At 42.9% G+C, this 126,063-nt stretch overlaps 1 protein-coding gene and 2 long non-coding RNA genes across 8 annotated transcripts in view; 1 reads left to right on the plus strand and 2 right to left on the minus strand.

Moving 5' to 3' along the window:
• Window positions 1–7,274: 7,274 nt before the first annotated feature.
• hnf1ba (HNF1 homeobox Ba) lies at window positions 7,275–91,738 on the minus strand. 6 transcript variants are annotated; one of them, XM_068008303.1, is made up of 10 exons: window positions 91,056–91,738; window positions 87,382–87,581; window positions 82,968–83,154; window positions 80,501–80,733; window positions 41,420–41,539; window positions 39,880–40,040; window positions 37,068–37,209; window positions 34,878–35,072; window positions 29,924–30,042; window positions 7,275–13,388 (listed from the first exon to the last, which is right to left on the minus strand). In XM_068008303.1, the coding sequence occupies exons 1-10, from the start codon at window positions 91,403–91,405 to the stop codon at window positions 13,368–13,370; spliced, it is 1,728 nt and encodes a 575-aa protein (XP_067864404.1). In that variant the 5' UTR covers window positions 91,406–91,738; the 3' UTR covers window positions 7,275–13,367. The 6 variants fall into 6 exon arrangements, with proteins under 6 accessions (XP_067864404.1, XP_067864403.1, XP_067864402.1 ...); XM_068008302.1 differs by having other exon boundaries at window positions 80,510–80,733; window positions 82,968–83,235; XM_068008301.1 differs by having other exon boundaries at window positions 82,968–83,235.
• Window positions 91,739–96,162: 4,424 nt separating this feature from the next.
• Window positions 96,163–107,356, plus strand: LOC137344985 (uncharacterized). The gene is made up of 3 exons (XR_010968524.1): window positions 96,163–96,364; window positions 99,506–99,964; window positions 106,903–107,356. It is a non-coding gene; the product is annotated as an uncharacterized lncRNA (long non-coding RNA).
• Window positions 107,357–124,965: 17,609 nt separating this feature from the next.
• Window positions 124,966–126,063, minus strand: part of LOC137344986 (uncharacterized) — a 51,740-nt gene continuing 50,642 nt past the window's right edge. The window contains exon 3 of the long non-coding RNA XR_010968525.1: window positions 124,966–126,063. This exon is cut by the window's right edge and continues 4,136 nt beyond it. This is a non-coding gene — a long non-coding RNA (uncharacterized lncRNA).

Genomic DNA, 126,063 nt, shown 5'->3' on the forward strand with positions numbered 1-126,063 from the left:
GGCAATTTTAACCTAGCTCGCTGGGTGGGAAACCCATGGGATCGGATGGAATGCTGGTTTTACACCCTGCCCGATATCACTCTCCTTTGACTTCAAATCAGGCAGGATGTAACACTAGCTTTGCACCCAATCCCATTAGTTTCCTGATGGGTGGGTTCGGTTAAAATTGCCCTCCAACAGCCAACAGAGAGGAATTTTTATCACATCCGTCTGAGTTCGATTTGAACCAAAGTTGCTAAGTTGAAAGGTAGTTTACTAACGCATCCAGACAAACCCCCACCCCACCCCCATACCCCCCGACCTTGTGCAGGCTTTAGAAGAAGAACACTTATAATCAGGTCTTATTTGTTGTCTGATGGTGCCCTCTATTCTCATAGGGTATGTGTTTATGGCTTGAGGATGGAGCTGCTGTTTTGTGCAGTGAGTGACGCAGCTTTAAGGAGGAAATGATGTGAATAAATTAAGTAAAAAAAACAAGGCTGAGTTTTATTGTTTGTGCATCAGTGCATGTGCACTATGCCCTTCAGGCTGTCAAGGCACTGCTCTACTCGTTATATTCAGTGGCATGAAATGGAATTTCGAGGCACTGCCTGAATATTCATGCAGCCCTTATGACCTGTTTCCAGCAAGCCTTCGTGTTAGCATTACCGAGCCTCACAGGGGTGAAAATGGTCTCACATGGTGAGTGTCAAATTTCCATCCCATTTCTGGCCCAGGATGGAAGAGAAAATGGCCGAGTTGTACAAGTGGAAAAATGTAAGGAGTCTCACAACACCAGGTTATAGTCCAACAGCTTTATTTGAAATCACAAGCTTTCGGAGCTTTGCTCCTTCGTCAGGTGAGTGAAGGAGCAAAGCTCTGAAAGCTTGTGATTTCAAATAAAGCTGTTGGACTATAACCTGGTGTTGTGAGACTCCTTACATTTGTCCACCCCAGTCCATCACCGGCATCTCCACATCATGGCTACAAGTGGAAAGGCACTGAGGCCATTTTGGACACCTGACCCTCTGGGTGCAGTTTAATTAATTAAGTAGATGGTTTGTTTCCCTTTCTTTTTTTGTATGATTTAAATTTTTTATCTAAGTGACAAAGATTCACTGCTCCCTGTCCAGGAAATGCAAAGTGAGTAATCACTCTTTACCTAACATCACAAAGTAATACTGCCCACCTGCTCCCTCACTGGTATCACCTGCAGTTCCTTCTTACTGCTCTGTCAATACAACCCACTCATCTATTAAACCTGTTCCTTTGATTCTCATTTTAAATCCAGAAGTGGCCAGTTTATTTTAATATTTCTTACTTTTATTTCCAAGTGAGGAATGTTTATGACATATCTATAAATCTTCTTTATTGGAGCTTCTGTAAAATCAAATGACTTATCCCTACTATTTTATGACAATCTTTCCACATTTATCAGAGATGAGGTTGAATGGAACACAATGGGGTCAATTTTCGGATGGCCGAGCGGGTGCATTTGTGGCGGGGGGGGGGGGCTCCTAAAATTGGGGATTCCCGGAGCAGGTCTGGAGCCCGGCTCCAACCCGCCCACTTCCGGGTTCCCCAATGACACGAATCGGTGCGCCCACAGCCCCCGCATGCGGGACTCCCACCGGCAATCAAAGCCGGCGGGATCTCACTTAAGATCATTATCTGGGTACTTGAGGTCGTTTACAGACCTCATTAGTTGGAGATTTTAGGAGGATTCGGATTTTGGACTACCCGGAGCGTGTTTCCCATGCTGGGGGAAACACTCCCTGTTTAAACAGATGTGTTGCAGCCAGCAGCCAGTGGCAGCTGCAAAGGTCCATTTAACAGGTACGGGCTAAACCCTCATTCATTGCAGCAGGGCACTCTGTCACCTCAGACAAAGTTTTGCCTGCCACACCATTGTCTCCACACTCCAAATTATTAAATCATACCCTAAACTCTGCTGTCCAAACACATTTACCTACTTTGTGGACCCCCTCACACTCACACTGTCTGGATGGGGTGGGGGGGGGGGTGTTCCATTGCTGCATTCATCACTCCATTGGAGGACGAGCAACATCATCAGCCTCACCAGGCACCACCTCCGCCACATGGAGCTACACAACACAGTGCTGTGCAACAGGCACCTGCACAAAGTAGTCATGCAACTGTAGAGTGACCCAATGGGTGGCATCAAGGGTGTTCATGGAGAACCTCATGAAAAGACATTATTGCACAAGCCAGTCAAGAATGGCCAAAACGTGGCAGTAGTGGTGACAATAAAATATGTAATGTGAGTTGATCAGAAATCAAATACAAGTAAAAACCATGACAAACCCTCGAACACCCTTGTGCATCCCCTTCATGCTCACGACATGTTTGCCTTACGCTTCCTACTGCAGATACGTGATGCACGCCTTGTGGCTGCAGCACAGGTAGTGGCAGGTTGAGTGAGGCTGACCATGAAAGAGAGGGTGAGTATTAAATAGAGCCATGAGATTGTATGAGGATTGGGTTGAGTGTAGTGGTGGGATGAGTACTGGTGAGGTGAGTAAGTGCAGGTAAGATGAGGATGAGCTTTGGGTGGGTGTGAGGAGTGATGTGACAGAGTAGTGTTGGCAGTGCAGAAGGAGATGTGGGCTGGGGGCGGTGATGTGGCAGATGGAGTGTAGGGGAATGAGTAAGAGTACTCACTTTGACTGACCTACTTAGGTCATTGAAGCGCCTCCTGCACTGTATGCAGGTGGGCGATATGTTGGTGGTGCTGGTGACTCCTCTGCCACCTCTAGCCAGGCCTTCGTGGTGGCAGAGGCAGGCTGCTTCCTCCCGCCCGCCGGGTGGAAGATCTCCCCCCTCCTCCTCTTCCTCCTCCACCTCTTTCTCCTCCTCACCCCATTCAGTAAGACCTGGAGTGAGGCATCATTAAACCTGGGAGCAGCCTTCGCCCTGGGCTGCTCCATGCTGTAATTTTGGCTCCTTTCTGCAGCATCAATCAGTGGAGGACTGCCCCTTTAAATAGGGCTCCTCCAGCTGACAGCCTATGATGCGGGTGCGCAGTCCACCCGCTGTGCAGCTTTCCAGCGCGAAACCCAGAAGCCAAGGTAAGTGGCTTCAATTTACTTACGATCGCGTGGGGAACCCACCGATTTTACTAGGCGGGTTACCCATGCGCCCAGTCGACCCCCCGCTGTCAACCCGCCTCCCTCCTAATATCGGGCCCAATGTGTTTTATATGGTGTCATCTCATGCCGCACTCTTCGAAGTGGTTTGGGGCATGGCGATCATGGTAATTATCACCTACATCTCAATAGAACAATGATGGCAGCACCAATCCCCTCCCCACAATTGTACACTCCAAATTAAACATATTTTACCTGAAATTTGTCTTGCAGCTAATTTGCCCGCAAATTTGCAAGACAAATTTCAGGTAAAATATGTTTAATTTGGAGTGTACCATTGTGGGGAGGGGATTGGTGCTGCCATCATTGTATCAGTATCATTTCCAAGGAAAATCGGGAGAGGTACACAACAGGGAGCCAATCCGTTCTCGCCTGTTTCACACTATCACCCAAAATTAGAATGATTCCTGTAGGTGGAGGAAATAGGGTATGGTACTGAGTCAGTAAGCCTAAGGGTCATAAGTTCAATTCCCACCATGGTAAGTTCTGAAATGAAACCCAATAAATATGGTAATTCCACTAATGTCCTTCCTTCAGGGAAGAAATGCTGCTGCCCCTACATGTGACTCCAGTCTCACACTGTGGGCATGACTCATAATGCCCTCAAGGCAACTCAGGATGAGCAATAAATGCTGGCTTACTAGTGTTGCCTATGTCCCGAGAACAAATACAAATAAAAAAAATTTAACCACTGCTTAAGTAACAGCTTGCCTTTTATTTAGGCCATTGATGAAATGAAAAACTTCAGTTAAAGACAACTCTAAATATTAATATACTACAGCCCTGATTCCGATATAATTTCCCCCCAGCTACTCGTAGTTTTTAATGTATAGCGCACCTCCAGTGATTACTTCACATGCCATCTTCCCAATTCTAGTCGTGCCATCGATGGAATTGCTGAGAAGAAGCAAGGCATACTCCCCCCAGGGAGAGAGGGGGCAAATCGATGGGTGGAGAGGGTGGGGTCACTCAGGGTCCCTTTTAAACACCTTCTGGTGACTGAGCACAAGCAGCCAAGGCAAGGACTATGAGCGAGCCTTCTGAAAACCAGTCCCAAGGGGAAAGTTGCATAGCATGAGGAGAGCTTGGGGGAAAATAATACATTTATTACAAAATGGAGGGAAACACTCCATCGACGGATCAGTGAGTCAATCCAGTGAGTAGTTGAACCATACAGGAAGTGCCCCAATTCAATTACCAGTCTGTGTTGAGTTAGCTGATCTCAGCTAGGGTAGTGGTAGGTGACTACCATTGGCTGTAGGTTAGGAAGGAGAAAGTTGGCCTCAGTTTCTGCTCCTAATTGATATCTAGGGACCATTGTTGGAAATGCAACAGATGAAGACAGGATTGTGCTATCCTATGCTACCCCCCAGTTGAAAAGCCTGCTCACATTTACTGACCAGACTTATTCGTGCATAATGGCTACTTGGGCTAGGTACCCGAGTGCCCCCAGCGCCCGTAGAACCATGCCCCAAACAAGGAATCAACAGGATAGAAATCCTGTGAACCAGTGTAGCAGGGCGGGACGTTCACCCATTGCTATGACCCGCTGCTGACCCGATCCCAAATCCCAGGAGTATTGTCAATCATATAATTAGAATGAGCAACTGTGTCTATAGCGGCACAACAGAAGCACCTTCCCCAAAGATGCAATGGAGAGGAGGAGCTGGAGGCCTGGATCAGGCCAAAGAACAAACAGGGGAAAATCCTCCCAATTGCTCCCATTCCCGATTTGCACCATTTCCAGGCTAAATCCCTTAGGACAGATGGGCCATTTCCTAATTAGGACAAGAACACATTAGAAATGCAAGAGCTCACCACAGAAGATAACAGCTGTTGATTTACTTAATTATCATAAAAGGTTTTATGTTATTTTAATTCAATCAGGGAATACTGGAGCTTCGTTAGAGGGGAGTGAAGGTTGGAGGTGAGACTCGAACACTTTAGAGCCGATTTTGTGACCTGCCCTCCCATCTAGTGAGGTGCCGCACAGTAAGTCTCACCTTACAAAATGACCACTAATACTTCAAGCACAGGACAAGTTATTGACGGAAACTGATATCGATTAAGTCTCGCGTTGCCCCGACTATCGTTCAGTTTGAGGTCCTTCCCATTATAAATAGTCAAAGACAGCCGGGAATCGCCACCAAAAAGGATGAAAATTCCAAGTAATTTTGATTCGGAAAAGGATTAAAGACGAGATGATCCATGGCCCAATTTACTGGACAGATTTCACTCCTGGGTGAACCCGCAGCTGTTTTGATTTGGTCATAAAACGCTTGTGTAAACATTTCCGAGGAGTTCACACCCCATTCTCGATACAGTCAGAATTCACTCCGAAATGCCGTAGTTTGACTCTAGCTGGGACTCAAGAGATGCGCACATGACATCAGGTGCCCTCTGTGACTCAGGAATTTCCATCCCTTGGCACTGCATTGTAAAGTCCCACTCACATGTTCTAGTGGCTGGGGGCATCTCTCTCGCTCTGATTTCCTCTTCCCTCTCGGTGAGAAAGTGCCCAACTCTTTGTCATTGGCTGATCAGCAGTTTGACCCTGGGATTGGCAACTGGCTATGTGGGAGAATTGCATCCCATCGTTTACATGTTGCACTGTTTTCGGTTAGACTATAACCCCGGGCCAGTATCTTCACCTTCAATGGGGTCTTCCTTGGAACTTCCAGATTTGCCATTGTCTAAACGGAGCAGATAGTTATAATGCCTTCTTTTAATAAAATATACGGTAACCATATTTGGCATGATGCCACAACATAGGGAATAATGAATAGCTTGGGAGTGGTTACAAGGTAGTATCTAATCGAAGGGCTGAGATGACATCATAAATCGCCAGAGAGAAGGTCGAGTGGTTTATTACTGTTATCTGAACACTGGGATTAGATAACTGCTTTGAAATCATTCCCTGGAATGTCACTTGTTTATAAGAGATAATTAATTTTTGTTAGGGGTTGTTCAATTTTGGCTGCTGGTGCTTATGGGAACTCTCAGTGGCTCTGTGTTAATGTTGTGTGATAATATTCAAACAGAGGGTTAACCATGGTGACCATCACCATTTTAAAAGTTATCAAGGAATGAACCGAGGGGTAATTTTGTGAGACACTGCTCCCAGTGGGTGGTAGAATCAATCCTATAGTGTTGTAGCCCCATCTCTGGCCCATGCTCCTGCCTGGTGAGGCTCCTCACTGGGAGCAACAACTTGTAAAATTACCCCCCTTAGTTCATCATCAGGAAACCCTAGGCCCAATGTTTAGAAATTATATACATTGTTAGTTAGAATACTATACAAAACATTTAATCAGTTTTTATTTTTATATGCAAATCATTTTCTTTTAAAGGGCCATTGTCTTTATCAGGGAGGGAAAAGGTTTGAAATGACGATGTGTCTTTTCTGTTACAATAATGTCACATGCCAGTGAAATAATGATATTTTGTTGACACAATGAGGTGTTTTTGATGTGAATCGCTGGAGGAGGCTGTCAAACGGAAATGAATTCCGAAGCCAGTCGTGGAAGAATTCTGGACCCCTTTGAAAAAGTTGGTCATCGGCTCCTTGTCCCGCCCTGATGACTCAGTAGATAAATACATTGAGCATTACAGGCCCGAGCCAGGTCTGGATGGTCCCTGGTTCGATGCCTGGTTAGTCCATCTCAGGTATCATGGTTGAGGACATAATAATTGGTCTCTGTGCGCCTGTGGACCTTCAGGATCAGGTTTGGCTGCCATGTCCTTCACAAGTATTCTGTCAATATACAGTTATTAAAGCTCACACACGAAGAATGGTAGTTGGCATGAGGTACTGGGGGGGTGTTCCCTGTGTCTATGTAATTGTACCCCAGCCAGAGTTACAACATTTAAGAAAGAAGAAGAGAGAATGGAGGAATTTTTTTTATGTTGATTGTTTATGCTTGGAGAAGGAATTCCTCCTTTGGCTCATACCTCTGTGAAGCATCTTGAGACATTTTTCTACTTTCGAGGCACGATATAACTGCAAGTTGTTTCTGTTTATCGCTATAAATGCTCATTGTGACATCTTTAACCACCAGCCCTCTACCACCTTGAGTATCGCGGGACGGTCTGACTTGGAGTAGAAAGAAAACTCCCAGAATCTTCAGCTTTCATCAACATTGTTTACTCTCAATGTTCACTTTACACGTTAAGTATAAATATGATTTTTAAAAGACTGGATTTGCATTTTTACAAAAATAATACATCGAAACGAATCAATTCTAACGGCATTTTTTTTCTCTAGATAAAAAGTCAGAATCCCTCTATGTCCTCGGCAGTAAAGAAATTGCCAAACATCGACAGACAAAAATATTCCAAAGACCAGACTGTCTCTGCTGCTGGGTCTCTGTGACCTGTTGCCCGCAATATACATAAAACGGCAAGTACCATAGAAAATGAGCTGGAACTGAGATTACTAAAAAGTTACACTTTCATGAGGGAACAATTTTCATACATTACAAAAAAAATTATTTTAATATAACATTTTTTTTTGAAAAATTCAGTATTGACCAAGAATTTATTCAGCAAAAATGTAAATTAATACTGCTGTATATTGGACATTAGAAAAGTTACAAAGCATTAAAATACACCAATTGTAAGATATAATCAATTTTTTCAATAATTACACACTTTTATCTAAAATTCTGGAAAGTTTAAATAACACTGTTTTGTCAAACGCAGTGAATGTCAAGAGGGAGAAAGGGAACGAGAAGGAGAATGAGAGAGAGAGAACGAGGCGGAGAATCAGAGAGAAAAAGGGAGAGGGAGAATGAGAGAAAAAAAGGAGAGGGAGTATGAGAGAGTGAAAAGGAGAGGGAGAATGAGAGAAAAAAGGAGGAGAATGAGAGAAAAGGAGAGGGCGAATGAGAGAGAAAAATGGCAACAGGTGCCATTTTGTTGCTATGAATTATACCACATAAAATATTCAGTGTCACAATGGGAAAAGTTTGATGGCGTTGAGGACCATTAAAGAATTGTTGTAAACTACTGTATTTCCTCATTTTGAAATAAAATTTGCAATTTTTGTCCCTCCATTTTCTCAGCCTGTGTGTGTGGTACAATCATTTATTGAGACAACTATTTACATCTCAGACCTACAAGTCCAGGAATACAGAACTGGTATTTTATGAAGATTTATAGATCTCATATTAGTAAGGTGAATTCATATTCTGTCATATTGGGTAGAGATGGTGTAAACAAAATCTAAAGGTTGTGGAATAATGGTGTTAATTGATTTTAAAAAATCTGTACAAAATCAAACCAATTGTAAGTCGCTTGAGTGCTGCATGCTCTCTGCATTGAAAAGAGGCAGGAAATAGAATAGCAAATATCAAGAGAACGAGTTAGAAGTTAGAAGGTATCAAAACTGTCGAGGAGTTCAGAGGACGTCTTAAACTACAAGATGAAGCTAGGCAATAACATGGCTAGTGGTGGCATTTAGATGAACCCAGTGTGTGGAAAAGTAAGGTTAACAGGTCACTCGTCCACTTCCTGTTTATGGGACCTTGCTGCATGCAAATTGGCTGCCACGTTTGCCTACCTAACAAACAATGATTGCACCTCAAAAGTACTTCATGGACTGAGAAGCATTTTGGGACATCCTGAGGTCGTGAAAGGTGCTATATAAATGCAAGTTCTTTCTTTCTTACCAATATAACAGTGGCTGCCAATGTTCGGCCTGAAGTACAGCAGCATAATCTGACACATGATTGAGTGTAACGGGTTGTCAATGGGAACAAGTTCTGGACACCATTTTAGCGGAGAATACATTTAGTACATAACTGAATTTCCTTTTGATTATTGTTGTACAATGTGCAAGTGTTATTTGTTGTACAGCGCAATTCAACTTCTCAATCAAGATTAACATGTTAAACATGCAGTTGACTTGGTAATTCATGTTTCATTCAGTGTTGCAAACTAACTCAAATCATTGCAAAAGGATCATCAGAATTTTCAACAGGATGACAATTTTTCAAGGCAAGGTGAATGTAATGAGGCTGAAAATACCATATTTGTTTATAAAGTATGAAATAAACCCCACTGAAATGCTATGTAGAATGTTTATGGGGAGTGGAGAGCAACAGGAATGAATGTAAAGACATTGAAAAGAACAAAATCTGCTCACTTTCTGTAAATATCATTACAAAATCTGGGTAGTATATTTGGTAACTAGTTATATTTAACCTAACTAGACACTGGGAAATCGGTCTCTTTATTTCCAGTATACGCAAGGCAAACTTTACAGTCATATCATTCTAAAGACTTCTGTCCAATAAATCCGGTATTTAAAAGTGGTATGCAATGTGATTTTTATGGAAAAATGGGCACAATATCTGATCCCCAAAACACTGGTTAAAATTGTGGAGAATCTTGCATTCCATGCAGTAAAAATAGATTCTGACTTATTGAAGCAGTATAATCCAGTAGGCCTAATTATAAACATGCAGAATCACGGAATGCATTTCCCAAAAGACAGGTAAAAATCCCAGAATCCCATGTCATAAAAACAGAATTTGATTTATCATGCCCCATTTTCCAAACGCACGCTCCCAACACGGAGCATCACATGCAGGGATCACATATTGGGAAATCGTAGGCATGCTCCCCACAATTCTCTGTTCATTATTAATGGATGGAAAATGGTTGGCAGTGTGCCTGCGATTTCCTGATGCGTGCTTCAGGTGGGTGACACTCCGAGCCGGGAGAGCACGTTCGAAAAATCAGCCCTATTCAGTTACCGTAAAGCAGTGGCCCTGGCAACATGGCATAATGACTCAAATCAATTTTGTCTTATGATCTATAACTCAGTAACAACTTTATCGGTCAGCTCTCTTCGAGGCCTCCTTCTAAGACAATCTCCTGGAGTATATAACCTGGTGCATTTATTACTTGACTGCACACTTAAGCTTGGGAATGGCCAGCAGAACAAATTGAATGTGAAATAGAACTTTTCTGGTATCTCGCCTTCTGCGATGAAGTGAGTTAGTTTGATTGACAGCCAAAGGAATTGCAATTCCCTTTAGAGGGACTGGGTTTATTGTGGGGGGGTGTGGGGGGTTGTAAAATAACGAGCAGAATAGTCACACGTCACTTCTGACGCAAAGGCATATTATGATATAAATTGCGTTCCAGTCCCTGGAAAACACAGAATAAAGATTTGGCGAGCATTTCGTAATTTATTTAGAACTGCGCATCTTTAAGCTCGGGGTTTGTGTCTCAGATTTTCACTCGTCACATCGGCCCAGTGCTGGAACTTGTGAGTAAACTGCACCCTTCGTTTTATCGTTCAAACTGTTTGAACTGGTCGGGTTATGCTTTTCACAGTTGTCATGAGAGATTGGATGATGCGATCTATTTCAATATTTGACCGTTTAGCTGTTTCAATTCAATGTCATGTTGAATAGAGGAATATCTTGTCACATAAACTTTCATGTTTGTCCTCATTAAGGCACTTAAAATCTGTTTGATTTTCACATCAAATGTTTTCATTAGTCCAAAATTTCATTATCCCAAGTTGTCACATTCTATTGCTGCATGTTTTTTTAGTGCAAGTGGAAATGGTATCTCAATATTTTCAGAAGATAATAACTACCGATACTGCAGGTCAGATTAAGAGTGGTGTGCCTTTCTCAAACAGAACTATTGAAGAAGGTTTTTCAAGTCACAGTTTTTTGTCCCCAATTTTCTCTGTTAATTTTTCCCCCTCAAGTCGATGATTTGCCAATGCACATCCTTCCAATTTTCATTGGGAGAGGAATGTTCCGGGGCTCCTACTTATCTATTATGCAATGAGCAAACTTAATGGCATGCTCTAATTGGCTGATGTGAGGCATGCGTCAAGACAGGCAAGTCAGAACATGTCTGTGTTTTGCTTCTCTCAAGATTGAGCACCATACTTACGCATGCCAACAATCGAGCAACCTACCTAAGCATGGGTACTCCTATCTAAACGAGGCAGGGTGCTTGAATCACAGATTGCCTTGGGACTTGAAGTCAAGACCTTCTGATTGTGATGGTTTCCCACTTGAGCTCTAACGTCACTTTTGGAAACAACCATTTTTAATGACCTTCCCCCCCACCCCCCCCCCCCCCACAAGCCAATTTGTTGATCATGTATTACTATTTCTAGGCCTTCATTCTGTTTCCATGCAATCCTGCTCAGCTGCAAGGTCAAGGCCACTAGGATGTGACCTTCTGAAGTACCATTCAAGTGTTCAGACAGCAGGAAGTGCTCCTGTCCCAAAGTATGATGGGTAATATCAGCTTTTCTGGCCAGTAATAAGGGATCTTACTCCTGTAGGCCGCACTACCTAAGGAGCTGATAAAGCTCAACAAATCTGGTTGGTCAAGTTGGTTCAGCATTCTAGAGAGGGCCTTAAAAATTGGAGGGATACCAGGCAACAGTTTCTAGATCCTTCTTTTGGAGGAAGGGTTGACCTCTGAATTATTATTCTTCGTACATTTGTGAGAACATTGAAAATTATCGAACGATCCTTTTGTACATCCTTCAAGTGTGCGCTGAAGATGGCTGGAGGAAAGTGGAATTGCTTTGTCAGGCTGAATCCGAATTTCAATTCAGACCGACTCCAAATTTCCAACGCTTCCATTTTCTGCCGCAATTTGAACTGCAAGACCTGCATTCGCCTGAAACGGCCACCGCATGGCTTCTGAAAACTAACTGATCCAAGCCTGGCAAATTCTAAAATAGCTGAATAAATCTGGGTTTATTTGGGCCGAAAGCAAACGTCAAACAAATCGGTTAATCATTCCTCCCTGTTGCAAATGTCACAGTAAAATGTACTTAAAGGCTTCAAAAGAACAAACAAGCAAAACAGCTGTACCACCATAGTCGTTTCTGGGCTCTTCTGCAAGCCGGCTAATATTCTGAGTGAAAACAAGAGACCTCAAGTCTGAAACCTGTCCGCTGTACCACAAGCACACCTAGCATTGTCATGTAAATGAAATGATCAAGGGCTTCATTATGCTTTAAAGTAGATAGAAAAACACAAATAGTTGAGTGCATTCTTCACCGAATTTACCAGCCATAAGTGAATATAAAGCCATTACAGGAAATAGCTGGGCACCACATATCGAATAGGCGGGGACTGGCATCCAGCCAAGGAAATCCATGATTTTCCAGCATACACCTGAACAATTCCACCCCCCCACAAATATCAATATTAAACAGTAGCCCTATATGATGAGTGTAATCTGGAACAATTAAGTCAACAGAGCTTCTGGATGAAGCCACATCCTCTACTGATTGCTTTCATTGCAAATCCCCGTGTCATTACCTTTTCTGTAAGGTGTGCCACTTTCAAAAATGAAGGTCAACACTGATCGAATGCAATCTATTTGTCTTTTTGTCAAATCATTGCCACCGTTATGAGACAGGAGTATTTTTCGAACTGTGCTCCTGGGAACACTAATCTGTCTCTTCACAACTTCAAAAGCGACTATTCAGTTCACACATTCGAAATCCATTCATCTAGCTGAGGAAAATCCTGTTTTCTTCATGAACTGGGTTTGTTCAGCACCCAGTTCACGTGTGGCACTTATCATGTAGCTGATGCATTTCTTGGAGATGTCTGCAACTTTGGGAATTGCACTTAATCAGAACAATCAAGATTTCTGAGTTCATTTTCTAAGGCGTTCCTTCTTTAGAATTTAACTATAATCTGTCTTCATTTAATATTCACAGTTCGGATTTGATTTAACTGTACAAGTGTTCTTGCTTCAAACATCCAGTAACAGATAAAAGGTATTTTCTGCTGAGACAGCTGAGCGAGAGGAGAATTTTAATTTTTTTTGCTGCACAAGTGAGTTCTAAAAAAAAAACCCAATTCTTTAAACTCTTTGATTATTTTTGTTCTTGCATGAAACCTGTGAAAACCACAGAACATGATCAGAAACAGGATGCATTTGGTAGATGGGAAATACTGTCCAGCAGGAATTTCAAGGTAAAGTTTGGGTTGGGTTTTCTCTATCGCACCTTGTTCTGTGTCAGTGTGCTAAGGAATTAGCTGCAGAGGAGGCCACAGTCTTGGACAGCTCCATAGAATCATACCGTGTACTGGCTGGCTCAGTGAGTTTTCCATGGAAACCCCAGGTCTCCGTAGATACCAGGAAGATGTTGTGGAAACCATTTTTCTTTTTTTAATGCTGTTGTCTGTGATTAGAAGACAGGAGGTGAGTGGACCATCACCAGGCTTGTAGAGGACACTGAGGAGAGAGAATAAAAACAGAGAACAGAAAAATGAGTGACTACTGGTAAAATAAACAGTTGGGGGTGGGGGCGCAAGAGTTGCTCTGGTTAATGTTGAGGTAAAAATTCCACGCCTGCACTCTGGGCACACGTCAGCAGCAGGTTGATGAGATTGTGCACTCCCAGCCTGTGATTTTCCATCCTGCAGGAGAATCTTTTACCCCCCCATCGTAAATGACTTCATGAAAATTTCCACTGGACGTTATTTCTAGCAAACACGATCAGAAAAGGTTCTGCTAATGGAAATCTCCATGAATCCACTTACAGTGTCGGTACACACAGTGACCAGAACAAGTCTTCCCTTCATCCCTCCCGCCGCTCCCTCCATATTGCTTCTTATTCTTTGTATATTTGGCATACCTTGTGAGGGCAAAATGACTACATTTCCATCTCCCTCTCTCTGTGTCCAGGCATTACACCAAAGATGTCACACATTAGATGTCACACTTTATTACAGATGCAATTAAGCTTTTTTAAAAAAAAAGAGAAAGAAAGGCAGACACTGACCTGCAGCCTGAAATTTAAGGCATTTTACTGTCCTCTTAGTAACCCGAATAATTTAGAAATTTAGAAATAAGCAGCTTTAGTGACATGGATTCCCACATGCAATGCTTAAGGAGTGGCCTTAGAGGGGCAGCACAACTTAGCAGCTAAACATCCCAACTTAAAGAGGTAAAAATTCTGCCACTGCACTCCTGACGTATCCCTGAGCACATATTGCAAAATTGTGCTCTCCTTGCCCATGACTGTTTTGCCCATTAAAGGCGGAAAATCACGGGCTGGGACGCAACTTCACGCTATTCACTCCCAGCTTGTGCCAGGAATGCAGAAGTGGAATTCTTATCCCCTCGTTCCAGATTGCAGACTACCCAAGAGTAATGGAAGATCCATTTATGATCTAATAATTCACTGAAAATAAGTTGCATTATTCTTGTTGAATGGAGTTTTCTCAATGATGTTTTACACTTTCTGTTGTTTTGATTTTTCACACTGAAAGGTATTTTTCGCAAAAATATACAAAAGATTTTTGGGATGAACCTCCTCCCGATGACAATTTTCGAGGAAAGGTCAGCGAAAATGGCACTCCCCAATTTGTACTCAAGTGGACTTTTTAATGCTGATGTATCTGCACTTAAGGGGAAGTTAGATAAGTAAATGAGGGAGAAAGGAATAGAAGAACCTGCTGATAGGGTTAGATGAAATAGGGATGAGAGAAGGCTCGAGTGCAGCATAAACATCAGCATAGATCAGTTTGGCCGGATGGCCTGTTTCTGTGCTGTACATTCTATGTAAGAGCATAAGAAGTAGGAGCAGGAGTAGGCCATAAGGCCCCTCGAGCCTGCTCCATCATTTAATAAGAACATGGCTGATCTTCGACCTCAACTCCACTTTCCTGCCCGATCCCCAAAGCCCTTGATTCCCCTAGAGTCCAAAAATCTATCGACCTGAGTCTTGAATCTACTCAATGACTGAGCATCCACAGCCCTCTGGGGTAGAGAATTATGTTGGCCAGGGGATGCAGAAACTACTGAGTTTATTCCGAACTGCTGACACACAGGCAAAAGCAACTTTTGAACTGAAGTAACCTGAGTTCAGTCGCTGGCCTGAGCTGGCTGGAACCGGTTTGAATTAGCTAAGTTTCATGAAAGACAAAGGAGATGTGATAAGACACAAGTCCTTATTTAGAAAAGGAATAATGAGGTAATGCTACCTAAGTCCTTGGGACAGAGCCAATGAGGAGAAGACACGGAATAGGCGAGCAAGCCCAAACCAACAGGAGAGAGAGACAGCACAGCTTGAAGAGATAAGATTCGGAATAAGAATGAAGAATCTCGGGCGTGGAGCCAGCGAAGACTCCAGAGACCAACCATCGCAGAAGTGGAAGAACCTACGTCAGGGACGTAGAGACGACGTCGAAAGAGAGAGAGAACGGAACGCCTGGCCAGCGTCAGCTCTCCTTTTTGGGTATTAGCCTTTATATTCTGTGACCACTCAGGGAATGTCAGAGAAACCTAGTGGATGTGCGTTTAGATCCTAGTTTGGGTATAAAACTGTATAACCTGGTGCAAACTGCATGTCTACATCTAACCAGACGTATAAGTTATATGTATATGATCTAACAACGTGAATAAAGTGAATTGAGGGTTAAGAGAGAATTGACTCTTCTCCTCGGTGTACTAAGCCAATAACTGTAACCGGTGACCTCCGGTTAACAATTCCAAAGATTCACCACCCTCTGAGTGAAGAAGTTCCTCCTTATCTCAGTCCTAAATTGCCCACCCCTTATCCTGAGATTATGTCCCCTAGTTCTAGACTCTCCCGCCATGGGAAACAGCTTCTCCACATCTACCCTGTCAAGCCCTTTAAGAATTTTATACATTTCAATGAGATATGAAATATCAGCTATGTAATATCGGCTGGGGAATTTCACCCCTTTACGCTCAAATAAGGTGAGGGACATTTTGTGACTAAAATCCAGTTTCTAAAAAAATAATGCAATTTGGGCTATCAAAAGCTCTCGATCCCCATTAGATTCACCTGATTGGACAGGACCTGCTGTTTGGAGGCTGTTCCCATTGTTGACATTAGTAACAAGTTCATTGGACCCATATCCATTTTGTTCTGGCTCCAATTTTATTCTTTTTCTTGGATACACGTATTAAACAATTCTTCACAGCAAAATTCATTGCTAAGTTCTTTAGCACCGGGTCACCTGATGCAGGTTTGTGGGTGGGATTTGGAGCTGCACAGAAATGGTTGCAATTGGACCACGTTTTAGGTGCCATATACCCGACACTGTCGCCAAATTATTTGATTTAAAGGAAATAATTCGCCTGAAACATAAACGGATGGCACAAATGTCCCCAGCAGAGCCACTTTATCAGAATGTCAGTATTGAGAGAGGCCTCAGATCAGCCATAAGTGAGGCAAAATGGCGGCTTCAGTTGAGTGCTGCGGAAGGTCTATTATCATCTTCATTTCTTTTTAAGACCTAGTACGTTGTTACACTAGCTTCATACCTGTAGAGTGTGACACAGGTTGGGCAGACCCCAAGTTATACTGCCACGTTATATCATTCTCGAACCAGAGACAACAAGCTTCTGTGCATGCATGTTCTGCTCATTGGCACCCAGCTCATTAAATGTAACTAAATATTGTTTCAGAAGTTCGCAGACAATCTAAAGGCAGAGGTCGTCTCACACTTCTTGCCTTAGGGCAACCTGAATTACTATATAGTTTGTACCGACTCGAAAATGGATTATCTTCACATTGACACAAACTCTGTCGTATAACTGGCCTGTTACCTAGTGCTGCACTTCACCTCATAGAGTTTATGACAGTGAAAAGACCATTCAGCTCACCACATCTGTGCCAGTGTTAGCTGGAACTGTCTGCTCTAATCCCACGTCCCTGCCCGTTCCATTATATTCATTCCGTACAAAAACGTGTCCAACTCCCTTTTAAATGTTGTTACAGTCTGCCCGAATTGTAGTAAAATGTTCAATGTTCTAATAACCTTCCGTGTGAAAAAAAACTCTCTTGATTTCCTCCTTCGTTTTTCTGGTATTAAACCTGAGTTTATTTCCTTTTGTTACCGATTCACCAACCAGAGAAAATGATCTTTTCACTATTTGCCCTTTCAAAACCTTTTCAGACTTTTGGAAAAATCAGAAAACCAATGTAAAATATGTCAATATTTTTGGCAAAATGGGGCAAAATCTTTGTGCTGGCCCCAACTGCAATTATCAAAGCAAGCCCAATGTGCCTGACACTGACCATTGCGTTACCAGGGAAATAGAGCTGGGCTGCAGGGAGACAGAACACACAGCGGAATACTAAATCCGAAAATAAAGCTCCTAAAAGGAGAAGTCCTTTCTTTTTTTCCATCCCCCTCCCCCCAAAAAAGTTAATTAAATAACACAGGCTATAATTTCTTTGCACTGCAGTAGAATGGCTATATGATTGATGACGGCCTCCTTTAATAATCTACTTCATGACACAACGAGTTGCTGTGAGACATCGTGTATGAAGGAACGGTAAAGATACCATGTGGTTCATCTTATTTCATCAGGAGGGTGGTGCCAAAGATAGCTTTTGCGACCGTACTAATTTATTGGAACTGTAAACATAATAACCCAAAGATAAGAAGACGCCAGGAGATGTCATTAAGACCAGACCCCTGCGACTCAGGCACTGGCAATACAAACATTACTGATCCCTTAAAGTGGCAGCATTAGTCCCGAAACTAAAGCAATCATAGGAATGTCCTATCAGTTGTCTTACCTGGGCAAATTTGTCCTATCTGACTATATGTGATTAGAAACTTTAGAGGAATACATCTATTACAGCTCGTTTATATATGTACCTGGGGTGATTCTAAAATGATTTATTCCGGATGCTAATCCAATAAAGAGCAAGGTCAGCAACATTTATAGTTATTTATTTACATTTATAAATTCAGTGCTGTTACACACCCAGTATTAAGCCGTATTCAAAGGGAGCGCTGGACAGAGATTGAGCTACAACACTGTAGCCTGATTCTCCAACTCGCGCTCCCTTCCAGTGTGGTTTCTCACTGGGGACGCGGGAGTGCTGAATTCAGCCCCCAGAGCTTTATCCACATTTGTGTGTTTACCAGTAGAATGGGATGGGGGAGATTTCAGAGGTCGACATAAACCACAAATACGTGGCATGAGTGACTTCCAAGATCACCTGAGATTGTGTTACAGCTTTTTAATGCATTCAATGTGTACATTTCCCTGTAATACATAAGAAAATGCTGCTCCCAAATAATATATGATTTCCTTCTTATTGGGTACGTTATTTTCCACGTATTATATATAAAGTAAGCTCTTTCCGACATATAAAGGGTACGTTTTTTTCTTTATAATATATCCAATTTATGCCATTTTCCTATAATACCTTTGGTGTGTGTTGTTCCCCCAATATATAAAGATTATTCTGTTCCTTTATCATGTATACATTGTATGTGACTCCTCTATAATGAATCCAAAGCATGGTATTCCTTTATATTTACAATATATGCACAAGGTATACTATCTCTATATAGTATATATTCAGTGCCTGCTATTTCTCTATAGTGTACATAGGGTGTGCTATTTCCTTACAGTATATAGAGTATATGCTGTTCCTTAGTAACGCTCTTTGAAATGAAGGTTCCTATCACGGTAGTAAGTCACATGGCACAATAGGACTGCTGAAAGAATCACATGACCCAATGTTATTTTAGTTTTGAATCACGCAGAGCAAGTGCAGGAGTCTGCCCTTCATTTATACTGAGCAGCGGTCGGTCATTTGTTTGCTAACTTCTCTTAATCTCCCTGTGTAGGGAAAATAAGAAGAAATGACTCTGTCTAAAGACTGAAGTCTGCTTCTTCCTCTCTTCCCCGCCAACAATTTTCTCCCCATCTCGTCTGAAGGTGCTCACTCTTGCTCAGATACATTTTCACAAGTACCAAACCTTCATTAAAATAGTGGACAAAAGAATTTCACACCGATGTGTTTGTACGGTAATATCCAAGAGTGAAATTTCACCATCTATAATAACAGCACCGATTTTTAAAAACTCTGAAACGGAAAGAAGAAATGACAAAAACAAGCTTTGCAATGTGGCATCTCTCCTTGCCGTTTTAGATTTAAGAACATTAAGGGACCATCCTGACCTTTGCCCCAGGCAATACCCATTCCCCAGATGCAAAGGTCAGGAAAAAGGGGACACAGACTCCTTTGGCTGGGTCTACACACACCTGTATGTAGCACCTGGATTTCCTGCATTAGGCTCAGGCCTAACATATAAATGTTAAGGAAGTCAGAAAGGGAATGGCCTCCTACCTCTTTCTTCTAGAAAAATGGCCACGATGCCCCTCATAAATCTGGCACTGGGCTTGCACTATGGCCGCCCCTCAAACCACAGGGTCTGAGGAGTCCTGGCAACAATTCGAAGAGGAGCCCAAAGGTTATACGTTTCACATTTTCTACAATTTATCGATTGGATCTTCGGGACTTGGGGTTTTCTGGCTGCTGGTAGGTCTGAGGCTGCACTCCTGTTTCCTGCCCTACTTCCAATGATGGATGCAGCCAAGGGGGAAGACCGGTCCCCCCCCAAGCCACCTTAAAGACTCAGCACAGGAAATTGAGGTGCACCTGGGCGTTTATGTGACCTACTCCTGCTCAGTGCCATCTTTAAAAAGAAGGCTTTTAAAGGGCTTGTGCTGCCTCACAACGGGGGCAGGGGCAGGGGCAGAGGCAGAGGCAGGGGCAGGGGCAGGGGCAGAGGCAGGGCAGGGGCAGAAGCAGAGCCAGGGGCAGGGGCAGGGGCAGGGGCAGGGGGGCTTTCAGCCAGGCTGAGCTCTTACAACACTCAGATCCAGTACCTCTGCCATGTTGGCTGCACTGAAGGGAGAGGAGAAAGTTGGGGGTGGGTGAAATTGGTCCAGGGTACGAAATGGGCTCGCAGCGAATCAACGGCCCATTTATACTGCACCCGATTTTCTTTTCCAATGGATTAGACGCATCTTGTTGGAAAAACCTTTCCTAATTACAGCAACAGGATCGACAACAAGTGGCATCCATTTGATAAGGTTATTCCGTTTAACTCTGTGTCATCTCACACACAAAGCATTTCCAAGGAAAAAGAAAATCGGACACAGTGTAAAACGGGCGGCCAATTCGCTATGAGCCCATTTTGCGCTACAGGCGTGGACTGATTTCACCCCCTCTCTTCCCTGGTAACTTATTCCACATCTCTCTTACGCACTGAGTGAAAAGTCCTGTCTTCCTTCCCTTCTTACTCCTAAATTCCTAAATTCTAATTTATTTCCTTAGTGGTTAAGCCCTTCACCATAGCATTACTATTAGATGCATCTTGTTGGAAATACTGCTCCCAATTACAGTTGTAAACAATTTTACAACACCAAGTTATAGTCCAGCAATTTTATTTTAAATTCACAAGCTTTCGGAGGCTTCCTCCTTCGTCAGGTGAACGATGTGAAAAATAATTTTTTCCATTTTGGCCATTTTTTCACATCATTCACCTGACGAAGGAGGAAGCCTCCGAAAGCTTGTGAATTTAAAATAAAATTGCTGGACTATAACTTGGTGTTGTAAAATTGTTTACAATTGTCAACCCCAGTCCATCACCGGCATCTCCACATCCCAATTACAGTAACAGGAAAGACAATAAGTGAAATCCTTTTGATAAGGATATTCTGTTTAACTATGTCACGCACAAAGCATTTGCATTAGTTCCAGTTAGCTTTCCTTCAAGGAAGAGTGAGCTAGTCTCTGATGAAAAGACTGGTAATTATCAGGATGTATGTTGAACTAACAGGTAGCGTCACATAATATTTTGATAAGAGGACATTTCCTGTACTGTGAAGGCTTGTTCCAACAAGCAACTCATCTAAGACCATTGGAGTATGAAGGCATAATTAATCAAGCCAGTTTAAGGCTGAATAGTTAGCATATTGATTGATAGAGATTTTCAAAGGAAACCTCGTTTGCTTAGGAGTATTGCTCTGCCCGACTGCCCAACTGATTGAGATTTGTGTATCAGAACCTCAACTAGCTTTAAAATTCAATTTCTATTTGATGTATATTAACCCTTATTCACCTTTCTTTTAGGGCAATAAAAATAAATTAGTTGTTTAACTGGACTCAAGTGTCATGTATAGTGATGAGGCAGACAATTTATATTTTTAGCATTGAAGATGAAAGGTATTAGGGTGGATATGTTTTATCTGAACACTATTTGAGATAAGTGTAAAATTATATCTGATTCACTTAAATACAGTAAGTCACTGCATTTCATCGTGTGCTGCATTTTGAGGTATTTCAACGACTTGATAAGGCATTTTATAAATGGAAGTATCAAGATACTTGAAATAATGACTCATGGTATAATACAAGCTAACACGGGTTTACGACTACAAAAATACTTGACTTACTTCTTAAAGGGCTACAGACTTAATGCAACTGTATTTAGGCAACCAATTGTTTGTTTGCAAACACATGGCGTAAACTGGTTTGAAACATATCATCACGTCCCCTGTCCATGATGAAAATAGCACATGGCTGCTATTCTTTCCTGCCTACTTTCCTCCCCCCTCCTACTTCTTCAAAAAAAATTGCCCAGTACTGATTTCTGAAGGCAATGGCCCTTTATATACTGGTGTAGGAACGTATTAATATTTTGAAGGAAATCCTTCAAGACAGTAAAGTGTGACAAAAAAGGCAGAAATTGGGAAACAGTGACAGTAAACTATAAACGTGTTCTGCTGAACAGGGGCTCACACCTGCTGTGCTTTTCCACTATCTTGTCTGAAAATACAATTAATGAATACCCAAGAGTGATTACACCCTTTAAACCCTATTGGTGACCCTACCCATGGGTTGTTCGGCCAATGCCATAATCACTAAGGCACTGTACGCTTTGTTTTTGGATTTCTTGTTCCCATTCCATTTAATATCTTACATATACCTCTATAAGAACCCTCTCAGTTGCCTCCTTTTAAAGTTGAAAAGCCCAAATTTCTCCCGTTTTCCTCCATGACTTAAGCCTCTGACACTGGGGATCAGCCTTGTGCCTATTGGTCTGTATCATAGCTCATTGGCTCAGCACAACAGAGTTCTGATGAAACATCCCAACCAAAATGTTAACTTGTTCCCCCACCCCCCCCACCGCCTTTCAGAATTGTATTCCCCGCACCTTCTGCCTTTATTTCATATTTTCAGCGTTTTCTATCTCGGTAACCTCCTCCAGCCCTACAACCCTCCGAGATTTCTGCACTCCTTCAATTCTGTGCATCCCCGCCCGGTTTCCTTCGCTCCACCATTGGCGGCCATACCTTCAACTGTCTAGGCCCTAAGCTCTGCAATTCCCTCCCTAAACCTACCCGCCTCCCCACCTCTCTCTCCTCCTTTATGTCGCTCCTTAACACGTCTTTGACTAAGCTTTTAGTCACCTGTCCCTATATCTTCTTTATGTGGCTCGGTATCAGATTTTATCTGATAACACTCCTGTGAAGTGCCCTGGGTTGTTTTACCACATTAAAGGCGCTATATAAATGCGAGTGGTTGTTGTTGTTGTTCATGGTTTAAAATTAATGGACGGAAAATTGCGGCTGAGCGCCCATGTGCTTGTGAGATGTGTTTCTTGCGAGCAACACTGGGAGCACCAGGTTATGGAATGACCCCTTTTATCCTTTGCACAACCATTCCACAGTGGGCAAAAACAGACATGAACAGCATTAAATTTATGTTGTAGCTAAGTGAAAGCATCATAAAGTCATCAAGAGCTTGATCCACATCTACTTCACGAGTTCCTTAAATAAGGCATTATTCTTTATAACTCCATGCGTTGCATTAAAATTGTACCATTGCCTCAGATTTATGCAGCAGTAAGGATGCAATAAAGGCAATCCATGTGGAAAGTGATTTTGCTTGAAGCAAACAGCAAGCTCCTCATCTCAGTCCACCTTTAACTGAGCCGCACCCACCAGTCATAAAACACAGAGCTGCCTTGTTTGCTGCAGGTACCACACTGAGCACAGTCGGTAACTGTCAGCGCTGTAATTTATGACGGCCTTTTGCAATTTTGTATTTATTTGCTCTTTCCATTAACCAATATGATTTTCACCGTGTAACTCTGCACGCCTTTTTCACTGGATTTACTCACCTTGATTGCTGGCCTCGCTAATGTTCTTCATCCCTTTTGGCATTTAATCACTCCTGCCCTCCACCCTATCACCTTGCCCTTTGTTCTTTCCTTTCCCCACCATCCCCCACCCCCTATCCCCCTGGCTCTGTACTTGCTTAAAAACTCTTAAATCTCTAACGTCTTCCAGTTCTGATGAAATGTCATCGACCTGAAATGTTTGTTAACTCTGTTTCTATCTCCACAGATGCTACCTGTCCTGCTGAGTGTTTTCCAGTATGTTTTGGATTTTATTTCACTATTCCTCTTCCTTGAATCCATTCCAATACTTAGATGTGTGCAACATAACTAAAGTAGGATCTTCAGATCTTAGGACTTTTTTTTCACCACAGGATACAGGAGAGATTTCCTCTGCATGACATGTCCAACGATGTTCTAAAATCATCTATAGGTTTATAATGAATGGGTTTATGATTTTGTTACACATGGAGGATCATTCCTTGAAATTAATTAAGAGTAATTAAAACATGTTTTAATTGCTTCAGTGTATTTTTTCAAGGAATACCTGCTAAGGCTATCAGTAAAGAATATAATTACAGGATGTAGTGTGATGCCTTTCAATAGGTCAATGTGTGCACTCAAAACCACACAGACACCACCTTGTGAGTGGTCAGTGAGGTGAGGGGTCAGTAAGGTGAGTGGTCTCAGAGGTGAGGGTTCACTGAGATGAACAGTCAGTGAGGTGAGTGGTCTCAGAGGTGAAGGGGTCAATGAGGTGAGGGGTCAATGAGGTGAGGGGTCAGCAAGATGAGGGGTCAGCAAGATGAGGGGTCAGCAAGATGAGGGGTCAGTGAGGTGAGTGGTCAGTGTGGTGAGGGGTCGATGAGGTGAGGGGTCAGTGAGGTGAGTGGTCAGTGAGGTGAGAGATCAATGAAGTGAATGGTCAGTGAGGTGAGGGGTCAGTGAGGTGAGGGGTCACTGAGGTGAGGTGTCACTGAGGTGAGGGGTCACTGAGGTGAGGGGTCACTGAGGTGAGGGGTCAGTGTGGTGAGTGGTCTCGGAGTTTATTGCACATTTGTTTCCAAACTGTCCTCACTTTTTTTTAAAGGAGCTGCTGAGTTTCTTACATAAAAGAGAGGCCTTGAAATTCCCCCAATGCGAGACTGGCTGACCGCCGCCCCCCCCCCCCCTCCAATAAGGGAATGGGGGCAACCTTTAGGTCTCTGCCATTTTTAGGAGTTTACGAAGTTTTGTAAGGGTTGGAACTTTTGTTCAAGGCAAATGATGATCCGAAGCAAGGACTCCCTAAGCTGGGAAATTCTCAGTCCTGGACATGGAAGGGGATCTGGGATAGTAGTGGCAGTTGGTACACTGAGTGAGCTGAGGTACACTGGACTTCACAATGGCACATGTGAGCCTCACTGGTGGGATCCAGGCCTGGCAAGTGAGCTGCCCCTTCCCGAAGTGGAAAATAATTGTTTTAAATTCCTGGCATGGGAGCCAATTGGAGCAGAGCCAAGGTCAGGGTAGGTGGTGTGGGATGGGGTGGTGGTGGGGGGGGAAACTGGGTTACTTCAAGTCTTACCTTTTATGTTAAGGCCTATTGCAGGCATACTGCATTGCTGCCCTGTGTGGCAGGTATCCTGGAGTGCCAAAGAGAGCAACCCTTCTCACACCCACCTCAGGCAGCATAATGCCCACTTTGCCAGCCAGGAATGGGCTGGGTGCTGGACTGATTCATTACTTGCACCCTGACTGCATATGATGCCTCCATATTGAGTTTTTTCTTTGTCTCTCCTCCCCCTCACCCTCCGCCTCCTCATCAGCCTTGCCAAAGTCTTCCATTGGGTTGAAATGACTTTTGAACCTTTAAGATTTTTGTCCTCCATGCTCCCACTTCCCTTTAACTGGCTGCATTCCTTTCGATTGCAGCTACATTGCAATGTTTCCCTCCCCCATTCGGCCAACTCCCTACAACAGGAGCTGTGAATAATTATGTAAATAAGCTGATCCAGGACAACTGCATGTGATCCTTGCCAGAATGACACCAGGGGCCCGATATTACCAAGGAGGCGGGTTTGCAGCGGGGGGCGGGGTGGGGCGACTAAGCACGTGGGTAACCCGCCCAGTAAAATCTGTCTATTCCCCAGGCGATCGCGGGTAAATTGAAACCACTTAACGTGGCTTCCAGGTTTCCTGTCGGAAACCTGCGCAGTGGGCGGACTGCACACCCGCATCACAGGCTGTCAGCTGAAGGAGCCCTATTTAAAGGGGCAGTCCTCCAATGACTGATCCTGCAGCAAAGAACCACACAGCAGCATGGGGCAGCCCAGGGGAAAGGCTGCCCCCAGGTTTAATGATGCCTCACTCCAGGTCTTACTGGATGGGGTGAGGAGGAGGAGGGAGATCTTCTACCCGGCGGACGGGGAGAAGCGGCCTGCCTCTGCCACCAAGAAGGCGTGGCTTGAGGTGGCAGAGGAGGTCAGCAGCAGCAGCAACGTCTCCTGCACATGGATACAGTGCAGGAAGCGCTTCAATGACCTAACTTGGTCAGCCAAAGTGAGCACACTTACTCGTTCTCCTACACTCCGTCTTCCACATCATCTCACCCACCCCACAACTCCTTCGGCACTGCCAACACTACTCTATCACATCACTCCTCACACCCACTCAAAGCTCATCCTCAACATACGTGCACTTACTCACCTCCCCAGTACTCATCCCACCACTACCACTCAACCAATCCTCATACAATGTCATGACTCTGTCTCATACTCACCACCTGATGCATCTCTTTCACGGTCAGCCTCACCCAAACCAATGCATTCAGCGGTTGGCCACGTCACCATCCCTCACTCACGCCTCTCTACTTTCTCCCCTTATAGGAGAAGAGAGCCCAGAATGCACGGGAGAGGGCAAAGACCGGAGGGGGGGCCACAACATCAGGTGGTCCTCACAGTTGCGGAGCAGGAGGCTCTTGAATTGAGCCGCACCCTCAAGTGCCTGTCGGTCGGGGACGCTGAGACTACCACCCGACAAACGGCTGGTGACAGAACTTTAACATTCAGCACTCACAATAGCAAATTATGTTAACATGCCTTGCCATCTTCGGCACCTCAACATCTGTCATCATGCTTAATATTGTCTTCTGTTCTCTTACAGGGCCTTCAGCGACCGCTGTGACGGCAGAGGGCGATTCCTCAGAGGACCTGCCGGCAGCTGAGGGGGCACCGTCACATCTGAGTGAGCCATCCACCAGCACAGATACACACACACCTCGGTGGGTCCCCGTCCTCAGTTAGTTGGGGTTGCACATGGTGAGTTACCACACACGTGAGCAGGAGCAGACACTGGTGGCAGGGGCAGCTGTGGAGAGTCCACCTTGGTGGAGCAGTCTTTGGAGGGGCCCTTCACGGGCACCGAAACCCAGAGGGCATGGGCCTAAAGCATCTAATCGGTCAGGGCATGAACAAGAGCAACCTGCCACTACCTCTGCTACAGCCACAGGAGAAGCACCACGTAGGAGTAATAGGAAGCGTAAGGCAAAGGTTTCGTGAGCACAAAGGGGATGCACAAGGGTGTTTGAAGGCTTGTCATGTTTTTTATTTATATTTGATTTTTGTTCAACTCACATTAAATATTATATTGTCACCACTACTCCCACGTCTTGGCCATTCTTGACTGGCTTGTGCAATAAGTCCCTTTCATGAGGTTCTCCATGAACACCCACACTTGATGTCACCCACTGGGTCACCCTACAGTGGGAGTATGTGTAGTTGCACGACTATTTTGTGCAGGTGCCTGTGGTGCAGCACTGCGTTGTGGAGCTCCACATGGCGGAGGTGGACGGTATGCCTGGTGAGGCTGGTGATGTTGCTCGTCCTCGGATGAAGTGATGAATGGAGCTATGGCAACCCCCCACCCATCCTGACGGTGTGAGTTTGAGGGGGTCCGCCAAGTAGATAAATATGTTTGCACAGCAGAGTTTAGGGTATAAATTAATAATTTATTTATTAATAAAGTGGGAAGACAAAGGTGTTGCAGCCAAAACTTTGTCTGAAGTGACAGAGTGTCCTGCTGCAATAAATGAGGTATTCCCCCAACTGTCAAAAAATCCTTTGAATCTCCCACTGGCTGAAAAACGACTGCTCCAACAGGGAGTGTTTCCCATAGCAAGGGAAACACGCTGAGGATCCTTCAAAATTGTATCCCTGCCAAAATCTCCAGTCAATGAGGTCTGTCAAGTACCTCAACTAGCTAAATAAGTATCTAAATTATCATCCCGCCGGCTTTAATTGCCAGTGGGAGCCCCGCATGTGGGAGCTGTGCGCGCACCCGAACGCATCATTGGGGAACTGGGAAGTGAGTGGGTTGGAGCCAGGCTCCAAACCCGCTCCGGGATTCCGCCATTTTCGGAACCCCCCCGGCCCCAACGCACCCACTCGGCCATCCGAAAATCGGCCCCCAGGTCTTAACCATTCAGAACCAAATTACATCGGCACACAAAAATCTGCGCCATCTCATCTAATCCTATTTCCCTGATTGTTCCCTGTACCTTTTGCTATTTCTCTTTTTCGGGTACGTAGAATCGTAAAATAATGGGTTTTACCATTGGCCTCAGTGCCCCTGGGTTAGAGAGGGGAAAGTCAGATGTCCAATGGCTCTTGCTGGACAGTGCAGTAAGTGGACTTCTAATGAGGACAGGATTGGACCAGGCTCACCGATGGAGAAGGGTCATTTGGGCAAATTACCCTTGGGACAGGAGGCACAAAAATTGGTTTGAAAAATAAAGTAAGATATTTTAAAGCTGTTTGTCTTCTCCTCAGAGACTTCCTGCCCCTTATGTCATGTTAGAGAGGCCAATCCTGCTCCCCACCTCCCAGAGGGGCCAATCCTGCTCCCCACCTCCCAGAGGGGCCAATCCTGCTCCCCACCTCCCAGAGGGGCCAATCCTGCTCCCCGCCTCTCGGAGGGGCCAATCCTGCTCCCCGCCTCTCGAAGGGGCCAATCCTGCTCCCCGCCTCCCGGAGGGGCCAATCCTGCTCACTGTCTCCCGGAGGGGCCAATCCTGCTCCCCGCCTCCCGGAGGGGCCAATCCTGCTCACTGTCTCCCGGAGGGGCCAATCCTGCTCACTGTCTCCCGGAGGGGCCAATCCTGCTCCCCGCCTCCTGGAGGGGCCAATCCTGCTCACTGTCTCCCGGAGGGGCCAATCCTGCTCCCCGCCTCCTGGAGGGGCCAATCCTGCTCACTGTCTCCCGGAGGGGCCAATCCTGCTCCCCGCCTCCCGGAGAGACCAATCCTGCTCCCCGCCTCCCGGAGGGGCCAATCCTGCTCCCCGCCTCTCGGAGGGGCCAATCCTGCTCCCCGCCTCTCGAAGGGGCCAATCCTGCTCCCCGCCTCCCGGAGGGGCCAATCCTGCTCCCCGCCTCCCGGAGGGGCCAATCCTGCTCACTGTCTCCCGGAGGGGCCAATTCTGCTCCCCGCCTCCCGGAGAGACCAATCCTGCTCCCCGCCTCCCGGAGGGGCCAATCCTGCTCCCTGCCTCCCGGGGAGGCCAATCCTGCTCCCTGCCTCCCGGAGGGGCCAATCCTGCTCCCTGCCTCCCGGGGAGGCCAATCCTGCTCACTGTCTCCCGGAGACTGCAGAGCTAAGATTGGGAGACGCAAAATCCATAATCCGCCTTTCTCTTCCAATACCTTGCACCATTACATAACCCACAAACCTCGTCACCCGCTCATCTTAAAAAGGAGACTGTGTTACTGTTAAAACTGGATAGCCATGTGGTGAAGGAACGAATACTAGTGCCTGCACTTTAGTTGCTTCTAAGCCCTTATTCACAGAGTTTCCTCTTGCACAAACCACACCCTCGCTAAGCCCTCCTACAAAAAGGATCAAAGTGAGTCCCCAATCGATACCCAACACTTGAATACAATTAACCTCAACGGATATAAATCATACAATTAACAGTTGCTATGGAAACTTCTGCTTCTTACTGTACACCTGTTAAACTCACCCAATAAAAAGCACCATGCTATGTACAATACTGGTCAGCAATGGCCAACTCTTTAAAAATCATTTTATTCATTAAAGTAAGGAACTAAATGATGGAATGTGTTGGACGAACTGTTGGCCTTTTCCCACCGTTCTTACATTCAACAACAACTTGCAATTATATAACGTCTTTAACAAAGTAAATTGTCTCAAGGCGCTTCACAGGAATGTTATCAAACAAAATTTGACACCGAGCCACATAAAAAGATATTAGAACAGGGAAGAGATAGGTTTTAAGGAGCGTCTTAAAGGAGGTGAGAGAGGTAGAGAGGCGGAGAGGGTTAGGGAAGGGAATTCCAGAGCTTAGGGCCTAGGCAACTGAAGGCATGACTGCCAATGGTGGAGCGATTAAAATCGGGGATGCACAAGAGGCCAGAATTGGAGGAACGCAGAGATCTCAGAGGATTGTTGGGCTGGAAGACGTTACAGAGATAGGGAGGGGCGAGGCCATGGAGGGATTTGGAAACAAGGATGAGAATTTTAAAATGTATTAACAGTGAGAAAAGGCCATCAGCCCATCCAACTTACTCCATCATTTAGTTCCTGGTTGTAAGGAATAAAATGATCCAGAAAATTGTCCAGTGCTGATAAATATAAAGGTAAGTTATATGCATCATTCAGGTCTTGAACTTTGCCTCAATCTCAGCCAGTGTGCATCAGCGACACATTAACATTCCCTGCGTAAAGCAGCGTTTATAAATGCCACAGGTCCATAGCCAATACAATCACTCTGAGTAGCTGCGGTAGTTGCTGCACTCAGTTACCTGCTTGCTGGAGGACATGCTCGCTAGTGCACTGATGCTGCCCGTATCCGTGACGACCATGGCTGATGGGAAACGTGCAGTGTGGGAATACTGGGGAGGATCTGGCTTGTGTGTGTACACTGGAAGGAAACCAGAACAAAACAGCAGTGTTAGACGAGCGATTCTTTCATTATACCCTGAATCTTTAAACCTCTGACGTTTTCACAACCCATGTATTTTCCGTCATATAACACATTAAACAAAGATTTAGACACCATTTCACAATGAATGGAATGAGATACTTCCACATTAATTCATGCATTTAAATGTTTAATTTGAAGCAATTTGCAACGTAAAATTCTTTTATATCAAATAAAGGTGTATTATTGATTGAGAAAATTCATTGCAGGCCACTGTTACCAGGATTGCAAACAAAGGCAAGTATAGGAACAGCATCAATGATTCAGGTTATGGTGCTGCTAATCACATCTGAGGAGACAAATTAATAAACTTTCTTTACAAAGGACCTCTCCCCTGAAGAAATTAACAAAAAGGCAACTGCAAGGCAAATGTTTTGTATTGCTTCAGTAAGCTTCTGCTGTCAAGACAACGGGATTGGGGGGGGGGGGGTGGGGGCGGAAATTGGTCTACACCAGCAGCACGAAATGAGCTACACCATTGACTTCAATAGAAAAAAAAACAAGCTCAGTATAAATGGGCTGCTGATTCGCTATAAGCCCATTTTGTGCTACTAGCATAGACAAATATTTCCCCTCCCCCAACCTTCACCTCTCCCTCTGTGCAGCCAATATGGCAGAGGTACTGGATCGGACTGTTCAAAGAACTCAGCCTGGCTGAAATCCACCCCCCGCCCCCTCCCCCAATATGGCAGCAGCAGCTCTTTAAATGCCTTGTTTTAAAAAGACAAAAGAAGATTGGGGTAAACTCCTCCTAAATGGGAAAAACAATACATTTTCCAAATGCTACACATTATACAAACGGGGCTGATAATATGATGGCAGGTGCCCAATGCACTCAAGCACATTAGGTGCCTGCTCCCCGTAATATTGGGCGTGGAGACCTGAAGCTTACAAATTCCAGCGCCTCCCAATACTGGGACCCGGCACAAAGGGCGGTGGGAGGCTGCGGGCGAGGCTCTCTGCTGCTTTGCGAAAATTAATGAACGGTGGAAAATATACCCCTCAGAGGTAGCTTTAACGGCGGTATGCAGCCTATAGCACTTATTATTCAAAACATATTAAGTTCAGGAGGATCAAATGGTCTCCATCATTAGATGGTAGTTACTGCTTGGTGATTCGTTCTTAAACAGCAGGAGCCAATTTTAACAAGTTGATGCCCTTTCTCTTTTGAAGCGTTACATCAGTTCTTCACTGTGTGAAAGGGAGGGGAGGGGGTGGTGAGTCTTTTCCAAAGACTCTTGACTCACACCTGTGGTTTACCTCAGTAATTATTCAGATCAAGAAAATACACACTCTGGATGCAAGTAATAAAAATTCTCATTAAGTGATGTGCCTAACCCTAACAACCTATTGTGAGTTACATGGAACTCCACTCCTGATATCGTCAGTGGTTCCCAGTATCAGTAGTTTTGTTACAATCTCAGCCACATCTATTAAAGAGCTACTTGGGTAGGGCTTCCTATTCCTTCAGTTGCATTCATGAAGAAGTGTTTGGCAAGGCTTTAATTGTTCAGGAGGGGTGAAGAGCATTGTTTGCCTTATAATGACATCATGACTTATGTCATGCCTCACTGTTCGTTGGCAAAGAAGCGAAATAAGAGTTTTCAAACACTTTGCATGAAGATGGCATCCCCTTTAGCAATGAGGAAGAAACTTAAGAGAAGTCCAGAAGGTGTAGAGGCATCAGCCCCTCCCGCCACCATCTCATTCCAGACTCTTTAGCTGGTCCTGTTATTTGGGAGGGAATGTTGTCCATTTTACTCCTGGTATGAGTTAGATGGTGGCACAGTATAGGACTCTGGATCTTAATTTTTTTTAATCTATTGCAGGCATCTCCTACATCTCCTCCCACGCCACAGCCATTTCGCAAGCAATAGCCAACTCCCCGGTGGTCTCAAGAGAAACCACATAGTCACCGCATATATTAAAGAAAATTCTAAAGATATATTTGGATTTTACAGCCCATATGAATGTAAGAGTGAGCTTCTTTAATTGAACTGGTTGGTGTGATGCACAACCTCACAGGCCATAATTCTGTGCTGAATTATCTCAACTGATGTGGGGGGAGGAGGGGCGGGGGATGTGGTATAATTGGCCTCAGGGTGGAGATGATTAAAATCAGCCTATGTTGCTCTTCCTGATCACTATCCAATAGTATACGTTGGAACACTGGGTGAGAATGTTGGGCTTGACAGTGATACCCCCTGTGATATAAATGCTTGCAACAATCACCGTCTAGCATCCCACAAGAAGAATGGCCACTTGGATGAGTGACTAGAAGGTTGCTGATGCCTGTAGAACTTAACCACTTCAAGAGGGAGAATTGAGGAACACAATTTTTGTGTCCAAGACTGGCTGGTCAATGATGCCACTGAGTCAAGTTTTTCTATTAGATGGGAAAATGGCCCTTAACGCTTGCCAGGCAATCAAAACCATTGTTACAACAAGTTCCTCACACTTCCAATTTCTTTTTTATCATTCTTCGGGATGTGGGCTTCACTGGCAAGGTTGGCATTTAATGCCCATGCCTAGTTGCCCTTGAGAAGGTAGCGATGGGCCTTCTTCTTGAACCGCTGTAGTCCATGCGGTGAAGGTACTGCCACAATGCTGTTAGGTAGGGAGTTCCAGGATTTTGACTCAGCGACGATGAAGGAAGGCGATATATTTCCGTATTACGACGGTGTGTGACTTGGAGGAGAGCTTGGAGGTGATGGTGTTCTCATACACCTGCTGCCCTAGGTGGTGGAGGATGCAGGTTTGGGAGGTGCTGCCGAAGAAGCCTTGGTGACTTGCTGCAGTGCATTCTGTAGAAAGTACATACTGCAAGAAACGGTGCACCAGTGGTGGAGGGAGGAGCAGCAGGATGAAAAAACTACAGAACCATAGAAGTTTGCAACACAGAAGGAGGCCTTTCAGCCCATCGTGTCTGTGCTGACTCTTTGCTAAGGCAATCCAAAACTAATACCACTGTCCTTGTCTCTCACCATAGCCCTGTATTTTCCTCTGCTTCAAATATTTAATCTACCATTCCCTTAAAGATGCACTGGCCTCTGCCTCAACCATTCCCTGTGGCAAAGCATGCCATGTTCCAACAACTCTCTGTATAAAGACATTTTTCCTGAACATGTCAAACTTAAAAATAGTTGGATCAAAGTACGACTAAAAGTCAAAATTTAAATTAAAGTTTTAAAAAATGACCGAGAAAGAACACGAGGAGGAAAGGGATGACAGGCTGAACACAGGTCATGTGTTAAAATGTTTCTATTTTTGTATAATACGAGTAAATTGCCGCTGATGTTGCCTGCAGTTAGTTAATGCATTTTTTTTTGTATACAAGATGGCAATGGAGCTGGGAGAGAGATTCCATGAAGTGATTGGATAAAGTAAATAAAGAGAAACTGTTTCCGTTGGTGGAAGGGTCGAGAACTAGAGGACAGAGATTTAAGGTGATTGACAAAAGATCCAAAGATGACATGAGGAAAAACTTTTTTTACCCAGCAAGTAGTTATGATCTGGAATGCGCTGCCTGAAAGGGTGATGGAAGCAAATTCAATCATGGCTTTCAAAAAGGAACTGGATAAATACTTAAAGGGAAAACATTTGCAGGGCTATGGGGAAAGAGCAGGTGAATGGGACTAACTGGATTGCTCTTTCAAAGAGCCGGCACGGACTCGATGGGCCGAATAGCCTCCTTCTGTGCTGTAACCATTCTATGATTCTACCTCGCTCCACAGAGTCACCTAGTGACCACAGCATGCAACTACATTGTGACCATCTACATAGTAAAATTGAGTACAAAATATTGACATATTGTCAATTATAATAGAAAAGTGTAAACAAAAAAAATGACAACAAGTAGTGAGGTTTGTGGACAGGAAGTGTGTGCTCTACACAAGATATATAAATTGTGTTTAGGTGTTAAGTATTTTAGGGTTAATATTACAGAATAAAGCTTTGTTTGAGTAGCTTTATTACTGAATTGGTTTCGGTCCCTGAACCTGCTGGCAGTCTGAGGGTTAATAGTTACTCATAATGATGTTAGCAAGGTCATGACATATTTTATTTTTTAAATTAGAATGCAGGCCCCAGCAACTTCCATAGAAGCAAAAAAAATTTGACTTCTGGCCTGGAAACTGTGGGCCTAAGCCCCAGTACTGCCTCACAGGAGCTTGGCTGCCTCAATTTGTCCAATTTTTGGCTGGTTGGTGAGCACTTCAGAAGGTCGCAAGGTAAGTCTGAATGTGGAAAGCCCTTCGGCCCATTTGGTTTCATCCTTCCAGAACACCAACCCTCCCCTTGTGGAAGAACAATGCCCTAATTTATCTTACAAAAGGGCTGCCAGCTTCATGCTTGTTCTCAAACTTGCTCATTTTCACACGCACTCTTCCCTCCCCACCCCCAAGGCCCTCTCCAGGACAGTCAGTGAGTGGCCCTGACGGTGATCTTGAGGAAATCCTATACTTGCATTGGTGCTGGAGACTCCATGGGAGAGAAGAGCCATGACTGAACTTTGTGATTGGAAAAAAAAAAGTCATAGCCAAGGCAGGCATGCAAAAAAAAAAACACATTTTTATTTAATTTAAAGATTATTAAAAAAGCTCTGCGGCTTTTCGATCCGTGTGACTTCAATTGGTAACTAGGCAAAAGATGTTGCACGTTTGTGTAGCTTTAAAACAGTTAATCATCCTACTTTCATTACACTGCAGAGGGTTAGGCCCTTCTATTGAACACCCATCCTCCTACCCTCCCACTCCAATCCATGACGACGTCCTTACTGTGAGAGTTTTGCAGCTGGGTCACCGTGGCCATGAAGGGTTGCTGTGACATGTGACTCTGAGACTGCTGCATAATTGGCTGCTGATGTGGACTGTGAAGTTGCTGTGAAAACTGCACGGGCTGTAGAGCTGCCAGACTCCCCGCTGTTACGCTGTTTATAACAGGGACGCTCTGCCCTTGGGATGTGCTTATACCTGAAAGTACAAAAAACAGAAGAAAGATATCAATATCCTGCGCAAAACTTTTAGTAAAGAAATCATTCAAATTAAATTTATATACTTAAAGGGAAAGTTTAAAGTACTCCCCTTTTGTCCATCTATTCAAAAATAAATAGGCAAACTGAAAGACGGTACTCCCACTAGAATTCCCCTTTAAGGGTCAGACATAATGAGTACTTATTAGAGGAGTTATGTAAGAGTGGTGGGAGTTGGGGAGGAAGTATTGAGTGGGGTCCCCCACTCAAGTTTGGAGCTGGGGCCAGTACTGTTTCTAATTTACATAAAGTACTTAGATTCAGAAACTCAGTGTAAAGTCATCAGTTTTGCAGCTGATACAAAACTAGAAGAGGCAGTGGAATCGGAAGAGGCAACTGAGAAATGACAGAATGAGTTGGACGGGTAAAGGAGTAGAATTAGGGGACACAAGTTGAAACTAGTGAAAGATCGTTTTAGGGTTGATAGCAGGAAGTTCTTCTTTGCATAAGGAGTGATCAAGATGTGCAATAGATTTCCAGATAGAGCAAATTCTGGAATAATTTCAACTAACAATTGGATATTGCAATGGGGATTTCTTTGGATGGATGGATTATGAAAGGCTGAATGGTCTTCCTTCATCAGCAGTTATCTGAGATAGCCCTCATACTTACATTGTCAGAATTCATTGATGTTCTCAAGATGTGAGCATTTCTGACGAGGGCACACTCACTACCACTCCTAGTTGCTCTATAACTGAGTAGCTTGCTAGGCCACTTCAAAGGGAAGCTTAAGAGTCAGTCACGTAGTGTAGACTAAAGTCACTAGTAGGCCAGATCAGGTCGGGGTGGCAGATTCTCTCCCCTGGAGGACATTAGTGAACAAGTTGAGTCGTTATGAGAATCCAGCAGCTCTGATGTCACAACTGACCAGATTTATTGAATTCACTTTCACAAGTTGCTAGAGTTGGGGTATGAACTCAGGATCTCTGTGTTGCTAGCCCGGTACCATAACCACTATACTACCATACCATACCCCTACAACTGTAGCATCTGTGCAAAACAAAGGAGGGACTCTCACTCTGCTTTGCTTGGGAGTCAGATTGGGTCTTGACTCTGGATTTACGCTGCAACTTCCTAGTGTTGGTGCAAGGCAAGGCCATTTTGTGTCAACACTACAGATCTAGTGCAAATGCAGCCAAAATCATTCTTAATTATAAGGGTAAATACAATAGGTTGAAGTAAGGACTACAATACTGTATTGCCTGCCACTGGACTCAATATCTACCCTTTCCATCATTGGCACACTGCGGCTGCAATATGCACCATGTGCAGGGTGTAATGCAGCAACTCATCGAGATTACTGTGACAGCACCTCGACCTCTACTGCTGAGAAGAACAAGAGCAACAACATCATGGAAACACCATCACCTCCAGGTTCCCCTCCAAGTGACACGCCATCTTGACTTGGACATATATCGCCGTTCCATTATTGCTGCTGCAATCCCCTACTTAACACTATTGTGAGAGTAGTACCACTGGAAGACTGCAACGGTTCAACGGAAAGGCCCATCACCTTGTCAGGACCATAAGGAATGGACAACACCCTGTCCAGTGTTGCCTGCATCCAGTAAACAAATAATAGTGAAAAAGAAAAGACACACACTCCCTTTGAGCATAGCTCTGCTCTCGGAGGCTCTTACTCTTACTTCTAATGTCTCACCTATAGTCCTGGTGGGGATCAATTAACTGAGTAGAAATTGGAGTCAAACTTTGAGGCCTTACTGGTCTCTATGGCTCAGTGCCACACCACATGGCTTCACCACATTTTGCTGACTGAGCCCTCAAGTGCACTGCCCTATAGCTAATCTCTTATGAATAAACATAAGCACATGCTAACCCAAGTCTCCAGAACATTATGGAACTCTCATTGCAAAGTAAAAAGCAGGTGACTAAATGTCACTCTCAATATAACTAGTTGGTTGGAAAGAAGCCATACTTTGTGCTATCGCCATGACTCCAGAGAGGGGATTGATGATGAGATTCTGCGTTTGTTGGTGATTGTGATGTGGAGGCTGTGACAAGCTGTGGATATTTGTCAATGTGCTGACTGGAGGCAGAGGTCCACCTGTGGCAGTGATCTAAATGGAGAGAAGAAAGAAACAAGATCAGATACAACACGAAAGCACCAACCTGCCCAAACGTTACCAAAGTAGTGGTGTGTTTTCAGCCAGTGTGCATAGGTGCATCATTGAATGGGTCAACGCATCCGTAAACAATAAGGAAACAATGGTGTGCATTACAAAACCCTTTGTATTAGACAGTTACTTATGGACACACAGAGAAGGTTCTGGGCTTTTTCTCAGCCACAATAGTGACTTCCATTGGAAATTGTACAGACTCGACAGGTTCTCTACCATTGTTACAAGGATTCGTACCGTGAATCAGTCGTGTACAAGGCACGGCACCTCACCAACCCTGTGTCATTATCCCCATCGACTGTCATAAAACAAACACAGATAGGATTACTCTTGTAAAGGGTTAGGGTTAGGGTTAGGGGTTGAAAGAAAGGAAGGTAGAAAGAAAGAAAGGTGGAAAGAAAGAAAAGTAAAAAGAAAGAAAGGTAGATTGAAAAGTAGAAAGAAAGAAAGGTAGGAAGAAAGAAAAAAAGTAAAAGTCCTTATTTTGTGATTTATCTTGTCCTCAGGACATCCCATAGCACTTCAGATACAATGAATTAGTTTTGAAATACAGAGACGGCTGCTATGTAAGCAATGCTGGGGAGGGGATGCCAAATAGGACTGGCCAGATGGGACACTGGGACCAATGGTCTTCTCCGGTCCTCTACATTTCCTATGTTCCTAAAAGGAAACGTTAGGTTCCAAAGGACTTGTACCTGAGTCACAAACACTCCTCGAGTAAATAACCCCCCAGCACCAATTCATTCTCACTATCTCTTCTACACAGGAAGTGTAAAGTGGTGCCCTGCATTTACTGAGAGCAGCTACATACCAATAGCAAATAGTGCAAATCACCGTCAAATGGCAAATGGCTGACATCAACAATCTAACTGCAACTCATGGCTGTCAATGGAAAACATCCATTTCGAGAATTGTTTACACCATGCAGATGAAATGATAAAATTAAGTTAAGGCCTTGAACCAGATTCCAAGGCTGACTGGGGGAGGATTCTTGATGAAAGGTCTACACCCAGAACGTAACTTGTCTTTTACCTTTACTTTCTCATCGAATTTTACAGCATAGCAGGAAGCCATTTGGCCCATTGCATCTGTGCTGGCTCTCTGAGAGGGCCACCCACTTATTTCCATTCCCTTGCCTTTCCTTATACCCTTTTACATTTTTCTTTTTTTCAAATATTAATCCACTTCCCTTTTAAAAAACATTATGGATTAGTTTGACAGTTTAAGTTTAACATTATAAGTATCATTGTCAATCACTATAAAAGGATGGGTTTGGGGATTTTTTGTTGGGGGTGTGGGTGGAGGTACAAGAGAAAAACTTCTTCATTTCCTTTCTCTTCCTTTCTCTCCTGATGATGGTGATTCATGGATGAAATATTCTTCCATAAGTGCCAGCAGCGTAAATGGCCATTCTCTAGACAACGAGCAAGTCCCAATTGCTCCTAATTTTACCACACCCCAAAATGCTCTGGTTTTGTCCCAGAAGAAAGACATGCATGGTATGAAAAGCTAATCACATCCAGTAATATAAAGTTTTGCCTGTGATTCAGGATTCAGGTAAGCTTTGATTGAAAGTGCTCAGATATACCTGAATATCTGGTTGGATGGAACATTTTCATTAGCAGAGCTGGGAGAAGTACCCACTCAAGGAGTTTGTCCTGTAAATGGGATTTTGATGTCTGCGCATATACTCCCCGAATCCTTCCTTAGAAAATAGATTTGAGGGCAGGCGCAGTGATGCAGCATGGCGGAGTAGCAGCCCACAGTGTCAGAGGATGTATGGTAGATGTAAAGCCCACATGGTGAATGCCTGATCCCAACCATATCACCATGGAAGACACTGAACACAGGTCTAGCCCTTCCCTACAGAGAGGGAGGAAGTAGGGTTTGGTTGGTACTACACTTGGATTTAAAAGCCAGTAGATTGTAGGAGGAAGGGAAGCTTAGAGAGGTAGAGTTCTACTGTTTGGAAACAGTTAGCGTGGGAGGCTGTACAATTAATCTAGATTGTAGGCTTAGATGGAAGTAAGGAAGGAAGGAAGGTAGAAAAGAAGGAAGGTAGAAAGAAAGGAAGGTAGAAAGAAAGGAAGGTAGAAAGAAAGATAGAAAGAAAAGTAGGAAGAAAGAAAGATAGGAAGAAAAAAGGTAAAAGTCCTTATTTTGTGATTTATCGGACATCCCATAGCACTTCAGATACAATGAATTAGTTTTGAAACACAGAGTCGGCTGCTATGTAGGCAATGCTGGGGAGGGGATGCCAAATAAACTAAGTGAAAAATGAAATAAATTAACTTATTATCAATGTGAATGTTGCTAATGGTAAAGAATAGCGTCACACCCAGAACACAACTTTACAGTGTATTCAATCAATAAATTGGAAAGGTTTCTTTGTCAGTTTTATTGGTTGAGTGTAGAATTTGCACCTTTAGTGCTGTGCAGGCTAAGGGTTACTGCACTGCCTTTCAGTCCTAACTTACTTTGGATTCCAGACCTTCTTTTCCTACAATGCTCTCATTGTTTTGTCCGCCATTAAAAAAAGACTTGTTTGTTTTGCCTTCTCAGACTCTTATCTTATCAGCATTGCAGTTACAATGGTGCAGGTGTACTCACCATCTTGCCATCAGGTGACAGGAGACTGTGGCCTGGGTCCAGGTTTGCTGGCGAGACTTGCTGTAAAACTGTTTGGCTTGTTACCATGGCACTGTTTCCATGGTGGCTGATTGCTGTGGAAGAGGAGACTTCACTGGTACCCTGCTGGCCATACCGCACTCCTGTTGCAAAAAAAAAACAAATTAAAAATCAAACACACTGAAATAGAATGAATTGTATTTTAGCCTCTGAAATGACAAGGCCCAACTGAGAGCAAACAAAAAGAACACATGAAGTAAACACTGGCATGGTGATGGGGGGCAAAGGTGAAAGGTCTCTGGTGTGTTTGAGTACGTCAGTCAATGTCCTGCCTGCTTTCCCAAAAAGCAGCAGGACAAGAAGACCAACAGTACGGGGCGCAAAAGTAGATGTGATAAGGACATCAAACCATGACACATGTCAAAGGAGGCATTTAATTTTATAATGGAGTAAAAACCAGGATGATAAAGCTAAATACAATTAAGAATAACAGCCCTTGTAGGTTTTTCTTCTGTTAAAAAATAAATTTCCACTGACTTTTTTAAGCTGCACCACATGGTCAAATCTAGATGCAATCCTGACGTAAGAAAACTCGAAAGGATTTGTCTGATGTAACTTGTGACAAAGATCCAATTTTCCTTGAAAGTGTTAGACTTCCTCCTGCCCCCCATTAACTATGAATAGGAAACTATCTGGACCATAATCTGCAATGGCAGTCAGTCATATGGAAGGTAATTTGACACCTGAACCAGACAGATCGGCAAAACTCCATGTTGCTGCTGATGATTGACCAACCAGCTTGGCTTATTAATAGTACATGGAAGGAAAGACCTGTCACTGTGGCCTGGGATTTTCTCCACTCAGCTCCAGATAATCCCGCAAGTCGATGGGAAGGGTGAACTGAATGGGCAAGCAGTAGGAAGTGTACAAGTGCTCTGTGTTGGTAAGCTAGTTGGTTTTAGCTGTTTAAACGTACCCCAGCTGCATATTTGGGCGTCCTTAATACTTGACTGTTGCCAACCTGTGCCTAAATTCCCTTGGTTTAGTTGAGTGCAGTGGTGTCCCGAAAGGAAAAGAGTATGCACTCCAGATCAGGTAAACAGAACCTGTGTAGATTACCCAGTTGACCAAAAGAAATCTGCACTGTCACATTAAATAGGATTGTAACACAACACAAATTTACATCACAATGGATCTTGTGCACAGAAAGCACTTGTGAGCAGAGTACTGCCATGTTAGTGAGGTGGCTGCTTTAAACCTTGCACTCCTGAATGAACAAGAGATGAAGTTAGCAACAAACTCCAGGATTGCTGTTTTTAACCATGTACTACGGGAGGAAGAGGAGTCTCTCCCAGTCCAACTGGATTATGGGGGGAGGGAGGGGGGGTTGTTGAGAGTCTCCCCCAGTATGAAGATTACTGAGTCCAACTCTCAAGACTGCCCAAGGTTTGCCTCGGTTGGGCGAGTTTTGTTAGTGAGGCGTAACATCTTGAGAAAATAAAAACACTACTGCCCGGCTCACCCTGACTGAGTAGCACCTCCTGCCAGCTGGCCATGTTGGGGCACTGATGGTTGTGGAGATGTTCATAGCCAAGACCACCTTGACTTCCTTCATGAAGGAAGATACCGGGCAGCGAGTGGCCTACGAGGGAAGAAAGGGAAGAAAATGGGGAGAAAAGAAAGATAAACAAAATGGAAAAATAAATTTGACAAAAACATGGACAGACAACAACAAATTGCATTTCTGTAGTGCTCCTCATGTGCAGGAAAGATAGAATGTGTATTTATATAGCACCTTGCACATCCTCAGGTCATCCCAAAGCACTTCATAGCCAATTTGAAATGCAGCCACCGTTGTAAAGTAGGCAAACGTGACAGTCAGGGTTCACACAGCAAGGTCCCACAAGCAGCAATTAGATAAATGACCAGATAATCTGTTTTAAGTGTTGGTTGAGAGATAAATATTGGCCAGGACAGGCGTGGGGTCTTGGGGTCTTTTATGTTCACCTGAGAGGGCAGATGGGGCCTCAGTTTATCATCTCATCTAAAAGACTCTGCTCCAAGAGTGCAGCACTACACCGAAGTGTCAGCCTAGATTATGTGCTCAAATCTTGGAGTGGGACTCAAACCCACAACCTTCTGCCTCAAAGACAGAGGTGCTACCCACTGAGCCAAGGCCGACACCTATGGCTAAGGAGAAAAAAATATAGACACTAAGCAGGAGGAAAAAAGAGAAAAACGGAGAGGGTTAGGGTGGGAGGAACAAAGGCACAGTCAAAGAGAAGGCTTTTGAGGAGATTTTTAAAAGCTGGGAGGGAGGTAACAAGACAGAAGAACCAAGTCAGAAAGTTCCAGAGGACAGGAGCGTAGTGGCTTTAAAACAGAAAATTTTAATTTACAAGTCATTTCTACTATGAAAAATGAGCTCAATTATCGTAACTTGTGTTATTTCTGATTAATAAATCTATTGAGTCGTCACTCGATCATAGTCCCTTGAAAGGAGCCTTTCAGTGACAATGAAAACAAGACTCCGTTAATAACTGGAAATTTGCCAACACGAGCAGCTCTCTCATGTCCAGGGCAAACATTGTGCAATGCCGGGGTGATAGCGATATTGAATATTTCAGTGTAACTGTTGTCACTGTATTTCACAGTTGCCAACTTCCTTCATGATTCTGATATTGTAATGCTTGTTTGCTCTTTCAGTAACGCCTTATGTAAGCTGCTCAGACATCATAGAAATGATCACAAATGTATGAGAGTGTTTTGCTACTTTTCTGAATGTTGTTGCAAGCTTGTATAGCTCAGTGGATAGGTTCACCACCAACTGAGCATTATGGAGCTTGCTCTGCGATTGAGTTAGCTGATTTGAACACAGGGCAGCAGTGGAGGCACTGCATTCTACAATTGGCTTCAATTTTAGGGATGGATAAAAGCAGCTCCTGATTGCTTCACCAGGACTTTTCACTATTGAGGCTCCTGGATAAATAATGGCCAATTCAGTGAGATTCCAGAGGGCTGTGGAATTCTACCCCAGCTGGGTCAGGGAGAGGAGAAAGTTAGAATAAAATATTTTTGCAGTCGACCTGGGTGGCGATTCATCCCTTCGTTCAAGTTGTGGAGGTTTAAATAATGGACCAAATGGGGCAACACAGCTCAAGTTGCAATGTCACAGAATGGTGAGATGTGGGCTCACAACCACGATCTCCTCCCATATCCTGCTGAGTGCCTGATCTCGGCTGCAGGGAGGCTCTGAATGGAGACCAAGTGCTACCCAGCAGGTGGGGAGGAAATATTGGAGGGAGAATCCTCACCGGGCTGCTCTCGATAACCAAATGGGTTATCAGGGCAGCAATAGGCAGGGACTCAGGGCGAATACCCCATCTCCCTTCCCTCCAGCTTCTTTCAGAGTCAATGTCTAGACCAGTGAAAAGTGGGGAGAAAAAAGGAGCCTCATATCCTCACAGAAAGACTAGTCTGCAAAGCCTGCAGGACTTTTAAGTGCAAATCAATTTAAGGTTGGCTTTGCATGAAGATGGTTTCTAACTTTTCAAACTCAAAAATAGTGCATTCGAAAAGAATGTTTTTATGATGTCACTACATATAGTGGCTAAATTCTTCAATCGTTATTGAATTAAAATGTAAACCTATGAAGATTCGGGCTGGAAACGATTGTGAGGCCTATTGATGCTTCCCTCTTTCCACTAGATAGTGTGACCTTGTGCACCCCTCTCCTCAACAACGCTAACTCCTGAAGAGGCAAAAACAATGAAGGGGAGAAACCTGTGACCAACATCAGTAAAACTCAGGAAAATTCCTCTCTGATTCCAAAGGCAACGAAGCAACTCCAGCAGACCATGATTGCCCATGATGCATCACTAGCCAGACATAACTAACTCATACACCCAATGTCCCACTCCCTCAGGAAATGGTCAAGAACCTTCTCAAAGGACTGTAGCGTAGCCTTGCTTACCACATCCAGCAATCATATTAATATAACCATTACTGATTGATTATAAATGTTCTGACAACGTGAGGGTTGGCTGCTCAAATCAACATCATTTGGATATTAAAATGAAGGCGTCGGATTAAAGGAGTGGGGAGTCACAGCTTTTGAGCACATTTCTATGACTTTATGTTAAAGACGAAAAATAAATTTTTGTAAAGCTCCCGTGAAGGTTCATTCAATTTTCCATGTAAACACAGTAGTGGACTCCGTTTCCCTGTCTTTAACCCAAGCTCATGCTGCAATGATTTGCCTTGTAAACATCAGCAAGACAATAAAACACTTAACTGGTTCTGTTGCCCAGTGGCCAAACAATGGTCCAGAGCCCAGTTAAAAGCCTTTATTTTACAGTTCTGTCTCCTGTAAAACTGTCAAAAGGAGGAAAGTCCATTCTTGCATTGGCCATCAACAGTATCTTACATGAACACTTGTGAAGTCCTTTGTAACTTTCTCCCCTGAGTTTTCTCCCTTACATTCCTGAAGGCACTGACTCATTCTACCAGAGTTTGGTTCCACAGGTGTTGGCACCCTATGGTACCTTGACCAAATAACCATTCCAATCTGCACCGTGAGCCTGATTCTGTTCTCACCTGATATTTATTATAGATGTACTTTCCATCAGGAGTCTGAATCACTGAATACTATGATCAAGACTGGGAATCCTGACTGATTCTTTCCCTTCCCTAACCCAGGGATGCCAATTGTAGCACTCTTACTGTTGTCCCAGTTGACATCAGCTAACCTAGTGACAGAACCTGGTACCTTTTCTTCTATATGCCTTTGCTCAGCTGAAGTTACATGGTGCATTGATAATTGTGCTGCTCATTTGCGGTTTCACCACTTTCTGCTCTTCAATATGAAGAAAGTTCTTCCAGGATTTTTTGATGCATAGCGCCTCAAGTCTTCTTCAGTTCTCTTGCTGCATTTCATTGATTAGGAAGGCTGAAATCAGCAAGATCTTTGAGGGCTCAAGGCAGTAAGTCAAAACATCCTGGGAGAATATTGTCACAAAATACTGCAAAACAAAAATAAGGTGATAATCCATCTTGCACAATAACACCTGAAAGACATGAGATGCTTTGTGATATAGTAATAGAATCATAGAATGATACAGCACAGAAGGAGGCCAATCTGCCCATCGTGCCTGTGCCGGCTCTTTGAAAGAGCTATCCAATTAGTCCCACTCCCCTGTCTTTTCCCCATGGCACTGCAAATGGTTCCCCTTCAAGTCTTTATCCAATTCCCTTTCCAAAATTATTATTGAATCTGTTTCTACCACCCTTTCAGGCAGTGCATTCCAGATCATAACAACTCGCTGCATTAAAAAAATTCTCCTCATGTAGCCTCTGATTCTTTGGCCAATTATCTTAAATCTGTGTCCGCTAGTTACCAGCCCTTCTGCCACTGGAAACAGTTTCTCCTTATTTACTCTATCAAAAAGCCTTCATGATCTTGAACACCTTTATTAAATCTCCCCTCAAATTTCTCTACTCTAAGGAAAATATCATTATGATTATACTATATATATAAAATATATACATAAAAAATTTAAAAATCTTTCATAGGATGTACACTTTCTATCCACATACCTTATTTCCTTCGGTCATGATTTTTGGTAACACTTTTCTGTCAACATTTACCATTGTAAATTGATATAGAGCCACTTCCTATTCAATTTTGCTATGTCAACTGTAACAATGTATTTGCAAACTTTGGCCACTAGATGGCTCCATGGTGCAATTTTTCCAAAGTCTCCCAACTCTGTTGCCATCTTGTGCATAAAAAATGCTTATATTCCTCAATTGATCATGGACAATGCCATGGGAAACTTAACAGTAGTATATTAAATGCTTTTCATATAGTACACACTTCCTGCAAGTCCAGTGGCTGGAGTCATAAAGGAAGATGGTAGTGGTTGTTGGAGGCCAATTATCTCAGCCCCAGGACACTGCTGCAGGAGTTCCTCAGGGCAGTGTCCTAGGCCCAACCATCTTCAGCTGCTTCACAATGACCTTCCCTCCATCATAAGGTCAGAAATGGGGATGTTCGCTGATGATTGCACAGTGTTCAGTTCCATTCGCAACCCCTCAAATAATGAAGCAGTCCATGCCCACATGCAGCAAGACCTGGACAACATCCAGGCTTGGACATTCGCACCACACAAGTGCCAGGCAATGACCATCTCCAACAAGAGAGAGTCGAACCACCTCCCCTTGACATTCAATGGCATTACCATCGCCGAATCCCCCACCATCAACATCCTGGGGGTCACTATTGACCAGAAATTTAACTGGACCAGCCACATAAATACTGTGGCTATAAGAGCAGGTCAGAGGCTGGGTATTCTGTGGCGAGTGACTCACCTCCTGACTCACCAAAGCCTTTCCACCATCTACAAGGCATAAGTCAGGAGTGTGATGGAATACTCTCCACTTGCCTGGATGAGTGCAGCTCCAACAACACTCAAGAAGCTCGAAACCATCCAGGACAAAGCAGCCCGCTTGATTGGCACCCCATCCACCACCCTAAACATTCACTCCCTTCACCACCAGCGCACAGTGGCTGCAATGTGCACCATCTACAGGATGCACTGCAGCAACTCGCCAAGGCTTCTTCGACAGCACCTCCCAAACCCGCAACAGGCACATGGGAACAACACCACCTGCACGTTCCCCTCCAAGTCACACACCACCCCGACTTGGAAATATATTGCCGTTCCTTCATCGTCGCTGGGTCAAAATCCTGGAACTCCCTTCCTAACAGCACTGTGGGAGAACCTTCACCACATGGACTGCAGCAGTTCAAGAAGGAGGCTCACCACCACCTTCTCAAGGGCAATTAGGGTTGGGCAATAAATGCTGGCCTTGCCGGCGACGCCCACATCCCATGAACAAAATTTTAAAAACCTAGTTCCTATAACACTATTCCCATTTCACTTTGTTAGTAACACTCTCACTGTTGTAAAACAGTGTATCCTGCGATTCACCATGAGCAATGTCAAGGCAGATCTGCTTGTAATATATTAAAAGTTATGTATACAGTATGCATTTCTTGTGTCACATTTACTTCCTCCAACACTTTGTCCTTCACACCCCTATTATTGTGAAACATTATAGCCTCCAACTCACTATAAGCACCGCCACGTAAATATAAAAATGTCTTGGGTCTCATGCATGCCCGTCACACTATAGGCATCACAAGTCAATTTGTCATACTTTGCTATAGATGCAAAACAATCCTTAAAAAATGGAGAAAGGCAGCCAGGCATTTCTCTGGAGTTTGAAATTTGCAATCAATTTAGCAATTTCCTGGTGATTGACCTCTATTTACCTGCAATTACCTGCATTTGCAAGGGAGTATAGAAGCAGTGACTTTAAAGGGACAGGCCAGATTAGCAGTACATGAGCAATAGCCTTAAAGGGACAAGACAGATTAGCAGCTGAACATCACAACTGTGCTCCAAACTCAAGACTACAAGTTTAGGGCATTGCTAATCTCTCGGGGGCAGCAATGCTGCTCACTCCCATAAGTGCCGAGTATCTTATGTGTAGGCGTGTGTCCATACTGCTCAATGATTAGCTATATGACAGCATAACCCAGGAGTGCAACAATAGTGTCCCCTTGTCATCTGAAGTGGATATTCTTGTTTTTAGCACATGTGCTTCCTCAATTTCTTCAAAGATGGACCCAGAAAATACTCGGTAAGATGAGGCCAGGTTCAAATCGTTAAGCTGCTTTATTTAACAATGAGTGAGCAGAAAGAGCAATGGCTATAACCAGACAACTTGTTCTCATGTAATAATACAAAATAATGAATACGGCACACTTCCTTATATTGGTGGGTTTCTTTGTTTCACTTACACAAAATAATTCCTAACTACTTTCCTGCATTCCAACCTTCTAGTAGCCTTTGCTGGGTCTGAATGTCTTTGAAGTATTCTGTTTTAAATAACCTGACTGGCTGCCTGTGTCTCTGTCTTTTATTTTATTTCCCTCTGCACACAACCAAAAGGGATCAGAGACTTCCCAACACAATGGTTGCAAGGGTTTTGTTAATTGCTGAGACAGGCTAACGAATTGCTCATTGTTTACAGTCTATCTGGAAACAACATCAGAGTATAACTTTTAACCACCTTTCATATCAGTGCCTTTTTTTGAACTTGTGTGAATTGACTATGGTTTAAAACACAATAACTATTTTTCCAAATTCTTTCCTTGGAAAAATGGTCAAAAAATCCTGAAACACAACAACCTTCATTAAAGTAGTGGAGGAAGGGGTGTAATACAAGAATAAATGGGTAACAAGACCATTACAAAAATCAGATAGAGGCAACTTCAGCCCCAAGAAAGTCAAAGTGTTACAACTATGCGGCTACAATCAAAATAGTTACACTTGACGCAGTTTGATTTCCATTTAGCTTTTCAGAAAGCTGGCATATTTTCAATAAATGCAACAAAGAAGATAATAACATTTTCCCAGCTTCCAGATCTCAAATCTTAAATCTTGTAAAGTCAATGTTGTAAACATTGTCTTTGGACATGGTTAAGTAGTTATTGGTGGCTTTCTGCAGGGGCCAGCTAGGTCAATAGATCATTAGTATTAATCAACACAGTGTGCAAACAGTGAGGAATCTTTCAATGCAGATATCCAGGAAGAAAATAATTTGGCAAAAAGACAAAGCTCGGTACAGTATTCACAAATCCCTTGCGATTTTGTTATGTTTCCTCATAAACTTTCAGCAAAGGCTCTTTAAAAATAGATTAGCTCTGGCTTGCCATTCATGAACATTGCTCTAAGTTGCAGAAACAGTGCTCAGCTACCAAGAGTTTGCTGAATTCTGACAGAGAAATGGCCTAGAAACCTTTGTTGTATGTCAACATTTATCGCAAGAAAGGAAGCCAGAAATCGTGGGAGTAAGGGTTGAATCTTAAATTGGACAACTAATGTGGGAACCTTCCAACTTGTGCTCATGTCTCAACAATCGCCAACATCTATATATTAATAAAAATCTTGAGCATTTTCCATCCACAACTCTTACTTCATGACTTTTGGTCATACTCTTATGTCAACATTTGCCATTGTGAATTACTACGTCAATATTTTCCATTCCATTTTGCTATGTCAACGCTCAAAGTGTCAAAACAGGCTCTAGCCAATAGATGGCTCTGTGAAGCAAGTTTCTGAAGTCTCTTTCCCAACTCCGATGCTCTTATATAAAACCAAAGCTTCTGAGTGCCTAAAGCAGATTGTGAATCACCAGTAAATTTGGTTACACCTCAAACCTTTGGTACTTGTAATACTTTCCTCAGGTTGAAAGATCTCACATGGAGACTGGGGTGCATCAGACAACTTTGCAAGTTAGTCACTAAATATTGCTCACTTGCATCACAACTCGTCATGAACTTCCAGGAACTTCCATTTTCTTTCACTGTACTTCAGTGCAATTGAATACAGTTTCACAGCCTTTGTTTAAATGAGCTGCATTATCTTGGAAAAGTGCCAGACGCCAGGAGGTACAAGCCCAGTAGACAAAGATTGACTTTATCCATGAGTTCAGAAGGCAATCGAGTCCACCTCTGCTAGAATTCGTATTTTGCATACTCCATCCACTCAATGAGTTCTTCTTGTCCAGATGGTCCTTCTCCTTTGGCCTGCGCTGATTTGTAGTAATGTGCCACCTTTTCACTTTTGCCCCATTTCTGATGGTACTTCTCCTGGTACTGATAATGGACCTTGTCTTGAATGTCCACATTCATTTTTGATTTAGGTCTACTGCCAAATTTGATAGCAGTCTGTGTGGTACAACCTGAGGTGGACATGATCTGGTTCTAATGTGTCAGTCATGGCTCAGTGGTAGCACTCTTGCCTCAGAGTCAGAAGATCATGGGCTCAAGTCCAGGCTGACACTCTCAGTGCAGTATTGAGGGAGAGCTGCACTGTTGGAGGTGCCGTCTTTCAGATGAGACACTAAGGTGGATGTAAAACATTCCATGGCACTATTTCGAAGAAGAGCTGAGGAGTTCTCCCCAGCCGATATTTATCCCTCAACCAACACCACTGAAACAGATTATCTGGTTATTAACACACTGCTGTTTGTCAGAACTTGCTGTACACAAATTGGCTGCCGCGTTTCCTACATTACAGCAGAGATTATACTTCAAAAGTACTTCTTTGGCTGTAAAGTGCTTTAGGACCTCCTGAGGATGTGAAAGGCGCCATACAAATGCAAATCTTTCTTTCTTTTAATGCTAGCCATTTTCACAGATACACACTCCATGTTAACGAGTGTTATTTTGTTAACTGTCACAGTTATAAACTCCTGTACAATGTCCTATTTAGTTTTTTTGCATTATGATTACATTTACATCCCAATGGTGCTTGGTTGTACAATATCACTTATGAGCTAAAACAAGCTCCAAGGATAAAGATATAAAAAGAATAGGGATGATATTTTCCTCCTTTTCCTTACAAAAGGGTTAGTAACCCCATTTTAGTTGAGTTTAACTGCTGCCAATCAAAGTGCAACGTGAATTCAATATCAGGAACGACAGAAAAGCATGATGCAGTCAGAACAATGTTCGTTTCGCATTTCTCAAGCTGCTAACAAGCCATAGAACTGGCAGCAGTGATAAAAATGAGGTTAATATGACTGTGTCGGTCACACAACTGAAGCATAAACAAATGGGACTATAAGATTTTGGAGAAGGCTATTTTTCGGACCGAGATTCAGAGTCCCTGTCACACAGGGGTAATTGTCACCGTCACCGCCTGGGGCAGTAAGGATCACTTGCCCATTGTAGAACCCGTCCAATTCTAATCTCACCAATTTCAATGGGATGCCAAACAGCCGAGTTCTACAATGGGCAGGCGATCCATTCTGCCAGATTATTGCCTGGGCGGTGACGGTGAAAATTACTCCCCTGAGTTTCTTTAAGCTGAGGGACAGATAGCGGTGTACTGCATGGAAATCAAGGTCTACTACAATAAGAACCTAGGAGGAGATCTGGACTAAAGCATCAAGGTAATAATATTACTGTAAGGTAGTAACAAAGGACAACTATGAATACGAACTTAACAGTCTTTGTAGTTATCGAGGGGAGATGAGGAGAAATTTTTTTACGCAGCCAGTTGTTATGATCTGGAGTGCACTGCCTGAAAGGATGGTGGAAGCAGATTCAACGATAATTTTCAAAAGGGAACTTGATATATACTTGAAAAGGAAACATTTGCAGGGCTATGAGGAAAGAGTGGGGAAGTGGGACTAATTGGATAGGTCTTTCAGAGAGCCAGCACAGGCAACAATAGGCCAAATGGCCTCCTTCAGTATTGTAAGATTCTATGAACATAAGAACATAAGAAATAGGGGCAGGAGTAGGCCATACGGCCCCTCGAGCCTGCTGCACCATTCAATAAGATCATGGCTGATCTTCAACCTCAACTCCACTTTCCCACCCGATCCCCATATCCCTTGATTCCCCTAGAGTCCAAAAATCTATCCATCTCAACCTTGAATATATTCAATGACTGAGCATCCACAGCCCTCTGGGGTGGAGAATTCCAAAGATTCAAAACCCTCTGCATAAAGAAATTCCTCCTCAGCTCAGTCTTGAATGGCTGCCCCCATATCCTGCGACTTTGCCCCCTAGTTCTAGACTCTCTAGCCAAGGGAAAGAGTCTCTCAGCATCTACCCTGTCAAGCCCCTTCATAATCTTATATTTTTCAATGAGATCACCTCTCATTCTTCTGAACTCCAGAGAGTATAGGTCCATTCTACTCAACTCACATATAATTCTAGATCAATGCAAATACACTGTGGTCAGATACAGAAACGAATGAATGAATTTGCAGTTGCGAAATCATCCTGCCTTAATATTGGGATGAAGAATATGTATGAGGAGTATGAAATTAAAGTGGTTACTAGCAGATAGATGCAAACAATACTGTATTTACACAGCAAAATATTAATTTGGATGTGAGAAGGAAGGTAAAACAATTGAAAATAGAAGTCTGATACAAATTACGTCACACACGGCATGGAGGGAAAGATAAGGTTCTACATTGTTGAGATCACCCTGAAAATCACACACAAATCTATATTGTGAAAGTTAAGTTTCCTGTTCCCCAATGGGGTAGAGCTGGAAAGTTAACAAATCCAGCAAAACATCTACTGCATGTCCCAGCATTCTGAGCTGTTGGTGACCCATCACTGGCACAAGAGTAGATTACTCCTTCTGGCTTTAATAGTAGCACAAAAAGCAATTCTATGCAATCGGAAGAACAAGACACAAGGCGGTTTTGGACAATGGACAACTTGATCCAAACAGGTCAGACTGAAGTATGTTATTTCTTGCTTGATTCCCAGGGTTAAATGGATGAAGGAGTTGGAGTTTATTCAGACAGCACGGAAATATGGGAGAGTCTGACCTTCACCTCGGGTAGTGTGAAGGACAATTCAGGTAGAGTGTTTTATGTACAGCACCTGTAGATTGTGTGCTTTTCCTTGCTGTCTATACCCTGTATTAATTTACAACAAACGCTGTGTATAAAGGGTGCGGGGACGAGAATTCAGCAAATAGGTTCAGCATAGGACTGCAGATCCCTCCAGAGTTGTAATCCCGTGTAACTCTACCACAGTATGACTAGGGATCTGCAAAGTAACTTATCTTTTTTACACAGTTCCAAATTCATTGACTGACTGCTCCAGTATTTGAGAGGGAAAAAGAAAGGACTTCATAATTACTTATGGAATGCACTTAGACTCATTCAATTAGATAACATTGGGTCTGTTTTAATGTCTGTATTTGCAATATGTTTGGATTAACAACTGCTTTCTTTAGAAATCTTAAGATATACATAGTCTATCCACGGTGGTGCTGCACACAGAGAGTCAAGGGCAAGTGTATTCTTCAGGTGAAGTGGGGTTAGCAAACAAGGGATCATTGGAGCAAGGCATGCAGGTGTAATCCACTCCCCATTTTAAAGTCAAACATTCTGTCCTTATTTTTCTTTCCTCATTGTAAATTCCTATGTCCACATTAATGATAGAAACTGGCTGTGCTGGAATTACTCCCTCCCACACGTGGGAGCAGCACCCTGACTAGCCCCACTTCCACTCAAAACCAGTCCTGCGATTATCGTGCCCTCCTGCCTCACTGAGCAGCAAAACTCGCCCCTGTAAAACAGTCCCCTCCTCCCACCTTCCCCTGGCCAACAGCCTAACCAGTCTTGGTACAGCAATTGCCCCCTCCCTCCCCACCCACCTTCCACTGAGTGGAAAAGCTGACCCCAGTACACCAGTCTCCTCCCATCCCATCCCCCCAAGTGATCAGGAGAACCATCCCTGGTCCAGTTGTCCTCCCCCGCCTGGATTGCCAGTCCCCCCACCACCCCTCCCACCCCGGACTAAGCATGAAGCAGCATTACTGACCCCTGGGAAGAGAACTTTCTCATCTCACCCTCTGCCACAAGCAGGATCATTGGACAGAGATCCTCCCCCTTTCCCCCATCCCCTGTTTCCTGCTCACCCCTCCCTCCTCTTGCTCCTCCTCCTCTGATCTGCTCCTAGTCCTCCCTTCTCTTCTATCCAATCATCATCTCTCTCTTCCCTCCTCTGCCCACCCCCTCCCAACTGCCCCTCCCCTTTCCCTTTGGCCTCTCCCCCACATGGGTCCAACATTACAACAGTGACTACACTTCAAAAGTATTTCATTGGCTGTAAAGCACTTTGGGACATCCTGAGGTCGTGAAAGGTGCTATATAAATGCACATCTTTCTTTCTTCAATCACCCTCCTTCCATTCTCTAACCATGTTTGACCTGAATACCACACTTAGTTTTGACTCCACATTTGCAATGTCACAGGAGATGGACTAATGTATGCATATATAGGAGAAAATCCAAACCAAATATAGCAAATAATCTGATAATATATTCCAAGCACTTCCTGTGAGTGGAGTGCTTTCTAGAAGGAACACACTAACTTCCTATAAAGAATATATAAAGGAACCCATCCCCTAAACTAGTTGGCCCTGCCTTCCTGCCTATTACTGGCAGCTGGCATGATGGAAATGATAAGAGAGCCTGTCACTGGAAAACAAGGATCAGGCCACAGGTGGGCGGGTACATTCGGCCCCTCATGTTGCCCCCTGCTCCCCATCTCTGCAAAATGTCTGCCTTGGCAGGTGTGCTACCTTGCATAAAACTAATTTGCTGAGAATACAGACATAGATTTTCCGAATGTTTGTATTCAGAAGATCGTTACTGGTAGATTCACAACATCAGTATACCTGTCGCTGACAGAGTTAAAAAAAAAGAAAAGCAATTCCTTTCGAATGCTACTGTTGCTATCACTCATTAATCCAAATCCATCCCTTTTCTCTGGTTCGACTGCCTCTGGATGGAGACCAACTCCAAGTCATGTTTGACAGTGAGTTTCTTGACTTAAGTGCCAAGGGTTTAACGGGTTAAGTCAATATGTAATAAACCTCCTATAGCTGACAGACTGCCAAAAGCAGTTTAAAATGTCCTTGACCCTGGAGAGCACTGTGCTTGTTTGGCCTGTCACTGGATTCCCAGGTTGGTGCAGACACTATGTTAGGAATATACGACTGGAATCCAGACCTGTTATTAGTTCCGGGGGGTTTTCCTATTGTGGGTCTGGGCTCTGCACAAATAACAATGTGTGGACAGATGCAATTAGACATGAGTATAAAAGTGTATTAAAGCTGTGGACCCCTCATTAAGTGGTACAGACCTCTGGATTTGTAAGGCCTGCAAAGGTGCTTGCTTTATTATTGATGCTATTCGTCTTATGACTTATTTCCTATTAAACACTGTGTTATGGGCCACTTTGCAATTCACGAAACGTTAGGCTACCCAGCCCCAGCCCCAGCCCCACCCCTCCTAATTTGGGTGGAATTTAAAAAGCCAGGAGGAAAAGGAGTGGGGACCTAGTGTAACTGGGTCGCCCAGACAACGGCATTGATGCGCTCCCAGAGTTCAGGAATCTCATGCCTAATAGCAGCTGTTTTATCTCAGTGGTTGCTACACACAGCAATGGGGCAAAAGAAAATGGAACCCAGCATTCTCATTGTCCGGCTATGCTTTTTACCACTCCCCTCCCCTATCATCTTCCAAAAGTTGCCTCTTTCAGGTCAAGGCAAAAGGTTTAAAGAACAAGCAGTACACACGTGTAGGCCTAAAAGAGATAACTTGCTTTGTATTTTCTCCTCTTTAAATACCAGCACTTCTTCTCATTACTCTTAATGTACACTTTGGCGCGCCATACACTTGTATTTGTTACTTAACAGTCCTGTGAAGCTGTAGTTTGCTTAATAAAACCTGAAGGGTTGCTATCAGCACCCCAGGTTTTTATTTTGCTACAGCAACAAATGGTGGCCAGAGCTGCAGAAAAAAGTCATTGTCATGGCAAGTGAGTGATGTCACTGCATTTTGCTTCTCTATTGATAATACAACTGCAGTTCATCACATTTTTAACTCCTTGAAATGGCATTTACGCTGCACTTTTTTCTGGGGGGAGAGGGGTTAAGAATTGTTCTGGTTGTGTATAAATTTTGGGTAAGTTTTTCTTGAATACATTTATAATGCACCAGAGCACTTCCATCCTGTGCTGCTGGTGAAAATCAATTTCTGTCATTAAAATGTATTCCCAGTTCATTACAATCAAAATCTGCATTAGGGTAAGCCACAGGGTTGTTATAATCTGAGGGAGTTTTTGCACAGCTCAGCGCTGAGCTGAGTGCAATGTGTGTTCTGGGAATCAGGGAAACCATCCCAGATATATAAGGGGATTAATGAATAGCCATAAACCAATAAAATGCCCAGAAAAAAAAAGCTTTTGTAGTATTGAATCACCAATTCTTTAAATTCTACTTATTGGGGAGTTTTCTGAATTCCAGGTGAGGTGGGGGGTAGGGGGGTGGGGGGAAGAGAAGGGGTTTGTAGGAGAACTGGCCTGACATTTGATAAATGCGAGGCCAGTTTAAGCATTGAGTCAGTAAGTACATGAAACTTACTGTAGGGCGTGTAGACCTGAGCCTGGGAAATTCGCAGATAACAGATGTCAGTGAAACCGATGGAGATAAATATGTTTTCATGGCATTGGTTCCTCAGTTCTCTCAGGCGCCTGTCGGTGGACTTATGACCTGGTAAGGTCCCTAGGTGTTGCAGTATAACACTAGAATTCTTTATACTTTCAGTGGGTGTCACTCTCACTGTAAACAAGATGTTGGTGAAAAATGGTGAAAAATGGAGCAAACACACTGTCCACAAGAGCTCAAGTTTTACTTGGCCTTCAATGGCAGCAATAAGCAATGCACCCTTATATTACAAACAGGGTTGGATATTCCCTTATAATATGTGTACAATATATGCTGATCTTCTGTAGTTCTCTATAATATATATAGGGCACGTTGTTTGTAAATGATGCACACAGGGCACATTATTTCTCCATAATATACACAGGTACGCTGTTTCACTGTAATAAATACAGAGCATGCTATTTGACAATAACACACCCAGGATATACTTGGAAGAAATTGGACCCCATTGTGCCCATTTCTCAGGTGCAAATCAGGGGCAAAAAGCTCCAATTTCATGGGGGATACGTTCTGCCCCAAAACTGCACGATCGTACATCCAGTGCCATATTGGGTCGGGTGATATTTAGGCGTCTCTGCACATTCTAATGAGGGGCCTAATGCCCGTTTCATAACTTCGCTCTGAAATTATGCAGCACTGAGCAGAACATTGGGTGGGCACGCTCTGCTCAGTTTATCAGGTTCTTCTGCGGCCAAATCAACGGTTCTTAAAAGGGACGCTGGAGGCCAGCAACGAAACGGTTGAGTTTTTAGTTTTTTTACATACCTTAATGTGGAGCCAGGCGGACCAAGTTGGCATTGACAGCTTGCCAGAGTCATTCAGATAGAGGCCAAGGCCCAATTTGGGATGAGCCTCAGGCCTGTGGCTCCTGGCGCACACGTTGCCTAACTCGGGCCTAAAAACGGGCCTAAGCCAATTTCTCGCCCTCTATTTCTCTAGAAGAGCGCTCATTCTCCATAATAAACACAGGTACGCTGTTTCTCTATAATAAATAGTGTGTTATTTCTCAATCATATATTCAGGACATGCCATTTCTCTATAGTATACACAAGGTACGCTACTTATAATCAAGGCCACTTATTTGTGGTTTTGACAGGAAAATTGCAGAATGTGATTATAAAAACTCCAGTAAAAATCCCAGAAATTTCCAGAATCCCTTATAATAAAAAATGAGTTTGGCTTCTGCAGTCTCACCTTGCTGTAGTATACACAAGATATGGTATATCTCTAATATACACAAGGATAGATTTTCTGGCATTTGTGCATAAAGTGTCTTTCTTTTCTGTTAAGCTAAAAATAGAAGGGAATTCTATTAGGAGGTGCATCTATTCCAGCAACCATAGGGCAAATGAAAGAGGTTTATTTAAGCTGTAAGATTTAAGCCGGCACAGGCACGATGGGCTGAATGGCCTCCTACTGTGCTTCAAGATTCTAAGTGAGTGTAACTGATCAGAAATATACATGCAATGCCCCATTTAATTATACAGTTAGATCGTCAAGGGCCGTTAGTAAGTTAAATGAGGCCCTGACGACAACATTCAAATATTTATACAATTTACCACAGTGGAGCAGCACTGGGTCATAATCCCGTATAAAACTACTTTTGTTGATTAGCACTTTATTTAAACATTAATGACTATCTTGAATAAGTTACTAGAGACCGTACTATATGCGGAGATGCATTTTTTGCAATTTTATTTTGTACAACAATTTTACCTGCTCTTAGGACGTGGCTTCACACAGAGGTCATGCTATAGTACACAATTCACAATATTTGCAGGTGAATGCAGTGGGGATGATAGGTAGTTATACAATTCTATACATTAGAGTGAGAGGTCTTCAGGTGAAAGGTTTATAGAATCATAGAATGATACAGCACAGAAGGAGGCCATTCGGCCCATCATGCCTGTGCCAGCTCTTTAAAAGAGCTATCTAATTATTCCCACTCCCCTGCTCTTTCTCCATAGCCCTGCAAATCTTTCCCCTTTTCTTCCTCGCGTCACCTCTGGTTCTCTTGCCAATTACCTTAAATCTGTGTCCTCTGGTTACTGACCTTTCTGACAGAGTAAATAAGGAGAAACTGTTTCCACTATTAAAACCCTTCATAATTTTGAACACCTCTATCAAATCTCCCCTTAACCTTCTCTGCTTTAAAGAGAACAACCCAGGTTCTCCAGTCTCTCCACACAACTGAAGTCTTTCATCCCTGGTACCATTCTAGTAAATCTCTTCTGCACCCTCTTTAAGGCTTTGACATCCTTCCTAAAGTGTGGTGCCCAGAATTGACCACAATACTCCAGCTGGGGCTTAACCAGTGTTTTATAAAGGTTTAGCATAACTTCCTCGCTTTTGTACTTTATGCCTCTATTTATAAAGTCAAGGATCCCGTAAGCCTTTTTAACAGCCTCCTTAGCTTGTCCTGCCACCTTCAAAGACTTGTGTACATAGACCCCCAGGTCTCTTTGTTCCTGCACCCCCTTTAAAATTGTACCGTTTAGTTTATATTGTCTCTCCTCATTCTTCCCATCAAAATGAATCATGTCACACTTCTCTGCGTTAAATTTCATTTGCCATGTGTCTGCCCATTTCATCAGTCTGTCTATGTCTTCCTGAAGTTTGTTACTATCCTCCTCACAGTTTACTATATTTACGAGTTTCGAGTCATCTGCAAACTTTGAAATTGTGCCCTGTATACCCAAGTCCAGCTCATTAATATATATCAAAAAGAGCAGTGGTCCCCACACTGACCCATGGGGGACACCACTGTATACGTCCCTCCAGTCTGAAAAACAACCGTGCATTACTCTCTGCTTTCTGTCCCTTAGCCAATTTTGTATCCACGCAGCCACTGCCCCTTTAATCCCATAGGCTTCATGGTTGGGGGCTATTGCTGGTCAGCGGGTGCTGGGAACTTGGGCGGGGTGGGGGGGGAATGGGGCACTTCAATATGATGTAGCAGTAGATGGTCCTTGACGAGATTGTGCTTTGCAGAGCCCATCTCCTCAGCAGGTAGCCTTAGGGCTGGTCTGGTTGTGGGTGTTTTGGTGGGCAGCTGACCCACAGGAAGGGACCCCATATCTGCTGTTGTTTCTCCAGCTCTATGTGCATTACTTGCTTTGACTGGTAGATGTGCTTAGGCCGTATGCTTTGTGCAGGAGATGTTGGGCTGTGCTGTAACAGGGGATGCATCTTTTTGCTGCCAGGAGAGCGATCTGGGTGAGCTTGCAAATGATGGGGTGGGGGTCCTTGCCCTGCTAGTAGCAGTAGGGTTGCCAACCTCCAGGTTTGCCCTGGAGTCTCCAGGAATTAAAGACTAATCTCCAGGACGCTGCTGCGAGCAACTCAGGAGAAAAATCATTGGGGCATTAAAAAAATTGTTGCTTTTTTAAATTTTCTTTGAACACTTTTGTTTATTAGTTACAAAAATATCGGACATGGGAAAAGGGGCTGTTGACTGAATGAAGAATCATTCAATTGGGTAATGAAGAGTCTATTCATTTTCCGATTGGCGTAGGAAGGTGGTGCATCATGAGGATGGACATGTCGGCCAATAAATGGCAGGAGTGAGGGGTGGGAGGGGCAGGGCAGTTGGAGGTAGGAGGTCATGTGATGAAACCTCCAGGAATATGTCGAACCAGAGTTGGCAACACTCAGTAGCAGGCCAAGCATGCGTGAGCTTGGATCCATGGACATGATTAGGCCGGCCATCAGTTGAGTGGCCTCTAGGACCTCTATCCAGCAGGGCTAAAGGGTGAGGCAGGAACAGAATGTATGCAAAAGTCTGCACTTGCTGACACCCATCTGCCCAGGTCAGATGCAAGTGCGGGGTAAGGTGTGTGCAGTGGAGGTTCATGAGGTGGCCTGTCCTCATCCTGCTATAGGCGGAGGTTGTGAGGGCCTATCTCAGAGCTCTGGAAGTGCATTTAAAGAGGGCTATAAGACATAAAAACTGTATTTTGAGATTGTTTTTCCAGCTTTTTTTGTTGCTATTTGTTACCTGTCTGTACTCAGTTGACCAGGAGGCTTTGTGCCAAGCGATTTGGCACTCCCATTTCTTTTGGAATGTCCAAAACATTGGCACAATGGGCCGCCGATTGATTGTGTTTTTTTGGAGGAGGAGCAACAGAAGAATGCCTGCCAGGTCAGGCTGCACCAGAGGCAGACTGTGCCCATCCCACCATCGTTGGCTGGCACTCTCACGCCCATAGTTACAGACAGAAGCACACCTATGTGGATTTGTCTGGGGAGATCTGGCTGCAAATGCTCTGAATCACAGGGAAGGAGTGACAAAGCTGAGTCATCGGCTGCAAGGTCACTTGCAGCTAACGTGTGCTGCCATGAAGTCCTCCAGCTCCATTTCTTTTCAGGCATGTCGAACTGCGGTCCTATGGAGAGGGTGCCTTTGGAGCGACAAAAACAGGGACACGGTCACTGCGATCACTTCATGCAGCACCACCCCCACTTTGCCGGCCATCAAACAAACAACAACAGCAAATTGCATTCATATAGCGCCTTTAACATCCCAAGGTGTTTCACAGGAGTATTACTGGACAAAATTTGACATCGAGCCACATAAGGAGATATTAGGGCAGGTGACCAAAAGATTGGTCAAAGAGGTAGGTTTTAAGGAGTGTTTTAAAGGAGGAGAGAGAGGTGGAGAGGCAGAGAGGTTTAGGGAGGTAATTCCAGAGCTTAGGGCCTAGGCAGCTGTAGGTACGGCCGCCAATGGTGGGGCGAAGGAAGTGGAGGATGCACAAGAGGCAAAAATTGGAGGAACGCAGAGATCGCAGAGGGTTGTAGGGCTGGAGGAGGTTTCAGAAATAGGGAGGGGCGAGGCCATGGAGGGGCGAGGCCATGGAGGGATTGAACGTTAGGATGAGGATTTTAAATTCGAGGCGTTGCTGGACCAGGAACCAATGTAGGTCAGTGAGCAAAGGGGTGATGGGTGAATGGGATTTGGTGCGAGTTGGGATACGGGCAGCAGAGATTTTGATGATCTCAACCAGGGGTTTGAGTGTTGTGCCACTCCCTCCTTTAGCCAAAGGCTCAGTTTCCCACTTCCACATTTACTGTCCCAGCCACTGGGTCTTGCCAGTCATTTTTCTTACCCAAATAGCCTTTGCAAACCTTTAAATACACATTAAAATATTAAAAGTCTTTGTAAAGACTACCAACACTTTAAGGCGTCACATCCCTTTAATTTCATCCATCACTCCTTATGAGCAGCCCTTTAAGGATTGCTTACATGTGATTTCCTGACCTCCCGAGACCCAACGAAATCCAAACGCCAGGCCCAATATGGGCCAGATTTTGCCGTGAGTGGAGAAAGAATGGTGCCCGCCATTCGTTAGGCCTGCACTTGCCCATAGACTTTCTATGAGCTTTTGCACGACAACTTCATCTAAACTAGAGAGCCAAAAAGGACAGCGCCCTCTACAGGGCATCTGGGACCTGTGTGAACGGGGCAAGCAACTGTGTACCAACCAGACTGAAGCATCATTAATAAGCAGAGACCGAACCAGGAAGTGTAAGTTAGAATCGTGAATTCAGTGTCAAATCAGGTACAGAACGCAAAATAAAGAGAGGGGTAAGAAAGATTGAATTAAGAGACAGAGATAAAAGAAAACATTTTTAAAAAATCAAATTTATTTTTCTTTAATTGTCCAACAACAATTAGAATCTGAAGGGAATGAGACTCCACACTTGTTAAAGTTAATTTTCAGTGCTATAGAGATTGTTTGGCAGTCATTAAGACTTACCACGTGGTTAAAAGAGTACTTACATCAGAATGGACAAGCCCTAAATTTTTCTGGCAAGGTTAGTCCATATCTACGGTGTCAGTGCAGGGACTTCACGCTGTTCCATTCATTTGAATGGGGAGCCAGCTGGCGGGATGCCGTTCCCACAGAGCTTACGGAGGAGGATCGCACCTGATAGAACAACTTCCGGATTTCCGGGTTTAACTGAGCATGTGCGCTCGCCGGAAGTTGCTGTACGATTTGCACAGAAATAATGTTCAGCGCTGTTAGCCTCACCGTTATTTGTACTGCAAAATCCGGCCCATTATCTCAGTGAAGGAGACCCCCATAAGAATTTGGCAGGGTCAGCACACCAACGGTTAAGCAGGTACTCCACTCATATGCCTGACTATTGCCCTGTTGGAAATCTGCCCTAATTCCCCACAGGATACACTGGACCTGCTAGTTCATTTTGCAACAAAAGTAGTAAGACATTACTTTTTATTATATAAAGAATAACACAGACAGGAGCGCATTGCGACATATCTCAGGGCTGGTGGGATGATGATGCCATCCGAGGTTTGTTACTGGTAGATAACACACTCCAGTCTGCGCATTATTTTACTTACTATCAGTGGTCAGGTGCACTATCAGAGAGTCAATGCAAGGGGTTAGTGTGCTTACAGATAACAGCAATGTAAATGTTCTGACAATTAACATCTTATTTTTAGAGTCAGGGGTGCAGTTGGAGTTAAGAGGATTCATCTGAAAGAAATTCTGTCTGCATGGTAAGCAGACTTTAATTGTGAATTTTTAATATAAAAACTTTGCACCGGTTTCCATTCAAACTGCAGTGTCCCTGTAGTAGTCCCAAAATTAGTGTTGTCTGACATGGAGTCAAGAGCTAAGGGAACCTCCGTGTGAAAAGTGGCCCTGAGATTTCACGGGTGGCAATCCGGATGGTTACACCAGGATCTTGCCCGATGGTGCCTACCAGCACTGGTCCTGCCTGAATGTCAGGATCAGTGGGAAGGCATGAGGCCAGCGGGCATGAGCACCACTTCAAACATACCCTTGGCACCCGTCTGGCCCATGCGTCCCGAAACTTGCGCCCCACCCCGATTATGGGGGTTGCCCACCTCCAACCCCAGCGGGGCCGATCCAGGATTTTTTTAAAAGATGTTTTTGTTTTCTTCTTTGGGATGCCAGGCCTGGACCCCATTGGTGGGGCCCACGTGTGCCCTTGTGGAGGCCAGTATGCCTCATCTCACTGGGCGTACCGGCCACCACCACAGCACCGGGACTTATACCATGGCCAGGATCTCCTGGCTCGGGGGAGTCCCCACTCTTTGTCCTCCCCAGTCCGTCATTTGCCTTGTAAAGGAGTGGCTGGAAGTACAAGACGATCGGGAAACTCTGCAGAGACCCGGTGGAGTCAGCGCTGGAGGGCAACGGTGAGCATGATCCTAGCATAACTGCCAACATGGCAGCCTGCAGATGTTTGGGACCATTGTTTTTAAGTGTTGTGCTGAAAAAATATTTTGCTGTATCACTTTGCTTGTATGTTAAAATGAACCGTTTCATAAATCTGATCATGTCATTTTCGACTGCACACATCGATAGTATTTTTTGCCTTTAGGAAGAGACTGGAAAACAGGAGGGCCGTACCACATGATCTCCAGCAAATGATATGCCACAATTAGGGATTTGTTGTTTAACATGGGCATGCAAACCCTTACACGGCCTGTAATACAGCACAGGTTTTGGATCATAGGAGACTCAAACTACTTATGGGAACTGCTTTTTTCCTGTGAACGACGTCAAAATGTTTGGGGAAAAGCCCTATTATAGAACCATAGAGGTTTACAGCACAGAAGGAGGTCATTCGGCCCATCGTGTCTGTGCCAGCTCTTTACTGGAGCAATCCAAAACTAATCCCACTGCCTGCTCTCTTCCGATAGCCTTGTATCTTCCAGTGCTTTCAAATGTTTATCTCCTCTTCCCTTAAAACATGCAATGGTCTTTGCCTCAACCATTCCCCGTTGCAAAGCATTCCATACTCCAACTCTATGTTTCTCTTAACCTCTCTCCTCACTCGCGCAGTGACAATTTTAAACTGACTCCCCAACCAGGGGAAGTAGTCTTTTGCTCGTCACTCTATCAAAACCCTTCATTATTTTAAAAGAGTATCAATCCTCCTCTTAGCCTACTCTGTTCAATGGAAATAGTCTCAGTATCTTAAGGTTCTCCTTATAACTATAGCATCTCATTCCTGATAGCATCTGGGTGAATCTGCAGTGTGTTAAAACCCACATCTTAACTCACATCTTGAAATGCCTCTGTGTTCAGTTTTTAGTACTTCATGCCTGTCAAATTCTCAATGAAATTTTTAATCCATTTATTTTAAACCGTTTAACGCCTGTTGAAATACTGCATTGGCGAATTTAACATGAATGCTTCACCAGTGCACTAAAAACATGGTGAACAGAGGACTTCCAGCCCCACCGTGAATTACTATTCTAATTCAGGTGCTGGAATTGTTCTCAGTTGTATGTGATGGCATCAAATCCCCTATGTACTATTTGAATGGATTGCTGAACCCATAATCGTTTAAATGGGTTAATCAATATGTTAACATAGCGCACACAGGAAGTTCATATGAAACGCAGGGTGCCAAAGTTTCAATCGCTTTCGTTTTAGTCTGCACAGGAGCAGTGAAGACATGACAAATTGTACCTAAGGGCCTTGAGAAGGAAACATTTGCAGGGCTATGGGGAAAAAGCGGGAGAGCGGGACTAATTGGATAGCTCTTTCAAAGGGCCGGCACAGGCTACAATGGGCCGAACGGCCTCCTTCTGTGCTGTGTGTGACCTATCAATTATCCGAGTTTGCGCTTCGGCAGAAAGCCTCGCCCTCCCGAACCGCAGGCTGGCCACTCCCGATTTACATTTTAACGGAGGGAAAATCGTGGCCAGCTCACCCACTCCGTCCCGATTTGGCGACCGGTGGGCATGGCTGATCGCCAGCAACGTAAACTCGGAAAATTACCCCCAACCCTCCCCGTCCACCGGCGTCATGTCACAGTTATTATTTTACACACACACCTTTATCGAAATTTAGCATTTCTTGCAACCAAGAAGCACATTGAATTGTCGTCTGAGATTAAAACTCACAATGAGAAGCTCACACAAGTAATTGAAAAATGTAAATGCGAATAATCAATGAACTGAAGGCCCAGCAGCGAGAGGGTTAATGCAATCTTTTGTTTTGTAAAAAAGAATTGAGGTCTTGCACCATTTTTATTGCCTTGTTTTCAGCAAGTTAGTTCTTTTGCAAATGGTTTGAATGGACACATCTCTATTAAACTGAACCATTCAAATTTTACACCCAACAGGAGAAGATACCAAACAATAGCCAGGATTGACAAACTGCAACTCAACTTTTACATATCTTTACTTTTAATGTTGTAGGTAAATTTTTCCATGACAAGGAAGTTAGCTCAGAAATTTCCAATCCACCTCCCTCCATACCAGTAATGATTGTGAAATTAATTAAATTGGTCTGTTTATTTTTGTAATGCAAAGCAATGGACCACATGGGCCCTGAATTATCATCACAGGATACTAAGGTATGAACACTTAGGGGTCGATCTCAACTCGTTTTGCCTTGGCGTTAACAGGTAGGCTGGAACTGGTCGGATTGAGCACCATGCGCACATTCTGATTGGTTCCACGGGCGAAGAGGCCCAGCAAAGGGCCCCACCCAAAACTAATCTGAGCCTCTGCCACCCCGGGTGCCCCAATCTCCCCGACCCACCCACCCCGCCCCCTCCCGCACTTACCTCGCTGGCAGCCAGGACGGCCTAATATTGGCCAGCTTTAAACCGGCGAGCAGCGCCGGGACACATGCTTGGCGCCGCATAGCTCGAAGGCTCGAAGTAAGTGAGACCAAGGCCTCAAAATTGCAGGCCGCCTCATCGCCGCGGGTACGAGCAACAGTTGGTCGCCCATAAGTCAAAATCGACTCCTTAGTGTGTTAGACTGAATGTCTTTGCTCCCATATTTTAGCGGAGGTGTTAACCTGGCTATTCAGGTAAACTGTTCCACTAAGATAGCAGAGAGAGGAATTTCAGGAGAACACAGTAAGTGTTCCAACGTTAGTATCCCATAGCGTCATTTCGGGGGGGGGGGGGGGTCAGAATCTAGGTTGGGGAGAAACATTAGCCAAGGTTCCTGCCACTGATCGCTATCCCTTGCTGGACAGTGCATGTGTGACCCCTACTGGAAAGAGCACGTTTAGATTTTGGGTGAGATTCAGGATTGAGCGTGGTTGTGATGCACCCACAATCGATTAGCCTGCCTGATCTAGGCTCAGACATTAAGAAAGGCTGATGAACCGGCGGGTCGCTGGTGCCCATGGATGCTCACCCTACCAAGACCCTAGGCACTCGGTTAGATATCTTTCATGTTTCACTTAAGTTACAAGTTTAACCAGTGGTCTCAAAAATGTCCTCATCCACACACCAATGCCGAGTTTTTGAAAGAGAAAGTAATTAGTCAGTCCAATTAATCTTGTGGTGCAAAGCAGTGGGTACCAGAAGGAGTGGCAGCCACCCCCTGTTTCCCAGGTCTTAACTATTAAGGCTCCTTCAGTGAACTTTTGACCCCAGAAGCTGACTTTTGAACAGCCTGTTTGGTCTTGTGATACTGTGGTATGAAGAATTTACCTGAACTTATAGTTAATGCAAATTTCTGCTCAGGCATGTCTTATCAATCCAAATCAGGGCCCATTAATTAAAGGAACGTCTTAGCAAACAGCATTTACAGAGCTCTGTTCACGGACCATAAGCTTCCTTAAAAGAGCAACATCCAGCTCAGCTAGGCTTTCTGTACAAACCTCTTTTAAGTGTTTGTAAATACAATACCAGTGTGACTTACACCAATTGATTCTCTTTATAAAGTTCTTCCTCATGCCACATACCATTCCACATTTAAGCAGATGAATGGACGAATAACGTGCCAATGGCAACCTCTGTAACAAACTACTGGTAAGGACAGATGTGCCCAGGAGCACCCTGGGGTGACCTCTGATGGCCCCTCCCTTCCTGTCAAGGGATGAATAGCCTCTATTTCATTTTTTTTTTAAATTGATGCTTCTCATTGCTCAGTTGGGACCAGGAATTAGTTTTGTGGAGAAATCAATGGATTTAATATCCTGTGTGTTACTTTCAGCATGCATGTTTGTTTAAATTCTTGCCAGTACTATTTGAATGCAGTCGTCAACCACTTTAAAAGAAACAGATTAACAATGGCACTAAAATAACACAGACAGGAACATACACAAGCAGGGTAACGGAACAGAGGGAATTAAAACCACAGGTGAGCTAATCCCACCCTACCAATCTGCAGCAGCAACCTGCAAGTACATCGGTGCATTACTCTATTGACTATCTGCTTTACAGCCCATCTGTCAGTCAATGGCCTAAAGGACCAGTATCAGCACTCTCAGTGACCATGACCTGAAGGACCAGTATCAGCACTCTCAATGACCATGACCTGAAGGACCAGTATCAGCACTCTCAGTGACCATGGTCTGAAGGACCAGTATCAGCACTCTCAGTGACCATGGTCTGAAGGACCAGTATCAGCACTCTCAGTGACCATGGCCTGATATTCAGCACTGTCCTCTGGCAACGAAGGCACCAACCAGAGACAAGGGCTTTGAATGACATCACGCAGATGGAGTCAACATGACTGCACCCATGGGTTTCTACTCTGGCAGCAAATAAATCACAGTGAAGTAACTTGATAGACCAACTGAGACCTACAGGTGCAAGTTAACTTTTCAAAACAGCGTCTAGGGAAGGGTCCAATATATTCAACAAGGTACTGACATTCATTATTATCACTAGGTTTACTTAACATATTGGTACCAATACACTTATACAGGAAAAAATACACTTACGCCAATATATGTTTTAAAGTTGTGTCAAGTGGTGTACCATTATTAATTTATCATCACAAGTTGCTCCCACCCAAATTGGCAGCATTATTATAAACAGTACTTCATCCATGATGAAATTGTATAGTGCTCTGGTCAGACTGCAACTTGAATATTGCATCCAGTCTGGTCACCAAGAAATGAGAGAGGCGTTAAAGTGTGGGAGGCAGTACAGAGAAGAGTCACAAGGCTGATCCCAGAATCAGAGGCCTGAGTTATGCGGAAAGACTGGATAGACTTGGGTTTTCACCCTGGAAAGGAGGCGTCTAAGAGGTGACCTTATAGAGGTAAATATGGTTGTTTAGGATATAGAAAAAGTTAACCATTACTTTCAACTGAATTGTGGGAACAGAACTAGTGTGACACAGGTTCAAACTCGTAAAAGATAATTTTGGGACTGATATCAGGAAATTTTTCATCATACAAAGACTGATCAATGTGTGAAATAAACTTCTGGGTGGAGTAATGCGGAGATAAACCCTGGAATCATTTAAGAAACAATTGGATGCTGCAGTGGGAGGGGACATTAGGATATCTCTGGATGGATGAATTAAAATGGGCCGGATGGCCTTCCACATCTGTAATCACCTTGTGATCCTAGTGTTATGAAAGAGTGAATCTGCTTATTTTAAATTGGTTAATACCTTTGTTAAAACAGCAGACAGTGGAATTTATATGAATGCTTTTGTTTTAATATCACACAGTGCGGTTTCAAGACATACATGTATGGACACCAGGACCGACTCCCTGATTGGCCATTTGCGGTCTGGGCTGATGCTCACAGGGGGCCCTGGATGGGACAGTGCAGACCCTCAGCCCCTGATTTTCTGTCCATTCATCTAAATGGTTGAAAATCGGGGACTGCAAGCCCACCATTTCCCGACCAGGGCTCCCTGCGAGCGTCACTTTGAGCTGGTAGCACTCAGTCGGGTAAACGACCCTACAGTAGCACAGTGTGAAAACAGTGTAGTACAGGGGATTAACCTTTCCTAGCAAGCTGTACTAAATGCTGAATTAACAGAAACGCACTCTTGCGAAACTGGACAACACCGTTTGACACAGCAAATACTGAACTAAGCAAAGAAGCTGATAGACATAAACGGCAAGAAGGGAGGGAAAGCTTAGAGCGAGATTCAGGAGTGAGCTGCTGTCACAAAATTCGAGTGGCGCTGGCGGGGGTCTGGGAACTGGTCACTCAACCACCCTCTCAGCAGGAGAGATTGAAAAGACCTGAGGGACGGAGGGAGCAAACACCTCAAAGGGAAGAACTCACAACCATAAAACGATAGAGGGGTGAAATTCGACTCGCGTAGTAGCGCTAAACAGGCAGTGTAGCAAGGGCTGCCTGTCAGACCCCCCGCTTGGTATTCAGTGCTATTGAGGTTAGTGGACCTGACTATCAGGCAGGGAGGCGGACAATACGATACATCCGTTTTGCGCTACCGTCCAAGTTGAATATCTAAACTTACATGTTGGTACAAGCATTAATACAAAGAATTATAGTAAGAGTGTCCCTCACCTGTAAAGTACCCGCCTGATACACAAGACAATGAATCTGAGCAATGCGCCAGCTCGTATTAAACCTCCTCACTAGATTCTGTCAGCCATCTCCCCAACTCAGCTAAACTCAGCTAAACAGTCCACTCCTCTTACTTACTTCCAATTATCTGATGATCCAAGTTTTTTTATTAACACTAAATTCCCACTTTGCTGTGTTATGTATATGGCTTAAGTCAAATAATTGGATAATTCAATTTTCTTAGTGCAAGAACGACTCTGAATTATCCAAAGTAGATTATACTTGTGGCGAAACAGAATAAAAAGTTGTGTTTTTTTTAAAGCAGTAAATTTGAAACGCAAATGACTGCAGAACAACAATGTTGATAGGATTCAGCTCATTCACTGTGTAAAAGGGTTATCGAGCCTCGTGTCCAAGCTACGTTTCCCACCCTTTGTCAAAGCAAGGCCCGAGTATTAAAATCTCAATGCACACCGAGGAAAAGCACACAGCGTGCAAGGCCCACAACAGCATGTGATACATTCTTATCACCTGTATATGGAACACAGCATTTACTACATGTATACGGGGCAACAATCACACTGGAATTCCTTCCCATTGAACCGCTGACAATTTGAAAGATAAACCCAATAGCTACGTGCACACTGTCACCCCCAGCAAGCCCTGGCTGTAACCACGACAACACCCTCATCATGGCAGTGATAAATCCTACAGGATCAACAGTACTCGCTGGTGCTACACAGATCATTGCAAATAATATTATGCAAACTACAGCAATCTTATATGAGTACCACTTTTATATAAAACCATATTGACCTGTATCAAGCCCAGGTAACCACCTCTTTCCCCTCCACCAACACCACATCACATGCACTCCATCCTATATCTTCATCATCTAAGTGACAAGAGATTGTTGTTGATGAATTACAATCAGTAATTGATCTTGGTGTTCAGGTGATGAAGAGAAACTTCCCAAGATTGACTCTGATGGTTTAAGGTGCCACCTGAACCTCTCGATGAGCTTACTGCCTTGTAAACCATCCTTATATTGGTCTTATCCAAGTTTGATTCCAGGAGCCGGCTCCCAATGTTTATGCCGTTAAGTCGAGTTTACATAAACCCACACCACACTTGCAGTCCTGGTTTCACTTGGATCTACGTATCTGCTGCCAAGCTACGAAAATCAGATTTGACATCAGAAATTCTAGGGACTGGCTCACAGATGCCGGGCTTCAGGAATCAGACATAAAGAAGATCAGTGCAAGAGGCACTGCCAATTATCCATTACTGTCCACATGATCTGCACAGAGTTCAATCATTTCATTTTACATGTGAAACTCTCTTAAGCTACTTATATATTTTCATCCCTTTCCCTTTCTACAGAGCTCCACATACCATCAATGGCCCAGAATACAGGCAGGTAACCTCCTACAGGAACCCTGTCAAGGCTCCTCTGTGAATGGCCACTGGAAAGGGCATGACAATCTCCCTGAAATGTTTACATCCCTTTGTTTAAGCAGGAGCCTGGTGTTTGTGTCCTCACAGTGACGGCCAAGGTCAGGGACTGGTCACATGGGAAGTACAAGAGGCACAGGCCTACATGCCTCTTGCTTCACGGCACTGCACGCCTTCACCTCCCACATGCTCATTTTTTCTTCTTCCCAGTTTGCTTCCCACTGGATGCAGTTCGGTGGGCACCCAAATTGCCACTCCTCCTGTCTGAGTGTAGACAGTGAAGTTATTTCATCATGCAGATCATCGCACCCAATGTCCACATCCACACAATATCCAACGGGCGTCATTGGATAGCAGTCAGGAGCTTTTTTCTCCCACCGTCACCCTTAAGCCTATTGTAGAGTCCCTGATCCAGCTGAGATCAGGTGACTCATCACACAATAGGCAACAAACTTGGACAATTCAGTTCCACACTAAGCAGTGCATTTCCCAGATAAACCAGAAATGTTCATACTTTTTATCATTGTGGACTACTTAGGTGTATTCACATAATACCCCACTGACCACAAACATAATTTAATTGAAAATTTGCCATTAAACTGCAAATACCTCAGAATAGCAGATCTTGGGGTTCAGATTAGGATGAAGGTGCAGCACTGAGAACAGATTTTTCTAAACCCCCAAGCCAAAGAAGTTCATAAAGGAGAAACCAGCAGAGTAAGATATATAAGGAATTGAGTTGCCTTGACTTCATGGGCTGGATAAAGGGAGTTCACAAGCCAAAAATGGCCCATAGCTGGAATTTGGACACCCCAGAGCTAAATCATTTGTGGGGTTCTGCCTGCAAAATTTTTAATTAAACAGTATAGTGAACAACAAAGAAATTTATAGACACTGGCTTCCCCAGCATAACTCCAGCAGAAAGTCCACCCTAACATCCAGTGGAGTTATACCAGCTCCCCAGCATAACTCCAGTAGTAAGTCCACACTAACATCCAGTGGTTTTTAATGATAGTGTGTAGAACTAAATTTGCAGGAAAACAGCTCTGAATTGAAGAAAAGTGGAAAACACTTTGAAAGCTGCTTAGTTGTTTGTGTGCTGAAAGATTTAAGCACCATTAGGAGAAACTCCTCAGAAACTGCGATTGTTTAATGAAACCTTTGTGGCTTAAAACAACGCTGTTAGTGTAAGTATCAGTCTCCACTAACCCTTTAACCTGAAGGTTTGTAACTCTTGTCATGTTTTATCTGTCTTCCCCAAGAGGCAATTTGATTTGTGTCACTATTGTGCTTAAAAGTCCTTAAAACCATTGGGTAGCGACTGTTGCATGACAAGATAATGATCAAACTTTAAGGGAACGGGCTTCATAACCACCCTATCAACTGTGCTGACTTTTACAGATGTGTCTGTCCAAACGCAAAACCACAAGATAGTTCTTTCAAAGAGGAAAATGAGCCATTTTAAAAATAAATCCATGTATCCATCAGCCAAGTATTTAGCATCCCAATGAAATATGATAAACATCCCAAAACTGTAACAATCTCTCTGAGGTGGCTACATTGGCTGCAGGGAATGTAGGGCACAATATACTTAAGAAGTAGATGACACACTGGACTTATTTACCAACCCGAGGATGGTGCTATGTTTAGATATTTGGAATTTAATGGTAAAAAATCATTCAAAATTCAGTTGCCAGAGATTCTTGTGTCACACTAATAAGGATCCCCTCTCCTCTACCGCTCAGGAGTATTGCTGGAGCAGACTGGAACCTGGAACCTTCCTCGTCTGTCTGCCATAACCAATTTGTGACTTGATTTCTGGCGAGGTTCTGGTTTGAAATTAGCAGACCAAGGCCATCAGCTGTGCATTTTCCATTTAATGGTCTTAAATTTAAAGGGGAACCCTCACTATTTTGCAGAGGTAATAATAAATCACTGGCTTTGGAAGGAGCTACGCAACATTTTCAGCGTAGGACATGATAACGTTACACGCAAGTGACGTAACGCTGTAAATGCTGCCATGTTGCTGCACTGACATCATCACACTGCGTGTTCGTAAACATAATGTTTACATTCATGTTCCTCCTAATTTGCATATATCATAATTTCCTGACACTCATGGAATTTGGCCGTCCGATTTAGGATTTATCCACCAATGAGGCAACAGCACTAAAAACAGCCCTTTCCAAACTTCCCGCCCAATAAAATTTAAACAGGATGAACCTGCAAATAAGAAATATAAGCACAAATGGGAGTGAATTTCCTGGGCTTCGAGGGACAGATTGCCAGGGGTTGGGGGCTGCGTGTGATTGTAGAGCAGCAGGTTGGAAATCCCTGACTTTAGGCCATAATGCCACTTTGGATAAACTGTGGTTTCCATAAGATTAGTTAGTGGCAGAATCATAAATATGGTAATTCTTAAAATTAAAAATCACTAAAAATCTGCCATAAAGCACAAAGAAATTAAAGTGCGGGTAGGCTGATGAAACCAGAACAGTATACTCCCAATGACCTCATTTCCTAGGGTTTTAAAATCAAACCTTGGCGTTACCTAATCACAACTTCTGCATTTAGTCTTTGCCACCTCATTGATATCTTGTACCATCGGCCTTCCCCAGGGCTCTCACTTTAAAAAACGCTTCTCAAAGGTAAGCAACCAGAATTATTTTTGACATGTTAGCATCACTTGATTGGTCATACAGCCATGAAATGAGCCAAAGATAATGCTACTCTCCACTTTGTTCAGTCCTAAAGTGAGGCTCACTTATCTCCCACTTTCCAGTTCTAACAAAGGGCCTACGTTAACCTGTTGCTTCTTTTTTCCAGCTGCGTATCTCCAGAATTTTCTGTTCTACACAGACAGTGACCATTGAACCTTTTTCTTGCTGCAATAACACTATGAATGGTTTCACTGTGTACTTTGTAAACTTACTGAGAATTCTTTTTAGTGCCAGAAGAAAATGGGTGCTCTCACCTGCTCTCCTCATGTGGCAAGAAATAGCTGGCAGGGGAGTGGGTAGAGAGCAGTTTGCAACCAGACGCAACCTGCAATACAACATGAGAGTTGCTTGGCTGCCCATTCGCACACTACAGCCACCGTTCGCAGACCAGCCATGCAGTATAACTGCGTTCTAAGTGTGGGCCTAATAAATAGCACCATACTTACTGCTACAAAGTCACTCTCTTACCAACAATTATTAACCATTTCTACCACACAGCTCACGGGGAAGTTAAATGATCCAAAACCTATTGCTAGTTGCAAAGAAAACTTTGTAATCTGAAGGGTTATGATTAAGGTGAGTATAGTTCACCCTGTCGCGTACAGTTTATAAATTTTAAAGAAGGAACACATTGGTGTTGAGTTACAAAAATGTTAATAAAGATATTCTTTGCCTGTGTGCCCCGGGAAAGGTTAAAAAGACTAGAGTTCATTGACTTATTCATGCACTCCCCTGCCCTGCATTATTCATTTCCTGAGCTAATTTCCTCCTTTTTCGAGACCTAATCAATATCAGCACCAGTCCCCAGCAAATTCACAAATTCTCGCCTCCGACACGCCTGACCTTTCGAGACCCCTATCCCAATTCACAGACTGCATTAAGGAAGGACCATCATTCCTGGCTGGTAAAGGAGACCGCAGAATGGGCTGTCATAGCATCCCATAGACTGGACAGCTCCTGCTGGCTGAGTCTGGAGCTAGGAACATAAAGGGGAGGCCCTTAGCCGCCTTGCAGAATAAAGATAAATGAACATGGATACAATTCTACAAATGCAGTCCCCTAATATAAAAAAACAAAGGATGTCATGCAGTGACTGAGTACACACTGGAAGGGTAGGAGAGATCAAAGGGGAACATGGCTCATTCAAAAGAGCTTGCTTAATTTTCAATTAAGCATGCATAATGGACACAATGCCATGACAACACTGACTGCATGCTGTTGCATTATTTTAGCCTGAGTGCGACACTGAAAACAGCTGATTTTGCTGACAATGTGCTTGTAGGGCGTCTTGTAAGTGAGTGGCCTATGACACTAAGGCTGCATTGCAGCTAGTCAGGATCAGCAGAATGAGCCCCCACCCCCCCGCCCCTCTCATACTTGGACAGCGACCTCACGTTGACCTCCCCACGACCCCACTGCTTGTCAGGTTCCTTTGTTTGGATCAGTGGCTTGCTGACTTTAGTGTGTAGATCGCAGGTACAAGAACAATATGGATTGTTTTCTGATCTCTTCAGAATCACAATGACATTTGCACTATCACTCACTCAACTTTTGTTGGTTTGTTTCCGTGCTATTTTTTCGTACCGTCTTTTTAAAAATTCTATTTTTCTTTACTGATTTTTTTTTGCAACTCATTCCCCCACTGCCCCAATTTTCTCCCCCGTTCTCCCTTCTTCTCCAGGGAGTGCTCATTCACGCCGAGGTATGGTATGGTGGCTACCAGCAGGCCATTCAGTACCTTGCCCTAATGGCCATTCATCACATCTGAGCCCAGGGCCCTGCACACAAGCTTCCCCAGGGTTGAGTTATAGGGAACCTGCTCACACTCTTTGACTCCTTCAGACCTGGCACCATGCCTCACTACTGACTCCATTCCCGCACGAGTGAAGGACACAGTCCAGTAGCTCCAAACACATCAGTCTGGCTTTTAACCCAGCCCGCCCGGCGGGAATTGTGTGGGTGGGAGGAGGGTTAAAATGGCAGCCAGGTTGAAGCCGTTGCGTTTCCCCCCACCCACCTCTCTATTTTAACTGCTGGGGTTCTGGCCAGGCGAGGGCCTAATTAAAATATGAAAGTCGCAGCCTGATGACATCATCGGCACCGCAGTTTTAACTTCAAATGGCGAGTGGCCCGCACAGCGCCAAAACCACCAGTGAAACCTGGCGTGAGGCAGCAGAAGGGCCAGGAGAGGCCAAGGTAAGTTAATGTTTGGAAGGATTACTTGGGAGCTCCTCCAGGCTCCTGGCTCCCGCCCACTGGCCTTGACGTCATTCCCGCCAGCTTCGGGAAGGAGACTGATCTGCAGCATTAAAATAGCCTGAGGCCTTGCGCGGTCAAGTCTGGGGGGGGTGGGGGGGAGGAATTCCCACCCCCACCCCCCCCACCAGCCCCCTCACCGCCCTCCCACCCAGTCAGTACCAAACCTACCCCAGGTTAAAATCAGGGCTATCATTTTTTTAAATGTTTATTACATTGGGAGAGGGGAAAGCTTGCTCTGTGTGCAATAAGCCATGTCTGGTGTACTACATGGAGCTGGGTGATACAAGTGCTTACAGCAACTTTGCCACCTTTGTGTGTGGCTGCCTCAGGATATGTATAGAGCCCCAGAACGCAAACACCAAGTGTCACTACGTGCTGGGTTTCTACCTGTCCAACACACTGAGAAGGCTGGGTCTGGCCACGCTGGCCGACCAGGCGCAGAACGTCCCGTCCAGCTGGACCATTCCCCCTTCGACCACAAGACCGTCAGACAGTGGTCGACACGAAACGTTCTGAGAGTCCTGCAAGAAAATGAGAGGGTGGAATCGATCGATTTCTTCCCCGACCAGACGGTCGATGCCATTTGGCAGAAAGTCTCGTTGCCAGAACTGACCAACAGGCACCAGGAAATAGCCTGGATGATGGTGAAAAAGGCCCTCCCAGTGCGGTCCTTCCAACACGCAAGGAACCTCAGCACCACCGCGAGCTGCCCTCGAGACTGTGGCGGGGAGGAGACCGTCTTCCACCTCCTGATGGGCTGCCCCTTTGCACAGAGGGTGTGGAGAGAGATGAGTTGGTATCTGTCCCGGTTCATCCCAAACAGTTCGGTAACACAGGACGCTGTGCTCTATGGGCTGTTCCCCTGGACGCACACCGAGACAGATATCACCTGCGGCTGGAAGACCATCAACTTGGTGAAGAAGGCCCTTTGGTCCGCCCGAATCATGCTGGTCTTCCAGCTGAAGGAGCTGTCAACGACCGATTGTTGCTGACTGGCACACTCCAAGGCCAAGGAGTACGTGCTGCGGGATGCACTGAGGCGGGGTGCGGCCTATGCAAAGACTCTATGGGGAAAGGCCACAGTGTAAGGCCACCCCACCTTGTATTATACACCATGAACTGTATGTACAATGTATGATGCATAACTGTATTGATTGTACTGGGACTGTCGAACTCTACTGTATGTACTGTTACAAATTGTATGACCTGTATTGTATTGTTTGAAGCATGACTTGAATTGCATTGTACGTACCTTTACAAATTTTATGAATAAAGTATATTTTTGAAATAGAAAAAACTTTGACAGGTTCTCATGCCAGGGTCACAAGCTGCCAACTCCTGGAAACACCCCAAGCAGAGTGGCCGTCCCTGGCAACTGGGGCTGGGAGTCTATGGGCAACAAAGCACAGTCCAGACCGGACTGGATTAGACAGGGGCTTGGCTCAGGATTGGGTCAGAGGAGTTGCTGTGAGGTTTGGAGTTCCTGAGGGAGGGGGCCATTCCTGGGATAATGCAGCTGTCGAGAAGCTCAATTGGGCCGAGCTAGCCAATGTTCGCAGTATGACCAAAGAAAGCTTTTGCACCACAGCAGCTGGGAGCATTTAAAACAATTAATATTCAATATGATTTCCTTCACTTCCAGTGGATTAATGTGAGAGGACACCAGTGGTATGGTATTCTTAAATATAGCCCTAACAACAATTCATTTTCTGTATAATGTCCCATCAAAGAGATGATAAACATTATTATGCCTAATTGTAAGCATGACAAACATAAAACACATTATGTGGGGCTCGTGTTAAAATCCTGGACACACCTCTGTTGGAGCTATTCGACCAGAGGGTGGCATCCCAGCTGAGCCCAATACAGTCTTCACCCAACATCACAATCATGCACCTTCAAGTAAGAGTCACTGGGTTGCAATCAGGCTGATTTTCAACCAATTCTAGCCAAGGGACCTTGAAACAAATTGTAGCATCCACCAATTGCTGCCTTGCTGAAATAAATCAACTCACTGGGACTTTTCTAGACTGTAGGCTCAGTATTATACCACGGTGCTATCAATACTATACCATGGTGCTATCAATACTATATCATGATGCTATCAATACTATATCATGGTGCTACAATACTATATCAAGGTGTTATCAAAACTATGTCATGGTGCTATCGATACTATAACATGGTGCTATCAATACTATACCATGGTGCTATCGATACTATATCATGGTGCTATCAATACTATATCATGATGCTACAATACTATATCAAGGTGTTATCAATACTATATCATGGTGCTGCTAATACTATATCATGATGTTATCAATACTATATCATGGTGCTATCAAAACTATATCATGGTGCTATTAATATTATATCATGATGCTATCAATACTATATCATGGTGCTACAATACGATATCATGGAGCTATCAAAACTATAGCATGGTGCTATCAAAACTATAGCATGGAGCTATCAAAACTATAGCATGGTGCTATCAAAACTATATCATGGTGCTACAATACTATATCATGATGCTATTAATACTATATCATGATGCTATCAATACTATATCATGGAGCTATCAAAACTATATCATGATGCTATCAATACTAAATCATGGTGCTATTAATACTATATCATGGTGCTACAATACTATATCGTGGTGCTATTAATACTATATCGTGGTGCTATTAATACTATATCATGATGCATTTACCTGCTGACCCATTCGGGAGGTACAGCTCATTTTAAGGCTTTATTTTCTTTTCCTTTAAATCTGCACTCTGAGTGTAAGTGATTCTCACCTCCTCCTGCCCCCATTGCTCAATTTGTACCCAGGAGGTATTTAAGGATGTCCTAGTTATGGGAATCACCTGGACTCTGCTCAAGACCTTCCTTCATGTGAAGAATGAACAGCATGGACCTGTATCCAGCCACACTCTGGTGCAACATGTTTCAGCACCATTGCCCAGCACCATCTCAAATCTATTTTTCATTCATTAAAATTCCATTCCTACTGGTACTCTGAGCAACTCTGATACACTTTATATCTGGATCTCCCAATGTAATCATCTGCACCACCCTACTTACATTACAGGATCTCCCACTGGGTTGAGAAAGGCATTGACAAAGGTTGTGGACGCCCACTCGCTCTCTGCACTACAGTCCAAGCTAGGACGTCTCGCCGGGAAGGTTACAAAATGAAGAATAAGGAACATTTTTGACAACATTTTTTTTGACCTGGCCAATATTTATCCCTCAATCAACATCAGTAAATAAAAAACAGACGATCTGGCCAATATCCCATTGCTGTTTGTGGAATCTTGCTGTGCACAAATTGCCTGCCGCATTTCCTACATTACAACAGTAACTACACTTCAAACGTACTTCATTGGCTGTAAAGCGTTTTGGGGCGTCCTGAGGTTGTGAAAGGCGTTATATAAATGCAAGTTTTTATTGCTATCTTTCTTTTATACTCAGAATACAAACAAGCCGAGGTTTTCAATAGTCACTGGGAAGTGGGAGATGTCACATACGTGCATCCCAATCACCTGGAAGCAGCAACGGTTGTTGGGCGTTGCATTGGGATCCAATATCAAACCAAAGACCCTTGTTTGAATTCTCTCACTGATCTTACGCCAGAATAACTCTTGTGGCCAGATTTATATTGGAGGCTTCAGAATTGACACTATCTTTAACCTACAATAGTATCTGCAGTGTCAACGGGAGGCTGCTTTCCTGGAATAAGTTGCTCCATTTTTTTGATGCTGTAATTTCCTCTTAAAAATATATCGGGATTCCACTTAAGAGCCAGGGACCTAACACTGATAGGACAAAGGACTAGGATCCCTCATACATTGTCATTTTGTTTATCTTTAAAAGGTACACTGCCCTCCTTGTAGTGACTTGCATGATGTACAATGGCAAAACACCTTTTGTCATCAATTGTGTCTGCCACTAATATTGCTATACAGTACTTCAATCAAAAATAAACAGAACTCCACAAAACTTCATTGAAGTAGTTTGTGCTGCACCAGATTCATGCTGCTAGATGCTTCAGACAGTGGTTCCTGGCTGATAGGAAAAGTGCAAAAGCAGCCCAGGGGGACCTATCATTTGATTTTCACTCCATCCCTATGGGGAAGTACCTGAACTCCACTGCCCACCCACCCATCCCAAGGGACAATTTGCATCTTTATTTAGAATAGCGTAGGATGTTACATTTCAATGCACCACAGGTCTGAAAAGGACCTACATCCTTAGAATCTTATCCCATATACTTGCTCAGCCTCTGGTCTGTTTGATTAACTCAGAATTGGTATGTGTACTGATTTAACCTCCTGTTCAGAGTAAATGGACATCAATCTCTATTAAACTTCTTTTTAGCAAGAAAATAATGGAAAAAATATAGAAATCCAAACTGAGAGTTCGATGTGTACTTTTTGTTGAAGAAAGGTTTTGATAAAAGGCCCAGGAAGCGCAAATGTTAATGCGTTTTATTCACTCTTTATGTCGCCATTAAGAGTTTTTATTCACTCTTAATGGCGACATTTTCCCTCCCTGTGACTGCTATCAAACCATACACCTCTCAACCACTCTATTTTAACTGATATATCCCAACATTTAAAAGCAACACAGGCTGACAAGCCTCCCAAACTGATAAACTCCCCGGTTCTATGGCAAATCGTACTTTTCACCCCCAAGTGCCAACCTGAGTTCCACCTTTCCAACACATTACATTTTTAGCGGGTAGATTGGCATAAAACAATGGGCAACAGCTTACCGTGCTTACTTGAGGGGGATGAGTTTGGCTGCGGGTGGTGCGGAGAGCTGTGAGACAGCAGCGCGTTCATGTTGTGCGGCTGAACACTGAACGCATCCATGGCAAGTTTCTGACGGAAAGCTTCTTCCTTCCTTCGGTTGGCAAACCAGTTATACACTCTGACTTCTGTAACCAGATTTGATCCCAGTCCATGTGCTTTAGAAGGGGAGACCCCTCGTTGTATGCATTCAGCTCTGAGGTGAGAAGTGATAGTAATGCTTTAGATAGTTTATCCGTGCACTCTTGAATGCAATTTTACCATTAAAACTAACTGCTTAATTATATTGCATACTGTCACTTATTCTATCTCTGTAACCTCCTCCAGCCTACAACCCTCCGAGATCTCTGCACTCCTCCAATTCTTGCTTCTTGTACATCCCTGATTTTAATCGCTCCATCATTGGCAGCCGTGCCTTCAGCTGCCTAGGCCCTAAGCTCTGCAATTCCTTCCCTACACCTTTCAGCCTCCCTCTCCTCCTTCAAGACGCTCCTTAAAACCTAACTCTTTGACCAAGCTTTTGGTCACCTGTCCTAATATCTCTTCATGTGGCTTGGTGTCAAATTTTGTTTGATAAAACTCCTGTGAAGTGCCTAGGGACATTTTACTACATTAAAGGCCCCATATAAATGCAAGCTGTTGTTGTTCATTCATATAAAAATGCATTTTGATTACAAGAATATAAAATTGCACTTAACATAAAAATGGATTAAGCCATAACACAGACCTGTTTATAAAAACAGATTTGAATACAAGACTTTTTCACTGTCGAAGGGAATTTGGATAGTGAGGAATGAGTTCACAATCAAGGTGTCTTTCAAATCTCAAATATGAAACTGAGAGAAAGAACTATGTTGAAACTTAACATCCTTCTGTTTTTTACTGTCTTTCTGTTTCTTTAAAGACATTGGCTGAGATTTTCTGCTCCTATGCTCACAGCCCCTGATTTCCCATCCATTAAAGTGAATGGGTTGATAATTAAAGGCTGGTGAGTGCAGAAGAGACAATCCCAGTCATTCTACTTAATAGTAAGTGCAGATGGCATCATTGGTGGAACTGGCTGAGATGAGTTACTGAGCCTGACAGTGCCACATGAGGGAGATGAATTAAATATACACAGTCACACTGGAAGGGAGCATCCAAAATAGTGAAAAGCAAAATTTGGCTCTTTACAGTTTTAATCATTTAAAACAAGTTTGTTGGGATTTTCTATAGCAATTTATTAAAAACTACATTTCCCAATAACACTTGCAAAATCCACCCCCCCACCAAAAAAAAACGTGAAGCTGCATTTTCTTATAGAACTCGGGATTGATTCAACTGAAAAACAGTATGGTCCTTCACTGTTAACAGATACGTGTGCTGGATCAATCAGATATATCAACAAACTAATCGCAAAGCCTATTCGTCCACAGGTAGCATACACCCTATTACCTTAAAGTAACCCTTTCTCAATGTCTGTACATCTCCTCATAATTATTCAACTCTTTTACAATGTTAGGCTCAATAATTAGCACCAAATATATCAACAACACTCACTGGTTAAACAAAAATATTGCCTCCCCTCCTCAAAAAAAACACAACAGAAGACAGAAATATACAAAGAGAGTTAAAAGTTAATCAGAAGTCTTTGTTATTATTTAATCTTGAAAACTTTCACTGATAGTGAGACACACGTTCAATTAATTATTCTAATGTTGAACTGCGGGTCTGTTAATTACATCAACTCTATTTTGCCCAGAGGGAGCGCTCCAATGACTAAATTCCATTAAAAACTGTAGAGAAATCTAAAGTAAAATATCTAGTTTGCAACAGAAGTTACATTGTCTGAAACCATCATTTAAGTTTGACAATGTCATGATTACATTCCCATTGTTTGATCAAAAATAGGACAACATAGTGACAGCAGCACACAGGCCAATGTTGACAAATAAAGCGTTGGTTTTAAAAAGATCCTAAAGAGTCTTTGAAGTGGTTTGTAATTCCACTCTACCTGTATTCATTTCCTGCCCCCTCTAATTTTCTCCCCTCTTCTCCTGAAGGTGCTGGCACGTAGCACGGTCCAGTTCACAGGGCCGGCGACCCTCTGACACCTTGCTCAGGTGATCATTCTTCATTTGTGAGCCCAGTGGTGAGTGCTGGCAAGCTATTCCATCATGGACGGCATCACAGCCGAGACTGGTCCTGTTCTCACCTGATGCGCTTTGCAGCGGGAGTCACTGGATCAGGAGTGGGAACCCAGGCTGATTTGTCCCCTCCCCCACTCCTGGAGTGGCTGAGGTCAATGGTGGCACCCCTACTGCAGCCATGGCTACGATCAACTGACTCAACACCGGTCAGAGATCAAACCTGGGTCCTTCCACACTAGTACTTACCAACTGAGATACCGAGCATATAGTTTTTTTAAATCACCAGCATATCACGGCTTACCTGTTGCATTCCTCAACTAGTGCCTCCCGTTCCTCCTTGCTGGGGTTCTTTTGCCTCTCATAAGCCTGGTACAATATCTGCTGGGATGCTGGTCCCCATTTAAACCTGTTGCGACGCATCTTCTTGTTGGCAGGTTCAGTGCCCACCTCCTCAGCCTGCCCTGAGGCCTGGTCTTGCTGATTGAACTCTGGAAAGAGAAACAGCAGCTGATCTGGCCTGCTTTTGTCTGTCATATTGTTTCCAGTATTCTGGATAGTCTGGTTGAATTCTGAAAGAGAAAGGGTAGATTTGACCCAGCCAATACACAACAGGAACGTCTGATTTATATATTCTTACAAATAAAAATTCATGACAAGATATCAACAATCTGAGACCAAAATAGTCACAATCAAATCTCATCAACAAATGCTACAGAATGAAAACTTAATGTGGAAACACAGCACAGCCTTCTATTGCTCTCTGTACATAGAATGTACAGCACAGAAACAGGCCATTCGGCCCAACTGGTCCATGCCAGTGTTTATACTCCACACGAGCCTCCTCCCATCCCTTTTCATCTAACCCTATCAGCATATCCTTCTATTCCTTTCTCCCTTGTGATTATCTAGCTTCCAGTTTATCTAGCTTGTGGTTCGTTATTGGATATTACATTATCTTATAGTAAAGCAATGTAACATGGTGAAATTGTTAGCTATAGGCTGGAACCAAATTCAGTAGCATTTCAAAGCTAGTGTCTTACTAGACTAAAGGAAGACACAATTCTACAGTTTCCAATAGGAACCAATGGTGGTGTCACAGGAAGTCATCTGTGGTAAAATATTAATGGTGTGATCATTTCATTGCCCTTTATAAAAGGTATTTCATTTTTTTACGAATTCACTGCGACTGTCAAGGGGCGGGATGCAATTGTCGAGGAATGGAAGTTTTCTAATTTTTTGCATTCAGCATCAAACACTCCCAGAGCAGATATACCCTGGCCAAGCTCCCTGTAGGCTATCCAACTGCGGGTTTAAATTTGCACCGTGATCTTATTAAGGAATAAGTTAACACGTTTGTAAGAAATTCCCCCCAACTATTTTAAAAGCTTATTTATTTTAAACAGGTTTTTAAAATATTGGACGCAATGGAATTTCCTACGAGCACAGTAAAGCATTTGTTACCAATGTCGCACAGGGCAATTTTAACCAAACTGTGCGTTACCCCAATCTCAGAAGAGTGTCCTCAGCTGAACCAGTGCACTTTTCACACCAGCCATCCCTCTGGCCTCTCTTAGTGAGAAAGTTGTTTTAGGGCCAAAAGGTGTAGAGTCATGGACAGTTTGTGTCGTAACCTGGGATGATATTTCTCAAAACTATTACAAAAAGATCCTTCCATAGGCAAAGAGACAACTAGTTCCTCTTCACTGTCCTTTTAATATTTACCACAAAAGATCTCTTGTGTCTTTCAATATTCATTTTCAAAAGCTGGAATGTAATGTTTCTATGCTTAATTGCTTAAAGTCCAATCAGTTTCCATAGACTGTATAGCCATTGTGAATATAGATCTTAGTAATGGTACCTATTGTCAAATCTATTTTATTGTACAATAAAGAAATGGTGTGTCATCAGTTATTGATCATACAAGATCTGTTAGTGTGGGGAATATGGAGCAGGGAGAAATAGGAATTGTGCAGCAGGTATTTTAACATAAACCAGTACTTGTGATCGAGGAATTGTCTGTAAATGAAATGATATAGCCTTAGTGTCTAGTATCTCAGATACTAAACCCCAATGAGAAAGTTTTATAATCAAGAACTTTATATAGATGTTCTTTAAAAAGAAACGAGATGAATAAAAAATTAAGGAAACGCTAGTAGAATGATTAATAAAGTCTAATTTTGGTGTTGTAATATAAATGTTCTTTGCTGTGTTATTGTTGTCACAACGACATCAACAACAATAACATGCATTTATGTAGCACCTTTAATATAGCAAAACATCCCAAGGCGCTTAACAGGAGTGATATCAAACAAAATTTGACACCAAGTCACATAAGGAGATATTTGCACTGGTGACCGAAAGCTTGGCCCAAGAGGTAGGTTTAAGGAGCGTCTTAAAGGAGGAGAGAGAGGGAGAGAGGCGGAGAGGTTTCAGCCATAATAATGGCCTAAGTAGCATTATCATAAAGATTAAAAGAGGTATTCCCAATGCAGTTGACTAGTTAGATGGAAGAGTATTGCTAGATGACTGAAAATAAAAAGCAACATTTAAAAATATCATCTCTGTTTTACTAATTATTTCATTTATTTCATTTTCCAATGCCGCCAATGAGTTGAGTTTAATTTTTTTAATGTCATACTTTATATAGGAGAGGATTAGATAGCTGGCAGAGAGGAACGAGGTGCATATTCAGTCAAGTGGCACTGACCACATTATAAATGGCTTCTGTTAGCAGAAGTCCGAGATTGAGTTACTGCCTTAAATTGACTGTTGCTTGTTTTTCACATATATAATCTGTTTTTTTCTTTAAAAAAGTTAACTAAGAAATGCTATTCAGCAGGTGTATGGCTGAAATGGTACATGTATGAAAAAGGTACAAAGATGATAACAACCTAAGAACTGATAGCATTTGTTTATTATTGAGAAGTTTAGTTCAATAGCGCAGAAAAGCACCAAGACTGAAAAGAAGATGAGATCAATCAAGAAGTGGTGGTTACATGATGTCCGACCTGTATTTTAAAAGTGTGTACACTATAGAAGGAAGACTGAGGAAAGTGAACACAGGTTTTTCTGTTTCATTTTCAGTGCTGTTTTTGTTAGCAATGGATGTCATGGTAGACAGTGACAGATGGCAAGCTCCACATTTAAATGGTGTGATCTGAAATGCTATTGTACCAGGTTATTTGAACTACTGCAATACCCCGTTTATTTCACTGTGTGTTGCAGACCCTAAATTTATTATGTTTTCTGCTATTGCATTTTCCCCTGACAATAGATTACTGACAAATAAACTACACATCATGTCACAACAACATCAGAAAAATTACAGGTTGCTGTGTTGTTTTCAAAATCTCTTGAGTTGTTTTATTTTTCCCAGAGTTACTGTGATACTAGCAGAGAAATGTTCTAATGAACTGTGTTTCAGCCCTGTACCTCATTAAGATAGACTTTTATATACATGTATGTGAGTGGACAGAAAGAAGTGGCTGAGGATATTATTTTGATAAATTAGTCAATCTTTTGTAAACCAATAAAAGGGATACTGTGCATTTATTTCAGTAAATTGTCCCAAAATTACTGGCTTTCGAATGGTCTTTCCTGTTATTTATATTTCCAATGTTTCTTTGGGGAAACCATTGAAGTACATAAAGTACATGGTGGAAAAGGGTTCAAAACATCACAAGACAATTACAGATGAGGCAAGTCATTCAGCCCATCTTAGGTCATCCATCCAGAATGACCCAAAAGTCTCCCCATTCCAATTGGCTCCTAAATGATTCCGGGGCTTCAACCTCCATGACTCTACCCAGGGTCAATTTCTTGTGTTAATCACTCTCTCTGTGATGAAGAACTTCCTGTTATCAATCCTAAATTGTCGTTTACTAGTTTGAACCTGTATCCCTTCATCCTACTCTGGCAAGAGACAACTAAATGTGTTTCTGGAAAAAGAAGGGATTGAAGGATATGGTGAGAAGGCGGGATGGTGGCTCTGAGATCAATCACAAAGGGGCAGGATTGTTGGGCCGGGTGACCTTTTCCTAAAACTTCCTATGATGTGGAGATGCCGGTGATGGACTGGGGTTGACAATTGTAAACAATTTTACAACACCAAGTTATAGTCCAGCAATTTTATTTTAAATTCACAAGCTTTCGGAGGCTTCCTCCTTCCTCAAGTGAACGTTGTTGGAACGTTGTTCACCTGAGGAAGGAGGAAGCCTCCGAAAGCTTGTGAATTTAAAATAAAATTGCTGGACTATAACTTGGTGTTGTAAAATTGTTTACAATTTATAACTTCCTACACTTCCTTTCATTCCTAAATACAGCATATGCAAACTGGACAAGTGACTTGTAACGGCAAATCCCCTGAATTTCTCTATTTACCGCATGCAGCACCGTTTACTAATTTTGCATTTTGCAATTTTGCATTAAAAGGTCCCAGAAGTAGTGAGAATTTCGGTTTCTGAATAGCTGGGACACATTACTTGGCTTATATACAAGAAATGGCACTTCAATGTTATATTGTATACACCCGAATGTATAAAATCATCTGGAAGTAAAAACACTTTAATAAACTGTAACTGGAAACTAAAACGGTTATTTTAGAGAATGGGTAAACGTCTCATATTTCTCACTGCAAGAATGTACGATATTTGAGAATAATGTACAATTTCAGTGACGCTCCCGCCCCACATCCCCTTTGAGGTGACGGCACTTACGTCTCTGAATCTCTTGCTGCTTCCGAATGTACCAGGTGTAGAGCGCAGCTCGCTTCTGGTTTTTCATCGGGGTGCCCTTGTTGAGATGCTGCGAGAGGTGAGACTGATTGAGGCCCGTCACGTCCACCACTTCCCTTTGGGGAATGTTGTGCTGCTGCATGTAACCTTTGATCATCTTCGCCGCTCGCCACGGGTCTTCCCTGCCAAATCATCAAATAAACATATTACGTTAAAAAAAAAATCATCTCCATCGTCCTTAACAGGAGATTGCAACGAGAATCTACTCCTTCCCTGCAAAAGCAGCAGGGGCCCACATGGCCCAAAAGCTGGGGAATACTGCATTATAAAACACGTGAGGGTCTTTTTAGCAACTCACTCGTATCTAGAGTAACAAACTATTTGATCGAAATTGCACAGGTTCGTACTTTAAATGCACACAGTAGGTATCAGTAAGAGGGCCCTCCCTCGTGTTACTGAGTCCGCTCCCACCACTAGCATTGGGTTTTATAATTATAGCCTCGATCTTCACCGGACAGAACGCAACATGCGGCCAAAAGACCAGCCCTGATTCAGAGGAATTTTCACCCAACTAAATGATGCTGTCTGTCCATATTAAAATCTACCCCCTGCTATTCCACATAGTCTTGGAACAGCTTCAACACTTTGGGAAAGAGGGGAGGGGGGAGTTACATTCCGTTAATATTCCCCCTTCAGCTAGTGTTGCAACATTTGAGAGCACCTTGACCATCTATTTTCCATCGGTAAGTTTGAAAGATGATACATAATGTCGATATTCATTGTTTGTTGATAGTCATTTAAATCCACCGACACGTAAAGTTTTCCGATACCGCAGGCATGATTCCACTCATTCTGATCTGGGCCCAGGGAGACTTAAATGCAGCCCCGCCCAAGTTCTTTCTGATTTTTGTAGTTATTTTCCGATCTCCCCCGTGCTAGCGGTGTTTATTTTAAATACACCCAGGAGGGCAGCTGATGGTCAACTTTTTTCTCTGCCTTTATAATCACATGCAAGTTTACAATCTGCAATTAAAATGTAACGAAGCCTCTTCGGGCCCGGGTTTGATCTTTACAAAATAAAGAATTCTCAGGTCGGCTGGTTTGATTGATATTCACATATCTTTAATGTAAATCGATTGGTATATTTTGAAATGATTAAAATGATTAAAAAGATCTGAAATCATCTTAGGGGGAAAAAATCGGGAATTCTCCCCGTTTGATAACTTTTCATACACTGTGTGTGTTCATTTTTAATCGCCGTGTGGCTTTTTTCTTTATGTTATGAAACAATAATGGTTTATCCGGCTGCTGGGACCGTCATTTGAACGAATATTTCGTTTTGTTTTTGTTTTGCGGTAGAATTCAAAGCGCGGTTTGGCAACATTAATAAGCTATTTTTTTTAAAAAAGCCGTTCAAAAGATGCGCTATAAACGGAATTAAAAACGTCTCCCCCTCTACCGACCCATCACATTACCTTCAGGCACACTCTCCGATGGGATTTCTGTCCTATGTAACATTTATTGGCCCCTTTCCTGCATCACAATAGCGCTTCTGAACCAGAAATGAAACGGTTATCAAAGAGGCTAATAGACAAGAGCCAAAAATTATATATTTTAGTTCAAATAAGAATTAGGGTAACAAACTGGGATACACACGTCGGTTTAATAATGTCATTGAAATTAACAGTGAAAGGACAGCATCGATAGTTTCTGGAAGGAGCCCAATGAGAAAAGGGAGATATGGGGCCACTCGCTGCATGTCCGCGGCTCTCTCTCTCTCAACACTGGAAGCCAGGCTGGCTCCAGAGAATAATGATCAAAGTTTATATATTATATATATTAAATTGGAACCTGACTGACGCAGTAGCACGATTGCAAGTTTCAGATCATATTTAGTAAGTTATCATGGTCTCCAAACCCAAACACAGAGCTGTTTGTTTAGGATAATGCCCGCATTTGGATTCAAGTCTCTTTACAACTCGGCCTTGCCAATGAGTAACCAGGTTACCCATTCACCTAATCAAAGTGTGTTCCACTTTTCTGTACATTCGGGGTTGATGATTTATAATAAATTAATAGCACTCTGCAGAAACGTCAGCTCCACGTGTTCCAGAATCTTGGGTCACATTTATATTTACAAACTGTTACAAGACGATTCAAAGCTGCAGAGCCCATTCTCGCCTCTCACCCAAACAAAAAAAAAAGACAGTTTAAAACTTAAATAATACGCTTCGAATGTTGGCCATGTTTATTCAACATATATTGAAAACATTTAAGTATAAATATATATTTATAAATAGAGAGAGTTAGTTATATATATAATATAGTTATTGTAAAATTATTATTACATACACAGTCAGAAAGCCTTTCTTTCCTTCAGACTGGCGATTATAATAAATGGGGAAAAATACACTGATTTCTACTGTTACATTAATAATACACGTTGATAATTAGGTTCCGTGTTAATTTGTGTCACTGAGCTTAACGAACGTGTACAGATTCTCACTCTGTTCTTGGCTTACAGACCGAGCTCGGTTAACGGAGGTTTCTCTGAAGTCCATTGTACAGCGTGCGCTCCGGGTCCCTCTCCATAAAGAGTCAAAACCTACGATTTATGGGTGTTTTGAAACAATGACTTCGAAATGGAGCGGATCTGTGTCTGTGTTTGAAATAAATTGCTAAAACCAACGCTTAAACTGACGCCTCCAACCAGAGCTGTCGTTTGCTGAAAGTGTAATTTTTTTCACCAACTCTCCGTGTTCTTAATACACAAGAGTGCAATTTTCAAGCTGGTCGATATTTACTATACTGTAACTTAACTGGTTTGTTTTTAGATATTAAAAGATCACCCGAGCTTCAGATAAAATGTCCTTAATTTCTGCTTCAAGTTGTTCCGAAGTCCAGCTGTCAGAATATTGGTTGTAGCATCCACTAAATAATTCGATAATAACGTTGCCTGGAACACACCACAAACCCGGGGGAACCTAATCACATAACAAATTATTTTTATGGTTACGTTCGTTATTAGCTGTGCCTTTCTAAACAAAAAAGGGGGCACGATTGTTTCGTTTTTTGGTTGATGACACTGGGGCAATCCGGTGTCTCTTTATTGGTTATTTTAGAAAAAGCATAACTTAAATTATTATTTTGGATTTTCAGCCCATTTTATAGATTGGTGCAATTCTTTGTTGCGAAAGCGGTCCTTTCTGCCTGGCAAAATGGGACAGATTGTACTCAGCTGGGCCTGCCTGAAACTGACAAAATAACAGTGTGAAACTGACAACCTGTCCAAATAACGCTCCCAGGAAATAACACGGCAAAACTACTCCGGATTTGCTCCGCTTTTTGTCCTTATCAGAAGGGTCCTGGTTTTAGAAATATTTATCGATTTAAAGTACACGGGAGGGAAAAAGCTTTAAAATAGACAAGGCTTCTCGTTAATCTCCACAGAGCTCTTGCGCATTGCATTTAGTTGATACTTTCCTAATAAAAAAAATAAATAGTAAACTATTTAGATAATTAGTAACTAGCCCACGGGCACTGGGAAGTCTGGCGCCCTGTTTTTAAATTGACAAAATGAGCGCTCAATACATCAGACCTTGGGGTTTATGTAAAATAATATTTAGAAAATAAAAATTATCCTCGAGATCTGTTACCTCAGCATTCTGTCCACCTCGGCTCTCTGCTCGGCCGCTTCCTCCGTGTTGAGAGATTCCAGCTCTTTGAGAATCGGAGGGGTGTCGTAATCATCGCCGTCCTCCGAGCCCTCGTCGCCGGACAGTTTGCCTTTGCTGTGCCCGTTGGTCAGGGTGTGGAAGACGGCTTTACTCTCCGAGCCGGAGCCGTTCATCTTCAAGGGGGAGACGGGCAGGTTCTCCAACTTCACCTCGAAGTTTGGAGAGGGCTCCAAATCTTCCAGAGCCTGAATCAGAACATCTTTGGAAAGTCCGGAGCTCAGCAAAGCGCTCAAAAGCTCCTGCTGGAGAGATGTCAATTTGGACACCATTTTTTAAATAAATCAAACTTTTTAGAAAATATATATACAGAGACCAATCGGATCCTTTGTAACCACTCGTTCCTTTTGTGCATCAAAAATAATATTTTTTAAAAAACGAAAAAAAAAACAATCCGGAGATGCCGTTTCCTGCAGGCGCCGTTTGCTCTAAACTGCCATGATCTTTCTTTGGGAAGGGAATATAAGAATATGCAAATCGGCGGGAAGTCTTTGTAAAAAAAAAAGTCTTAGTAATATGCAAATGCTGAGAGGCTGCAGGAGAGTGCGTTGGAGGAGCAGGGACAATGTGAGCTCAGCTCATTGTGTTTACATTTGAGACTGGCACATTTTATTGGCCGCTATTTATCGCTCCGCACCTACAAAACTCTGAACTTTGGACCGGCGAAGCGCAAAGTCCAGAGTCTGCCACTGCACCAGCCGAGTGGATACACTGCAAGCCATGGGTTTTTTAAACACCAGGTTCCATTATATTAAAAGGAGAAAATGGTAAAATGGATATACTGGACTTTTAAGGGGAGGTTAACACAAAACCTAAAACAGCTCGACGAGGAAAATCATGCGTTGGCCTATTGTTTAAGAAAACAACAGTTTAGAGAATTATTATTGTTTTAAGTTTCGCAGAATGTACTGTACATTTCAAATATAGAAAGCTAGCCATTACAAAGTAAATTAGATAAAGCTCTGATTTTAAAGATTAGATGTATAAAACGGGAACTGAAGCAAAACAGGCCTGTGTTTGGGAATTGAACAAATTGGATTTGGGGATTTAAATGATAGGAAAGAAACTAACAGTACTGAAATTATTCGGGATAAATAAGAGTCAGATGTAAAATTCCCAATAATTTTTGAGAATGATATATTTAATTTAGATTGTTTGGAGCAGAATGGGTTAACAAATCAAATCTATAGTTATTTTTATTCGGAATAAAACAACCAGACTTAGATTTGAATTTCTTAACTTCACTCTCGAGTTACTACTTGGTGAAATGAACACGTTTCACAAATTCCTGTCAATTGCACAGGGCTGGATTTTAGCTTCGATTGGAAACAAAGGGGAAACAGTTTAAAGGGCTTTTAGTCTCTGTCAGGCTCAACACCGACCGCTTGCTCAGTCCCCATGGTTCCAAAATATAAGAAGGATTTATACAGGACTGCAGATTTATGCAATTTGGAACAAAAAGGGGACAAATTCAAGTTTTGAATTGTATTGTGAGCTGGAAAACTTCTTAGGAGGTTAAAACATACATAATTTAAAACAAGTTGGAGGTTTGGTTAACACATTCATATACTTTTTGCCTTTATAAAATCGTCTTTAAATTAGTAAACGCAACAAGTTGGAAATGTGTTATGTGAAGTTCGTTTGTTTAAAAGAAAAGGTGCAATTCATTTTGAACCTAGTAATAAAAAAGTAAAAATAGAACGAGGAATCATACACTTCATAATACTTTTTTTAAAGTATATTTATTTTTAATTTCGAACGGAGCTTCGCTGGTCTTTTCGGAATAATAGTTCAAACGGATTCCTAAAACAATATCCCTGCAGGAGGGCGCTAATGTCTCCGTGGGACGCAACAGGTCCTGGACGACACTTTACTGCCGTTTTATTGCCCGGGCGCTGTTAAATGCTCGCCGAGGTCCTTCAGACAGCCCGTTTAGAATTTGTTTCGCTACGAGAGGCTGCAATCGAATTCCACATTCTGCGGGCCTGTTTTCCCATCATGTTGCAGCGAGAACAATTCCTCAAAACTTTGCAGAGAATCTGTGGCGGTGGCGAGTTGTTGCTCAGACACCTGCCAGCGCTTTTCAGACGCAATCGTGTTTAAAATAACATTTGCTTTAATTCCCTGTCTAATGTTGTTCAATTTTACTCACGATAAACGTACAATCAGTTCTTTTTTTTAAAAATGTAGCAATAATAAATCAAATTTCAGTGCAATTAATGCTCAGAGACAACTCAATTCCCCCTTAAAATAGAACACACACAAACAGGACGGCGTCGATGTGTAGAGTTGAAAGTAGCCGCCAGCAGTAGGCTCTCTCTCCCTTTGAGACTTTCTTTCTGATCAACAGTTTGATCCTGATGTTTATAAATTAAATCAAATCAAATCTTTAAAAAGTTGTCTTTTGAGGGTATAAAAACGAAAATAAAAGAACAGGGGCTTTAAAAATGTACAGAAAGTTGTTTATTTTTGTACGTATTTTGGGAAAATAATACAAGCCGTGTCACTACAGGAGGGAAATACACGGATTTTTTGTTCTTCAAACTGAACGGGTTATTACTAATGGGTAGTAAGTGAGGCATATTTCACAATGTCCTGTTCTCATGTGTGAGTGTGCACTGACCACCGTTTTAAGTTGCAGTTCATGGTGAGTCCGTTTTGCTTTCAGTTAATGGTAAAGTGTAATTTACTTTCCATCTTATATCCATACCGTCATCGAAGGATTTGATACAAAGCACCAATTTTAATGAAAACGCACGTTGTGGAGACTACTTCTAACTCCCGTGTTGTGTCTGGACCACATACTGGCCCAATTTGGCCGCTTTAACCTCCAAATAGTTGACTAAAAGATGCCCATAGTTCAGTACTAACGATTAATACATTTTCCTCCTACTTTATAAGTCCGATTATGCTGCATAACTAAAAGCAATTTTCTCTGTTGCTAAAACTAGAAGCTGAACCTTAATTAACGCAAATTCTAGCAACAGACCGTCGAATAATTAAAAGTTTACAAGGTTTTATTCATCTATTTTAATTTTTAATTTTTAATTTAAAAAGGAGACAAATTGGTTTTGGGGGATGTGGATTTTAGAGATACAACGGCCATTTCGGAACAGCACCTCGAAACAAAAACTCGACACAAAATTGTTTAGGAATTTCATGCAAGAAAAGCTCTTGGAATAAAAAAATCACAAAAACGTATTACACCAAACAGAAAAATCGATGAAAGTAGATACAGGTCAACGATATTTGCGGATGAATCAATATTTTTGTGTACACAATCCATTTCTGCACGGGAGGGGCTTCACTTTTGTGGACACTAAAACTGCTTCTCAGTGGGACTGTTGTACAGTGTGTTATTGGGGGAAAGTGTTCCATCGAATAGGGAAATAAAACTTGGCGGGGGGGGGGGGGGGGAGAGAGAAAGAGAAATGGGGTGTGATGAAAGCTACAAGTCATTTCTAAAGGTAGACCTTTGATTAGGGGCCACGCGGTTTAAAATTTAAATATATTTATTCGGTGAATTGCCCATTTCAAGCCGGGAAATGTGTGCTGTTATTATCCCATGGGCTTCATATTTCAAATAAACACTACGCTCTGTGAATGGATGGGATATGTAAGGGGCACTTTATGTCCCACTAGAACGAGTGACCTCCAATGTCCTCAGTATAAGAAAGTGTCTTGTTTGACATTATAGTTTTTGAGAGGAGATTTATAGTCATTTCTTCCAATGTAGAGTTTGTTACTACACGTTTATATTCAAATGTGAAATTTGGTTTTAATTGTGATATTTAGTGTCCAGAAAACATCCTGCCCACTGCATGTTTTAAATCTGCATCAGCCCTTAACAGGTAGCTGGTGAATAGGTACTGTATGAGCGCTAAATACATTAAACGGTATAGTCTGTAGCGGACGGCCGGTCGCTTTCTCTGGCTGTTTAGAATATATAACTGTCATTAAACAGAAATAAGTTCAATGTAAGTGTGTTGAATTCTAGCCCGCCGTCATACTACAGCTGAAATGTAAATATATAACTACAATATATGATAATCGAATATAATAAATTGATTCCCTGAAATAAAATAATGCGAAACTCGGAATCTTTCGCTATCAAACTTTATGACTTTCTAGTAAAGGATTACTAGTACAAGTACTTTAGATTTTTTTTTCCTTTATGTTTTTTTTCCTGTTACTCTGGTACAACAGCAGAGCGGTCGCGACTTGCCAATAAGCGTTCCTACCTTCTGTAAACTTTACACTGATCAATGCTGCAAACGGAGAGCTTGCCAAAGGGCGGGGGAAGGTGGGAGGAAAGGAAGGACACAACGAAAATAAATAATATATATTTAAAAAAACTATCGCACCAAGCATGTCGCCGTAAAACTATTTTGCATAGATTTGGCCTTTTGATAACTCAGCCAAATAAAATGGACACTGCGCCTTTAAATTAAGTTTCGCCTCCTAATGCATAATGCAGTTGCAGCATATGTAATCAATCTCCAGAGAGAGGAGACCCTGAATGGAGCCCATTGTCACATCAAATGTTATCACTCTCGATAATCTTGTAACTTTCCAAAATAGCCCCGCAACGCGGGAACAGCAGAGAGGTAATTCCTGAGGATTATCTCAACGCCACCAGTGTATTCTTTTATAGCGTTATATATCCTTCATTTTCGTATCCAGGTGGTCTTTTAATGCACTGTAAACAAGATGGACCTAAGTTAACCAAAATTTCCAAACATTGTGTCTACTGTATTCCCTGTTAAGTAAATAGAGGTTGTCAAATTGATTAAAGTCTGATTATATAAAATATACCAGCCCAGCCCCAAAAAGTGCAATTTCAAATAAAGCAGTGCGACTAAATAGGTTTCAACACGTCTGATTCTCAATGTTGTGACCATAACGAGACAGTTTATCATAGTTCTGTAGGTTTACACTGGGCTGCTATCAAGGCACTGACTCGTGATTCCAATTAGTTTATGAAGGGGGTGGAAGTATAATTGTTTAAAACTTTTGTTTTTAAATTGTAATAATCATACAGTTGTTACATTTGGGAGGAGTTTATAGGCTTAGTTTGCAAATAATCGCCAGATTTGCAGTTTGCAGCCTTTTAGACTCATTATTACCCAGTGATGGACAGAGGCTACTGAAGCGCTGCTGATATCAAAGAGACTCTGTCGTTGCCTTTCAGATACTTCATGGGACGAAACTGAGCTCAGACCAAGCAGGGGGTTCGTACAAAATTAATTTCAAAATAGATTTTCGTGGAGCGAGAGAAAACACAGCATTCGTACTGTTGTGGAAATCTGAAACATAATAAATCGCAACCGCTGATCATTAAATACAAATTTCAACTATTTTCAATTGCTGCTGATTTTTTTTTACACGAGTTACTGTGCAAGAATCGAACAATCTTTTAATTTAAAAAGCCATTTGACCATTCGTTGCTAACGTATTGCTTATGAAGCCCTTGTCCGTTTAAATGCGGAGTTAAAATTCGCATATAACGTACTAGAGGAAGAACAGCATGGAGTTTAGGGGACTTTCTTTTGGTGATTGTCCTTTTAAAATGTAACTCTACGTCAATTTTTCGCCGGTGATTTATGAAACACGTGGACACGTTTATACAGACATGAATTTTTTTTGAGAGAGGGAAAGAGTATTTGCCGAGGATGTCACGCTTTTAGAAATTTATTAGTGTATCTTATTAGTTACACAGAACGCTGAGCAGATTTCTCAAGTTTGGCCCATGTAGCAATTCTCGCTGATATCGCTCTGTTCTCGCAATCTCACTGAAAATATCCCAAATCTCTCAGGATTTTTTTTTCTAAATTATGCAACTATTTTGTGCCCAGATAATTCTCTTTGTGTTCTTATTGATTTTTTGAAAGAGTAAAGAATATTTAAAATCCAGCAACTTATTTGACAAAAGTACTGTCAAAGCAATTGAAATCAACGTCAAATCATGTAGACAATTTTAATGACAATCTACATCTCCTAAAAATAGTGTGGGGCGAGGGTTAGGATGGGGTTAATAAGTTTATATGAATTCATTTGTTAAAACGTGGCAGCTCGATTGGTGAGTATTGGTGAGTATCTAATGTACAATTAATGCTGCATTTATACTGCAGTTACTGGACTCAGAGACTGGTGGCTGCAGAACGAGTTCCAGCCGGGCAGTACCCCATTTACCCTGCTTGGCTGGAACTCCAAAATCCCCTGTCCCGGAGCGAGCTCTGTGCAGCCCTCCCCAACAGTTCAAATGTAAGTTTCTATAGAGCGCATGTGGCATTGGCTCTCAGCTCTAAAGATTGACATTAACTGCAGGTCGGTTTAAAGTGTCCCGGGATGTGCAAGGGACCTCCCGGTCACTTTTTGAACCCTGTTTGGCATTGCACCGGCGTTATACTGCAAGTAGTGTCATCAGACTACCTTCCCCTGGGGGTCCCACACCGCTTCAGGATTTAAGCTGCAATTTTAGTATTGATGCTAAGTCCATAAACCACTTTGCAGCGATACTGAAGTTGCAGTGTAAATGCACTCTTGGGTGTGTAAGCGGAATCCCTTTAAAATATATAACAACTCTTTCACGCTTAAATCTCTCTAAATTGTTATTTCGGTTTAGTATTAAAAAGATTTCCTAAAACCCTTAACGCAGTGTTTGGTGCTGGGCCCCTGCATCATGTCGCGTTACTTGTTATCCTAGGGTTTGAGAGCAGTACCTGCTAACAATGATGTGGGGCTGGCAGTGCGGAGTTATACTGCTGGCTCCGCATTGCTCTCCATTGCTCTCCGGTCAGTGCATTGGTGTATGCGCATGCGCAGAGCTCCGCTCGCTGGTATACAAGTGGCAGGTAGCATTTAGTGAACAGCTAACTCGGACTCTCAGCTCTCTACTGACAGATTGATTCAAATTAAACTAACACATTTACCAGGCTGTCCAATTGGGGAGTATTGTTGATGCATAGATACTGCAGCTATTTGTAAACCTGTAGCAATGTGAGATTGCCTTCTTGAGGTGGTCTTACCCCACTTGCCAGAATTAAAATCTGGCCAGGGCTTCACTCCCAAACCGTACTTAGTACAAAGCTGCAACTGCCTTACATCGACGCAAACTGTAGTACAACTGGCCTGTTACAATGTGACAGCAGGGAGCAGTGAGCACACCGTTTTATGAGTGATTTGTACCGCTCTTTCCATTCTCTGCATTTGCCAGCTGCCCAGTTAATAAACTTAAGACTGAAAATACATTTCAGTGTTTGTTTTGTAATGCAGTGATGTCAGCAGGTCCTTTGAAGAATTGTACTATGTCCACACCCGTTGGCTTAAAGGGCCAGTCTCTCCAGGAGTGCTCCTTTTAAAGGGCCAGTCTCTCCAGGAATGCTCCTTTTAAAGGGCCAGTCTCTCCAGGAATGCTCCTTTTAAAAGGGCCAGTCTCTCCAGGAGTGCTCCTTTTAAAAGGGCCAGTCTCTCCAGGAGTGCTCCTTTTAAAGGGCCAGTCTCTCCAGGAGTGCTCCTTTTAAAGGGCCAGTCTCTCCAGGAGTGCTCCTTTTAAAGAGAGACAGTCTCCCCATCAGTTATAAACGGTCTTTTCTGCTCATTTCTGTTCACTTTGAATATTTTGGTTAATATCGATGGCATCATTGGGGGATTGCCTTGAAGAAGTCACTCACCCTAACAGCAACAACTTGCATTTATGTAGCACTTTTAACGTAGTAAAACATCCCAAGGCGCTTCACGGGAGTGCTATCAGACAAAATTTGACACCAAGCCACCTAAGGCGATATTAGGACAGGTGACCAAAAGCTTGGTCAAAGAGGTAGGTTTAAAGAGCGTCTTAAAAGGAGGAGAGAGAGGCAGAGAGATTTAGGGATGGAATTCCAGAGCTTTAGGGCCTGGGCAGCTGAAGGCACGGCCATCAATGGTGGGGCAAAGGAAGTGGGGGATGCACAAGAGGCCAGAATTAGAGAATTAGAGATAGGGAGGGGCGAGGCCATGGAGGGATTTGAACACAGGGGTGAGAATTTTAAATTCGAGGCGTTGCTGACCGGGAGTCAATGTAGATCGGGGAGAAAAACGGTGATGGGTGAACGGGACTTGATGCGAGTTAGGATACAGGCAGCAGAGTGTAAGGAAACTGAATGAACAGACAAAGTGCTGTGAGGGCAAGAAGTCCTTTGGCCACTAAGTGTGGTGTGACATTATAAATGTGTTTGTAATGATTTACTCTTTGTTATTTCTAGCAAACAGAAATAACATGTTTATAATTTTGCTATGAATACTGGATATAGGAATTCTGCATTCACAATATAATCACAGTACTTACCCCACGGTTTTATGTCTAATAATAGTCATTGTTTACTTTCTCGCAGATATTTCCTCTGAGGATGTCAGCAGTGATCACTATTTAAAGAAGAATATTCCAAACACTTAATTCCAACTGTTCTGGCTTTAAAATGGTCCTGATGCTGAGCTCTGCTATGAGACAATTATTGGTTATTATTCTTTCCGTTCATTAGCTTTTAAGTGTCAAATGATAAGCACAACCATAGTCTCTTATATCCAGATGGAGGCAGTGCACTTTGCTACTGCAGACTATGATTGAGAAGTTGGGACTGGACAGCCTTAAAGCACAATTCCATTCATCTATGAAAGTTGGGTTCAAATCTAATCAAGACAAATTGGATCAAAGTCTCTCTGTCTAGTTGTTGTAAGAGTTTTAAGTGAAATGTATTTGAGGGAAATCTCAGTGCAACTTCCAGTGGGCATGAGTCTACAGTTCAAACTTGCCCCTGCTTGACGGAAATTGATACCACGCTGGTTTCAGACAGGTACGTTTGTCGGCAGGCAGCATGAAGTTATACTGCCTCATTCGCAACATGCTGTGCTCAGGCACAGCGAGTTCCAGGCAAGCAGTCTGGAGCACCGTTCAGTGAAACTTTCAATTTTAACAAAATGCTGATTATTCTGTATCTCTTTACTAACACTGGAAATTTAGGGCCAGATTCTCGGATTTTAAAGTTAAAAAGTTCTCTTTGCACGATTCTACCGCAAGCAGAATTTTACAGCACAGAAACAGGTCGTTCGGCCCAGCAGGTCTATGGGGTGTTTACGCTCCACATATATTATTTATTTATTATTTATGTTTATTACACCACTCCTGAAAATCCAAATCATGCACAAACCGGTTGCCTTAATCTGGAGTAATAATATCGAATCTGCACCAGTTCACTACATAAATCATGGTCAAATCCACCAAACTCTGTGGAATTACCAACACTGCCAGCATAACTGGCTCACTAGAGAAGTAGGATAGCTTGTCTGGAAGGTACCAACATATGAAAATTACAGGTAGGAAAAGACCAGCTGGTCCATCAAGCCTGCCCCACACTCATGGTGTCTGGAGCATCATGACAAGAGAGATTCTACCAGCACCCCCACCCCTCCCCAGCAGCCGTGTAATCTCCCGAGAGAGGAAAAAAAAACAGGCCAATAATGGGGGAAAAAACCTCTGGAAAATTCCTCTCCGACCCCCTCAGGCAAGATGGAGATAAACAAATCTCACAGTTTCATCCCTTAACCTAATGAACAAAATAAAATCCCCCAAAAAGTAAACAACAAATAAAATCAGACAATAGGATTATGTCAGAGCCCAAAGATAAGTGGATTATGTAATCCAGTATCTTAAATTCATCAATTTAAAGCAACAAAATCAGTTATCAGATTTATACCATCAGGTGTACTGGATTGGAGGAGTGAAATAATATAATTAGAGATACAGTCATTGACTTGGGAATTGTGTCATTTGTGTTTGTGTAGTTTTAAAGAGAAATACCAGTGACAAAAGAGAGAAGGAATGGTATTTTAAAAAGCAATTGTAAGGTGTGAAGTAGTAATTGATTGACAACAATGTAGAGCCAGGAATGGGAAAAGACAACGAGATTAGAATGATATCTGAGGGAAAGGCAAGGGAAAAGAGAGATTGAGAGGAGGAACAGAGAGCAACTCAGAGACGAGTGTTATGAAATTGGAGGATGAGACGTGAAACAAGCAAAGATCTCTTCTGGAACATTAAAGGGAAATAGTGAAGGTGAGAGCTGGAGGGCAGATTGAGTAGCTGTGCAGTATTGTCTGAAATGTGATTGCTGGGCACCATTGTAGGAATGGGAGGACCCTTCTGGAAAAAGAAATGTGCTGCCATTGGAAAAATAAGGTCCAAAATAATTAGCATGCATGTGCTGTAAAAAAAATCCTATTTAGTGGGCACTGAGTGGCACAATGGTTTGGTACCCTGTCTTTACACATCTGGCACCTTGATTTGAATCCAGCTCAAACTGATGGGATGAAAGTTTCCCGTCTCTGCACTCTATGATATTAGTGTCCGATCACCTGATACATTCATATCAAATCACTTCATGACTTTAATATTAGCCCATTTAGTCGTGAAATTTAAAACAAGTCCAGCAGATCACCTGGGAAATATCGCACTGCATGTTTTCTAGACTTGCACCTGGGCAGTCTCAACCCAATTCCTAGTTAACAGGAGAAAAACACTCAAATCTATAGTAATCAACACACTCAGAGGCCACAAGGATGCACGGTGTGGGAAACGGTCTAGTGCAAGTGTAGGTCTGAGGGTGGGTGGAGGTGAAGGCGCGTTGGACAAAGGTTTTCTCTGTGCTCCAATTATAACAAATTCGTAAACCCCTTCATTATAAACCAATTCTTTTTAAAAGGTTTACAATTTTATTGCACGCAGTGCACACAGAAAATCTATTGTTGGATAAAAAAATAGAGGATACTTTGCTCTTCACCTGGCCTGACCTTATAATGCTTCGTACAGGCAAAAAGTGAAAAAGTGTTCCACTCCCACTCATTACATCTCTCCTCTTCATGAGCATCAATATCACCAAAAATATAAATTTACCAAACAGACATTTTCCTTATAGTCTTTAAAATCATAATTGTTTTCTTTGTAACTCACTTAATATAGTGCCCTCGGGTGCCTTTGCGAGCAGAAAAGGGTAGAGTTCAGTGGAACCGGAATTTTATAGTCTTTGACTTTAGGTCTGAAATCACTGATGGGCCATTATTCTCTATTGTCTGAAACAGGGTTTCCCTGAGAGAATCATCGCAAGATCCTGTTTTACTCAGGCATAGTAATAACGGGTTGAGCAAGCGGTACTGATCCAACCATAAGGGCAAAGACCCTGAAATCAAATGAAATACAAATTAATGCAGGAACAGAGCCTGAAGCAGTGAAGATTCATCATATTTTATTTATGTTGCAATAATTTATATTTTTCCTTCTAATGTTTACAAATTTGCATTTGTATTTCAATCCAGTCTTCTACGATAATTTGCATTATTCATTACATTACAACAGTGACGATACTTCAAAAGTACTTCTTTGGCTGTAAAAAGCTTTGGGACGTCCTGAGGTTGCGAAATGGGTATATAAATGCAAGTTCTTTCTTTTTACTAAATTATATATCCTTTACTTCAATTCAGCTCTTAATATTGGCAATGCACAACTTTTGGAAAATATTGGTTTTTGTTTTAGAATAACAAGGACGTTGAGCTAAATAACAGTTATGATTTAGTTGTGTCTGGGTCCTTGAGGCATAAAATCAAATTCCTGGAAAAAAACACACACTGTTGGGTTCAAATCACATTGTATGATATTAGTAACAAATGCATCATGCAATTCCTCTGATCATTATTTTAATGAAGGCACTAACCTGTTTAAGGGTTATCACCCTCCTTAAATCAGTTGGCAAAAGAATTTCATTGAACGCATCAGTGCTTTCATTACTAATAATACACAACACAATTTCAACCTGTTCATCTGAAACATTAAAATATTACGTATCATAACTACCTGGTGACTAGTGATCTTTCAAATGATCTTCAGCCTCCAATAATTTGTTGAGGTTTCTGATGATCAATTTTGTTTGAGATGAAACAGATCAGTACTAAAATGGGGCCACTTTGCACCCAAAGATGTTAAAATTTAAATACATTGTGCTAATATGCCGGGCTCGAGCTGAATGGGTCAGTGATGTATATTTAAAGTGTCTGACATAACAAACTTCTCGTGCTTAACTGGAGGAGAAGAAAAGCAGGGAGGGAACAATCAATTAAAAAAAGGAATTGTTTATTACTCGCATGTACTGGAACTTATAGTGAATATTATAGCATAAATTCAGAGCAAAGTGCGTAGTATAGGACAGGGTTTCGCACAACCTCGGGGAAGGTACCACAGAATGAACCAAGATTAGCAGGTTTCTTCCTTTTCATCTTTACCATGACTTACAGTGTGGTATTTTTATTAATATTGGTAAAATTTGTCATAGCCACTCGCACAGAGTGATTTACCAAGATGACCTCTTAAAGAACACTAGAAATAATGAACAGAGGAAATCTTCACAAACACATTTACACTATCGCTACACAGGGTGACCAGAGGAACTCTTAGCCTATGTGGTTCAATCTGCTGTATAATTGCTTATAAAAATTAGCAAGTCGTTTCTGTGAGCATTGATTCTCGGATTCACACGATAACAGTTTTCACAAACTTTATGTTCCTTATTGCTGTTATTTTTTGTTAAGGATGGTAGTAGGGGGATGATGAAATATAATGGAAACTTATTGCGAAGTTATTGACACTCCAGAGCAGTACTGAGAGTTCTTAATTGTCAGAGATGCCATCCTTCATACGACATGTTAAACTGAGGAGCTCCTGCCTGTTCCAGTGGGTCAGGTAGCTGTTAAAGATCTTAAGGCACTATTGAAATAAGAGCAGGAAGTTCTATCCACCACACTGCTTTTTTTTCTGGGATCTGGCTGTGTGCAAAATGGCTGCCATGTTTGCCCACATAACAGTCACGACACTTCAAAAGCACGTGAAGGACTTTAAAGTATTTCTAGAAGGTGTAGTATGGCAATATACGAATGGAAGTCGCGCTCTCTTTGCAATTCAACAGAATGTTAAAGTGACAATTAGGATCAACAGCTTAAAAGCAGGATAACTTGGAGGAGGATATTGCTGCTTTTCGAGGTAAATTTGCTCGTTGTTTTACGGCTCTATTTTAGCCCTTGACACAACTTAAGTCAATCCTTTTGTATTAGTATTGTCAAGACCAATTGGGCAGTGGGCAGCACACAATGTGAGCTAGGGAGAGATTTACACAACTGCTCTCAGGCTGAAGTAGGGGAGAAGCGGCAACAGAAAGGGTGAACAAGGGAAAGAAATTATTTTTTAAAGTATTGATAAGAATAAGCTAAATTCAGTGCTCCTGCACAAGAGCCAGGGAACACGAGTCAGATAATCAGCGTGGTAGCCCTATCTCCAACATATGCTTCCTTTGAGCATGGCTTTCTTACTGAGTGTATGGGAACATTAAATTTACCATGTACTTTAAAAATCAGACATTTGTAAAAGATCCAAGTGGGAGATGCCAATGTCAGGGAGGTTACATTTTTCTACCTTTGGTACCCAGTATTTCTAGGGCAGGTTCACATTGCTGTTTGTGGGACTTCGCCTTGTCGCACTTCCTACATTACAACAGTGACTATACTTCAAAAGAAAATACTTAACTGGCTGTAAAGCGTTTTGGGACATCCTGAGGTCATGAAAGGTGAGATATAAATGCAAGTCTTCTTTTTCCAGGTATAAAAAAGGCTAGATACAGAGTAAAGATCAGTCAGCTTGGATCAGTCAATCTGAGGTGATGCCCAGTGTGACAGTTCTTTAACCCGCAGCAGCCATCCTTCAGGTCTGAATTAAATGTCTAATTTAATGTAGATTTGTGGTAGGGACCCACAGCAATTTGGAAGTGGATTGAGACTGCCCCAATCTATATTATTTCTGGTCCCTATTTTTGACAGGGGAATGGTGACTTTCATCCCATTAATTTGGGTTTGATTCAAATCCAGAACCTGGGGTAAAAGGAAAATATGCTAACCCACTGTGCCATCCAGTCCCCTAAAACAATTAATTTCTATGGACAGTTGAACAACACCCAATTCCTAATGTTGTCTACTCGCTCACATGACAGGAAGAAAGCAGATATTAGGAAACAAAGCACACATCAGGTCTTGGCAGCACGTTTATTTACAGTAGTGTGCAGATTGAGTCAATGTCTCTTTCACAATAACATCACTAAAACACCGTTAAATGTAAGATCAGAGGGGGCATGATCGGTATGTCACTATCTTTACTACTGCACACTAAACTTCCCACCAGGATCCAACATGCACTGTTTGAAGAATGGCAATCTCAGGTTCAACCAACCAAAAGACAGCAGGGTTTTTGATGCAAATAACTACTAGCACATCTTGACACCATATACAAATTTAGGAACTGATGTTATATTTATACTGTAACTGGAGCGGGGGCTGTGGGGGACAGAGCTCTGAAGGGAATACAATAGGAATGTTATTAGAACAACATGACCCACTCAAATATTAGAAAGTGAAACTGTGATAGGGTCTTGAGGAATTGGCCTGCCTAAATAAAAGCCCAACTTTGGATTTTGTGTGTAATACAATTTTTCTGAGCTGTTTGGAATGAGAAAATAAATACATTTTGACTCTAACAGTTCTTTTGTGGGCCATTTGTTGGTGCTGGGAAGAATTTATCTGTTCTTTGCATCCAATATAGCATTGAGTTCTTCCAGAATGGGTTAGATGCCAAGTGAAACCCCCTGCATCTTATAGCCTCTGTGTGGCATTTTCCAGTTCTGGTACCAGTCATCTGTACACAATCCATAGCCTATATTTTACTCCTTTAGAGATTATTATTAAATTTCACCAGCTTTTGTTAGCGAGTATTGCTTGCCAATCAAACTGCCTGTGCTTCCTCCTATCACAATCATGTCATACAAATTCAATGAATATTGGCCAGCAGAAACTAGCCAATCAGTGCGTAACTGCACTAATATTCCTTCTCAGTTCACAAGCAGTAACCTAACTGTTTAGTCACCCGTCCATGTAAATAGAATGTAAATACTGTTGTGCAAGGAGGAAATCAGAATGCACAGGCAATGGATACTCGCAGAATCCATAAACTCCCTGGGGTAGATTTTGACATTGTGCGATAGCGTAAAACAGTCAAAAGCGAATCGGCAGCCCGGTTTACATCTCTCCCGGCTTTTATTTCCATTGACTTAACAATCGGGAGAGATTTAAAACGGGTCATGATTCACTATTGCTCATTTTACACTATCGCACGAAGTCAAAACCTATCCCCCTATTTTCGGCCCAAAACCTCACCATCTTTTTGGTCGGAGTTGAATGTCTAATTTAATGAAGATTTGTGGTAGGGACCCACACCAATTTGGAAGTGGATTGACCTTTTTGGGAGCAGAGGATGACCCATTAACCGAGTTTGGGTCCAGGCAGCCTAGATAGGGATTAGTGAGCCTGTCAAAGCTGCTTCAGAAAGCCAGAGGGATGGAAGTGAAACTCAGAAAGTAGCATGACTTGAGGCTAGCCACTGAGGTAATGGAGAAATGGAGCTGCAAATGCTGCAGCCTTTACTCTGTGCCATATTACTATTTTAATCCAATAGCTTCAAATGTATTCCAAACATCGTCATTGGAAGCCATAGATAAAAATGTCACAATGGAAGTCATGGTGTTCCTTAAAAGGGGCCTCATAACATTTGCAATTTTCAGGCCGTGACAGTGCAGGAAAATGAATGTAGCATTACACGAGTCTTGCTGAACATGCCCTACTAATAATGTCTATTCCTGTAACTTGACAGAGAAAAGGTGGTGTACAACAACATGCTCTGCAGTGGCACTGGTGGGAGTCGTACCACAGTGAAGCTCTAGTCAATCTTCGAACAAAGGATGCAGGCCTCCCATCAGTATGGACATTGTAAGACACTCCTGTTGAGGAAGCAGGAAGGAGACTTGTACCAGCCTGTATATCCACATTCATGCTACGTTCACCTGATTTGCGGAGTAGCTAAGACGAATAGTTCAACACTCATCATGGAGAATATCAGTTATCTGCATCATTACTTGTAAAGATAATGATGAATTGACAAATTCTGGTGAGAACGTAACTACTACTCACACAGAAATAAATAATTCGGAGTAATTGTAAGCACGCGGAGGACATGTTGAGAGGTTGTACATATACACAGAGGCTACATGAACATAGACGCACTGTACACAGAGGTGGTCAATAAAAGCTCATTCTTTTATTAAAAAGTTGCATTCTGGTGTTTTACTATGAAGAAAGGAATTTAAATTAACTTCAAAAGTTGGGAAAAAAGTAACATTCTTATACAGGAGGAATAAAGGTATTTGGTCTGATACAAATTAGAAAATAAAAGGCTTCCCTGAAAACAATTGCGCACCTTGCTGCCAGCCTGCTGTGCCAGTCTCCTGCTGAGAGTTCTTCCTGTTGCCTCCTCTCTTCCTGAAGTTCTTCAGGCACCTCTCATGTCAGGCCTTGTGGAATATTGCCATGGGAATAGAGCATGGCCAGCCACCTGTGTGATCCAAAAAGTTAGTTGAGCACTCCAAAAGCTTGCTCAATGGGCACCTTAGTTCTAGTTTTGTTTATTGGTTCTCAGGATGTGGGCAACAGAGGCGAAAACCCATTCACTGCCTATCCCTAGCTGGCCTGTGAAAGTGGTGGTGGGTCTTCTCCTTGAACCAATGCAGACCTTTATGGTGATGGTGCTTCCATGATAATGATAAATATGGAATTAGTACAACTAGGCTTGACTAGTCTGCGGAAACTTGGGCATCAGTCCCCTGTTGTTTGCGAGGAAGATTTTGTAGGGTTGACCAACTAAGATTGCTTAAGTCTTATCCTGCTGATATAATGCCTGGGTCATTGCCAATAGGCTTGTCCATTTTATTTTAAAACTTATTTTGTAACTTTTAGTGATTGCTTATAACTGATTGGCTTGTTAGGCCACTTCAGAGGCCATTAAGAGTCGACCACAGTGTGGGAGGCCGGACCAGTTGGGGTAACAGGTTCCCACCCTTAAAGGGCATTAGCGAACAAGTTGGGCTTTTATGACAATCCAGTAGCTTTTTAATAGTCATTTTGAGGTGCCAGTCCACAAATTACCACATTTATTGAATTCAATTTATAAACAACTTGCTCTGGTGGGATTATGAACACACAAGCTCTAGGATTGCTAGTCTAGTACTATAACCACTGGGCGACCATTCCAATTACTTATTCATTTCATCACTCTGGTAGTTGCCCTTATAAGTTTTCTCCTACCATAGCCTGAAGTACATCACAGGGGTCATCTTTTTGCTGTTGTGTGAGTCAGTGTGAGTCAGGCTGCCCTCCAAAAAATTAACTAAAAATTAACCACACCACCTCAAAAATAGTCTCATTTACGCAGAGAGGAGTCTTCGGAAAGTGAAAATTAACCTTTTCCTGGCATTGCCTAAACTGTCTTGAAGCCAAACACATCAAATAAGTCTTCACAATGTTCTCATAGAAGGACTTTATTACCCAGTCTGCATGATCCTAACCACAAAAAAGACCCTTTCTCTTTACGACTCCGAGTTACACACCATTCCCTGTTTAGAAGGTGACCTTCCTACAGGCTTCTGCACTGATCCAAGAGGCTCTATTTTCCAAAGATTAAGAAACATCCCATAATGCCACCTTGGTCTGCGGTAAAAGGTGTAGAATTATGTAATTTTGGTATTTTGAAAGATTGTGATTTTTTTTAAAGAATGGCAATGAAGTAGAATCAGAATTAATAAGCACTAAAATCGGCAAATCCATCATTTTAAGACATCTTAAGCAATCTTAGTTGGTCAACCCTACAAAACTGAAATAGACAGTTTCCTAGAAGTAAAGGGAATTAGGGGTTATGGGGAGCGGGCAGGAAATTGGACATGAAGCTGAGTTCGGATCGGTCAATGCCCTGTGGGTGGCGGAGAGGGCCCAGGGGCTATGTGGCCGGGTCCTGCTCCGACTTCTTGTGTTCTTTAGATTTGTGGTTGGGATCAGATCAGCCATGATCTTATTGAATGGCGGAGCAGGCTCGAGGGGCCGATTGGCCTACTCCTGCTCCAATTTCTTAGTACAAATAGCTGAGAGTAGATCCCCATATAGCTTGGTGGGGAAAGGCACTGTCCAGTACAGCACTAAACCATTGTTGCCCAATAGAAAATTGCTGACTAGCCACAGGTGTGGCGATGACGACACCATTTCAGCCAAATGCATTAATCTTAGTACAAAACACCTTACATACAATGCAGGTAAATATACTTCATGTGTATATTTACTGAACAAGCATCTAACCACCATTCAATACGAAACTTTGCTGTCTTTCTTTTTCCACTAAAGTTTGGAATTCTGGCATGAATTCATCAGATGCAGCAGACCTTCGTGCATCTTCTAGGTTTTTGTCCAGCAGTTGCGAGTGGTACTTTGACCTCATCAGAGTGATCGCTCGGAATGTTGAATCACACAACGAGATGCCCCAGACCCATCCCTGCTCTCCATCCACCACACATTTGGTTGCTGCTTGCCCTTTGCTATGACGTGCCCTGTTGGAGCTGCATGTTATTGGTTAGGGGCTTGCTGTCTTCTGCTGCTGGCCTGGAGCGGTTCTTACAGTTGGTTGAGGTGACCACAATGAGAGTTCCTCTCTCCATACAATGTTGCAGACGCTTCTATAGCAGCCAGAGAATCATGCGTAACGGCTTCTTCTTCCCACTCCCGTACCGTTACCTCTGGAGTCCCTCAAGGGCCTTTCCTTGGCCCCCTCCTATTTCTCATCTACACGCTGCCCCTTGGCAACACCATCCGAAATCACAGTGTCAGGTTCCACATGTATGCTGATGACACCCAACTCTACCTCACCACCAACTCTTTTGACCCCCTCCACCGCCTCCGATTTGTCATGCTGCTTGTCCAACGTCTAGTATTGAATGAGCAGAAATTTCAAATATTGGGAAGACCAAAGCCATTGCCTTTGGTCCCTGCCAAAAACTCTGTTCCCTTGCCACTGAGTCCATCCCTCTCCCTGGCCACTGTCTGAGGCTGAACCAGACCGTTTGCAACCTGGCCATCCTATTTGACCCTGAGATGAGTTTCCAACCCCATATCAGCTCCATCACCAAGACCGTCTACTTCCACCTCCATGACATCGCTCGTCTCCGCCTCTGCCTCAGCTCATCTGCTGCTGAAACTCTCACCCATGCCTTTGTTACCTCTAGACTCGACTATTCCAATGCTCTCCCGGCCGGCCTCCCATCTTCCATCCTACATAAACTGGAGCTCATCCAAAACTCTGCTGCCCGTATCCTAATTCACACCAAGTCCCATTCACCCATCACCCTTGTGCTCACTGACCTACATTGGCCCCTGGTCCGGCAACACCTTGATTTTTAAAATTCTCATCCTTGTTTTCAAATCCCTCCATGGTCTCGCCCCTCCCTATCTCTGTAACCTCCTCCAGCCCTACAACCCTCAGAGATCTCTTGCACATCCCCGAATTTCATCGCTCCGCCATCGGCTAAACTTTTCCACTTCTCTCTCCTTAAAACCTCTCTCTTTGACCAAGCTCTGTCCTAATATCTCGTTATGTGGCTCGGTGTCAAATTTTGTTTGATAATGTTCCTGTGAAGCACCTTGGGACATTTTACTACATTAAAGGCGCTATATAAATGCAAATTGTTGGGTGTTTTCACACATGGAACACATCATTTTAGTAAATAACTTCTTTGGTTACTGTTTCTTGGTTAAGCATATGCGACAATCCAAAAAGGCTAAAGTACACATGCACAGGCCTTGTGAATATGGGTACTGTGATCACATGCCCAATGATGCTGTCTGTTACTCACTTTTTATTCACTAATCAAAAATTCAATTAGTCACATCTGGCTTCCCAATTAGTCACGTGGCTAGTGGCTAATGTACTGTATTAAACCATGCATACCAGAGGTCATAGGTTAAGTCTTTGATCTGTGCTGAGCTTGTTCATTCCAACCAGGGCAATACCTGGGATGTCACAATTGGCTTCCGTGTCTCTGGGCTCGGGAGGGAAAATTCAACCAGAGTCCCCAGCTCCAACACAATCCATTGATTCCCGCTGGAAAGCGTGTGCGTGTGTGTCTGCTTGGTGAAAACAAGATTGGGTGCAGCTATGATGCCCTCCACGGTAAAATTGTCTGACAACATTAAATGCCTGTAGTCAGACATGAAGAATAGGCAAGATACCTGGAGTCCATCAGTGCCCAGGTAACACAGCCCAGCTAGAGTCAGTGCTATGGGGTGGAGTGAAACGTAAGGCATCCAGCTAAGAGGACATGTCCAAGTGGCCTCCAGGATGGCTTAACGGGTAAACGTAGTAAATAACTTCTTTGGTTACTGTTTATTGGTTAAGCATATGCAACAATCCAAAAAGGCTAAAGTGCACATGCACAGGCCTTGTGAATATGGGTACTGAGATCACATGCCCAATGATGCTGTCTGTTACTCACTTTTTATTCACTAATCAAAAATTCAATTAGTCACATCTGGCTTCCCAATTAGTCACGTGGCTAGTGGATACTATTTGGATAGTAGTCAGAAGCAGGAACCTGCTCCAGATTCAATTCTCATTCCCAATCATGACTGAATGATGCCTGTTGAAACGTGTATTTGGACATCAGGAAAGGATCAAGTGTGGCTGTAACAGTTTCCATGATCATATGGCCTGTTGACACTTATTGTCTCGACTCATGGATGATGAATGGCCACATGGGCATGGAACCAGAGGGCTCTTGGTATCTATAGAACTGAACAAGGAAGAGTCAGTGCTTCAGGAGAGGAAGGCAAAAGCTGGAATAAAAATGGCTGAAGAGTAAATCATATCAATACAAGGCACAGGTCTATGAGGAAACAAATATTGTATTGCGGAAGTAATACACAATGAGAGCTAACTTTTTGGCAAGAGGAATCTAGAATTATATGTACTAAAAGAAACATTAAAAAATGTGATGGTGAATAAATAACATAATGTCTAACTGCCAAAGAGACATCGGGGAATCTCAAAAAGCACCCATAGGACATAAAAACCTGCACCAGAGAGACGTTGGCCAGCAATATGCCCTCACCGTAAACGTAGGTGAGGGACCAAGCTGGGCAGGAAACGCAAACTGCACAGTGTGAGTGCCCTGAAACACTGGGGGCAATGGCACGACCAGTTCTAGAAGCCGGCAGCACTTTTTCGCACAGCCTTTTGGTCACTGTCTAATGCATTCTTTAGGAGTTAATATTGCAATGAATCTGATACAAGAGGGTCAGTGGAAAATCAGCACAGAAATCCAGGTTACAGTTCTTCAAACCAATGCCTTGACAACAGCTCCAAAGAACCCATGGATAGTAATCACCCCCAAAGCAGGGTAACTCTTTCTAAACTCCTTCTACACCAGGTGTACCATAGAAGGGTATGAGCAGATATTGTGTCACCTACTTAATAAACTAAACCCGTTTTGTAACTTGAAATGCTTTTTGCCACATTCAGTCCACTTAGTCCCACATTACAACAGTGACTACACTTCAAAAAAGTGCTTAATTGGCTGTAAAGCGCTTTGGGATGTCCTGAGATTGTGAAAGGCACTTTATAAATGCAAGTCTTTCTTTCTTTTTTTATTGTCACAGGGTAAGCTCAATTAAGGGGCATCAGTGCTGCCCCCGTTCTTTGACATTATTATTGGCCGTGTTTCTGTTTTGTATCCAAGTATATATTTGAATAGCACTGGGTGTTCTTTCAGACTTGTACATCAAATGGTCTGTCGGTACTTAAAACAGTCTGCTGATCTTATTGCCCCCAATTTATGCTGTTATCCTTTCAGTGTTGTCTTCCCAAAGCCCCTTCCCTGTCTTAGATGCAACCCTTTTCACATCTCCCTCAGAATATTGATGTCTGTCCATGAAGAGAGGAGAATTTAAAACATCAACATTTTGTACACAACCTTTGTGTTACATTGCATAGATGAGTGGATAGCCCATTAAATACAAGTGTCAAAATCTGGTAAATGCATCACTTGTTGTTCAACAATAACACAAATAGTTACTACTTGTGTCTCTCTCTCACAGTAATCAAACTATTAACCAAAACAGATTTTCAGCAAAGTGGAGACATAGCAAGCAACTAGCCAAAACCAATATACCAATCTAAGAGTAGGGGGGCACCATCAACTACAATCCCTATTCTGAATTCGTCTTCTCAAATGAGGCCAATCTCTATCATACCTGAACAGGAGAGCAAAATACTACCATGTTTTTTCTGACTTTCAATAGGAGGGATTCCCTATATCTGGAGAACAATGTCAACACCAGATTGCAATTGCCCTCCATAACACCCGTGTTCAGACCCAATCCCCAATGTGTCCTCCTTGCTGATCTTCATCCTCCTCCCTCTATAAACTCCACTTTTTTTCAAAATTGAATTGTCCATACTTTGCCCCATATTAAATTCTGCTTGCCCACCCTTGCTGACCAACACTGGCTCCCTGTCCCCCAATGCGTTGGATTTGAAATCTTTGTTCTCATCTTTAAATCCGTCCCTGGCCTTGCCCCACCTCACCTTTGCAACCTTCTCCAGTCTTGCGTCTCCTTCCATACCCTTCAGCCCACCGACTCTGGCCTGAGCATTTGTCCCTCTCTTGGGCCCACCATTGGCAGCAGAGCCTTTAGCCACCTCAGCCATACTCTCTGGAGCTCCCTCCCTAAACCCCAACATCAGTCTACTTCTCTCCCCGCTATTTAAAAGCTCTTTTCTTCAAATAAAAAGCTTTCAGTCACCTCTCCAAATTCTTCCACTGTGACTTGGTGCCTGTTCATATTTTTTTAATAAATTTTTTACTAATGCACATTGGGATTTTTAAAAAAATGTTAAATGTGTTACATTATTGACTGGCAAGTCAGACATAATATTATTCAATGAAATTCTACACCACCACATCCTTACTGCCAGGTTATGAAGTCACTGTATTTAATGGTAAAAGTGAAGGTTAATCGAAATACAAGTAAACTACAGTTAAGTGCATTGCTGCCTATGTTTTTTGTGCTGTTCCTAATCGCACCAAACTTAGTAGAACAGTCATAATATGAGATGGTTCCACATGAACATAGAATAAGCATGCTGGAAACTTGTGGCATTCTCACCACTTCCAGGGCTGGAGTTTTTTTTGACAGCAAGCTGCTTTTATTTAGCGTGCAATTTATGTTGTGATATAAAGAGTTGAAAATTGTCTGAGGACAGCTGCTGGGGATACAAAACAAGGGGTACAAAAGGGAAGGCAATGAAAAATTGGGCAAAACTTTTTTTTTTAAATGGAAAAAAGTATTACTGCTGAGGTAATAGGAAGGTACTGTGTGCAGAACAATACTGGTGCAGTGATTGCAAGACCACAAAGGTTTAAAAAATAACAATTGTTCCACATTCTATCTCCTTGGTTCCATGGGCAATTGGTGGGGTAGGAGGGGGAAGAATATATACCAATCAAAAAAGTCACCACGGGGACCTTTTGTGGCATGGATCCTGGGAATGGATAAAAAAAAACTGGTTGAAGGGTAGAAAGCAATGAGTACTCGTTAGAGGAGTTAGGGTAAGAAGCTCAGTGGGAGCACTCTTACCTCCGAAGAAGGTTGGGGGTTCAAGTCCCATTCCAGAGACCTGAGCACAAAATCTAGGTTGACACTCCAGTGCAGTACTGAGGGAGTGCTGTACTGTTGGAGGTGCCGTCTTTCAGATGAGACGTTAAACCGAGGCCCTGTCTGCCCTCTCAGGTGGACGTAAAAGATCTAACGGCACTGTTTTGAAGGAGAGCAGGGGAGTTCGCCCCAGTGTCCTGACCAATATTTATCCCTCAACCAACATCACTAAAAATCAGATTATCTGGTCATTATCACATTGCAGTTTGTGGGAACTTGCTGTGGGCAAATTGGCTGCTGTGTTTTTTACATTACAACAGTGACTACACTTCAAAAAGTACTTCATTGGCTGTGAAGCACTTTGGGACTTCCTGAGGACAGGGCAGATGCTATATATATATGCAAGTCTTTTTAAGTCTTTTACAGTGCGGAGTGCCCCAGGCTTGACGTTGGGACCGCTATTGTTTCTTATTTACTTAAATGACCTAAACTCAGAAATTTGATGTAAAGTGGTCAGATTTGCTAATGATCCAAACTAAGTAAAGCAATGGAATTAGAGGAAGCAGCTCCAAAATTAGAGAGTGAGTTGGACAACACATGAATGTGGTGAGATAAATAGATTACATTTAAACAGACAAGTGCACATAGGATGGAAAAATAAGCAACAAACTTATGCCATAAATGGTACTGAAATAGCTAAGGATGAAGTGGAAAGAGACCGAGGAGTCCAAGTGGTCTTTGCTAAACATGTCCAACTAATGCAAAGCAACAATCAACAAGGCCACTGGCATGTTGAACTACACAACCAAAACAGTAGAATATAACTCGGAGGAAGTCATGATCAAACTGTACAGAACTCTGGTCAGACCACACCTTGAGTACTGCATCCAGTTCTGGTAACCAAGACAAAAGGGAGATAGTTGAGCACTGGAGACACTGCAGAGAAGAGCCACGAGGCTGATCCCTGGTGTCAGGCATCTGAGATTTAAGGAAAGACTAGAAAGACTGGGAAAGAGATATCTGAGAGGTGAACGTATAGAGGAATATAAAATAGTAATGACATGGAAAAGGTGAATCTGAAATATTACTTTAAGTTAAATTGCGGGAGTAGGATAAGGGGACATAGGTACAAATTAGTAAAAGGTTCAAACTAGTAAAAGGCAACTTTAGAAGTGATATCAGGAAGCTCTTCTTCACGCAGAGTGATTAGCACTTGGAATGGACTTCCAGATAGAACGATGGAGGCAAAAACCATGAATGCTTTAAGAAACAATTAGATACTGCAATGGGGAGACTGTGGGGTACTTTGGGATGAATGAACTAACATGGGCCGAATGCTCATCCTCACCTGTACTTCTCTTGTGATCATCTGATGTCCTACCAATAACACTGCAGCGATGTAACAGGTTGGAAAATCATGGCCCACGCCGGCCACTACAAAATGGAGGAAGGGGGAGAAACCATCTGTGTTTTCCCTGCAACCGTTCCCCATCCATTGTGGAAAACGGTAGCTCAACATTTTCTTAACGCTGCCGTTATCCAATTTATTTTAAATGAGTTAATGCCGGCAATAAAATATGTAACGGCAATTGGGAAAATCTCAGCCTACTGTCGTTCTGGGTGGAACAATGCTACCTGCTCATTAGAATATCACTGGGAAAATACTGAATTTGGACACTGATATAAGTCAGGCTCTATCATCAAAGGTAAAGTGGCAAAGTCTGGAGATCTCCATCCAAAACAATTTTCATGAATAGTCTAAACAGAGACGACCCTGATCAAAAATAACTTGCAGTGTTGAACTCAAACAAATAACTCCTTATCCTGTGGGATCGGCATTCTTGACTTATGGAATAAATCTACTGTGTGCTCTTATAGACTGAATTGTACATTATTGTAGGCTTTGTAGTAACTAATCAATTTGTTAGCGTCTTGGGGAGAGTGGCACCTCACACACCTGAAACAGCACAAGACAGATTTAGAACAGGTAGATGCTCCATTACCTCATTCAGGTAGCCATTCTTCACTTACAAACCTGCCCTGACACTTTTCTGGCAGATCGGGGGCGAGGGGGGTGGATATTTGCTCGGAGGACATACTCTGCAATATCCTCGCCTCTCGCTCTTTTCCAGAGGTCAGTCCCAGTCCCAACATACGGGGAGGCCTACATAAATCACTCAATAATGAGGGAAGTACGGCCTTCGTCCTTACTCAGATTGAATGCTGGATGTAAGGGGCTGCTTATTTGGTCGCCGCATCCAGTGTTCAAAGGTCAGCAGAAGAAAAGGAAAAGGTTGCTGGCAGTGAGGGCATTTGCTTTGGCTCTTCAGACTCTGCCATGCACAGGCCCCAGAAGAGGATAGGAAGTTTTTGATTTGTTTCTCACCTTTTACCAGCAGCTCGGAGGCTGTTGGCACTCCAAAGCAATAATGGGCCTCCCTGGCCTACCACTAATAATGTCCACTCCAGTTCAGTTACAACTCCCCAGTGCAAGTGGTGAGCCCACCTCTAGCAAATAACCCCAGGACTGCAAACACTGCAGGTGGGGTTCATAAAGCCATTTCTGGGGCAGGTGGATGTCTCCTCCTACCCCCCACTCCCACCCCCCTCCAAATCCCTCCCCAGCCAAACAGTTTAGGCTTAAGTGTGATCAGGTTATTACTCCACTGTTGGCATCATCCTGTCCTCACTCAGCATCCACACACATAACCTTCCCGCAAGAATCACCAGACAATAATTCGCGGTAGGAACGCTCGGTTGCTATTTATTTATTTTTTCGCCCTTCCCAGCTCAGGAGCACTGAGGATGGGGAAAGGGCAGGGGTGTGGGTCTAATTGGATAGCTCTTTCAAAGAACCGGCACAGGCACAATGGGCCGAGTGGCCTCCTTCTGCACTGTATCATTCAATGATTCTAAGATCAGTTGTAGTGACCCTTCATTGACCCGGCTGAGATCAGCCAATTCAGCATGGATTGAGAAATTGAACCTGGGACCCACCTTGGCCGGAATGGCTCAGCTCTACACTGGGACAGGATGTTTGGTTAATGAGCCACCAGCAGCGCACGTGATTTTTATATTTACATCGAGTTATATCAAAACTACAGCACAGAAACAGGCCATTCAGCCCAACTGGTCTATGCTGGTGTTGATACTCCATACGAGCCTCCTCCCTCCCTACTTCATCTAACTCCATGAGCATATCCTTCTATTCCTTTCTCCCTAGAGATTATCTAGCTTCCCCTTAAATGCATCTATGCTATTTGCCTCAACTACTCCCTGTGGTCACGTGGTTCACATTCTCACCACTCTTTGGTAAAGAAGTTTCCCCTGAATTCCCTATTGGATTTATTAGCGACTATTTTATATTTATGACCTCTAGTTTTGGACTCCCCCACAAGTGGAAACATTTTCTCTACGTCTACCCTATCATTATCTTAAAGACCTCCACCAGGTCACCCCACAGCCTTCTCTTTTCTAGAGAAAAGAGCCCCAGCTTGTTCAACCTTTCCTGATAGATGTAACCTCTCAGTTCTGGAATCAGCCTTGTGAATCTTTTTTGCACCCTCTCCAATGCCTCTATATCCTTTCTATAATATTTGTATTCACTAATTTAACATTGTAAAAGTTAGGACCACGTTATTCATTTTGCTGAACACAAGGATCATGTGGCAAAATTATTTTCTACATGGTGCTGTGAGCCAGGTCTTCCGCCGCATCGGAATGTTTCAGTGATGCATCTGAAATCGCCAATTCATCCTGGACAAAGATTTCCCAATATTAAAAGGTGCATCTTGTCGTATGCAGAAAGTTTGCCAGTCAAAGATTAACACAAAGAAAAACAAAGAGCACGGCCTTCTGGTAAGCTGGCCACCGTGTTTTGAAAGGGCAACTCGCCAAGCGTGGAAAGCTATGTGTGAACATCTTAACCTGCCGTGTTTATATTTTATCACACCACAAACAACGGCCAATAAATGAGTTCAGAGTTTTCTTGGACACTATCTCACGAGGATGAAGTATAAACCCATTATCATTTAAAGGGCCATCGTCAGCCTGCTAAAGGGGCTTGTGCGATTTTTTTTTTGTAAGGGATACAAATGACAACGCGATGACAGGTCATATCCACACGTAAAACAAGCGACTGAACTCAATGTTTCCAAAAAAAAATTTAAAATAGAGCAACGGATATCATTATAATATCTCCACAAAATACTTCCCATTTGGTGGCAACTGTGGCTCAGTGGTAGCGTTCTTGCTTCTGAATTAGAAGGTTGTGGGCTCAAGCCCACTGCAGAGACTAGAGTACATAATCCAAGCTGACACTCCCTGGAGGCGTCATCTTTCGGGTAAGACGTTAACCCAAGGCCCCATCTGCCCTTTCAGGTGGATGTAAAAGATCCCATGGCACTATTTCGAAGAAGAGCAGGGAGTTCTCCCAGTGTCCTGGCCAATATTTATCCATCAACTAACATCATTAAAAAACAGATTATCTAGTCACTATCACATTTCTGTTTGTGGGACCATGCTGTGTGCAAATTGGCTGCCGTGTTGCCTACATTACAACAGTGACTAAACTTCAAAAGTACTTCATTGGTTGACAAGCACTTTGGGACATACAGAGGCCATGAGAGGCGCTATATAAATACAAATTTCTTTCTTCTTTGAGTACCTTATGGTCATGGGTAGATATTTTTCATCTTAAAGCCGTTCCATTAAATTTCTGTTGGTTAGCTGTAAAAACAGCAAAGCTTGATTGGTAAGAGCCTTTAAAAAAACCTGTCTACATGGACTGACTATGTGGTATTCAACGGTTGATAATGACACAGTCCACCAATGCAGTGACATTTTTTGACATCAATGGGGTGTGTCCAGTACCATCTGGTTTAATGGAAGGTCAGGCACCCAGAGAGCAATGGCGTAATCTTTCAGGAGAGCACTGTTCTTCCCAAGTGAAATACAATTTTAAACTATTTAAGGATGGGGTATTCTAATAATTTATATCCCCCTGCAGTTATCTTTCCCCTTTAAAAAGGGGGTGAAAATTCATATTTTCTGCTAATCTTTAAAGCCGGCAAATATTTCTCCCAGATGTGGGCAAGTTGTGGCCAATTTGGAATACACCCTGTTGGCCTGCAGCTTTTCGCTGGGGTTAAACACATGGCATCACAATCAGCTATCGGTGGTTGTCAAGGAAACAGTGCAGCAGCAAGTGGAGCAGGTGAAAAGATGGCAACCAAAAAAAGGTTTGTGAAGGAGGGCAGCAAATGAGCAATTGTGGGAAACAGGCAAGGGAGGGGAAGGTGACCGACAAATTGTGGAAACTGATAGCAGACCTTGGAGGACAAGGCTGTTTTCCAGCCAGATAATTGTCACCAATCTGAGACCAGGTATGGTGCTATGATTAAGGTGGATAAAGAGTGTGCACTGAATGATACTGATGTTTCCCAGAGAGCTAGAGTTAGAGGAAGCATGCCACAGGATAGTTATGGATAAAGGAGACCAGTCAGCCCCTCTTAATTGATCCATCCAGAAAGATCCTAAAACCTCTCTATTGTAGTATCAGTTGTTTCTTGTAAGACTCTAGGGTTTTCCCTCGACTTCTCTTCCTGGAAATCTATTCCATGTAATAATCACTCTGTATGAAGAAGAATTTCCAAATATCAGTCCTAAATTTATCTTTCATTAATTTTAACCTTTTGTTCTACTTTAAGGTAATATTCCAGATTTACCTTTTCCATTCCCTTAACTATTTTATACACCTCTAAAATCACCTCTCAGATGCCTCCTTTCCCAGTTGAAAAGCCCAAGAGTCTCCAGTCTTTCCTCCTAAGTCAGACCTTTGGCACAAGAGATCAGCTTTGTTGCTCTTCTCTGTATTGCCTCTAGCCCTTGAATGTCTTGTGTGTGTCCAGACTGGACACAGTACTCAAGGTGCGGTCTGACCAGAGTGATCATTATGTCCTCTGACTAGCCATCTGGTTGTGTTGTTGAACATTCGATTGGCTCTGTTGATTGCTGCTCTTCGTCAGTTGGACATGTTGAGCGTTAAATCTAGTAAGACTCCAGGCCTCCTTCATTTTCAGTTGTTTCAATGCCATTCATGAATTACACATGTTTATTTTTTCTTCCTCTGTGCAGTATTTTACACTTTCATCTGCCACTGTTGTGCCCATTTATTTTATTCAACCTTCTGTAATTTCTGAGCTCCGATTCCACTGCCTCTCCTAATTTGGGGTCATCCGCAAATTTAACCACTTTGCATCGAGTTTGTAAATCCAAGTCATTTGTATAAATTAGAAACAGTAGTGGTCCTAACACTGATCCCTGAGAACCCCACTGATCTACTGAGGTGGGTAAAGGTGATGGCTGGTTACAGATACATTAGGTGGAGGGGTGAGCTGCATTGATAATGGTGGGATCATGGATGTGGAGATTTGTAAGGAAGCTGGGCAGGAGAAGAAGAGGCTGTTAGTACGATGATGATACACCTGAGAGTGCAGCGGAGATGGTGACAGGGTGGACTGCTAACCACCAGAGAAGAAAGGCAACTAGGGCAAGAATGGCTGTAAAAGTGGTTGGTGATGGTGGCAATCAACCCCTAGTTAGCTGTGTCCCTCCATTTGAGAGGGAGCGACCTAAACTGCATTGATGCCCGATGACCTGCACGCTGGGACAGTTTTGATCTTTCTTTGACGTTTGCACTCCAGCTTCCTACTTACTGATTGTCTGCATCTGTGTTCGGTCCGTTGGATCAAATTATAAATGAAAGTAGTCGGATTTTCAAATGGTCCCGTCAGTCTGCCCCCGTGCACTGTGTAAAAGGAAGCTGACTCTGCAGAAAACTATTCACCCTACGCCCAGGTCCTGCAACACGAGAGCTACGCACTCCTCACACCAGAGCAATACAATACATGCAGTGCAGTTAAAGTTTAAAATTAAGTAGGTGAGGTCAGATCATTCTGACACTGCAGTTATAGTAATCGCTCGAGTTCAATTATAAAGGGGGAGCCATCCTACAGGGGCTGTACAAAAATATGTGCACACAAATGGTTCTTCTACTCTTGTTTAAATTATATTTGCTTTTCCTTCCCTTCCTCCCTCTCCTGAGGGAGCTGCTTCCTCAGGATGGGGTACGGTTCCTAGAGAATGAATGTGGTCTGGATATTTGACTGCAAGTGGCATCACAGCAGAGCCTAATCCTATCTTTAGCCAGCATCCATACACATTTTCAATGAGTGGGGGGTCACTGGAATCAGAGAAGAAATGCTGGCGCTTTTTTAAAAAAAAATCTCTTCTCCTACACTATCCTGGGGCCACTGTAACCATTTATAGTGCCCGCACCACTGCCCCAGCACAGAAATCTGCAGCCCATTCCAGAGCCCAGGAAAAATTCACTTCACCATGCAGGGACCCAGAATAAGTTCACTCCCCCTCCCAACCCCCACATCCCAGAGAGTCCAGGATGAATTAATTCCTCCATCAAGCTGTTCAGGCTGAGGGTCAATTGAAAATTTCAGAAACGAAGATTGATAGATTTTTGTTCGGCATGGATATTAAGGGTTATAGTACCCAGGCGCGGAGATGGAGTTAAGATACAGATCAGCCATAATCTAATTGAATGGCGGAACAGGCTCGAGGGGCTGAATGGCCTACTCCTGTCCCTATGTTCCTATCCCAGGACCTAGGATGAATTCACTCCCCCGCCCCAGGGCCCAGAGAAATTTGCTCCAGCGGCCCAGAGCACAGCAAAAAATCCACCCCACCGGCTCAGGGCCCGTAAAAAAATCCAGTCCATAGGGCTGGGGCCTTGCAGTTTCTGGAGTGTTTTGCTACATTGGCTCTTGATTTTTTTAATAGGTCCAGGTAGACGGATGAATTGGCCTGATCCGTACCGCCAAATTAGTTGGAATGTTTTGCACAATATGAAAGTGAAATTATGTTAATATTTTCAGTGGCCCTCTACATTAAGTGCACAATAATGTAACCAAAATGCTTACTTTTAAAAATTCATCAACTATTTAATAATTAAAATTCACCAGAGATATTTCATCATAGCAAAGAATAATGATTTTGGGGAAATTCATATTTATGCCAAAAATTGAAATACATAGAAGTGTATGGGGATGGGAGATATTAAACCTTGTTTCAACATTGAAACCCCCTAATATATTTGTCTTAATTGGCATTTTACTTAACCAGCCAATTAAAAGCATGTTTAACATCAGGTGAGCAATGGAGAGCAGCACCTTTTACCATAAATGTTGCATTATTCCAAGTGGTAACTGTTGTTGGGCCTCCACCCAGTCTCTCTCCACAGCAGGTCTTGTCATTATCAAGTATCAGCTACTGTTGGATAGAACTAAAGCAGTTCATTTAACTTGTCTCAGTACAACCATGCCACATGCGAGCAGATGCCCAGGCCTGGATGAGTCTGTGTTCCACGTTTTTGTTCAGTGGAAGAGGTTGCAGCCCCTCTTCCACTATTTGAAGGGGCTGCTCCTCAACTTCTGGCTCCACTTCAGTCCAACGCTCCTGATCTTTGGCCACCAGATGTGGAGGGGCAAGTTGGAGGACCTTCTCGTTGGTCAGCTCCTGGCCAAGGTGGCCATCTATAGGTCCAGGATGGACATGGCCCGGGGCGTGGGAAAGGGTAGTCATTCTGGCTGCCTCTCTCTTCCACAGTCTTGTCCTCGCCCGGGTGGCCCTGGAGAGGGAGTGTGCGGTGTCCACCAATACGCTTGAGGCCTTCCACAACCGTTGACTACCACAAGGTGAACAACCAGAGCAATATTATCATTTAGTTTTATATGTTTCCTTTTTTCTTATGGTTACATTTTTTTTATTAGTTGTGCCCCTTAAAAACAGGAGGGGGGGTGACACATTTATAGGTCTTTAGTTGACGACTCAGGGCAACCTTATGGGTTATTTAGAAAAGGCATACCTTGTGCAAGACACGGATACAGTGCTACAAGCAATCCTGACAATACTCCTAGGCTTAGGGTTTGCTCTGCAGGCTCCACTCCAGGTATGATTAAAGCAAAGGAATTTGAATCAAATAACTTCAGTGTTACAGAAGCTACACCTGTGTTCAGGATTGTTACAATGCAAGCCCCAAGGCCAAAGGAGATCAATCCAAGCTACGGACCACAGAAAATGGGAGCAGCAAATCCCAGGATCACTGTAGGCCATTGCATGAAAAAACAAAAAGAGGCAGTTTGACATTTTCCCCACAATTATATACTCAGGCTTCCTCCAAGATGCATTGCAAGGAAACACTTCTTCCCCAGAAGACATCTTCTCAATATCCTCTTCATTTTTTTTTATACACAATAGTAATCAGGCAAGAGGTGGAGGGAGTAAAACAGCCCACATTTCTCAAACCTCTTGGTGCCAACGACTATTTTTCCTTTCAATTTTGCCATGTATAAATGCTATTCGCTCGCTCCTCTACGACTCAGAGTGGATTCATAATGCACGTGCTGACTGAAACACCTGGTTCAGAACCAATTCCATAAACCCCTGCTGTATGACCCTTACGAAGACAGGGTCAAGAATGCTTGTACCTTATTATGTTGCTATGACAGTAGACTTCCTTTTTGAATCTAGAAATATGAGGCATAGCTCAAGAAAGGTTTTCTTTTGAGAGGTACAACCTCCTTTTAAGGCACTTAACTCTCTTTCCCCATATTTTTATCTTCTCCCTGTTGCCTCACCCACCGGGGCACACACCTCCTGCACCCATGAGGATGGCACAGGCAGCCTGGTGCTCCCCACCACTGATGCTGTGAGGCACACGAGATGGCAGAAGACGAAGACGCCTAAAATTGGAATTGGTTCTCCCTCTGAATTTTCTTCCTACCCTCCCTCCCTCCCAGCAGAAAGGTGGGGGAAAACACAGTTCGACAAGTTGAGATTGGAAACTGTGCTCCCCACTGACTGTCATTGCCTCATACACGGATATACTGGGTCACTAGAATCACCTAGATATACATTACATGATTAGTAGTATGAATCTGGAGGTTGCCATGAGACAAGGACACACTTTGCATCAGAGTGTACAGTCCAGCAAAATCTCAACCCTCAAAGAGTCTTCTGATATCAGGAGATATGAATGAGATCCACAACGTAGGTTCTTCCCTCCATAATCGGCAAAGGAGTGTCTCAGTATTGAAATCAAAACTATCTATTCTGGTAACTGGCATCATACATTTATTACCGACTTAAGATTGCAATTACATATTTTTTTTTGAATCACAAGTCCACGCACGGACCTTAGTAACAACAGGTTTGGGATCTTTCCGCCATGCTTCATTTTGGAGAGGTCTAGATTGGGTGCAGGAGGTGTGGGACGTTGTTCTAATTAGGAAAGCTGAATTTCTATGGCAACTTATCACATCTTGGTGAAGTCCCAAATCATTTCACAACCAACAAATTACTTTTGAAGTCCAGCCACTGTTATGACAGCAACGGTCAATTTATAGACAGTAAGATCCCATAAACAGAAAATGAGGTGAATGACTATTAAACAAAAAGCAAAACACTACATACAATTAGAAATCAGAAACAAAAACATACTGGAAACACACAGCAGGTCAGGCAGTATCTGTGGAGACAACTGTTAACATTTCATCTGTAGACCATCAGAACTACGAGCTCTAATGAAGGATCTACACCTGAAACACTAACTTATCTGTCCTTCCTACAGATGCTGACTGTTTTTCCCTGTGTTTCCAGCATTTTCTGGCCTATAAATTTGGCCGCACAGCACCTGTCTTTCAGGCCTCTGTGTTTGTGAATAACAGTTTGTTGGTTGAGGGAAGGATATTGGCCAAAACAGGAGGAAAACTCCTTGCTCATTTTTGAATGGTGCTAACACCAGACAGTGGGGTACTGAAGTATACTATTTCTAAACAAAAAAAGATACAGTGGAACCACATAATTACAAGCTCTGCAATTACAAAGCAGAAAACTGAAGCTTTAGTTACCACAATAAGACTCCATTGTTTGACTTAGGAGGCTGTATGTTGACAGGGAGTGTCAAAGACATTGGACGATAGCTAAATTCGTTAACCATTACAAAGAGCAGCAGCGCCTCAAAAAGATCGGGCAGATCTTATTTTTGTTTAGGGAATAAGAGTCATGTTCATTATAATGATGTCACATGACAACACATTTCAACTCAATTTAAATCTTAAAAGTTTGCCAAACACTTTTTTTTCCCCCATGAAGACCATGCACTTTTAATGTTCTCTGTCCAGAATAGGGTCCATTTAGCACGGTAGATGGTTCA

This window comes from Heptranchias perlo, chromosome 28 (assembly GCF_035084215.1).
Source record: "Heptranchias perlo isolate sHepPer1 chromosome 28, sHepPer1.hap1, whole genome shotgun sequence".
Classification (NCBI taxonomy): Eukaryota; Metazoa; Chordata; class Chondrichthyes; order Hexanchiformes; family Hexanchidae; genus Heptranchias; species Heptranchias perlo.

Excerpts from the sequence above, each read along its gene's own strand:
- hnf1ba (XM_068008301.1), bottom strand. The coding sequence starts at position 91,405 with ATGGTGTCCAAATTGACATCTCTCCAGCAGGAGCTTTTGAGCGCTTTG. Across the intron at positions 41,540-80,500 it reads ATCCCCCTCAAGTAAGCACG|GCCACTCGCTGCCCGGTATC; the intron begins GTAAGCTGTTGC and ends CTTCCCTCGTAG. Across the intron at positions 30,043-34,877 it reads CCAGCTGCAAAACTCTCACA|TGTACACACACAAGCCAGAT; the intron begins GTAAGGACGTCG and ends GTTTCCTTCCAG.